We start from the raw sequence: 144,179 nt of genomic DNA, 5'->3' as shown, positions 1-144,179 counted from the left end.
GTGTCCGCCTGCTGAGCGGAGCGGAGGACAAACGGTGCCAGACTGATGCATTCTGAGCGGATCCGTATCCACTCAGAATGCATTAGGGCTGGACGGATCCGTTCGGGGCCGCTTGTGAGAGCCTTCAAACGGAACTCACAAGCGGAGCCCCGAACGCAAGTGTGAAAGTAGCCTAATCGAGAATGTTTTTGTCACATCTTCCTACATTTCTGATTCTTTCTGATTTCCATTTGTATAGTTTCAGACATGTGCTGTACTCTAATTTGTTGTTCCCATAAAAGAAATGTATTGAAGAGATGAATTTGATGGACAGTCACACTGGTGAATGGTGTAGGAATTACAACAGTTTGCATATGTGGATATTAAAAGTGGAGATAGGCACGGCCAGAATATTTGGTTCACTTGGAATAATAGTTATTTAATCAGCATCAAAATACTATAACATCTATATACGATAAAATATTGGCGGCAGTCAATAGCAATAAAACAATAAAAACACTAAAAAAAAAAGAGATAAATTGAATCACCAAATGGTGATATGTGGTGACTCAGGCAAAGGTCACATATATATGTGAAAAAGATATATTGAAAAGGGGTAGAGTCCACACCCTATATAGTGAAGCAGAATTAAATCGGTTTGGAATGTCTCTCCAGAAACAGTGCAGTAGATTGATTATGTGCTGTGCATGCTCACATTGACATCACTCCATATCCTCCCCAAAGTATATTCAAGTGGGGATATTAGGTATAGTTGTAGTTCGTCCACTTCAAAATAACCCCTGCTTTCTACAATTGTAGTATCGGCATTACAGAGTACTCACGGTTCGTATCTCCAGACCGCAGGTGATGTTACACGCTGTGTGGCGTCCCACCTGTGTTCAGAGTGAATGCGGCTCCTTGCGTGGTGAGTCTCGTGGGTTATCTCGAGATCTTGAGGGTTTGTTGTATTTGCTGGTTTTGAGTTTGCATATGTGCCTCCCACTCATTAAGGGACCAAAAGTAATGGGACAATTGGCTTCTCAGCTGCTCCATAGCCAGGTGTGTGTTATTCCCTCATTATCCCAATTACATTGAGCAGATAAAAGGTCCAGAGTTCATTTCAAGTGTGCTATTTGCATTTGGAATCTGTTGCTGTCAACTCTCAAGATGAGATCCAAAGAATGTTCCAAAGCCAAAACAACTGTTTGGAACATTCTTAAAAAGAAGGAACGCACCGGTGAGCTCAGCAGCACCAAAAGACCCGGAAGACCACGGAAAACAACTGTGGTGGATGACCGAAGAATTCTTTCCCTGGTGAAGAAAACACCCTTCATAACAGTTGGCAAGATCAAGAACACTCTCCAGGAGGTAGGTGTATGTGTGTCAAAGTCAACAATTAGAAGAAGACTTCGCCAGAGTGAATACAGAGGGTTCACCGCAAGATGTAAACCATTGGTGAGCCTCAAAAACAGGAAGGCCAGATTAGAGTTTGCCAAACAACATCTAAAAAAACCTTCACAGTTCTGGAACAACATCCTATGGACAGATCTGACCAAGATCAACTTGTACCAGAGTGATGGGAAGAGAAGAGTATGGAGAAGGAAAGGTACTGCTCATGACCCTAAGCATATCACCTCACCAGTGAAGCATGGTGGTTGTAGTGTCATGGCGTGGGCATGTATGGCTGCCAATGGAACTGGTTCTCTTGTATTTATTGATGATGTTACTTCTGACAAAAGCAGCAGGATGAATTCTGAAGTGTTTCAGGCAATATTATCTGCTTATATTCAACCAAATGCTTCAGAACTCGTTGGACGGCGCTTCACAGTGCAGATGGACAATGACCCAAAGCATAGTGCAAAAGCAACCAAAGAGTTTAAGGGAAAGAAGTTGAATGTTATGCAATGGCCAAGTCAATCACCTGACCTTAATCCGGTTGAGCATGCATTTCACTTGCTGAAGACAAAACTGAAGGGAAAATGCCCCAAGAACAAGCAGGAACTGAAGACAGTTGCAGTAGAGGCCTGGCAGAGCATCACCAGGGATGAAACCCAGTGTATGGTGATGTCTATACGTTCCAGACTTCAGGCTGTAATTGACTGCAAAGGATTTGCAACCAAGTATCAAAAAGTGAAAGTTTGATTTATAATTATTATGTCCCATTACTTTTGGTCCCTTAACAAGTGGGAGGCACATATGCAAACTGTTGTAATTCCTACACCGTTCACCTGATTTTAATGTAAATACCCTCAAATTAAAGTTGACAGTTTGCAGTTAAATCACATCTTGTTCGTTTCATTTCAAATCTATTGTGGTGGTGTATGGAGCCAAAAATGTTAGAATTGTGTAGATGTCCCAATATTTATGGACCTGGCTGTATATAGGAGACCACAGGAATTGTGTCTTATTGCTTAATAGTTGCTGGACACGGTGTCCCGACTTGGTCCCTCACATGCCCCCTATGGGACATGGGAGGTTCCGACTCACGATATGATGATCCAGTAGTTAGATACTCTTCATTCTATGCTCAATATCTGCCTTAGGTAATCAATCACATGTGATTCTTACAGGACTTGGATTAGGGTCGCACAAATGTGACACCAGATTCCCTCTACTAATTGGGTGGTGTGCCCTTCCTTTGGGGCTACCCCTGAGAGGACACTCCACCCCCTGACTTCAATATAGTACATTTTCTTTAAGGCTTTTTATGGTTGTCACGGTGGCGGTGTTGTCGCCGCTGGCAGAACCATGTGGACGGCGATTCCTTCCTGAACCTGGAATATAGAGACTATGGTGGCCCATAAGTTTAACTTATTTCCTTCAACTGAGCCTCTGTGTAATATATATTCAGGCATTGACAATTTTGGGCTGATTTGATTTATTAATATATATTCATGGCTTTAGGTTTTTCCAGTCGGCGTACCTACACGGTTTGGGCAGGTGGATGCGCTGTTGCAAAACTACAACTCCCAGCATACTCAGACAGCCTACAGATATCATCCCACAGCAGGGAATTGTGGGAGTTGCAGGTTGAGCATGCCTGCTCTAGGTGTAACCTCAGGAGGTGGAAAAATGCAAAGACATAAATGTATAAATTACAGGTTTTACTTAATATTTTCCTACAAAACTATACATCAATCTGCTCAGATCCTCCTGCTCTATACATGGTGCTCTAAGATTGCATTGCATTTTGCGATGACAGGTCCTCTTTAAGATCTTATGGACTATCCTGCTGTCTCCGTTTATACATCATGGCCGTCTTAGGGGTGTTACAACCTGTCTGGTTGCACAGGGAACCTCATCTGTCACCATGATGTGGGCTCCAATAGCCTGGCTGATTTGAGCCCCCTGAGGTTGAGCCTACCATTTTACACCTCATGCTTGAAACTTTGGAAAGGCAGCTATATTATTTCATTTTAGATTGGAAAGTGTTATTGTATGCAGAACCATCTATTTGATGCACTATAAACCATAAAATGGGGCATGCCAAATTGATGGTTCTGCATATGACACCAACCTGAGGTGAACCTTTTAGACATGTCTTTATATCAGTTTCAGGACTTTTAGTTAAATAAGGGCTCATGCACATGGCACCGCACAACCTTGTACAGGACTATGATATGGTACCAAAGACTTCTATGGGTCTGTACGGTACCTCATTCTGTATAATCCAACAGATAGATGTCTGCCCTTCTCAGAAGCCACAGTACAGATATATTCTCTCCTAGAACCACTTTTGTCATATACTATGGTATGTGTTACGGAGCCACATAGAAGACATGTGCCCCCCTCTGCTTTTTGTACATAGCCTTGTCATGTGGGTAAAACTAATGAACCCCCTTTTGAAACTCTTGCAGACAACCAGCCAACAAATGTTTCATCAAAAGTAGTTGCTTAACGGGGTTGTCCACTTTCTAGTATTTGTTGATCAATGTGTTCGGCACTTACCAATATAGTCCTTGTTGAAATTCTGCACAATTTTCTATATTTTAGCAGGTATGCTCCCTTGTTTACAAAGTTGTTTGAGCTGTCCACATAGAGGTCCTGTCCATAAGATGGCCGCTGATGGAGGGTCATGTCCAGAGAAATCACGTCCATTTGATGGCTCCTCCATTCAAACACACTGTACCTGCACTAGACTCCGAACAGAACAAGTTCAGACGGCAGGTGCAGTGGCTTTGAATGGAGGAGACATCAAATGTAGATGATTATCCTGGTCACATGCCCCTCCATCAGTGGCCATCTTATGGACAGGACCTCTGTGTGGACAGCTTTGTAAACAAGGGAGCATACCTGATAAAATATAGAAAATGGTGCAGAATTTTAACAAGGACTATATTAGTAAGTGCCATATAATCGCCTCACAAACACATTGGTCAACAGTAGCCAGAAAGTGGACAACCCCTTTAAGGAATTGTGTAGGCCTAGACATGACTTTTCCTGGTGATAATTGTGGATTACAGGATTCCTTTTAAATAGGGATTGTTTTTGAGATATATAGAAAATGTGCTAGTGACTACCTGCAGTCCACAATATCAGTTCTCCAGACTCAAGGACGTCTTACAGAGCAGTGCAGGGTGATGACCCTACATAGTGTGTAGACCACATCTGTTTCTTGGACCCATAGACACATGACTTATAGGAAGGAGGGCGCAATGGACTACACTTAATGGTAAATTTTCAGGTTTGACTGGAAGTGTACTTTACATCAGTGATAGAGATACTCTTTCCTGTATCTTTCAGTGGTATAGAGTTTCGACCAGCCAAGACAAAACATCAGTTCTCTTACTCCAAGATACTATTTCACTTCCCAATTCTCACATTAATAATTCATTATAAGACATTCACAGACTGAACGACATTACCATGGAAGGTTTCTCCCAGCATGCACGGCAGTGTACTGTAGTATAATGTCTAATCACATAGCTGTAATAGAAGGAAAACAAGGCACACCTTTCCTGCTGGGGCCTAAGAATAGACCCGACTGCTGTTTTCTGAGAAATCTCCTGTTTTACTTAACCCGCTGTAGTCAACACTACAATTTCAGATATTTTTTTTTCTATATGGAAATAAAGTCTATTATATAAAAAGTTTAAAAATCTTATAATAAAAACCTGTAAAAATACTTAAGTGACAACTACAGAGGAGAAGACTGTACCCAGCTTTCCTAGATTCCTAAGGGGTAATTTTCCATAGTTATGCAGTGATACATTTTACAGCACTTCTGCCTAACTAGCGATATGAGAAAAACCATAATGGAAGAACATAGGGGCAACCATACTGGTTGTCATCAAAAACAACTGAATAGATCTCAAGCAGAAGAAAGTAGAAGACATCTCAAGAACTTATATTTAGTTGATGGTTTTTGAAGTTCAGATACTGTGTTAGTAGACACTGGTATGGACATTAGATAAAATATGGGATATTATCATGTAGAATTTGGGTTGTTGAGAAGTGGAGTTGAATTTAAGGTGAAACAAACAGCTTTATAAGTGTGTAATAATTTACTAGAAGAGGAGGTCCCTCAGGCAGGTCAGGCTTCAGCCATGTTCACTTACCCCTCTTGTTCTTGGTCCCGTGCTTCCTTGCTGTAGCCAGCTCCTGTTCGATTTTCTTTTCCAAGTACTCCTGTTTTTTGGTTAACATTTCTTCTGTTTCCCGGAGTCTGAAGAGAGCTTCCTGAGCACTTGGACCCCCCTTGCGACCTTTTGAAGAGGATCCAGAGGGCTTGAAAAGCTTGGTGATCTTACTCATCGTTGTATCTGATTTTCTGACCAGCCTCAGTTAACAAAATCCATCCAGTGCTAAGTGATATCCTCTAGAAAGGGCTCTGAAGGCAGAGAAAAGAAACACCGAGCTCTGATCCTGTAGTCAGACACCTGTCATTTCCTGTCAAGCAAAACTCGAAAGGCAACTTCCAGCAGTACAACCTGGTGTAATGGGTGGGGCGAGCAAGAACACAGTCAAGTGACTTCTTACGTAGCCGAATACCTGGCAGATAGTCTCACACCTTACTAATAGCTCATAATGACTGACATATCAGAGTTTCCTTGGCTCCCTGGAACAAAGAGGGACTGGCTCTTTGTTATAGTATTGAAAGCAAAAAAATATAATAATATTTGACATTGGTTTCATAGTCTTCTAAAATCTGACACTCGGAAAGCTGGGTAATAACTCGCAATCTATTACTAGTGTTGAGCGCGAATATTCAAATTACGAATTTTTATCGTGAATATCGCAACTTTGAGAATTCGCTAATATTTAGACTATAGTGCTATATATTAGTTTTTCAAATATTGATCTTTTTTTTTACTCAAAAGATTGGCAATATAATAATTGCGTAATATGCGAATATTACGCAATCAATACAGGCGTGGGTCAAAAAGGAATATATAGCACTATAGAATACAGTGCTATATATTAGTTTTTTAGAATAATCATAATTTTTTTCCCATCTAAAGTTATGATTCCTCCCTGCTTAAGTTGCTTGACAAGCAACTTTAGCAGGGAGGAATCATAACTTCAGATGGAAAAAAATGAAGAATATTCTAAAAAACAAATATATAGCATTATATCGAATATAGTGCTATATATTCCTTTTTGACCCACGCTGATTACATTGCTGGTTTTTCGAGTAAAATAATGTAGAATATAACGCAAATATTCTACAAAATCGCAAATTCAAATATGACCCCTGCCACTCATCACTAGTTATTACCCAGCTTTTCCAGTGTCAGATATCACGGACTTACTACATAATTATTACATAATATTCGCTATATATTCATTTTTTAGAATATTACGAATATTCTAAAAAACAAATATAGAGCAATATAGCGAATATGATCTCATAATAGTCTTGTCATAACACTATGCAACTAATAGAGGGCGCTGTTCATGAGAGATTCTGCTCATTTGCATGTCTTTCCCATATGTCCATGTTTATGCAAATCCAGCTATCCTCTTAATGCTGCTGCCCAACCATTTTGATGGGGTTTCCATCAATTTTTAACCTTTTTTTTTTATGAACCAGACACCCTCTTCTCTTCCGAGCAAGGGGTGCCTGGGGTTCTCCCATTGACTTCCACCTGACTTATTCGGCCGAGCACTCGGATCTGCCGAGCATAGCGATGCATGAGCCGAACAGCAGTTCAGACGAGCATGCTCGTTCAACACTAATGCTCACCCTGCTGCTCTGTTAATGTGGAGGGGCTCTGTGGGGTAAAATAGCTCATGTTCTCATGATTGGTGGGGATCTCAGCGGTAGGACTCCCACCAATCTAATACTTATCCCCTATCCTGTGGGCTAAGCTGTTTTCAAAGTTCAGCACTTTGGGCAATTTATACTATTGTGAAATAATGCACAAGGTCCATGGGATACAGGAGGGTGGGGATGAGGGGTGGATCTGCTGAACTAGCACTACTCTTTGATGTCCAGGACAAACTGCTTAGATGTTGCCTTGATGGCTCAGGTTGCCAACCCTCAAACCATTCTTTTTACAGGGGTCTTATAGCTGGCATGGCTACTGAGGAACTATCACAGTTATTGAGGGGTATTTGATGGCGCTTAAAAAAAAGCCAATGAAAAACTGTTGCATGAATGTCTACCTCTGACATCAGTCATCAGAAGGACATGTGATAAGTGTTGGACACAGTTATTATATTTGTTTTACTCACTGAAGAGCATGAAAACCACAGATTTCTGTGCACATTTATAGCTTGAAGGGGTATTCTCATCTGAGACAATAGGGGCATATCGTTAGGATAGGTCCCCATTGTCTGATATGTGCAGGTCCCACTGCTGAGACCCGCACCTATATTGAGAAGGGAGTGGGGAAAGTGATGGCTGGAGGACCCCGGGTTTCCCTGGGTCCGGCCACCATCAAGCGCTCACCCCATAGAAGTACTGTAAATGGGAGTGCACCGCGCTTGTGCTACCACCGATCCCATTCATCTCTATAGGGCCAACGGAAATAGCCAAGCCAGCGCTCGGCTATTTTTGACAGCATATGCACGGTGCGCCCTCTAGGACTTTGTCAGATAGGTGCGGGTCCAACCTCTTGGATACCTAGCGATATATCCCCCATTGTCTGAGATAGGAAAACACCTTTAATATGACCTACAAGGTTTACAGAGATGTGTGTGGCCCTACTGTGCTTTTATGTGCATCTTATATGGAGGTATATGAGAGTAGAGATGAGCGAATCAAAGTTGACGAAGTGGAATTTGATCCGAATTTCGGGAAAAATTTGATTAGCATCGAATCCGAATTTCCACACGCTTCGTGGTAACGAATCAAATTTCCCTAAAATGGCTGCTGCACGTGTTAGGACATAGAGCAAGGAACTCTGTGAATGAGGGATCACCCACAATGCCATGCATGCAGCCAATCAGCAGCCAGCAAGCCCTGTGATGTCACAGCCCTATAACTAGCCTCAGCCATCTTGGATTCAGTCATTTTCCAGTGTACTTAGTGCAGGGAGAGACGTCAGCAGGCGCTAGGGACAGTGATTGAAAAGACTTTAAACCTTTTTATTTTGCTGTATAGAAGTTCAGGGAAAGGATAGGGAGGAATTATTCCACAGTATTGAAGCAGAACAGGGTTAAGTAGGGGAGGTTACAGCCTGGGTAATAGGAAAAATCGTATTACACCTTGCTGCACTGACTGCAGATCCAAAATGCCATTATACAGCTCTGTAATTCCAGTAAACCGTTCTTGTTATTGGGGTGCAAGTGCTGTTTGTTACAGCCATTAACAGGGTTTATTACAAGAAAATATTTCTATGTCTTATTTGCCCTTGTGCAGTGCAGTTATATGTTCTAAAGCATTTTTTGGCTTGTATTAATGGGAAAAAGGGCTTATTAGCCGTTGTGTGGTGAAGTGAGAAAATGACAGCCCTTTTTGGCGTGTATTAGTGGCAAAAAAATATCGTTCAGCGGTGCAGTTATATTTTCTAAAGCCCTTTTAAGCGCTGCGAGGGGTTATGCTCGGGATCGCCTTTGCTGGGGTCAAAGGACACTTGTCTGTTTCATCCAATTCGGATCAAACACCGGGGTATAAGTTTTAGGCCTCTTTCACACTACTGGGTTTTTTTTCCATTTTGCGGGCCGTTTTTTGCGTTCCGTATAGGGTCCATATACGGAACCATTTATTTCAATGGTTCCGCAAAAAAAAAAGGAATGTACTCCGTATGTATTCCGTTTCCGTATTTCCCGTTCCATTGAAAGATAGAACATGTCCTATTATTGCCCGCAAATCACGTTCCGTGGCGCCATTAAAGTCAATGGGTCTGCAAAAAAAAATGGAACACATATTGAAATGCATCCGTATGTCTTCCGTATCCGTTCCGTTTTTGCGGAACCATATATTTAAAATGTTATGCCCAGCCCAATTTGTTCTATGTAATTACTGTATACTGTATATGCCATACGGAAAAACAGAACCGAAACGAAAACACAACAGCCAAAAAAAAACGGATCAGTGAAAAACGGACCGCAAAACACTGAAATAGCCATACGGTAGTGTGAAAGAGGCCTTAAGCAGGTTTATTAATAAGGTTGCAGATAAAAATACAAAACAGCAAAAGAAAACCTCGCCTGTCCGGCACTTACTATTCATAAGACGTCCTTGTCGCCTTGCTGGAGGGCTTCTCCCTGTCAGTTCACAAAACAAGGCTTTCAGCAACCCTTTACTCACGTTTGGCTCATTCACACAGACATACTGTGTGTCCCCAGGCAGAGAGAGACTGACCTCCTGGCTCTGTTACATCCCCACCCTCAGTGCCGCTTCATTAATTATCTCACAGGTGAGGTCTTTCACCTGCTACTTCACATAGGAGAGGAATCTTGGGGAAATATACCTCCCTTCCACCACCAATCCTGCATTGGTGTCACATATCCAGCCCCCACCCCTCCTCTGTTCAGGCAAGTGGGACTGAGCAACTGAAACCAACAGACAGTGCACACGTGACAACGAGTCTGCATATCCTTGCCACTTTCCTGGCCTGTGCTCCACTGTAAAATTGTAAGCCTGCAGGGCCAGAAACCTGCTAATTTTCTCTCTGTTCAGGTTCAACCCAACAAGTAATATTTGAGTGATTCCAAAGCCCACTTGATGGCCAAACACTCAAGTTCTTTTCATGCTTATTTAGTTTCCCACTCAAGTAAAGTACGGGATGTTCCTCTCCATTAATATTCTGTGACAACACTGCCCCTATTCCTGAGTTAGAAGCATCTGTCTGTACCACAAATTCTTTTTTAAAGTCAGGGGTTATCAATACTGGTTGGGAACAAAGAGCCTGTTTTAGAGTCTAAAAACACCTCCTTTGCGTCATAATTCCACTTTATCATCACGGACCCACTTCCCTTGGTGAGATCAGTTAAGGGAACGGCTATAGCTGCAAAATTGGGTATGAACCACCTATAATAGCCCGTAATACTCAGAAATGCCTTCACTTGTTTCTTATTTACAGGCTGGGGCCAGTTCTGTATGGCTTCAATCTTGGCAATTTGGGGCTTGACTACACCTCTCCCAATAATTTAACCCAAGTACTTGGCTTCTTCTAGACCAATGCTACATTTCTTGGGGTTCGCAGTCAACCTTGCTCTCCTCAAATCATCAATCACTTCCTGTACTTTAAGTAGGTGTGTCTTCCCGTCCGCACTTTGTATCACTATGTCATCAAGATAAGCAGAAGCGTACTGTCTATGTGGTCTCACATTGTAATAGGCCATCAGAAGTGGAAAATGCTGTCTTTTCTTTGGCAGCATCCGTCAGGGGTATTTGCCAATAACCCTTTGTCAGGTCTAAGGTCATAATGTAATGGGCTGTACCAAGTTGGTCTATAAGTTCGTCCACTCGTGGCATAGGATATGCCTCGAACTTAGACACAGCATTAGACCTCCTAAAATCATTACAGAACCTTATAGTACCATCAGGCTTTGGAATTAGTACAATAGGGCTTAACCATTCACTATGAGACTCCTCAATTACTCCCAACTCCAGCATATATTTTATTTCTTTTGAGACTGCCTCTCGTATGGCCTCAGGAATCCTATAAGGTTTTTAATGGAGCCTAACCCCAGGTTCAGTTATGATATCGTGTTTTCTGAGTGGTGTCTGCCCTGGCTTTTTAGAAAAAACTCTGTTCTGGGCAACCAACTGTCTAGCTTCCTTCTTTTGGACATAGAGTCTCGGCTATTCTGAAAGCAGGCATTGCTGCCCCATTATTGATGGGTGGAGCAAGTGCTGCTGCCAGGACTTGCCAGTCCTTCCAAGGTTTTAACAGATTTATATGGTAAATCTGTTCTGGCTTCCTTTTACCTGGTTGGTATACTTTATAATTCACCTCACCTACTCTTTCAATAATTTCAAACAGACCTTGCCATTTAGCCAAGAATTTACTCTCCACTGTGGGGATGAGAACTAGTACTCTATTGTCACGGGTAATGGGGAAGGGAAAAACACCAGATTCACACAAGAGAAATAGACACCAGTCTAGGCCTCAAAAGCTAAGGAAGAGGGATGGTGACCTCCTAGTAATCCCTTTGCCTTTCCCTAACTCCTGCCAGTATGAGCAGATCCTGATGGTGGAAATGCTCATATGCCGGATACCTATGCCCTGCTAAAACTGACGAGCCCTAGGATAGGTAGCAGGAGACGAGACAGCTGGTTCCTTCCCAGATGAAGAAACCCGCAGCTCCCTGAGGCCTAGAACCAAAACACACCAGAGAACAACAGAACAGAACAGGCAACTAGTACTTAGCTTAGAGTTGAATGGAGAAGTAGGAGATCCAAGGCAAACAAGCTCTAGCAACTCCCAGAGGAAATATCAACCGCATGGTCAGCAGTGTGAGGCAGACCTAAATAGAGTCTCATCACTGATAAAAAGCAGAACCTGAGGAGAGGTGAGATCCTGCCAAACAACCACATACAAAGAGGAAAACATAGAGACCTGTTAGATAGCCTCACGTGCAGCAAGTCTATTTGATCTTCTCACCTCTGTCTTGGGAGGGACTATGACATCTATCCCCTGGCGCAAATGTTCAGATCTTGGCCCCCCATCATAAATCATTTTCTGTACTCCTTGAGCCCGTTCCATATGTTCCTTAACAATTGGCATGACTGCTGAAATCCTGTCCTGCATCTGTGACACATGCTCGATTACACTTTTGTACGGTGTGACCTGTCCTTCCCACATTACTTTAGCCACATCTAATCAACCACGTGGATGTATACCGTATACAAGCTCAAAAGATGAAAACCCCAGATATGGGAGCAAAAAGTCCAAGTTTTTGCCATCTTTATCTACCACCTTTTTCAGCATTTATCTGAATGTCCCGGCGAATAGTTAGGGACATCATTATTGAAAATTGAAGTAAAATTAGTGCAAAAACATTATGCAAATATCAGTGCAATAAATATTATCATAATACGCTCAAACATGACTTGAGTCCTTTTTCTTGAGGTGTTTTACAATTGGAATCCTCTGGAGATAAACAAAAGTCACTTGTAATCCAATAGGAGGTATATTTATAATCCAAGGAACGGTATAAAAATATTATAAAAACACATAAAATAGCAGCATGATGAGAACTATAGTTCCATGAGGCTCTTAAAGAACCTGAGAAGGAGATAAAACAATGCTCAAACTTTGGCACAAACTGGGATGTAAACAGTTGCTGAAGTGGGGGGAGTCCTGACAAAAGTGGCCATCACCTGAGGCTGCAATAAATGGCAGCGGAACAAAACAAACTGGCCAACAGTCTCTCCGTTTTCAGGACCATCCACACTGTGGCTCCCATAAGTTTTTGTTTAAAGGTAAGTAGACATTTGGGAAGAAGGACTTACAGGTCCTCCTCACTGCTGGAGCTACTAAAGCTCATTAGAGGGCGCTCCTGCCTTTGAAAGCTAAGCCTTGCGGCTGTGGTAGTGCGCCACTGCCCTCTAGTGGTGTCTTTTGGTAGTGGCTGAGCAGTCAGCCTGGTGAATGCTGCTGTGACCTGATTCAAGCCGGTATCCCTTGCCAGTGCAGAGGCATGCAAAACCCCTGACTAAAGAGGTTCTGGTAGGCAATCCAGGGGTGCCTGTGGGAGCTTCCAGGGTAAGACATATGGTTGCACCCTGGGATTGAAAGGCAACACGGAGCTGTTGATATGACCCACCCGTAGCATTGGGGGTGCAGCCAGGTCAGGGATAAGGGGCTCTGGTTCGTGCTGAGCTAGTTCCCTGAATCGTAGTTGGCCGTCTGAACATGCTTGAAAGGCCTCTGGGGTAATAGCAGGGGACAGAGGTTTGTCCAGGAGGGTAATCCCTGCAGCAAAGGGGCCCTGTATGGACCGCATCAGGGTGTACTCCACTTGATCCCCGACATAAAAGGTTGTGGTGGGCCTGGGGCAAGTAAGCTTGTTTAACGGAGCGGTGGCCCACAAATAATTCTTCTCCGCTGTGGCTGTCCTGAGGGAATCCTACTCCTCTTTCCACCTAAAACCACAGGACAGTCCCGATGCGCCGGGTTAGTTTGGAATCGCTAGGCTGTGGGTCATTCAGGACTTGTTTGACCCATTTCTCCACTGAAAACAATCTGATATATTGATACCGTATCCAAATCTAATCTAAAAATTCACTGTCTGTGTGGATTCTAAAACCAAAAAATCTTTATTTGTGATATATATTAAAATTTTCACATGGGCAATGGTATCCTTTGTATCCCAGGCTCTAGTCACTGGAATGCTGGAACCCTTTATATTATGTGAGAAGGACTGCAAAGTCCTTGCATCCAATCTGACCGGGTATCATTCAGCATCCAGTGGTCTAGATAATTATAGATCTTATTAGGACTATTCTCTGGTGCCTAAATAGGTAATGATATAAATGTCGCTAGATCTTTTACATCTAATTAACTCGACTCATTTCTCCAGCCACTGCTGGATCATCAGGAGTACAAGATATGCTCAGCGACCAACTTCTGTTTGTATAGAATCAACTGAACTGTGTCTGGTGATGTTTATTAGATATATAGTAACCATCTCCTGGACACATTGAGTCAAAGTATGAGCGTTACAAAAGCACCTAACAAGAGACAAATGTGGCCCCTCACTGCCGTTTTGTACTCCCATTGACTCTGGGCATGACAGGTTATCTTGAGGGGAACCTCGTGGTTGAGGTGACTTGGCCTGGGGCTGTCTTTCCTGGGCGGCGGAGTGGAAACTCCAGCTGCCTCCGCCGCGCCTGCCGACATGCCGAGCGGAGCCTTCTTGGGCCTAGCCGAGGTGTCAGGGACCACCAGGCATAGTGCAGGGGCAGCTACGGGCTGGACCGGGGCCTCAGGGAGCGGCATGGCTACTACCTGATGTCGCGGCCGGGTGGCCAGTTCCGGTGCCTGCTGCTGGTGATCGGTGGTGGCCTCTGGAATCTCCATCGATTCTGCGGGGGTCGCGGCTTGAGGCTGTGTTGAGACGTCGGTCGCGGGGGTAGATGATGTCATCTGGGACATAGGCTCCTCCGGGACCTGGACTGCTGAGCTGAGGTCTGCTTCCACGGGAGCAGGCTCGAGAACAGCAGTCATATTTGAGTCAGGGGTGGCGACCGTCTCGCCGTCCAAAGAGGAATCCGCAGCCTCTGGTATCACAGCAAACACTGACGGGCCTTTCTTGATCACAAGTTGGGGGACCCGGATCTCTGGTGGGTACTTTACGTATACCGGTTCGCCCCGAATAGTCATCTTGTCCCACTTTGGCTTGGGAAGCCCCATCTTCCTTTGCTCCTCGGTGATGTTGGGTGCAGGAAGTGAAGGTGGAACCTGAGGGGAAAGGTCTTCACTCCCTTGGTTCACATTGCAAAGTTCTTGGTGGGCAGGATTTAGGTTTCCCGCTTCTAGAAGGGCATAGTTAGCATTTTCGTACTCCTGAGAGGGCATTCCTGTATTTTCCCACTTCTAAGGGTCATGAAGAAGCTGGCGCGCACTGTTTAGCGCTTTCTGGCACCGCAATAAAGGCAACAAAGTGATTTTCAGGGTCTTCACACAGTTCCTAGGCCTTGTAGCAATGGTAGACACACAATTCGATCCTGTTCGTGACGCCGCTTCATGCAGTCACCAGGAACGGGTTTGCGGACGCCACTTTAAAGCAGTGGCAGGGTCAGGTGAATAATATATCCTGTATTTGTCATGACGCCAATTGCAGCGTGCGCAGGATACTATCCCAGGGCCCTTCCTAGGTGTTATAACGCACATCCCAGATTAGGAATGCCAGAGTGGTGTAATGGCCTATAAAGTCTCTTTAGCTTGATGTTAGTTGTGTCACGGTATCTCCTACCTGGGTACGGCCGGACTCCTGGCTCAGTTGCAATAAATTTTAGTGTAGTGATAGTAGGAGTAATACAGGAATCTTGCAGAATAATTTATGTCCAGACCTTTAGATTAAGTTCAAAAGTTTTTTTACTTGAAATAACTTGCATCCAAACAGCATACAGCCTTGGTCTCTTGGTCCCAGCAGGTTTTGGCAATCATTGGCAGGAATGAGTACTTCTACTTTAAATGTGGAGCTTGCAGGATAAAACGTCTGCTTGGTAGCTCTGTAACTGTGGCATGATTAGCTTCTGCACTTATCTGGTACCTTCTGCTGTATGGGGACAGACTAGCTGAGGAGGAATTGGCTTCTCCTAGGACTCTGCACTTATCTCACAGATGGATTCTCAGGGGATGCTTTCTTCCTGGAACTCTGGAGGTTGTCTGTGGTTTCTGTTTCCTCATCCAGCAGAGCTGAAGGTGCTCAGATTGGGTATTTGGCCAAGTCTCAGCTGAGACTAGGTCCTAGCTGTCTTCCCTATGCAGGGGGTAACTAAAACTGGCTCTAACTGTTTTTTCCCTCCCTTGCTGGAGGAAGAGGGACTAGCCCACCTCTCTACAGAGGAGGAGCTAAGCTGGAATAATCCATTCCAGCTCAGATACACTAAACTGTAATTTGTACCTGCCAATGTGTTGCTGCCACCTACTGTTAATCAGGCAAATTACATGAACAATTGCATTTAACATGGATTTATATGCACATTTGTGGAAGACATAATGTAAATTATATCTGATAACAGTATAAAAGGCTCTTAGGAGATAAAGGCATGTAGTAACACAACTCTGGGGTATTACTGTGAGGACTCGAACCGGGAAACTCCAGCATTCCAGGTGGGAGCTCTGCTGACTGAGCTACCCATCATTCTGGACAGCTCCATTTCTGTAGACCTTGGTGTTCTACCTCAGACCCTAGTTCCCAGTGCAATCATCTCAACTAGCCTCAGCTGTGCACTCCCTATTTAAAGCCAATGACATCACTTCCTCTTTGCCTGATTATTTTGCTCTCAGCCATAGTCAAGCTCTGCCTCCTCCCAACTACTTGAACTACAATCCTGTGAACTGACCGCTGCCTGCTTACGACCACGTTTTTGCCTCATCCTTCATTGCTTGAACTACGATCCTGTGTACCAACCGCTACCTCCTCTTGACCATGCTTCTGCCTTCAAGTACACTTTGGGACCTGCTGGTCTCCCTCCTGTTCCCAGTCCAGCACTCCGGATCCACTGTTATATACTGCATCCATCCCTGCACCTCGTTTCTAGCAGTGTCACTGCCATTGGACTCCTTCCTCTCCCTGTGCGATACACCACTCCTCGCCAGCAAGGGGGTACAGTATCGTATACCCCTAACAGAATAATCAGGCCAACAACATGGAGCCCGCTTTGACTCTCTTAAAAAAAACAGGTTTCAGAACTGCTAGAATTTGGTACCACTTGCCAAAATAAAATCTACAAGATGTTGTACAAAGTCAACAAAAAGAAATAATAGAGTTACAGAGGCAACTCTTGAACATTCAAGGCCCCGCCGGAGATATGCGTATGCCACTACCATCCAAGTTCCATCGGGATCGACGTCATTTCCGAGGGTTCCTTAACCAATGCCGCATATATTTTGAAATGAACCCAGCTCCATTCTCTAGCGGAAAAAAAAATTGTTATTTATTATCAATCTCTTATCCAATGAGGCGCTTGCATGGGCTTCACCATATGTGGAAACCAACAGTAATATTTTGAGGAACCTAGATGACTTTATCTCCGCTATCAGTCTTGTGTTTGACGACCCCAACCGTTGTTCTACTGTGGAAGCCAAATTACATAACTTACGACAAGGAAGATGTTCAGAGGTGGAGTACACTGCTGAATTCCGCCGCTGGGTAGCAGACACCACCTGGAACCAAGCTGCTCAAAGAAGCCAGTTCCGGCAAGGTCTTTCGGAACAAATAAAAGACGAGCTTGCTAGAGTGGAGGCACCAGAAAATTTTGAGGACTTTCATCAACTATGTATCAGAGTTGATCAGAGACTTACCGAAAGGAGAAGGGAAAAGGTTTTGGGCGTTAGGAAATCGACGCCGTACGAAAATCTTTAACTACAGCAGAAAAAGAGAGACGAATCACTGGAAACCTCTGTCTTTACTGTGGAAAACCAGGACATTATGCGATTAATTGCCCAAATAAAGTTCATAGAATAAGTGCCATCAGGGAAATTGAAGAACAGGTGGAATCAGATTTTCTATCCTTCCCATTTAGAAATAAACTCTATTTCCCCTTTAGCGTGGAAAGAGGACCAAGCGAAAATTCCAGAATCTCACTTCATGCTGCCAATTATGATCATAACTGCAGGTCTGGAGATTCCCTGTTCCACCATGCTTGATTCCGGGGCTGGGGGAAATTTTATGGACATAACATCCGCACAAAAAACTTGTATTCCTCTGTTAAAAAGAATGACACCTATGGATATGGAAACAGTTGATGGTTCACCTCTTTCTTCAGGACCAGTAACACAAGAGACAGTGGAACTAGGAATCCTCATCAACCCTAATCACAGTGAAAATATCCATTTCTCATTAATCTCATCTCCCAAATCTCCAATAATTTAGGGAATTCCTTGGCTAGCAATTCACAACCCATCCATTGACTGAGAAAACCATCGTATACACTTTCCTTCTGAATTCTGCCAGTTAAATTGCCTACGTCAACCCACTTCTTTACTACCAATAAACACCTTAAACCCAGAACAATCTGCAAAATAATTACTACCTTCACAATACCAGGACTTTCATGATGTCTGTGATAAAAAGAATGCAGACAAGCTGCCCCCCCCCCCCCCCCCCCCCTTCCTCAAACTTGAGAAATGTGAATTTGAGAAAACAACTATTCAATTTCTGGGCTACATCATTTCCCCAGAAGGTCTAAGAATGGAGCCTAACAAAATAAAAGCTGTAATAGAATGGCCAACACCGAGAAATGTAAAGGATGTACAGAGATTTATTGGCTTTGCTAACTTCTACAGGAAATTCATTCGCAATTTCTCCAAAATTATAAAACCAATTACACTACTCACTAAGAAGGCAGTGCATTTTGTTTGGACCTCTGAGGCTCAGGACGCCTTTACTCAATTGAAGTCCCTGTTCACACGTGCACCGATATTAATTAATCCAGATCCCGAATTGCCATTTACAGTAGAGGTCGATGCATCTGATTCGGCAATTGGTGCGGCGCTGTCACAGTGCTCAGGAGATAAAATGTTGTTACACACTTGTGCCTACTTCTCTCGTCAAATGTCTCCATCTGAAAGAAACTATGATATCGGAAACAAAGAATTGCTTGCAATCAAGGAAGCCTTCTCTGAATGGAGACATCTTTTGGAAGGGGCCAACAACCCAGTAACCATTCTAACGGATCATAAGAACCTTGAATTTCTTCAAAATGACAAGAGACTATGATCCAGACAGGCTAGATGGAGCTTATTCTTTTCCAGGTTGAATTTTGTAATTACCTACCGTCCAGGCTCTAAAAATGGCAAAGCAGATGTCTTATCTAGGATGTTTTCTGAACCTACCCAGGAAAATAAGAGCCAAACCAAGATCTTATAAAAAAAAAAAACTTCTTAGGGGCCACTCACTCAAGGGATATGTTAAGCTTAATCAAGAATGGTTATGAGAATGATCCTTTCCTTAGCCACCCTACAGGGAATGCCAATCTCTGCTTTAAAGATGGGTATTGGATTCAATCAGATCACCAGTTATATGTACCAGAAGCAGCTCAACTTGATGTTCTAAGACTAAATCATGATTCAAAGCTGGCAGGACTTCTGGGAGTTAAAAAGACTCAAGAGCTTCTATCCAGATCTTTTTGGTGGCCAAATTTTAAGAAGGATGTCAAAAGATATATGTCTCCTCATGTCTGATTTGTGCCCACAATAAGACTCCACGCTCCTCCCCTTTAGGTTTATTGCAGGCCTCTTCCCGTTCCTTCTCGGCCTTGGGGGATCTGTCTCAATGGACTTCGTGGTTGATCTGCCTCCTTCAAAGGGAATGAACACCATCTTAGTTGCCGTAGACAGTCTTACTAAAATGGCTCACTTTATTCCCACTAGGGGAATTCCCTCTGCAAAACAGACTGCTGAGCTCATGATTCGGGAAGTGTTTCGTTTACATGGGATCCCTGACGACGTGGTATCAGACCAAGGTGTACAGTTCACTTCTAAGTTCTGGAAAAACTTCTGCTCTGCTTTGGGGATAAAGATAAATTTGTCATCTGCTTTTCACCCTCAATCCAACGGACAGACCGAAAGAACCAACCAAACGCTAGAACAATACCTTCAGTGTTTCATAACTTATCTACAAGATGATTGGATGGACCATCTCTCCACGGCCGAGTTTGCATACAATAACTCCAAGCATGGTTCAACCGCTCACAGTCCCTTTTTTGCAAATACAGGCCTTCATCCAGTTTTCATTCCACGCCTACCAATCACAACTTCTCTTCCAGCAGTAACTGAACGATTAACTGCATTACAGAAATGTCAAGAAAGAATTACTGAGAATTTATACGAGGCTCAGAGACCTTCCTCAGCTAGCCACAGATAAACACCGAAAACCAACTCCTGCCTTTCATATTGGGGACAAAGTATGGCTGTTTTCTAGAAATCTAAGACTTAAAATTCCTTCTCCAAAGTTGGGTCAGAAATATATTGGACCATTTAAAATCTCTACCCAAATTAACGAAGTCACCTTTTGACTGGAGCTTCCTGACTCCATTAAGGTACATCCTGTCTTCCACTGTTCTCTCTTAAGGCCATTTGTTGAAAATCCTTTTCCAGGCCGTCACTTGCCTCCTCCACCACCTGTGAGAGTGTCTGGTGCAGAGGAATTTATAGTTGAGAGAATCTTGGATTCCAGAGTACCCCGGAATAAATTACAGTATTTGATTAAATGGAAGGGTTATGGCTCGGACGAGAATTCTTGGGAACTAGAGGAAAATGTTCGTGCTCCGAGACTCATTCGAGAATTCTATCTGCAGCATCCTGACAGACTGGTCCTGGGGATGCCCGGAGGTCATCCTGGAAGAAGGGGAGTACTGTCAGGACTCAAACCGGGAACCTCCAGCGTTCCAGGTGGGAGCTCTGCTGACTGAGCTACCCATCATTCTGGATAGCTCCATTTCTGTAGACCTTGGTGTTCTACCTCAGAACCTAGTTCCCAGTGCAATCAGCTCAACTAGCCTCAGTCGTGCACTCCCTATTTAAAGCCAACGACATCACTTCCTCCTTGCCTGATTATTGTGCTCTCAGCCATAGTTAAGCTCTGCCTCCTCCCAACTACTTGAACTACAATCCTGTGAACTGACCGCTGCCTGCTTACCGACCACGTTTTTGCCTCATCCTTCATTGCTTGAACTACGATCCTGTGTACCGACCGCTACCTCCTCTTGACCACGCTTCTGCCGTTAAGCACACTTTGGGACCTGCTGGTCTCCCTCCTGTTTCCAGTCCAGCACTCCGGATCCACTGTTATATACTGCATCCATCCCTGCACCTCGTTTCTAGCAGTGTCACTATCATTGGACTCCTTCCTCTCCCTGTGCGATACACCACTCCTCACCAGCAAGGGGCTAAAGTATCGTATACCCCTAACAGTTACACATGCGTTGTGCATGAGCAGCCACTGGCACGGGGGAAAAAAAACAAGCTCCCAGACCCTGTCCTGCCGCAGAGTTCGTACAGGTAGTTGTTAACGGCACGTTTTTGCTGGAGAATCCTATTAAGCATATACAAGGTGGAGTTCCAGCGCGTCGGGCTGTCACAAATCAGACAGTGGTGTCGCCGCTGAATGTCAGCAAGGCGAGCCATGGCCGTGTAAGATCTTCTAAAATGGCCAGAGATTTTCCTGGCCCCCGGGGTATTTTGCAACGAATAGCTGCATGACTAAGTTCAGAACTTGTACCATGCATGGCACGCGTGTCATTTTGCCCTGTTTCAGAGTGCTCAGCAGATTGGCACAGTTTTTTGCACATCACTTTACCAACTGTCGAATTGAGCGGTGTTAGCCACTAATCAGCCTGTGACCGCAGAGCTGAAAGGAGTGCAGGACCGGTGTGACTCTTGGCTTCCAGGCACAACAGCTGCAGCACAGCATGGCAATGTCTCACCTGGCATGTCGAATAGGTTCTGGGGAGCTTTGGGGCTGCAGCGGAAGAGGCGGTAGCAGTGGAAAAGGAGGAGTCAGCCGAGGAGGAGACAGAGGATGGAGGTGAAGAAGAGGCAGACCTGCATGCAATCCATGGTGGTAACACCAAATCCACACGGGTGCCACGGGTTGCATGCTTGACAGCCATCAGAAGGTTCACCCAGTGGGCAGTAAAAAGTTATGTACCTTCCCTGCCCATGTTTGCTAGACCATGTGTCTGTGGTCAGATGTATGTTGGCACCGACACTGTGTGCCAGAGATACATTCAATTGCCGCTGAACGTGGCCATATAGCTCTGGGATGCCCTTCTGGGAGAAATATTTCCTTCCAGGGACCTTCCATTGCGGTGTGTCAATGGCCACAAATTTTCTAAAGGCCTCCGAGTCCACAAGCTTATATGGCAGTAGTTGGTGGGCTAGCAGTTCCGACAAGCCGGCGGTCAGCCGTTGGGCAAGAGGGTTATCCGGCGTCATTAACTTTTTACGTTCGAAATTTGGACCCATGGAAGCCTGCCTTTTGATGAATGCAACGACGGCATGGTGGAACCCCATCCTTACGTGGCCTGACTCCAACCAGAGTGGCACATCCTGCCGCAATTGACCGATGGACCTCCACCAGCACCTAGGGTCCTGCCAAACCCAAGACTATGGGTGATAGACCCCAGCAGGTTAGTTTGCCAGCTAGCCTTCCAGAATATCTGGGACTTGCAGACTAGTGGCACCTAAAAGGAAACAGCAGGTTCCCAGCTCCAGGGACAGGAAACCACTGAGGTGGGAGAGGGGCTCCTCCCTTTTATTTCTGCAGGTTTCCTGTCCCTGGTGGCAGATCCCTTCTCTCTGTGGCGCTTTTGTGGGGGAAGGGAAAAAAGCCTCTTCCGCTTGGTCATTCAAGCAGACCATCATGGACTTCAGTCCCTTCAAGAGCCCTGTCAACGGAGCCGCTAAAGTGGCAAAATGGGGAAAGAACCTCAAATAATAGCCCACCGTTCCCAGGAACAACTTTACTTGCCTAGTGGTGACAGGTCGGGGCCAATTCCGAATCGCCTCTATTTTATTCACTTGGGGTTTGATAACTCCACGTCCAATGACGAACTCCAGGTACTTAGTCTCCTCTAACCCTATCGCGCAGTTCTTTGGGTTAGCGGTCAGTCCAGCCTTCCTAAGGGAGTCCATTACAGCCTGCACTTTGGGTAGAGGACTTTCCCAGTCGGTACTGTGGATGACTATATCGTCCAGGTAATCTGACGTGTACCGACGATGTGGACGAAGTACAATGTCCATGAGTCGTTGGAAAGTGGCAGGGGCACCATGCAGACCAAAGGGTAAAACGTTATACTGATAAAGCCCCTCACGGGTGACAAAGGCAGTTTTCTCTTTGGCAGCCTCCGTTAATGGCACCTCCCAGTAGCCCTTCGTGAGGTCCAAAACTGAAAAATATTGTGCTTGTCCTAACCGCTCGATAAGCTCATCTACCAGGTGCATGGGAAATGCATCAAACTTGGAGATTTTGTTTAGTTTGTGAAAATCGTTACATAATGTCCCGTCCGGCTTGGGTATTAAGACTATCGGACTGGCCAATTCACTTTTGGACTCCTCAATGACGTCCAGTTACAGCATTAGCTGCACTTCCTCTGAGATGGCTTGTTGCTGGTTTTAGTAAATTCACATGGTACACCTGCCCTGGCTTTCGCCGCCCCGGCTGGTGTACCTTGTAATTTACCTCTCCAACTTTCTCGAGTACCTTGTAGGGCCCCTGCCACCTAGCTAGGAACTTACTATCTATGGTTCATCTTGGGGATCGCCGCTTGGACCGCTTTCCGGGCATCATGGACGCTCTGGGATGCTCCTGCTGCTTGTAAAGCCATCACATGTTGTAACATCAGCTGGTTTGTTTCCTGCTGCAGCTTATTGTCCTCCCGCTGTTGCAAGTTAGCCTCCGCAAGGGCTTTCACAACAGCTTCCATTTTGTCGAGGGACACAGGTTGTAAGCTCACTGGTTTGATGTAGGACATACAACCATGCCCGGAAAAACTAAAATATTTCGGCCTTAACGCGAGCCTCACTGCGATGCACACATCCTCCACCAATTCTAGGGATTCGCTCTGGTAGACAGGACAAGCGGACACAGTAAAGAGGCAAAGACCAGTTTGTAACTCCAAAAAACTTCAGTGTTCTATTCACACTTATGGCAACAAAACAGTACGACAGTCCAATTGCAGTTTTGGTGTTCGTTCACACCTAGACAGTTCATACAGCAACACAGTCACCTGTTATTCTAGGTGTTAGTTCACACCCGATCGGCATTGCTCAGGACAGAGCATACCTCCCAAACTCAGGCCTCCAGCCTAGCACACGGCTCAGATCCCAATTCCGCGATTGCCAGAGCTCCTCTGTCAGAGAGAGGTAATCACACCCAGCTGGCACTGTCGGATAGTTTTTTTTATAGGCCAGTCAAGACCCGGCCTGGAACGTGGGGAGTAGTCACCCACCCAGCACTTTGACTACTCCCAGTAAGAGCCGTCCCGGATCAGCTATACTAAATAGCTAGGTGTCAAAAAGCAACTGCTGCTGACACATGAAAACTGACTCTTACTCCACCAAGGCCAGGAACCTCGGTGACACATACCTTCCATCAAAGACGGACCCTTGTGCCTTTCTACAATGTACAAAATATCTATGTACTTACAGGGAAGGTTTAGAAAACCGTCTAAAAGAAACACTATCCCATCACAGCTTTCATTTCTTAGTGCTCTCGAAAAATGAAAGCTGTGCTGTGTTTGGTTGTGACAGTTTTCCTTTTTCTTTTAATAAATCTGTACCATAGAGTTAAGCAAGACCCTGGACAGCAGCCTTGCTGTGTGCATGAACCCTTAGGGGTAATTCACATGACATCTTTTGATTCCGCACTAGCACAGAGACAGCATCCTATTCTTTTCAATCGGCGGCCATGCTGCCATTTATAAAGCTGCAATATGTATTTTCCTAGCACGGTCTTAGCTGCAAACTGTGGACTTCCATTGAAAACAATGAGAGGTGGTTTCTGCGCGTCCACTTGGTGACTGTTTGATGCGGAATTTGCACCAAATTTGGCAGCCAAAAGGCAGAGTGTGAATGGCTCCTTAAAAAGGTTTTTCCATCAACAAAATGTATCACCTATCCACAGTATAGGTAATAAATATGTCATTCCAAATGAAAAATAAAATTTGCCGGCTCACAGTAATTTGCATTTATTTTAGCCATTACATATCATAAAATCAAATACATATTTTTCACATATGTTTAAAACTATAAGAAAAAGTTCATTTTGTATACGGTCCCTTTAAATGCGGAGCTCTAACATAAAAATAAAAATACAAAAATAGCAGCTAGTTTATAGTCTGGGCGTGTGGTTTCAAGTACCGTTGGTTTCTTACTTATCAATATTATTCAGTGGTCTAAATGGATAATAGACTTCTAAGGGTACTTTCACACTTGCACTTAATGACGGATTCGGCACTAATACACTTCAATGTAAATTAATGCCGGATCTGGCATTCCGGCAAGTGTTCAGACTTTTTGGACGGAGAGAAAACTGCAGCATGATGCGGTATTTTCTCCATCCTGAAATGGCAAAAAGACTGAACTGAAGACATCCTGAACGGATTGCTCTCCATTCAGAATGCATTAGGATAAAACTGATCAGTTCTTTTCCAGTATTGAGCCCCTAGGACGGAACTCAATGCCGGAAAAGAATAACGCTAGTGTGAAAGTACCCTTATACACTGTTAGCTGTTTAAATGTATACACCTTCATAGACAGCTACAGCTAGATATATTGTTGCTACATATGCACGTGCTTTGTTAGACAGTTAGTGCCTTGTTAGGCCTCTTTCACACTTGCGTTGTCCGGATCCGGCGTGTACTCCACTTGCCGGAATTACACGCCGGATCCGGAAAAACGCAAGTGTACTGAAAGCATTTGAAGACGGATCCGTCTTCAAAATGCTTTCAGTGTTACTATGGCACCCAGGACGCTATTAAAGTCCTGGTTGCCATAGTAAGAGCGGGGAGCGGGGGAGCGGTATACTTACAGTCCGCGCGACTCCCGGGGCGCTCCAGAATGACGTCAGAGCGCCCCATGCGCATGGATGACGTGCCATGCGATCACGTCATCCATGCGCCTGGGGCGCCCTGACGTCACTCTGGAGCGCCCCGGGAGCCGCACGGACGGTAAGTATGCTGCTCCACCGCTCCCCACTACACTTTACCATGGCTGCCAGGACTTTAGCGTCCCGGCAGCCATGGTAACCATTGAGAAAAAGCTAAACGTCGGATCCGGCAATGCGCCGAAACAACGTTTAGCTTAAGGCCGGATCCGGATCAATGCCTTTCAATGGGCATTCATTCCGGATCCAGCCTTGCCGCAAGTGTTCAGGATTTTTGGCCGGAGCAAAAAGCGCAGCATGCTGCGGTATTTTCTCCGGCCAAAAAACATTCCGGTCCTGAACTGAAGACATCCTGATGCATCCTGAACGGATTTCACTCCATTCAGAATGCATTAGGATAAAACTGATCAGGATTCTTCCGGCATAGAGCCCCGACGACGGAACTCTATGCCGGAAGAAAAGAACGCAGGTGTGAAAGAGCCCTTAGTTAAACAGTTATTCCGCGACTGATTTAGCCACTGTTACTCACGCCCGCTCTCTCCGTGGCGCGTCTCCCGAGTTGTTACTTTAGTTGTGCCGATCTTTCTTGCTCGTCTCTCAGCGCATGCGCACTCAAACGGTCGGGATGCCAGCAGCTTGTTGAAGTCTTTTCTTTGCCTTGGTACTATATGTCTCTATCCTCACCGCCCGTTCGATAGTTGCCAAACCAGACGCGTTTCGGAGCTTTACAGTTCCTTCCTCACTGGTATAGAATAAATGCATGAATTCTAGGACCCAACCTTCAGTTTTCTTATACTCATTTCAGTAAAAGCTAATATCTGGACTGGATCATCGTCTTTAGAACTTTCTTATAGGTACTAATGGCATAATTTGCTAGATACATAAATCTCAATTCTCATTAGGCGTTTTCTTGCTGTGTTATAATGGACTATATCATTTTCTAGTATTCTCCTCCATATCAACATTATTGAGAAGAGAAAAACGTTGATGCCAGAAGATAATCAAATTATTTCATAGTAAAAATAAATAAGAATAAAAATAAAATGAAAATAAAATGAATAAAATTCTTAGAAGTGAGGGGTGAGGGGAAAGTCGCAGTAGACGTCGGTGCGCTGGTAAACAGCCTGGCATCGACGTCTCGTGCGTACTGTCCCCCCAACCCGACTACAAGAACCCGAAGATCTCCAGTTCAGCATTGAGTCCCCCTGGCATCAAGGACCCAAATTCAGATATTTTCTTTGATTCATACCTAGACATCTGAGATATGAAATCACTAACGGTTTCAATCGCCATAAACTTCAAACCGATTGGTTTACTGGTATGGAATGTATGAAAATGGTTGGATAATGTATGCATTTCATATCCTTTTTTGATATTGATATGTTCTGAAATTCTCGTTTTAAGGGGCCTCTTTTTTCTCCCTATATACTGCTTTTGACAATGGCATTCTATTAAATAAATGACTGATTTGCTGTTACATGTAAGCATTTCCTTTATTTCCCATTTGTAATTATTTACTGTAGATTACACTAGTTTTTTTTCAGAAAATTGGTTTGCTTACAATTTTGACATCGACCGCATCTGTAGAAGCCAGTCAAAGACATCCAGTTTAAAGAAATTTCTTTATTACATCTCACTGTTGGTGCCATTTTTAAACCTAGGTGGGGTGCCCGAGTGTACACTATTGGGGGTTGTATAGGGATAACGGGCCCCAATACTTTGTCTTCTTTTAACAAATGCCAGTGTTTTTGGATAACTTTTGCTACTCTCTTATATTTTACGTTAAATGGTAATACAATCTTGCAGGACTATCATCTTTTGATTTTCCCCTGATTGTTTTGGGGTAAAGAACATTGTCCTGTCCAACCCCCTCACTTAATTGAGGGATTTGTCGTGTACTTTCAAAGGATATTGTTTTTCCAAAAATTGAGCCTTCAGTAGCTCTGCTTTCTTTTCAAATTGTTCTGTTTGTGTATAATTTCTCTTAAGATGCCGAAATTGGCTCGTGAGGACATTAAGCAGCCATTTTGGCAGATGGCAACTAGAATTGACAATGTAACAATTGTTAGCCACTTCTTTTTGGTATGTGCTACAGACAAATGCCCCATCCCGCATTTCTATTTTTACGTCCAAAAATTCCGTAAACCTTAAATTGAGTTTGTTAGTATTAATCAAATCCACAAATCCCAGTAGTGACTGATGTGGGCCTCCCTATATTAATAATATATCATCGATATTTCTTTGCCAGAGCACCAGGTTCAACCCCAGCTTGGGAAGGATGGTATCCTGTTCCCATGCTGCCATAAATAAATTTTCATAGCTGGGGGCATGAGCGTCCCCTAAAAATGTTAAATTGATAAATATATCATGCCTGGGTGTCCAACTTGATGGGACACACGACGATTGCAAGAACAGGAATCTCTGAATCCATTGCGTTAATGGAGAAGTGGTGCACATGCGAGACCGTGACCACCGCTTCATTCACGTCTATGCAATGTTTTTTGTCCCGCACTCATGCTGGAAAGCAGCTGGATCCCATTATAGTCTATGGAGTCCAGTGGATCTGGTGAATGCTAGTGGGTTGTTCTCTGCCAGAACATTCTGCTGGATCAGGTTACCGGTGATGTGAACGTAGCCTAAGCCAGGTGTTATACGCATGCAACCCCTGCTACATTCATACTGGGCACTTGGAGACCCCTGTTCTTGTAATCAGTGGAGTCCCAAGTGGTCTGATGCCCAGAGACCATACATTTTTTTTTTTACCTCTGTTGTAAACAGATCTAAACACTGATAACCCCTATTGATGATGAGGTCTGTAGGGGCTCCAATATTGTTCCTGGCAAGAGCAACCGTGCTATTTATGCCACCCAATATGCCAGAATATCCAACAGAGCCCTCAAGAAAGGCTTATAATGAACGAAATGTGAACAAAGCCTTTCAATGAATTATTGAGATGGGATGAATTATTTATAAAAAAAAAAGGTACATAAAAATATCAGAATACATTGAAAGCATTATGCAACCGCATTTGCATAGTGTCATGGAGATTCATCGGTGTCTTCCTTTCATCATTTATTTCCGAGCCGAGAGACAAAACCGAGCGAGCTGCATTCCAAAAGCTGTAATTCGGGCACAATGATGTAACATCTATTTACTGTCTCAGAATACATTGTATCAGTGCGGCTGAACCTTCGCTGCCAGTTAAAATGCATGCTCCTCTGTATCAGCGTGAAGCCCCTCGTGTTCATTATACCACATAATTTGCAGCAATTGTAATTTGATTCAGAAGGCATTTGTCTTTGGAGACAGTAATTTGATTTTCGAGTTGTTTTTATCCTCCTGCTCCCACTAAGTGCCTTATCTTCCTTTTGACAGCCCTTAGGAATTTTACACTATGTGAAACCCAATCCCCTGAGACGGTGACACTGCCAATGTTTTCTAGTAGGTTATTCATCCGATAGCCGCTAACTTGAAACAAATACGATTTTGTTCATAAGCGTTAAATCGTATGGCATGAATTGCCACGGAGGAGAGAATAAAAAAACTGGAAGGATGAATGCAAATGATAATACTTTGTATGAAATCAACAATGCAATTTACTGATAGGTAAAGCCTCATTTACTCAAAGTGATTGCCACTGAGCGACCACCAGGTAGCGATATTTTATTTAGATCATTGTTGTTCTATTGCAGGTGCATCTTATGAGCAGAATGATAAACTTCCATACACGTACAGATGATGGCTCACATTATGTACAGATCTGTGCAACGAGGGACAATATTGAAAGGGTTTTCCGAGAGTAAGAAATCCTCAGGATCGGTCATCAATATCTGAAAGGTGGGGGCCTGACTGCCGGAGCCCCCAGTTGTTTGAAGAGGTCCCATCGCTCCCGTGAGGGCTGCAGTCTATTCCTAAGCCAGTGATGCCACGTCCATAGGTCACATGGCCTAGGCTCAGCTCAGTTTCATGCAAATGAATGGGCCTGAGCTGCAATACCAATCACAGCGGCTATGCAGTAAATGATGCAGTGCTTGGTACGGGCTTGTTCACATCACCGTTATGCATTCCGTTATAAATATATCCGTCTGGTTTCCATTATGCTGGACGGAAAACAAAGTTCTGTTGAAAGGACTTTGTTTTCTGTCCAGCATAACGAAAACTTAGGCTTTCCCATAGGCTTCTATTATGACGGATCAAAACAGAATGCATCTTAAAGGCTTCGGTATTGATTTCCGTCTTATGGATTCCGTTATGCATAAGGGTGATGTGGACAAGCCTTAAACTGCGAGGAGGACACAATGCGCACTGAAGTTGCATTAGTTGCTTCTATTAATGATAAATTTGATAACGCAGTCCCATGGCTTCCAATACCAGCTCTATGCTGACGACACTCTAATCTACCTTTCTGGCCCAGATGTCACTTCCCTGCTATCCAGAATCCCAGAGTGTCTCTCAGCTATATCTTCATTCTTCTCCTCCTCCATCTTCTTAAAACTTAACATGGAGAAAACAGAATATATTATTATGTTCCCCCCATGTCACTCAGCCCTCCTACCTGACCTGTCCATTACAGTTAACAGCACAACGCTTTCTCCAGTCTCACAGGTCCACCGTCTGGGGATAACATTTGATTTTGCCCGTTCATCTTTCATATTCACTCCTTCCTCACCTCTGCGTCAACTAAAATTCTAGTGCGCGCCCTCATCAGCCTGGACTACTGCAACATTCTCTTCTGTGGCCTCCCTATATAGCCCCCTTGCACCCCTCTAATCTACCCTCAACTCTGCTGCCCGGTTAATCCACCTCTCCCCTCGCTTCTCCTCTGCCAATCCCTTCACTAGCTCCCCATGGTCCAGTGAATTCAGTACAAAATACTAACAACTACATATGAGGCCGTCCACAACCTGTCCACTCCTTACACCTCTGCCTGCTTTCCTGATACATCCCCACACATAATCTCTGATCCTCAAGGGACCTCCTTCTCTGTTCTGCTCTTGTCTGTTCCTCACACAGTCGTCTACAAGATTTCTCACGTGCATCCCCATAAACTGGAACTCGCTGCCCCAGTACATCAGACTTTCCGCCAACATCCAAACCTTCAAAAGCAACCTGAGAACCCACCTGCAATAAGCATGCTGCCACCACACAGCCAGATGAGTAGCTTTTACCCTCAACTACTGTGTCTTAAGATGTACAGGGTCATGGAATTAATGGTGCCATCAAATAAATTATAATATAAGGAAGCATTACTTGGCTATTTGTTCCTCTGCTGTCCCATCACTCCTGTATTCACCACTGGTCTCTGTTTACTTGGCTACAGCAATCTCAGGCAAGTGATTGGCTGCAATTATTTGCCCAACTTGGACAAAGCAAGAAAATTTAGACTTGCACATCCAAAGTCACAGGTGCACATCCATAAAGCTAATAAACAAAATATGGCAGCACACTGTTACACATGCGAACAATAGAACTAGGGATTATTCTGGATTACAATACTATACCTATTATACATAAAAAAATGGAAGCTCTTCACGCACATTTTTTGATCAAACGTGTATCGGTCCCATCTACCAACGTGAAGGTGGCTTCTGCATATGGGTACCTAACAGAACTATCAGTTGTTAATAATAAAAAAAGTTAAGTTTCAAGTAAAAAAATAAAAATAAAAAATAAAAAAGTCCCTTTCCCCTAAAGTTAGAAAAAAAATCCAGAAACCCCCCCTCCACTCACATAAGGTATTACCCCATCCGTAATGACTGGCTCTATAAATATATTACATGATCAACCCTGTGAGATAAACACTGTAAAAAAGTAAATAAAAACTGTGCAAACGAAACCCCCCAAAAACTTTTTTTGTCACCTTACATCACTAAAAGTGCAATACCAAGCGATCAAAGAGTTGTATGTACCCCAAAACAGTACCAATCAAACCATCACCACATCCCGCAAAAAATGAGCCCCTATATAAGACAATTGGCCCAAAAATATGGCTTTTAAAGAATGTAGACACTAAAACATGATTTATTTATTTTTTTTCACTTTAACAGCGTAAAAGCTTTTTTGAAACCAAAAAAGTAGACATATTAGGTATTTCCGTGTCTGTAACAACTGGCTCTATAAATATATCACATAATCTACCCCATCAGATAAACACAGTAAAAGAAAAATAATAAAAAGTGTGCCATTTTTTTTGTCACCTTACATCACAAAAAGGGCAATAACAAGCGATCACAAAGTTATATGTAGCCCAAAATAGTATCAATCAAGTCACTTTATCCGGCAAAAAAAGTCAATCGTCCAAAAAAAAAAAAAATATGACTTTCAGAAAATAGAGACATTAAAAAGTTTTTTTTGTTTCAAAAATGCTTTTATTGTGAAATAAAGTGAAATAACTAAAGAAAAGTAGACATATTAGGTATCGCCGTATCTGTAACAACCAGCTCTATAAAAATATCACATGACCTACCCCCTCAAGTGAACGCTGTAAAAAATAAAATAAAAACTGTGCCAAAAAAGCCATTTTTTGCCACCTTACATCACAAAAAGTGCAATACCAAGCAATCAAAAAGTAATATGTACCACAAAATAGTATCAAACTTTGACCTCATCCCGCAAAAAATGAGCTCCCACATAAGACAATTGCACAAAAAGTTTTTAAAAAATGTCATAAATAAATAATAAAAGGTGAAATATATCGACTCAAGTTTACGACTGTCATGAAGTACAATGTGTCACAAGAAAACAGTCTCAGAATGGCTTGGATAAGTAAAAGTCAAAGTTATTACTACACTACATAAAGTGACACAGATTTGTAAAACATTGCCTTGGCAGGAAGGTGAAAATTGGCCTGGGGTAGAAGGGGTTAAACGAAACCCATAAATTGGGCCATTTTCCAGTGGCGTGCCTAGGGTGTTTGACACCCAGGGTGGGTCCTTTCTCTGGCACCCCCCCAATACTTAAAAAAAAATGGTACCCCCTCACAGTAGTATTGCCCTCATTGTGCCCCCTTCACAGTAGTTATGCCCTCTCTGTGCCCCTTTCGCATTAATGCCCACTGTGCCCCTTTCGCAGTAATAATGCCCATTGTGCCCCTTCCGCAGTAATAATGTCTATTGTGCCCCCTCACAGTAATAATGCCCATTGTGACCCCAGTTGTTTTAAGAGAGGGCAGCGCTCATATGAGAGCTGCTTTCTCTGTTCTGTTCACCTGCTCGCCGCAGCATTTGCAGTGATGAGCAGGTAAACAGAGCAGAGAAGGCAGCGCCCATACAAAAAAAAAATATAAGGACAACCCCTTTAAAGACATACTTGGAAAACATTACATACAGTGCTACAGAACATATAGGGTAATACAGCGCCACATATGTATCTCTTACATCCAGTGACTTCTCTTCTCTGATGTAGATATTCTCTTTCCTCCTCTTCTCCTGTTAGACCAGACCACCATGGTGACTTCTTTCAGCCGCACCTCATCTCTGCAGAGTTTAACAAACAGACATCTTATTTTCCTACTTTACCATCATCCTCCCACCTTCTCAACACCCCATCCTGCCACCCCCAATACTGTGTCAACTGTGCTCCCCAATACTTTCCTGCAGAAACAGTCACCCTGAAAATACTGGTACCATACAGAACACTCCTTTATATTGTGCACTAGTAATAAAAAAAATATAAAAAAAATAAAAAAGACACACGCACACACAACCCCCATATAAAACCCTAACGCCCCTTTCACATAAGCGAGTTTTCCGCGTGGTTGCAATGCGTGACGTGAACACATAACACCCGCACTGAATCCTGACCCATTCATTTCAATGGGTCTGTGTACATGAGCATTTTGTTTCACTCATCAGTTCTGCGTTGCGTGAAAATCGCAGCATGTTCTATATTCTGTGTTTTTCACACAGCCCTGGCCGCATAGAAGTGAATGGGGCTTCAGTGAAAAACGTATTGTTGCATCTGGAATCAAGTGCCCATTAGACCTCCAGACCCCCCAATCAGACCCCCATTAGACCTATAGACCCCCCAGTCAGGCCCCCTTCTCAGGGCTCGTGCTGCAGTCACCTGACCTCCTCCAGCGTCAGATCAGAGTGCGCTCTGTACGTCCTGACGCTGCACCAACTCCAAATGTATTCAATATAATTCTTGAACTACAAGTATAAAGCTGCCCGTAGGCGCTTGCCTATGGTGTCTAATATAAAAACTCCGCTTTCACTATTAAAGGGGTTGTCTCACATCAGAAAATGGCATTTATCATGTAGAGAAAGTTAATGCAAGGCACTTACTAATGTATTGTGATTGTCCATATTGCTTCCTTTGCTGGCTGGATTCTCTCCCCCCCATCACATTTTACACTGCTTGATTCCAGGGATTATGACTGTAGAGGGAAGGAGTATTATGCAAATATATGTATATATGTCCTTTAATATATACATATATACAGTGGCGTGCCCAGGGTGTTTGGCACCCAGGGTGGGTCATTTCTCTGGCACCCCCCCCCCCCCCAATAATTGACCACATACCTCTTACATCCAGGGACATTTCCTGTCATGTAGACCTTCTCTTTCCTCTTCTTCTCCGTTAGACCACCATGACAAATTCTTTCAGCCGCATCTCGTCTCTACAGAGTTTGTAACACAGACACGTTAGATTTCTCAATTTTTCCATCAACCCCCCCCATCCTGGTGTCCTCACAGTATCATCCTGCTGCCACCCCCAATACTGTGCCCGTTGTGCCCCCCAATACCCCAGGTACTATCCTGCTGAAAAAAATTGTGACCCTAATAGACATAATTGGGGTCATTTATATCAAACTGGTATAAAGTAGAACTGGATTTCCAAAGGAGCTGTCAAATATGAAAGGTGGAATCTGATTGGCTGCTATGGGCAACTAAGCCAGTTCTACTTTACACCAGTTTGATAAATAACCCCAAATGTTCCTATAGTGTCTACAGCAGCTATAATGTCCCCTAGAGTGCCCCCAGTCATATTAATAACACCCTATATTGTGCTCCAGGTAATAATCCCTTTATAGTGTCCCCAGAAATAATAGACTGGCCTCTACAGTGCCGCCTCAATAGAAAGTCCCCCATGCTGCCCCCCACACAGTAGTGTCCCCCACACTGCCCCCATACAGTAGTATCCCCCACACAGTAGTGTCCCCCACGCTGCCCCCCACACAGTAGTGTCCCCCACGCTGCCCCCCACACTGTAGTGTCCCCCACATTGCCATCCCTCCCATAATAAATTGCCCCCCCCCACTGTGCCACACAGTATCCGACCATATTTCCCCCACGTCCTCCTGTGTGCACCCCGCTCATGTCCCCCAAAGTTGCCACATTATAAAATAAAAGTTTGCCCCCACACGTCCTCTGTGCACCCCGTCCCTTCATGTCCCCTAAAGTTGGCACATAAAGAAAAAAAAAAGAGAAAGAGGCAGACCCTAAAGCTAAATACTTACCTGCACTTGCTTGGAGTCCCGGCACTGTGCTGCTGAGTCCCAGCACAGGCACGCGCGATAACGTAATCACGTGCGCCTGCGCCGGGATGTCGCTACCGCATAGGCTTCAGGCCTACTAGGCCTGAAGCCTATGGCGGTGATCGGCGGCGGGGCAGGGAACTATGCGCTCCGCTCCCTGCCCTGCTGCAGTATGTGAGACTGGGTCATGGGTGTCAGCGCTTCAGCAATGAGCACTTCCATCTGAATTGCTTCTGGGCCTGCTGGCACCCCCGTCAGAGCCGGCACCCAGGGTGCACCGCCCCGCCCTGGGCACGCCACTGCATATATATGTTGGCCCTGTGTGGCCAGTATATGTGGGGATAGATTTGTATTCCCCCAGGCCCAGGTTGTGGCCATGCATTGCCACAGGTATGTCTGGATAGAGATATATATATTTATATAATATGCCCCAGGTTTATATTGGGTATATATGTATATGATGTGCCCCAAGCATCCATATAGATATATATTTATAATGCGGCCATATTCCCCCCAGTTCCGGGTGCCACCCCCAGCTGAGGAGAGGCTGACAACTGGACAATTATGTCCAGTTTCGGCCACTTCAAAGGACAGATGATCAATAAAGATACTCTGCCCTTTGATAACCTCTCCAGCAGCTCCGGAGATTATGCATGACAGGGACAGGAGAATAAAGCTTCCCTGCCCCTGTGTGCCGCGTACCTCCGGCGCTGTAATTACGGGACTGGAGGGTATGCGATATCTCCACAGGTGGGAGGATCAAAGGATCCCCCCACCTGGGAGCGTGTGCCAGGATGCGTTGGCTGGGGAAGTGACGTCATCACAGTGGGAAACAGGAGCGAGCGCCGCAGGGTTTAAATACCCCAGCGGCACTGCGCTCAAGAGGTCATATCCCGGACCCCCTCCCCAGAAGGAGAGGGCAGGCAGCGCTCAGGAGAGGAGCGCCCCCGCCCCCCATGGAAGGATCCTGGATGGCTGAGTAACCCCTATACCACCAACGAATAACCCCTGATCTCTTTAACCCTTCAACTGCCCCATACCCATGCCCTGAATACCCCTTCCTTCCCTGTGTGCAGCCCCAGCATTCACCTCCCTTGCTGGGCTGTATTAACCCTGTATTTTCCCCTCTGTCCTGCAGGTCCTTAACCCCTGCAGTCCCAGCCACCTCTGCATTAACCCTTGCAGGACCACTCCTACACCCTGCATTGTGTTCCCTGGCCTGCATGTATGTTAACCCTTGCAGTGCCACAATTGCGTTAACCCCTTGTACCCCATAGGGACAGTGTGTAGCCAGGTGGGTGGGTTGCTGGTATTTATATGTATGTGAATGTAATGCTTAGGTAGATTTTGGGGTAGAATTGTGTAAGATATTGTACTGTGTGTAGCGTAGTTTAGGATTATAGTGCTATTGGTGTGGGCGTCTATATGTATATATATATTTACAACCATTGATCTATAAATATATATTGCAGGATGACAGGCCAAACTGGATGGACAAATGTCTTTTTTCGGCCTTATGTACTATGTTACTATGTATTATTAGACTCTATACTTGCTATTGTGTAATAAATATTTTATTGTTTATAATACAGTGCATAGTGTTTTTGGTAGTCGCCGCCGTAGTATATCGTAGTAGCTGTAGCAGTAAGTCGCATGTAGTTTAGTTCAGTGTAGAGTGAGGCAACAGAGTTAGGCCTCTTTGACACGGGCGTTGCAGGAAAATGTGCGGGTGCGTTGCGGGAACATGCGTGATTTTTCAGCGCGAGTGCAAAACATTGTAATGCGTTTTGCATGCGTGTGAGAAAAATCGCCATGTTTGGTACCTAAACCCGAACTTCTTCACAGAAGTTCGGGCTTGGGATCGGTGTTCTGTAGATTGTATTGTTTTCCCTTATAACATGGTTATACGGGAAAATAATAGCATTCTGAATACAGAATGCATAGTACAATAGCGCTGGAGGGGTTAAAAAATAATAATTAAACTCACCTTAATCCACTTGATCGCGCAGCCCAGCATCTCTTCTGTCTTCTTCTTTGCTGTGTGCAGGAAAAGGACCTGTGGTGACGTCACTCCGGTCATCACATGGTTCGTCACATGATTTTTTACCATGGTGATGGATCATTTGATGGACCATGTGATGACCGGAGTGACGTCACCACAGGTCCTTTTTCTGCACACAGCAAAGAAGAAGACAGAAGAGATGCCGGGCTGCGCGATCAAGTGGATTAAGGCGAGTTAAATTTATTTTATTTATTTTTTAACCCCTCCAGCGCTATTTTCACTATGCATTCTGTATTCAGAATGCTATTATTTTCCCTTATAACCATGTTGTAAGGGAAAATAATAATGATCGGGTCTCCATCCCGATCGTCTCCTAGCAACCGTGCGTGAAAATCGCACCGCATCCGCACTTGCTTGCGATTTTCACTTCTATGGGGCATGCGTTGCGTGGAAGACGCACAATATAGAGCAACCTGAATGGGTCAGGATTCAGTGCAGGTGCAAAGCGTTCACATCACGCATTGCACCCGCGATGAATATTCATCCGTGTGAAAGGGGCCTTAGTTTCCTTTCATAGTATAAATAGGCAGAGTCATTACTAGACGATTCACGCCTATTTATGAATATTATTATTGAGATTATGACCACCCTGTAATTCAGCAGCGGTGGTCATGCTTGCACACTATAGGAAAAAGCGCTAGGTCTCTGATGGCTGGTGCAGCAGCTGTCATCCTGACCACCACATATATGCGCTGAAGCTGTGGTTGTAACCCTTGGAATCAAGCAGTTTATAATCAAGCAGCAATGGAAGCAATATGGACAATTACAATACATTAGTAAGTACCTTGTATTAAAGGAGTATTCCCATCTGAGACAATGGTGGCATATCGCTTGTCTGATAGGTGCGTGTCCTACCTCTGGGACACCGAGAACAGAGCGGGAAAGGTGGCGGCTGGGTTTCCCCAGGTCCAACCACCACCAAGTGTTTCCCCACAGAAGTTAATAGGAGTGCACCAACTTGTGCGGCCACCGCTCCCATTCATTTCTATGGGGCCAACAGAAATCTCGGCTATTTTTGACGGCCCCATTGAAATGAATGGAGGCCAGCAGCGCAAGCACGTTGTACCCTCCGGGACTTTGCCAGCTGCCTTTAACTTTCTCTACATGATAAATGCCATTTGCTGAAGTGACAACCCCTTTAAGTGTGCAACGCATAGTAATATTATTTGAACTGCAATTACTTACAGACCTTACTACGCACAAATGCTGTTCTAGGAGCGGGGGATGGCCAAATACAGACAAATTATGTTAATAAAACTACTCATTACTGTAATTTATTGCTGTGTTTTCCTGTCTATGCTGGGACTAGAAAAGCCAGGTCACTTTGCAGGGCAGCACCTGCTTGTGCCACAATCCCAATAGTTTACTGCATGGTATCCCTGCACAACCGTCATCCAGCCACTAGGTGGAGCCCGTACACCAACTACAATCCTGGTCTCAGTTCCTGTGTCTGTGGAGTTGATAGAGCTATCCTAAGATCGCCTTCTGATGACGTCATTCAACAGCGTCTCAGTGTGACAACAGGAAAATGAGCTAGTACCTACTGTTATTGTACAGAGGACTCGATAGCAGAATCTGCTTTTATCATTGAATGGCTTCATATGAGAGTTACTAGTGGCTGAGATCGTCATGGCAGAGCTGGAGATCGGGCAGCAATGTGATGTGGAGCACTGCGGGCAGCTGGGTAACTGATGTGTCTGTGATTGGATAGATTTCTACTAATTCAGAAAAGTTGTGGCATGATCTATTACTTGTATGATTTCATGGCGTGCAATGTATCTACGATATAGAGCATTAAAAATGTGTTAAAATACAGAAGTAATCAACTCGGACTAAACAATTGTGTTGTAAAACATCATTGAGCAGTATAGAGGTTGGAACATAGCAGGGTGATCACATGCCTGAGTACAATAAGCATAGTAAGCAAAAATCACAGAAAAAAAGATAAACAAAGATAAAAACATCCTGCACGATGTAATAAATAAATGTGCGGATGTCGCTGGCTACATTCATGAAAAGAAATCGCAGAATAAAAAAATAATAGTGCACTGACAAAATAGATGCAAGAATTATATATGGACACTCTGATAAAATCTGAGACTCTCAGCCAATACATTTTGATCAAAACACATCTGAGCCCGCCTACCAGCAACAAGGTGGTCTCAGGTCAGGCGGGTCCTACGCTAAACCTACCTACAGTGTCGGGCTGGGGAACATAGGGCCCACCAGTAAAATTTATTTTGGGGCCCACCGTACGGATACATTCAAATATAATAAATATTTTAACAAGTTTTTTATATGAACATAGGCTGGTGTAGGAGCTGTACATTGAATATATGTATGTAGTGCAGTTAGGGGTGGGCGGTATAGGCGATATAGGCGATATGCGATATGAATTTGGGCCACAATATGGATTTTCGCCATATCGCCGGACCGCGATATGATCGCGCGCACCATGTTCTCCTGAGCCGGCCGGCACAGCGGAGGGAGGAGGAGGGAATCCCTCCCCACTGTGCGCGGCTGCCGCTGAACACCAATGAGGACAGAGTAGGAGGAGGAGGGGAGGGACTGTGGCCACTGCGCTACCAATGAATGTGCCGGCCATATCCCACAGGGTCCCCCTCCTCCCCCCTCCTCATCATTGGTGGCAGTTTGCAGTTCCGATCGGAGCCCCAGCAGTGTAATGCTGGGGCTCCGATCGGTTACCATGGCAGCCAGGAGTCACGCTGCTGAAGTCCTGGCTGCCATGGTATGTTAGTGAGCAGAGAGCAGCGCATTATACTCACGTGCGCTGTGGCCGCCGGTCGCTCCTTCTTCTGTCTGTGCGGCGGATAGCTAATGCTTACAGCATTAGCAATGCGCCGCACAGACCTATGAGAAGAAGGAGCGACCGGCGGCCACAGCGCACGTGAGTATAATGCGCTGCTCTCTGCTTACTAACATACCATGGCAGCCAGGACTTCAGCAGCGTGACTCCTGGCTGCCATGGTAACCGATCGGAGCCCCAGCATTACACTGCTGGGGCTCCGATCGGAACTGCAAACTGCCACCAATGATGGGGAGGAGGGGGACCCTGTGGCCACTGCCACCAATGATTAATACTGGGGAGGGAGGGGGGGTTTGCGTTACCAGAGGGGACATATCAGAGGCTGGGGAAGGGGGGACATATCAGAGGCTGGGGAAGGGGGGGCAGATCAGAGGCTGGGGAAGGGGGGGCAGATCAGAGGCTGGGGAAGGGGGGGCAGATCAGAGGCTGGGGAAGGGGGGGGGCAGATCAGAGGCTGGGGAAGGGGGGGGCAGATCAGAGGCTGGGGAAGGGGGGGGCAGATCAGAGGCTGGGGAAGGGGGGGCAGATCAGAGGCTGGGGAAGGGGGGGCAGATCAGAGGCTGGGGAAGGGGGGGGCAGATCAGAGGCTGGGGAAGGGGGGGGCAGATCAGAGGCTGGGGAAGGGGGGGGCAGATCAGAGGCTGGGGAAGGGGGGGGCAGATCAGAGGCTGGGGAAGGGGGGGCAGATCAGAGGCTGGGGAAGGGGGGGGGCAGATCAGAGGCTGGGGAAGGGGGGGGGGCAGATCAGAGGCTGGGGAAGGGGGGGGGCAGATCAGAGGCTGGGGAAGGGGGGGCAGATCAGAGGCTGGGGAAGGGGGGGGCAGATCAGAGGCTGGGGAAGGGGGGGGGCAGATCAGAGGCTGGGGAAGGGGGGGGCAGATCAGAGGCTGGGGAAGGGGGGGGCAGATCAGAGGCTGGGGAAGGGGGGCAGATCAGAGGCTGGGGAAGGGGGGGCAGATCAGAGGCTGGGGAAGGGGGGGGGCAGATCAGAGGCTGGGGAAGGGGGGGGCAGATCAGAGGCTGGGGAAGGGGGGGGGGCAGATCAGAGGCTGGGGAAGGGGGGGGCAGATCAGAGGCTGGGGAAGGGGGGCAGATCAGAGGCTGGGGAGAAGATCAGAGGCTGGGGAGAAGATCAGAGGCTGGGGAAGGGGGGGCAGATCAGAGGCTGGGGAAGGGGGGGCAGATCAGAGGCTGGGGAAGGGGGGGGCAGATCAGAGGCTGGGGAAGGGGGGGGCAGATCAGAGGCTGGGGAAGGGGGGGGGCAGATCAGAGGCTGGGGAAGGGGGGGGGCAGATCAGAGGCTGGGGAAGGGGGGGGGGCAGATCAGAGGCTGGGGAAGGGGGGGGGCAGATCAGAGGCTGGGGAAGGGGGGGGCAGATCAGAGGCTGGGGAAGGGGGGCAGATCAGAGGCTGGGGAAGGGGGGGCAGATCAGAGGCTGGGGAAGGGGGGCAGATCAGAGGCTGGGGAAGGGGGGCAGATCAGAGGCTGGGGAGAAGATCAGAGGCTGGGGAAGGGGGGGGCAGATCAGAGGCTGGGGAAGGGGGGCAGATCAGAGGCTGGGGAAGGGGGGCAGATCAGAGGCTGGGGAGAAGATCAGAGGCTGGGGAGAAGATCAGAGGCTGGGGAAGGGGGGCAGATCAGAGGCTGGGGAGAAGATCAGAGGCTGGGGAAGGGGGGCAGATCAGAGGCTGGGGGGGGGGCAGATCAGAGGCTGGGGGGGGGCAGATCAGAGGCTGGGGGGGGAAGATAAGAGGCTGGGGGGGAAGATAAGAGGCTGGGGGAGCACATGAGAGGCTGGCGCCATGGTCAGCTCCCTGCTGTTGTGTGCACTATGCACAGGGCAGCAGGGAGAGTGTAAAGTCCTATTCACCCTAATAGAGCTCTATTAGGGTGAATATGACAAGGGTTCTAGCTCTTAAGGAGGCCAATAGTTAATAAATAGAGATGAGCGAACTTCTGTTTTAAGTTCGGCGTCTAAAGTTCGGGTTTGGATTAGCGGAGAATCCCGATCTGGAACCGGATATGGATTCCGACTTCCGTTGTGGTCCGTGGTAGCGGAATCAATAATGGCCGATTATTGATTCCGCTACCACGGACCACAACGGAAGTCGGAATCCATATCCGGTTCCAGATCGGGATTCTCCGCTAATCCAAACCCGAACTTTAGACGCAGAACTTAAAACAGAAGTTCGCTCATCTCTATTAATAAATAAAAAGTAAAAAAATAAAATAAATTTAAACACCCCCCCCCCAACATAGAAAACAATATATCGCAATATATATCGCATATCGCACATGCTTAAAATTATATCGCAATATAGATTTTAGGCCATATCGCCCACCCCTAAGTGCAGTAAGTATACTGTATTATGTGCCACTTGTGCAGGGGGTGGGAGACTAGGGGCCCACCCTGCTCAGGGGCCCACCGGGGGATTCCCCTGTACCCCTGTGGGCCAGTCCGAGCCTGCCTACCTAAGCCATTGGGCTTCTATGTTCAGGAGCGCAGACGCCGCTGCTCCTAGTCACCTCCATGTGCATCAAGCAACCAATGGGAGGAGGAGCAGACACACCTATATGTACCACCTAATCAAGGCGCTCTATTGGATAGGAAGGGCAAAAGTGCAGAGGAATGCTACTCCCAAGAGAAAATAGGTGCGCATTCACACTTGAAGGTGCCACTCCCTCAAGCAAATACTACATAGTAATCAAAAATAACAGAAAAAAGATAAACAAAGATAAAAACATCCTGCCCGATGTAATAAATAAATGTGCGGATGTCTCTGGCTACATTCATGAAAAGAAATCACAGAAACAAAAAGTTAATAATGCACTGACAAAATAGATGCAAGCATTATATATGGACCAGGCCCTCACTGTGATGTAATAAAATCTAAGACAATACATTTTGATCAAAACAATAAGCATAGCCAGCAAAAAGAGAAGAAAAAACGATCTTCTCACAGATCACAGTTCAGTAACATGCGCTATAACTGCCTATACACATAATGTCCATGTCCTCCATAAGTGTCAGTTCTTGCGGATACCATGGTTAGAAGGAGCCTGTTCCCATGAAAGCAGTACAATCTGCAGGCAGCACGTTATAGAGCGGGAGGAGCTGAGCAGATTGGTATATAGCTTCATGGGTTAAACTTGTAATTTTTACATTTATATCTCTGCACTTTCTGACCTCAAGTTGTACATGGGGGCCATCTCAGGGCTGGGTCCAGGTTCATGAGGGCCCTTGGGCGATAAAGTCTCAGTGGGCCCCCTTGTGGCATTTTGCACAGCGTTCGCGGCAATGAAACTGCATGTATTAGGCTGAGTTCACACGGGCGAGATTTCCGCGCGGGTGCAATGCGGTAGGTGAACGTATTGCACCCGCACTGAATCCGGCACCATTCATTTCTATGGGGCTGTGCACATGAGCGATTTTTTTCACGCATCACTTCTGCAATGCTTTAAAATCGCAGCATGCTCTATATTCTGCGTTTGTAACGCAGGACAGGCCCCATAGAAATGAATGGGGCTGAGTGAAAATCGCAAGCATCCGCAAGCAAGTGCGGATGCGGTGCGATTTTCACTCATGGTTGCTAGGTGACAGTCTATTCACTGTATTATTTTCCCTTATAACATGGTTATAAGGGAAAATAATAGCATTCTGAATACAGAATGCTTAGTACAAGGTCAATTGAGGGTTAAAAAAAAAAAAAAGAAATTAACTCACCTTGTCCTCTTCATCGCGCAGTTCCCGGTCTCTTCTGATGAGCTGTCGGCTAAAGGACCTTTGGTGACGTCAGATCACATGCTCCAATCACATGGTACATCACCGTGGTGATGTACCATGTGATTGGAGCATGTGATCTGACGTCACCAAAGGTCCTTTAGCCGACAGCTCATCAGAAGAGACCGGGAACTGCGCGATGAAGAGGACAAGGTGAGTTAATTTCTTTTTTTTTTTTTTAACCCTCAATTGACCTTGTACTAAGCATTCTGTATTCAGAATGCTATTATTTTCCCTTATAACCATGTTATAAGGGAAAATAATACAATCTACACTACAACTAACCCAAACCTGAACTTCTGTGAAGAAGTTCGGGTCTGGGTACCACAGTCGGTTTTTTATCACGCGAGTGCAAAACACATTGCACCCGCGTGATAAAAACTGAACATCGGAACGCAATCGCAGTCAAAACTGACTGCAATTGCGTACCTAATCGCGCGGGTTTGCCGCAATACACCGGGACGCATCCGGACCTAATCCGGACACGCTCGTGTGAACTCAGCCTTAGGCCTTATTTACACGTCAGTGTTCGGTCAGTGATTGTGAGCCAAAACCAGGATTGGAGCCTCCACAGATATAAGGTATAAGGGAAAGATCTGTTCCTGTTCTGTGGTTTTCACTTGCACCAGATTTTGGCTCAGTATCACTGATGGAAAACACTGACCAAACACTGATGTGCAATTAGGCTGGGTATTCACATAATGCTGTCAGTGTTAAGCCTCATTCACACGGTCCGTGAGATACCGGACTGGCATCCTGCTTAGTGCAGGAGCGCACGGCGTCATTGGTTGCTATGACGCTGTGCGCTTTGTGCCGCAGGATGCCAGTCCGGTATCTCACGGACCACGTTCCACGGACGTGTGAATGAGGCTTTATTCAATACATTCCAGAAGGGTTACTTAGCATCGTAAATCAATATAATGCTATGCGATCCTATCAGCGCTACATAGATCCGGACGGGAGCTCTAGCAGACACTCACAAAGCATTGAACGCGCTCGTGTGAAACCAACCTTATAGATCATGTGCGCCAGTACAAAAAATACCCCCTAATAATGTGCATCAGTACATATCAGATCCTCAAACCCCCATAACAGATCCTCAGATCAGACCCCCATATCAAACTTCACATGAGACCCCCCTTTAGACCTCCATGTCAGACTCCCATATCAGAACCCAGTTTCAGACCTCAGATCAGACCCCCATTAGACCTTCATGACAGGCAACACCCCACCTCCGTATCAGACCCCCTTTAGACTATATTCATCTTTACAACATAGACCTCCATGTGAGACCCCCATATCAGACCTCAGATCAATACTCCATGTCAGATCCACCCCCCATATCAGACCCCCTTTAGTACTCCATGTGAGACCTCAGATCAGACCCCCATTAGACCTCAAAGTCAGACCCCCCAAGTATCAGACCTCAGATCAGACTTTAAAATAAATACATTAACTTACCTCTCCTGCTCTGCGACCACTCTCCCAGTCCAGCGTTCTCCTCTGCAGTTGTGCTCCCTCGTCTTCTCTGGGCCCATGCTGCACAGTAATCTGACTGCCTGCAGCGCCAGGCCATAGTGCACGCACATGACGCTGTAGACAGTCAGGACCGTGGAGCGCATCCTGGAGGAGACCAGGGAGGAGGGGTGAGTACAGCGCTTCACTCCCCCTCCTCCTGCAGACTACTGAGCACGTCCATAATGGAAGCGCCCACTAGTATTCCCTTTATAAGACTGCGTCTTATGAAGCGAAAAATACCGCTGTGACCCCTATAGCTATGCCAGTGGCAGCGGGCCCCGGGACTTGCCCGGTGTGCCGGGTGCTGACGCTGGCCCAGGGCCATCTTATCAGTGACCAGTGGCAGACTTGGCATTTCTAAGGACTCAAGCAAAATAATGTGTGAGGGGCCCTAATTGAAGACATTTTGGGGTCACTTTAATCAGGAAGCTCTTAAAGGGTTTCTGTCACCTGAAAAATGGTTATTAACCGGGCTGACATTAGCGATGTGCTAATGTCAGCTGATCATAACTATATTAGTGCCATCTCACTGCCTAAGGCCTTTATTGAGAAAAATGTACTTGCCCCTAGGAGCGAGCGGGGGGGGGGCATTGAACCTGCTCCTAGAGGCTCCGTTTTCCCACCTCTTTTCACGCCCTTCTTCTCTTGATTGACAGGGCCAGGCAGTGCTGCTTCCCTACCTCCGGCCCTGTCTGCAGTGTAAATCTCGCGCAGGTGCAGTAAGGGAAGGACGTTCGGCGGCTGCTGGCTTCCTTACTGCGCTGAATACTGAACGGCGTGAGATTTACACTGCAGACAGGGCCGGAGGTAGGGGAGCAGCACTGCCTGGCCCTGTCAATCAAGAGAAGAAGGGCGCGAAAAGAGGTGGGAAAACTGAGCCTCTAGGTACAGGTTCAACGCCCGCCCGACCGCTTCTAGGGGCTTATTTGCATATTATAAAAGTACATTTTTCTCAATAAAGGCCTTAGGCAGTGAGATGGCACTAATATAGTTATGATCCGCTGACATTAGCACATCGCTAATGTCAGCCAGGTTAATAACCATTTTATAGGTGACAGAAACCCTTTAAATTCAGCATCTAGATAAAAAAAACAGACATAACGGCTCTGAGTACAGATAATGTAGATGCCACGTGCAGTCCTACATAACACTACTAATAACACAGTGATGACTCTGTGACTACAGATAATGTAGTAGATGTCACCTGCAGTCCTATGTAACACAATAGATAACACATGGATACCCCTCTGACTACAGATAATATAGGGTACCCTGCAGTCCTTTGTAACACCACAGATAACACAGTGATACCCCTCTGACCGCAGATAATATAGTAGGTTACCCCGCAATCCTGTGTAACACCACAGATAGCACAGTGATAACTCTCTGACTACAGATAATGTGTAGATGTTACTTGCAGTCCTATGTAACACTACAGATAATAGTGATGACTCTGAGTACAGATAATACACAGGAATCTCTTTGAGTACAGATCAGGTACATGTTATCTGCTGGGCTGAAGACTCCTCACTGCAGCTGATAGGGCCTTAGTGAAGGAGGGAGGGGGCCTGTGAGGCCTGACGGGAGGGGGCCCCAAGCAATTGCATTGTTTGAGTGGTGGTAAAAAGACCACCACTGTCAGTGACTGACAGCTATCTCTGTATACACACTTACATAGAGAATACTATCCATCACTGATAACACATCCCCTGTGTAAAGCTATCAGTGACTGACATCTATCTCTGTATACACACTTACTCAGAGAATGCTATCAATCACTGATAACACATCCCCTGTGTAAAGCTATCAGTGACTGACAGCTACCTCTGTATACACACTTACATAGAGAATACTATCAATCACTGATAACACACCCCCTGTGTACAGCTATCAGTGACTGACAGCTACCTCTGTATACACACTTACACAGAGAATGCTATCAATCACTGATAGCACCTCCCTGTGTACAGCTATAAGTGACTGACAGCCATCTCTGTATATACACACTTACTCAGAGAATGCTATCAATCACTGATAACACCCCCCCTGTGTACAGCTATCAGTGACTGACATCTATCTCTGTATACACACTTACATAGAGAATACTATAAATCACTGATAACACATCCCCTGTGTAAAGCTATCAGTGACTGACAGCTACCTCTGTATACACACTTACTCAGAGAATGCTATCAATCACTGATAACACCTCCCTGTGTACAGCTATCAGTGACTGGCAGCTATCTCTGTATACACACTTACACAGAGAATGCTATCAATCACTGATGACACCTCCCCATGTACAGCTATTAGTGACTGACAGCTACCTCTGTATACACACTTACTCAGAGAATGCTATCAATCACTGACAACACCTCCCAGCTATTAGTGACTGACAGCTATCTCTGTGCACACACTTACATAGTGATTGCCAGTAGTCACTGATAAGACACCTACTTGGATGCTGATCTCAGAAAGTGATCTCCTCCATTCAGATACCCTGCACCTGCCATCTGCTCTTCACTGTTGGGAGTTTAGTGCAGGCGCAGTGTGTCTGTATACCCCTCCATCAGCGGCCATCTTACAGACAGTACCTCTATGTGGACAACACAGAAGAAGATTTACCCAACAAGGGGGCATGGCCTGTGTAATAAAGAAAACACCACAGAAGGCTATATTAGTAAGTGGCATTAGTGATCTTACATACACATTGGTCAACCGTAGCCTAAAAATGGCCAACCCCTGATCTGTTAGAATACATCTCATGGGTCAGTTTCCCATAGAAATCTGAGGGATCTTAAAAGCAGGAGTGTACATGTGAGCAAACCCTTATGGACATTAAACCTGCCTCCAATGTGTTCCTTTATAGATTTCCTTCCCTTTGTCTGTGATGGCTGCGCAAGAGTCTTTTGGTGAGTGAATTTCTCCATATAGAGGCCCCATGTTATAACAGTCACTTACAGTATGCTGGGGTATGTTCACACGAAAAAAATCACCTGTTTCCACACAGAAACTGCATCAAGAAGCGACATGTTACTTGATGCACATTTCATATCTGCATGGAAAAGATCCACAGCCATATGTAGTGGCAGATGGATTACCATTGGAAACAAAGGGGCATGAATAGCATGTGGATTTCTCTGCAGAATAGGCATCTATATAACTGTCCTTTTGAAATACTTTTGATATGTAATAGAGACCTATCAAGGGTTTTGATCAGTGAGAGTATACTGATGTATAAGACAAGGAGCTAGAAGCACTCAGACAGGGGCCGTGTCCCCTCGCTGCTGAAGATGGGCTCAGTAGAACGTGTAAGGGCCCGTCTGCAGTCTGACTCCGGCTGCGAAAAAAGAGACAGCGCTCTGTGACATAGGACAGACACCCAGGGTGAGAGTTATTAAAACTGCTGCAAAGTGGAGATGTTGCCCATAAGAAGAGAGTTGGAAAAGCTCATTCACAGATGACAGGCTGCCATAAAACTGCGCCTGTTCCTGCTGAAGGCTCCTTGGAAAAAATTCCCCTTCGCTGCTCCGCACTTCTGATTCCGGTTATATTGTTACATTAGGGAATTGCCCGTAATGCGGCGCTCCAATACTGCTAAAGAGGCACCAAAACAGCTTCCATGATCATTAGAACAAAGGGGCCCAATACTCAATGAAGTGCCATGGCCCCCATGTGGTCTTTCCCACACTGATCACACATATTCTTGATGTATTCCAGATATTTCCCATTTTTACATGTCCTGTTAGATGTTTCATCGCAGCATTGAACCTTATATAAAAAAATATATATATGTAAAAATGTTTTTTTTTCTTCCTGTAAAGCCTCACACATAGAAGCAGGGATTCCCATGGCTGCCCGGAGGTAAGCTAAGATTTTATTTAAAACTGTCTCAAGGCATGTACACCAGTCTTTTGCTGCAAATTGAGTTTCATTTATGATGCATTTAGTAAATCTCCCTTATTGTATGGCCTGTGTTCATGTTAAAGGGGTTATTTAAACAATAAAACATGCCCCCCAGTGCCCGGGCCCCTCATATAGATTACCCCGCTCCCTGGCACCTGTGTCGCTCCTGATCCCCGCACGGTCACCGATGCATCTCCCCGTCTTGCGGATCAAAACATCTGGCTCTGGGTTAGCGGCCAATCGCAGGCCACGCCGGGGATCAGCCTCCCTAGTGCCACCCGCGATGCTAGGGAGGCTCGTCCCCAAAGCGGCCTGCGATTGGCTGCTCCCCCCCTCCCGTCGCCAGATGTTTTGATCCTCTCGACGAGATGCAGCGACGGCCGTGCGGGGATCAGGAGCGACACGGGTGCTGGGGAGCAGGGTAAGTATAATCTATATGAGGGGCCCGGGCATTGGGGGGCATGTTTTATAGTTTGGATAACCCCTTTAATGCTGACCAAGGGGTGCACAGGTAGCAGTATGTGGTGAGCCTGTGGGGGCCCGATAACTCCTCTGCCACATAGAAAGGCATCGGTACTATAAATAATGTATGTTAGATGGGGGCCCGGTTGCAGATTTTAGATTTGGGCTCATGGGCTTCAAGATGAGTTCACCAGGAACTAGAAATATCTCGTAGATCCTATGACTCCTTGGCGGTCACATGCTAAATATTCGTATCTGGACTGTGTATAAGTGGTTGTTAGTACTGTAGCACATGTATGACCATGTATTTATACAGGTGACGTCAGGCGGCAGCAGTGGACAGTCTGAGGGCAGCACGCAATACCCTTGTTCTTACACAGGCTGCACCGGGAAGGAATTGGTGGAGGTGTTTTGTCCTTTCTGCAGGAAACATTTCTGCTTGAGGTTTGTTGGGTCATATAGATGTCTCACTGCTTGCCCCTCGCCCTATTATTATTCTATGTGGCCCCCTCTGTCTTTTCCAGGCATCGTCACCAGCCAGACCACGAATGTGAGAAACTGGAGGCCCCAAAGCCACGGATGTCTGCAACCCAGCAGCTGGTGAAAGAGATTGTAGGTAAGTGTTCCTTTCTATGATTTATTCATGTATGTCCAGTGCATCATATTCTTTAGGCTTAGTTCACAGTTTGTCACGTACGTCTATATTGGAATGTGATGAGGATTTTTGTGGAATTAAATTAAAATCTCCATAGATTAAAAACTCCAGTGACGTCAGTTCAGCGAGATAATGAACATGCTGCAGATTTCAAAATGAAACCCGCCAAAACATTCAGTGTGGGCAAAACGCCATTGACTTGCTCCGTGTTAAAATTTTGTTCATATGTGCGATGCAAAATCCGCACTGCAAATCCACATGTGAATTTACCTTTAGTGCTGTCAGTATATTTCCTGACGGCGTACAGAGCTGCGATAGTTTTGGCATGCCACAGTTCCTTCTGTCTGCCTATCTGTGGGGGTGCCAGAAATCAGACCCAGGAGCGGACTTTACCACCAGAAATCACTGAACCTCTGTAAGCCATTAGAAGTTGGCTGAAAAAGAACAAAAACAGCAGCGTACATACCGCCTGTGCAGCGAACTCAGCTGCAGCGCACCAATGGGGGAAGGGAGCCCTCCTCAGCTGTAGAGTAGCAGCAGAAGACCCCAAGCTGTACTGCCAAGCTGAGAGCGGGGCAGAGCTTAGTAATACAATGGGGGCCCCCAGATATGCCAAATCTGCCCACCAATGTAATATTGCTGATCTATCCCAAAGATAAGTCATCGTTAGTTAACCCTTTCCCGACCATCCAAAGTAAAATTAAGTTGCCGGCCAGGCATTTAAAAATGGCCCCCACTGGCATCACACATTACCGCCGGTCAGACTTTTAACCCTTCAGATGTAGTGGTCAAACGTGGGGTGGGGATTAGGGGAGCCGGAGCATGTATGCGGCAGCCCCTGTCCCAATGTGTGACAGGAGGCTGCCCATATTAGTTTCTCTCGGAGCCCCTGCCTGTGGTAGGGCTCCATAGAAACATAGTAAAATTCTCATTGATATGAGACAAGCAGTCTGATGATTGCTTGTAATAGTTCCCTGAGGGAACCATAAAAAAAAAGTTTAAAAAAATGTTTTTATAAATCTAAAGTAAAAAATAAGTAGAAAAATGTAAAACTTCTAATCACCCCCTTCCCCAAAATGTAAATAACAATATGTAAACCATAAAAAAAATCATAGCTTGCAAAAAAGGCCATACTATTATAATATAAAAATATTTTTTCCATACGGAAAACTTCAAAACAGAAAAAAAGGTCAAAATGGCTGCTTGCCGTCTTTTGGTCGCTTTGCCTTCCACCAATTTTTTTTATAAAAAGCGATCAAATAGTCATACACACCGCAAAAGGTAAGCCCTCACACAGCTCCGTAGACATAACTACAAAAAAGTTAGAGGGGTCAGAATATGGTGATGAAAAAGAAAAACACATGTTTATTCTTTTCCAGTATTAAAATGCAAGAAAAACTCTACATATGTTGTATTGCCGTAATCGTACTGACCTGGAGAATAAAAGTAACAAGTCAGTTTTACCGCATAGGAAATGGTGTAAGAAAAAAAACATAAAACTGTGGCGGAATTTTTTTTTTTTTTTTTTATAATTCCACCCCATTTGGAATATTTTTTCCAGCTTCCCACCACATTTAATGCAACTGTATATGCCATTAGAAAGTGCATCTTGTCCCGCAAACCCTCTTAAAAGTTATGGGTTTGGGAGTGCTGGGGTTAAAAACGAAAATAATATTTTTTTTTACGTTTCCCGATCATTAAAGGGTTGGGGGGATAGTTGAGGGTCCGAAACCAAGGAACCCCACCTATCACATGGTCTAGGCTAAGCTGAGAAAAGGGTCTGAGCTGCGATACCAAGTGCAGCCGCTATACTACGTACGGCCCTGTGCTTAAAGGAGGGGTTATCAGTGACTGACAGCTATCTCTGTATACACACTTACATAGAGAATACTATCAATCACTGATAACACATCCCCTGTGTACAGCTATCAGTGACTGACAGCTACCTCTGTATACACACTTACACAGAGAATGCTATCAATCACTGATAACACCTCCCTGTGTACAGCTATAAGTGACTGACATCTATCTCTGTATACACACTTACATAGAGAATACTATCAATCACTGATAACACATCCCCTGTGTACAGCTATCAGTGACTGACAGCTATCTCTGTATACACACTTACACAGAGTATACTATCACTGATAACACCTCCCGTGTACAGCTATCAGTGACTGACCGCTACCTCTGTATACACACTTACACAGAGTATACTATCACTGATAACACCTCCCGTGTACAGCTATCAGTGACTGACCGCTACCTCTGTATACACACTTACACAGAGTATACTATCACTGATAACACCTCCCGTGTACAGCTATCAGTGACTGACAGCTACCTCTGTATACACACTTACACAGAGTATACTATCACTGATAACACCTCCCGTGTACAGCTATCAGTGACTGACAGCTACCTCTGTATACACACTTACACAGAGTATACTATCACTGATAACACCTCCCGTGTACAGCTATCAGTGACTGACCGCTACCTCTGTATACACACTTACACAGAGTATACTATCACTGATAACACCTCCCGTGTACAGCTATCAGTGACTGACCGCTACCTCTGTATACACACTTACACAGAGTATACTATCACTGATAACACCTCCCGTGTACAGCTATCAGTGACTGACCGCTACCTCTGTATACACACTTACACAGAGTATACTATCACTGATAACACCTCCCGTGTACAGCTATCAGTGACTGACAGCTACCTCTGTATACACACTTATACACACAATGCCATCAGTCACTGATAACACCTCCTTCCTGTACTGATAGCTGTTTACAGGAGGAGGAAAAAGCTAAGATAAAATTGTGTAAATTACAGGTTTTACTGAATCTTTATCCCTCAAACATATATATCAATCTCCTCAGCTCCTCCTGCTCTATAACATGCTGCCTGCAAATCGCATTGCATTTTGTGGTGACACGTCCTCTTTAAGACCCTTTTACATGGTCCGAGGATACGAATGCTCAGTCTCGATAGTTGGCCCGTGTAAATGTGCCACCGATCACCTACGGAACAAGGAAACACTAGGGTAATTCAATCTTTTATGCAGCACTTCAAATGTTTTAGTCTGCAGCACATCACCCTGTGTATACTGCCGACATACAAGGAAACTGTATGGGGATGAACGGTCAGAGTAACGATTGTCAAACCTCATACAGTCTTGATCATTGCTGCATGTAAATGGCGCTAACAAGCAGTGATCAGGATTGTTCCCGATCAGATAGGAAGGAAAGAACATGGGACATTTTTGCAGGGAGAAGAAAGCAGTATCCTGGATCCTGGATGAGGCCTCACCATCGCTATGTAAAGTGGTAATATTACATCCCTGCCCCGCGAGTATATGCCTCGTTTAATGCATGACAATATCCTGGTAGCCTTAGAAGCAGCTGATTGACATTGTATGCTGTTATTTAATCTACCATCTACAAGGACACCCAAATCCTTCTCTATAAGTGACTCTCCCAGTGCTACATCACCTAGGACATATGATGCACTGAGATTATTACTACCAAGATGCAGAACTTTACATTTGTCCACATTGAACATCATTTGCCAAGTTGATGCCCAATCACTCAGTGTTCAAGTCACCTTGTATTTTATGGACATCTTCCATAGACTGTACAGTACTACACAGCTTAGTGTCATCTGCAAAAATAGAAATGGTGCTATTAATCCCGTCCTCGATATCATTAATAAATAAATTAATAATAGAGGACCCAGTACTGAACCTTGGGGTCACCACTTATAACCCGGGACCATTCTGAATAGGAATCATTGACCACAACTCTCTGGACACGGTCCTTCAGCCAGTTTTCAATCCAATTGCAAACTATACTTTCCAAGCCTACAGACCTTACTTTATCTATTAAGCGTCTATGAGGGACAGTATCAAAAGCCTTTGCAAAATCTAGAAACACTACATCCACAGCCGCCCCTCTGTCCAGGCTTCTACTCACCTCCTCATAAAAACAAATCAGGTTAGTCTGACAACTTCTGTCCTTGGTAAACCCATGTTGGTTATCACTTATATTATTTACAGTCACATACTCCTGTATATAGTCCCTTAAGAGTCCTTCAAACATTTTTCCCAGAAGTTAAGCTAACTGGTCTATAATTACCTGTGGAGGACCTAGATCCTTTTTTGAATTTGGGCACCACATTTGCCTTGCGCCAATCACTTGGCACTGTACCAGTCCCTAGAGAATCTTTAAGAATTATAAAATGGGGCAAAGCAATGACTGAACTAAGCTCTTTAAGAAATCTTAGGTGTAATCCATCTGGACCCGGAGCCTTGTTCACATTTACCTTATTTAACTTAGCTTAAACCATATCTACAGTTAGCCAATTGAGTATATCACTGGACGTACTAACAACCCCAGCGCCACAGATTTCAGCTCCTTTCTCTTCTTTTGTATATACAGAGCTAAAAAAAAAAATTTTGTAACTCTGCCTTTTCCCTATCTACCGTGACTAAACCCCCCTTTACCAATTTTTTAGCTGACCTACCTGCTCAGGCCTTGTTTTTTTTAGCATTTATATATTTAAATAATTTTTGGGGATTTGTTTTGCTCTCTTTTGCTACCTGCTGTTCGTTTTGTATTTTTGCAACTTTGATCTCCTTTTTACAGATTTTGTTAAGCCCTTTGTAAACTTCAGAGGCTTCATCTGGCCCCTCAGATTTGTATTTTTTACATGCCCTTTTTTGTCATTTATTGCCCTTTTTACAGTAGCTGTAAGCCATGGAGGGTTTCATTTTAGATGTTTATACTTGTTACCTGAAGGGATAAAAAAATGTGTGCATTTACTCAATGTGGATTTGAAGCTCTCCCATTTATCCTCAGTGTTATTATGTGACAGTAGCTTCTCCAAGTCTATGCCCTGAAATGCTGCCCTCAACCCAGGGAAATTAGCCTTTTTTAAATTCAGTGTCTTTGCTCTGCCCGACAGAGTTTGCTTCTCATAGTTTAGGGGGAATATAATTATATTAATACCATAGCTTTAATGTATAATATTAATGTGATTTCCAGATTCCAAAAAGTCAGCTCCGCCAAACAAAGCACGCAGAGGGGCAAAAAATGCAGAGACTGCGGCAAAGGTGGCGTTAATGAAGCTGAAGTTACATGCGCTGGGGGATAAAACGTTACCTCAGGTAAGGTTAATACTGCTGTTTCAGGCTTTGTCCACACTAGCATCCCAGCTTCTGTTCACAAGAGTGCCATGGCAGCTATGAGGGACCTGTGTGTTTTGAATGAATATTGTATAATCCGGACAGTTTTGGTTATAATGGCGTCCGTTTAGGTTCCAGTAATTTTTCCATATAGGGATGAAAAACAGAAAAAAATCTGCACGCCTTTCCAAATACATAGCATGACCGTTCTGTTAGGAAATAAGATTTTAACCACAGATTTCACTTTTTGTGGGAAACCCTGGAGAATCTGTATCTATATGTACTTAACCCTTTCACATTAAATGGCGTACTTTTACATCTTTGAGTGTTGTGAGTTAATGCTTAGCTACGTTAGTCTCAGTGATGGGACAGACTCAAGAGCTGGGCCCGCACCATCACATGTGGGTACAGCTGGCACCCTGCTCTCAATTCAGGATTATTCCAATCCTGGCAATTTAACCCCTCATATACCGCTGTCAGGAGCTCTGCATAGCACATCGCTGCTCCTGCCTGTGCCCGCTCTGCTAAAGCCTGACATAGCTCACCTATGCCAGGCTTTACGAGAGCGGGTCTGGTACAGGCAGGAGCAGCGATGTGCTGTGGAAGGTCCCGCCTGCACAGCGCCCAACGTGGACCCAGCGGAATCCATATACCTGTAGCATGTCAGTGGTGTCCGAGTGTACAGTTTGCAAAGCATTAGGGCTGCAGCTAACGATTATTTGAATAATCGATTAGTTGCCGATTAATTTCTACGATTAATCGATTAATCGGGAAAAACGACAAAATTACAAAACAGAGGTTTATATGATCTTACTTGAAAAATTATGTTCAAAGGCCATATTAAAACAAATTGTGGACGACACTTATGGGGGATCTGTGGACGACACTTATGGGGGATCTGTGGACGACACTTATGGGGGGATCTGTGGACGACACTTATGGGGGATCTGTGGACGACACTTATGGGGGATCTGTGGACGACACTTATGGGGGGATCTGTGGACGACACTTATGGGGGGATCTGTGGACGACACTTATGGGGGATCTGTGGACGACACTTATGGGGGGATCTGTGGACGACACTTATGGGGGGGATCTGTGGACGACACTTATGGGGGGATCTGTGGACGACACTTATGGGGGATCTGTGGACGACACTTATGGGGGATCTGTGGACGACACTTATGGGGGATCTGTGGACGACACTTATGGGGGATCTGTGGACGACACTTATGGGGGATCTGTGGACGACACTTATGGGGGGATCTGTGGACGACACTTATGGGGGATCTGTGGACGACACTTATGGGGGGATCTGTGGACGGCGTTTATGGGGGATCTGTGGACGGCATTTATGGGGGATCTGTGGACGGCGTTTATGGGGGATCTGTGGACGGCGTTTATGGGGGATCTGTGGACGACACTATTATGGGGGATCTGTGGACGACACTATTATGGGGGATCTGTGGACGGCGTAGTTATGGAGAGGGGGATATGTGCACTGTTATGGGCATAACAGTGCACAGATCCCTTTCCTCATAACAGTGCACAGACCCCCCTCCCCATAGCAGTGCCATACACAGACCCCCCCTCCTCCCCATAGCAGTGCTATAGACAGATCCTCCCCCCTCCCCATAGCAGTGCTATACACAGACCCCCCTTCCCCCTAACAGCCCCGGCGCTTGCATCTTTATTTTACCTTTTTACAATGACGCTCCCGCTCCTGTAACAGCCAGGCAGAGCGGACGGCGGCGTAACGTCACTCAATCACGTGACGCGCCTGCTCCGCCCACTTCATGAATGAAGGAGGCGGAGCAGGCGCGTCACGTGATTGAGTGACGTTACGCCGCCGTCCGCTCTGCCTGGCTGTTACAGGAGCGGGAGCGTCATTGTAAAAAGGTAAAATAAAGATGCAGCGCCCGCCCGCATAGCAACGAATCGGCGATTATTCGATAACTGGATTCGTCGACAACGAATCCAGTTATCGAATATAATCGATTACATCGATTAATCGTTGCAGCCCTACAAAGCATCATCATCACATTTAGAATAAGTTTAATAAAGTTTATGTCAAGGTTTAGGTACACTTTAAGAAACCAATGCAACAGCCATTTCTTCAAAATCCTTTACTGTCACTTCCTTAAATTATGTCACCGTATTCTAGTAGATTCTCTGACGCCACAAACTCTGGCCCAGGTATTACCACTGCTGTAAGACACAGTTCTCTCTTCTTACATTCATAAATTTAAGATTTCGTATATGACAACCAGGAAGCGCTTATACTAGTTGTCTGTGTGACACATGTATTGTCTTTCTTAAGAGTCACCAAGACAAAAATATTTCACAATATAGAAGACTTGCTGAAATGTGTGTACAAATGCTCTTATCCTGACGGAAGTATTCCAGTGTGGGGAAGGAGAGGATGATTCCTGTACTTGATTTACTACACATGAAGACTACGGGGCACAGGATGCACCTACCCTTGTCCTACTAATTGCCCTGGAGCTCCAGATAACTATCAGTCTGTTAGGAGATGTACGTCCAGGGCATAACAGAAATACAGTTGCAAGAAAAAGTATGTGAACCCTTTGGAATGATATGGATTTCTGCACAAATTGGTCATAAAATGTGATCTGATCTTCATCTAAGTCACAACAATAGACAGTCACAGTCTGCTTAAACTAATAACACACAAAGAATTAAATGTTACCATGTTTATATTGAACACACCATGTAAACATTCACAGTGCAGGTGGGAAAAGTATGTGAACCCTTGGATTTAATAACTGGTTGAACCTCCTTTGGCAGCAATAACTTCAACCAAACGTTTCCTGTAGTTGCAGATCAGACGTGCACAACGGTCAGGAGTAATTCTTGACCATTCCTCTTTACAGAACTGTTTCAGTTCAGCAATATTCTTGGGATGTCTGGTGTGAATCACTTTCTTGAGGTCATGCCACAGCATCTCAGTCGGGTTGAGGTCATGGCCTTAAGTTCTCCTGCAAAATGTCTTGATAAACTTGGGAATTCATTTTTCCTTCGATGATAGCAATCCGTCCAGGCCCTGATGCAGCAAAGCAGCCCCAAACCATGATGCCCCCACCACCATACTTCACAGTTGGGATGAGGTTTTGATGTTGGTGTGCTGTGCCTCTTTTTCTCCACACATAGGGCCAGATTTATCATTAGCTCAAGTCAGAATAATGGAGTGAAAAAGTCGCAAATTTTTGCGCAATCACTTAAACTGCGCATAAATTTGCGACTTTTTTCTGCTCTGTACTATCCTCGCCAGTTTTCTGAAAGTGGGCGTGTTTTCTTATGTAAATGAATCTCTAGACAGATTTACTATTGGGACTATTTAAAAAGTCGCAAAAAAGTCGCAATTTCACTCCAGTGAGGACCATGCTTATCTTATGAGACTTTTTAATAGAACATGCAACTTTTTCATAAAGATGTGCGACTTTTGTAAAGCTGCTTACTGACGGATAAACTGCTACCGTCAAACCACATTTATTACAGTCTTAAAGGGCCGATCATAAAACTGACTTGGCTAAAACTGACTTTAGCCATATGTTAAAGTGGAGTGAGCTGTCAGAGTAGTGATAAATCTGGCCCATAGTGTTGTGTGTTTCTTCCAAACAACTCAACTTTGGTTTCATCTGTCCACAGAATATTTTGCCAGTACTGCTGTGGAGCATCCAGGTGCTCTTGTGCAAACTGTAAACGTGCAGCAATGTTTTTTTGGACAGCAGTGGCTTCCTCTGTGGTATCCTCCCATGAAATCCATTCTTGTGTAGTGTTTTACGTATCGTAGATTCGCTAACAAGGATGTTAGCATATGCCAGAGACTTTTGTAAGTCTTTGGCTTCATGCACACGACCGTTGCTGTGTTCCGTTCCGCAAAATGGGGTTCTGTTGTTCCGTGATCCGTTTCCATTTTTGTTTCCGTGTGTCTTCTTTTATTTTTGGAGGATCACAAGACATGAAGGAAAGTAAAAAAAAAAGTCTAAGTCAAATGATAGGAAAAAAGCAGATGCGCGGATGACAATATTGTGTGCCTCCGCGTTTTTTCACGGACCCATTGACTTGAATGGGACCACGAATCGTTTTCCGTGAAAAAAATAGGACAGGTTATATTTTTGGGACGGACTGAAACCACGGATCACGGACGCGGATGACAAATGGTGCATTAGCCGAGTTTTCAACGGACCCATTGAAAGTCAATGGGTCCGCAGAAAATCACGAAAAACGGAACAACGGACACGGAATGAAACAACGGTCGTGTGCATGAGGCCTTTAGCTGACACTCTTTAGGATTCTTCTTCACCTCATTGAGCAGTCTGCGCTGTGCTCTTGCAGTCATCTTTACAGGACGGCCACTCCTAGGGAGAGTAGCAGCAGTGCTGAACTTTCTCCATTTATAGACAATTTGTCTTACCGTGGACTGATGAACAGCAAGGCTTTTGGAGATACTTTTATAACCCTTTCCAGCTTTATGCAAGTCAACAATTCTTAATCGTAGGTCTTCTGAGAGCTCTTTTGTGCGTAGCATCATTCACATCAGGCAATGCTTCTTGTGAGAAGCAAACCCAGAACTGGTGTGTGTTTTTTATAGGGCAGGACATCTGTAACCAACACCATCTGTAACCAACATAATCTTCTGTGACGCCTCCCTCCCCCCTCCTCCTGCTGTAACATTGCAATGTTACAGCAGGAACAGGGGGGAGGGAGGGAGAGTGGGAGGCGTCACAGAAGATTATGAGGCGGCGCTGAGGTTGGGAAAGGCGGAGCTGGGCACGAACGGCGGCGGGTGCGGGCGGCAGCTTGGATCCATTTACATCCCCTTGGGCACCTTATTTTTATGAATGACAGGTTAGTAATAGCGTATTTTTAGCAAAATGAGCCTACAGATTACATTTATAAGACCACATTAGGAATGGTTAAAGCTCCCTGAACATAACCATATTTTTATCTGGAGGGGGTGAAACCTGGTGACAGAGTCCCTTTAACCACTTCAGCCCCGCTAGCTGAAACCCCCTTCATGACCAGAGCACTTTTTACACTTCGGCACTACACTCCTTTCACCGTTTATCGCTCGGTCATGCAACTTACCACCCAAATGAATTTTACCTCCTTTTCTTCTCACTAATAGAGCTTTCATTTGGTGGTATTTTATTGCTGCTGACATTTTTACTTTTTTTGTTATTAATCAAAATGTAACGATTTTTTTGCAAAAAAATGACATTTTTCACTTTCAGCTGTAAAATTTTGCAAAAAAAAAACGACATCCATATATAAATTTTTCGCCAAATTTATTGTTCTACATGTCTTTGATAAAAAAAATATGTTTGGGCAAAAAAATAATGGTTTGGGTAAAAGTTATAGCGTTTACACACTATGGTACAAAAATGTGAATTTCCGCTTTTTGAAACGGCTCTGATTTTCTGAGCACCTGTCATGATTCCTGAGGATCTACAATGCCCAAACAGTAGAAAAACCCCACAAATGACCCCATTTCGGAAAGTAGACACCCTAAGGTATTCGCTGATGGGCATAGTGAGTTCATAGAACTTTTTATTTTTTGTCACAAGTTAGCGGAAAATGATGATGATTTTTTCTTTTATTTTTTTTTCTTACAAAGTCTCATATTCCACTAACTTGCGACAAAAAATAAAAAATTCTAGGAACTCGCCGTGCCCCTCACAGAATACCTTGGGGTGTCTTCTTTCCAAAATGGGGTCACTTGTGGGGTAGTTATACTGCCCTGGCAATTTAGGGGCCCTAATGTGTGAGAAGAACTTTGCAATCAAAATGTGTAAAAAATGACCGGTGAAATCCGAAAGGTGCACTTTGGAATATGTGCCCCTTTGCCCACCTTGGCAGCAAAAAAGTGTGACACATCTGGTATCGCCGTACTCAGGAGAAGTTGGGGAATGTGTTTTGGGGTGTCATTTTACATATACCCATGCTGGGTGAGAGAAATATCTTGGCAAAAGACAACTTTGCCCATTTTTTTTATACAAAGTTGGCATTTGACCAAGATATTTTTCTCACCCAGCATGGGTATATGTAAAATGACACCCCAAAACACATTGCCCAACTTCTCCTGAGTACGGCGATACCAGATGTGTGACACTTTTTTGCAGCCTAGATGCGCAAAGGTGCCCAAATTCCTTTTAGGAGGGCATTTTTAGACATTTGGATCCCAGACTTCTTCTCACACTTTCGGGCCCCTAAAAAGCCAGGGCAGTATAAATACCCCACATGTGACCCCATTTTGGAAAGAAGACACCCCAAGGTATTCAGTGAGGGGCATGGCGAGTTCCTAGAATTTTTTTTAGTTAGCGGAAATTTATATTTTTTGTATTTTCTCACAAAGTCTCCCTTTCCGCTAACTTGGGACAAAAATTTCAATCTTTCATGGACTCAATATGCCCCTCACGGAATACCTTGGGGTGTCTTCTTTCCGAAATGGGGTCACATGTGGGGTATTTATACTGCCCTGGCTTTTTAGGGGCCCTAAAGCGTGAGAAGAAGTCTGGAATATAAATGTCTAAAAATGTTTACGCATTTGGATTCAGTGAGGGGTATGGCGAGTTCATGTGAGATTTTATTTTTTGACACAAGTTAGTGGAATATGAGACTTTGTAAGAAAAAAACAAAAACAAAAACAAACAAAAAATTTCCGCTAACTTGGGCCAAAAAAATGTCTGAATGGAGCCTTACAGGGGGAGTGATCAATGACAGGGGGGTGATCAATGACAGGGGGGTGATCACCCATATAGACTCCCTGATCACCCCCCTGTCACTGATCACCCCCCTGGTAAGGCTCCATTCAGACGTCCGTATGATTTTTACGGATCCATGGATACATGGATCGGATCCGCAAAACACATGCGGACGTCTGAATGGAGCCTTACAGGGGTGTTATCAATGACAGGGGGTGATCAGGGTGATCACCCCCCTGTCACTGATCACCCCCCCTGTAAGGCTCCATTCAGACGTCCGTATGATTTTTACGGAACCATGGATACATGGATCGGATCCGCAAAACACATGCGGACGTCTGAATGGAGCCTTACAGGGGGGGTGATCAATGACAGAGGGGTGATCACCCATATAGACTCCCTGATCACCCCCCTGTAAGGCTCCATTCAGACGTCCGTATGATTTTTTACGGATCCACGGATACATGGATCGGATCCGCAAAACACATGCGGACGTCTGAATGGAGCCTTACAGGGGGGTGATCAATGACAGGGAAGTGATCAGGAAGTCTATATGCGTGATCACCCCCTTGTCATTGATCACCCCCCTGTAAGGCTCCATTCAGAGGTCCGCATGTGTTTTGCGGATCCGATCCATGTATCAGTGGATCCGTAAAAATCATGCGGATGTCTGAATGGAGCCTTACAGGGGGGTGATCAATGACAGATGGGTGATCAATGACAGGGAAGTGATCAGGAAGTCTATAAGCGTGATCACCCACTTGTCATTGATCACCCCCCTGTAAGGCTCCATTCAGACGTCCGTATGCGTTTTGCGGATCCGATCCATGTATCCGTGGATCCGTAAAAATCATACGGACGTCTGAACGGAGCCTGACAGGGGGGTGATCAATGACAGGGGGGTGATCAATGACAGGGGGGTGATCAGGGAGTTTATATGGGGTGATCATGGGTGATCAGGGGTTTATAAGGGGTTAATAAGTGACGGGGGGGGGGGGTGTAGTGTAGTGTGGTGTTTGGTGCGACTGTACTGAGCTACCTGAGTCCTCTGGTGGTCGATCCTTACAAAAGGGACCACCAGAGGACCAGGTAGCAGGTATATTAGACGCTGTTATCAAAACAGCGTCTAATATACCTGTTAGGGGTTAAAAAAATCAGATCTCCAGCCTGCCAGCGAGCGATCGCTGCTGGCAGGCTGGAGATCCACTCGCTTACCTTCCGTTCCTGTGAGCGCGCGCGCCTGTGTGCGCGCGTTCACAGGAAATCCCGGCCCTCGCGAGATGACGCATATATGCGTGACTCTGCGCAGGGCTGCCACCTCCGGACCGCACATCTGCGTTAGGCGGTCCGGAGGTGGTTAAGCAGACTGTGATTGTCTATTGTGGTGACTTAGATGAAGATCACATCACATTTTATGACCAATTTGTGCAGAAATCCATATCATTCCAAAGGGTTCACATACTTTTTCTTGCAACTGTAAGCAGCTCGCCCGCTTTGTGGTCCCAGATGCAAGGACAATGTGTAGAAAACGCAACAAAAAACTGAAAAAGTCCAGCATCCGATAAAAGACCGCAGAGACGTCTTTGTGTGTCTTTAAAACCAGCAAACAGGGAATGACATGGACACATGAACTCCTACACGTTTTGGGTCCAACAACCCTTACTCTTGGTTTAAAAAGGGTTTACCACATAAATGATTTTGGTCATAAATTTGTTTTTACATTTTTACGATCTTCATAATCATGGAAAAATAAATGGGTTGTCCCACCTTAGTAAGGGTACTTTCACGCTAGCGTTTTTCTTTTCCGGTATTGAGTCCTGTCCTAGGGGCTCAATACCGGAAAATAACTGATCAGTTTTATCCTAATGCATTCTGAATAGAGAGCAATCCGTTCAGTATGCATCAGGATGCATCAGTTCCGTCCCTCTTACATTTTTTGGGCCGGAGAAAATACTGCAGCATGCTGCATTTTTTCGGAACTGCCTGCCGGAATCCTCTGCCGCAAGTGTGAAAGTAACTTATCACCTACCTCTGCCAGTCCCATTGACAAGCGCAGGACTTATGATTAGAGTTGAGCGAACACCTGGATGTTCGGGTTCGAGAAGTTCGGCCGAACTTCCCGGAAATGTTCGGGTTCGGGATCCGAACCCGACCCAAACTTCGTCCCGAACCCCATTGAAGTCAATGGGGACCCGAACTTTTCGGCACTAAAAAGGCTGTAAAACAGCCCAGGAAAGAGCTAGAGGGCTGCAAAAGGCAGCAACATGTAGGTAAATCCCCTGCAAACAAATGTGGATAGGGAAATTAATAAAAATAAAAATTAACCAATATCAATTGGAGAGAGGTCCCATAGCAGAGAATCTGGCTTCACGTCATCCACCACTGGAACAGTCCATTGTCAGATATTTAGGCCCAGGCACCCAGGCAGAGGAGAGAGGTCCCGTAACAGAGAATCTGGCTTCAGGTCAGCAGAGAATCAGTCTGCATGTCATAGCAGAGAATCAGGCTTCACGTCACCCAACATTGGAACAGTCCATTGTCATATATTTAGGCTCCGGCACCCAGACAGAGGAGAGGTTCATTCAACTTTGGGTTGCCCCGCAATATAATGGTAAAATGAAAATAAAAATAGGATTGAATGAGGAAGTGCCCTGGAGTCCAATAATATATGGTTAAGGGGAGGTAGTTAATGTCTAATCTGCACAAGGGATGGACAGGTCCTGTGGGATCCATGCCTGGTTCATTTTTATGAACGTCAGCTTGTCCACATTGGCTGTAGACAGGCGGCTGCGTTTGTCTGTAATGACGCCCCCTGCCGTGCTGAATACACGTTCAGACAAAACGCTGGCTGCCGGGCAGGCCAGCACCTCCAAGGCATAAAAGGCTAGCTCTGGCCACGTGGACAATTTAGAGACCCAGAAGTTGAATGGGGCCGAACCATCAGTCAGTACGTGGAGGGGTGTGCACACGTACTGTTCCACCATGTTAGTGAAATGTTGCCTCCTGCTAACACGTTGCGTATCAGGTGGTGGTGCAGTTAGCTGTGGCGTGTTGACAAAACTTTTCCACATCTCTGCCATGCTAACCCTGCCCTCAGAGGAGCTGGCCGTGACACAGCTGCCTTGGCGACCTCTTGCTCCTCCTCTGCCTTGGCCTTGGGCTTCCACTTGTTCCCCTGTGACATTTGGGAATGCTCTCAGTAGCGCGTCTACCAACGTGCGCTTGTACTCGCGCATCTTCCTATCACGCTCCAGTGCAGGAAGTAAGGTGGGCACATTGTCTTTGTACCGTGGATCCAGCAGGGTGGCAACCCAGTAGTCCGCACACGTTAAAATGTGGGCAATTCTGCTGTCGTTGCGCAGGCACTGCAGCATGTAGTCGCTCATGTGTGCCAGGCTGCCCAGGGGTAAGGACAAGCTGTCCTCTGTGGGAGGCGTATCGTCATCGTCCTGCATTTCCCCCCAGCCACGCACCAGTGATGGGCCCGAGCTGCGTTGGGTGCCACCCTGCTGTGACCATGCTTCATCCTCATCCTCCTCATCCTCGTCCTCCAGTAGTGGGCCCTGGCTGGCCACATTTGTACCTGGCCTCTGCTGTTGCAAAAAACCTCCCTCTGAGTCACTTCTAAGAGACTGGCCTGAAAGTGCTAAAAATGACCCCTCTTCCTCCTCCTCCTCCTCCTGGGCCACCTCCTCTTCCATCATCGCCCTAAGTGTTTTCTCAAGGAGACATAGAAGTGGTATTGTAACGCTGATAACGGCGTCATCGCCACTGGCCATGTTGGTGGAGTACTCGAAACAGCGCAACAGGGCACACAGGTCTCGCATGGAGGCCCAGTCATTGGTGGTGAAGTGGTGCTGTTCCGTAGTGCGACTGACCCGTGCGTGCTGCAGCTGAAACTCCACTATGGCCTGCTGCTGCTCGCACAGTCTGTCCAGCATGTGCAAGGTGGAGTTCCACCTGGTGGGCACGTCGCATATGAGGCGGTGAGCGGGAAGGCCGAAGTTACGCTGTAGCGCAGACAGGCGAGCAGCAGCAGGATGTGAACGCCGGAAGCGCGAACAGACGGCCCGCACTTTATGCAGCAGCTCTGACATGTCGGGGTAGTTGTGAATGAACTTCTGCACCACCAAATTCAGCACATGCGCCAAGCAAGGGATGTGCGTCAAATTGGCTAGTCCCAGAGCTGCAACGAGATTTCGCCCATTATCACACACCACCAGGCCGGGCTTGAGGCTCACCGGCAGCAACCACTCGTCGGTCTGTTGTTCTATACCCCGCCACAACTCCTGTGCGGTGTGGGGCCTGTCCCCCAAACATATGAGTTTCAGAATGGCCTGCTGACGTTTACCCCGGGCTGTGCTGAAGTTGGTGGTGAAGGTGTGTGGCTGACTGGATGAGCAGGTGGAAGAAGAGGAGGAGGAAGCCGAGAAGGAGGAGGTGGCAACAGGAGGCAAAGAATGTTGCCCTGCGATCCTTGGCGGCGGAAGGACGTGCGCCAAACAGCTCTCCGCCTGGGGCCCAGCTGCCACTACATTTACCCAGTGTGCAGTTAGGGAGATATAGCGTCCCTGGCCGTGCTTACTGGTCCACGTATCTGTGGTTAGGTGGACCTTGCCACAGATGGCGTTGCGCAGTGCACACTTGATTTTATCGGATACTTTGTTGTGCAGGGAAGGCACGGCTCTCTTGGAGAAGTAGTGCCGGCTAGGGACAACATACTGTGGGACAGCAAGCGACATGAGCTGTTTGAAGCTGTCTGTGTCCACCAGCCTAAATGACAGCATTTCATAGGCCAGTAGTTTAGAAATGCTGGCATTCAGGGCCAGGGATCGAGGGTGGCTAGGTGGGAATTTACGCTTTCTCTCAAATGTTTGTGAGATGGAGAGCTGAACGCTGCCGTGTGACATGGTTGAGATGCTTGGTGACGGAGGTGGTGGTGGTGTTGGTGGTACATCCCCTGTTTGCTGGGCGGCAGGTGCCAACGTTCCTCCAGAGGCGGAGGAAGAGGCCGAGGCGGCAGCAGCAGAATAGGCCGAGGCGGCAGCAGCAGAAGAGGTAGCAGGGGGAGCCTGAGTGACTTCCTTGGTTTTAAGGTGTTTACTCCACTGCAGTTCATGCTTTGCATGCAGGTGCCTGGTCATGCAGGTTGTGCTCAGGTTCAGAACGTTAATGCCTCGCTTCAGGCTCTGATGGCACAGCGTGCAAACCACTCGGGTCTTGTCGTCAGCACATTGTTTGAAGAAGTGCCATGCCAGGGAACTCCTTGAAGCTGCCTTTGGGGTGCTCGGTCCCGGATGGCGGCGGTCAGTAGCAGGCGGAGTCTCTTGGCGGCGGGTGTTCTGCTTTTGCCCACTGCTCCCTCTTTTGCTACGGTCTCACCACTGCCTCTTCCTCCGAACTGTGAAAGTCAGTGGCACGACCTTCATTCCATGTGGGGTCTAGGACCTCATCGTCCCCTGCATCGTCTTCCACCCAGTCTTGATCCCTGACCTCCTGTTCAGTCTGCACACTGCAGAAAGACGCAGCAGTTGGCACCTGTGTTTCGTCATCATCAGAGACGTGCTGAGGTGGTATTCCCATGTCCTCATCATCAGGAAACATAAGTGGTTGTGCGTCAGTGCATTCTATGTCTTCCACTGCTGGGGAAGGGCTGGGTGGATGCCCTTGGGAAACCCTGCCAGCGGAGTCTTCAAACAGCATAAGAGACTGCTGCATAACTTGAGGCTCAGACAGTTTCCCTGGTATGCATGGGGGTGATGTGACAGACTGATTGGCTTGGTTTTCAGGCGCCATCTGTGCGCTTTCTGCAGAAGACTGGGTGGGAGATAATGTGAACGTGCTGGATCCACTGTCGGCCACCCAATTGACTAATGCCTGTACCTGCTCAGGCCTTACCATCCTTAGAACGGCATGGGGCCCCACCAAATATCGCTGTAAATTATGGCGGCTACTGGGACCTGAGGTAGTTGGTACACTAGGACGTGTGGCTGTGGCAGAACGGCCACGTCCTCTCCCAGCACCAGAGGGTCCACTAACACCACCACGACCATGTCCGCGTCCCTTACTAGATGTTTTCCTCATTGTTACCGTTCACCACAATAAGAAAAATATTATTTGGCCCAATGTATTGAATTCAAATTCAGGCCTTTTTTTACAGACACCTAACACTATCTGGCTATCTATTTAGGTACCGTATTATACTAATACAGGCACAGCAGTAACGACAGATTTAGCTGAATATAAATTTGAGGCCTAGTATTTAGGCGCTGGGTGACAGGTATACAATTACTGACAGAATTAGACTTGGAAATGCACAGTAGCGTGTGTGTGAAGTTATTCAGAATGACCCTATGTGCACCTTGAATCTTATATACCCTTTTAGGGATAGATTTAAAGTAGTTCTGATACAGCAGAAACCACTAAATTAGAAAATTGCTAAATTGGGAATTGTATTTCAACCCAGAACAAAAACTGTGCTTTGACGGACACTAAATAACTTGACCAGCCACAGCAGTAATGACAGATTTAGCTGAATATGAATTTGAGGCCTAGTATTTAGGCGCTGGGTGACAGGTATAGGTTTACTGACAGAATTAGACTTGGAAATGCCCAGTAGCGTGTGTGTGAAGTTATTCAGAATGACCCTATGTGCACCTTGAATCTTATATACCCTTTTAGGGATAGATTTAAAGTAGGTCTGATACAGCAGAAACCACTAAATTAGGAAATTGCTAAATTGGGAATTGTATTTCAACCCTGAACAAAAACTGTGCTTTGACGGACACTAAATAACTTGACCAGCCACAGCAATAACCACAGATTTAGATGGATGTAAATTTGAGGCCTAGTATTTAGGCGCTGGGTGACAGGTATACGTTTACTGACAGAATTAGACTGGGATATGGCCAAAAAATAACCACACTATTGCTGGTTAAATGCACTTGGTGTGACAGCTTGACCCTGATGTAGGATTTAGCCAAAAAACAACCACACCATTGAGGGTTAAATGCACTTGGTGACAGCTTGCCCCTGATGTAGTATATGGCCATAAAATAACCACACTATTAATGGTTAAATGCACTTGGTGTGACAGCTTGACCCTGATGTAGGATTTAGCCAAAAAACAACCACACCATTGAGGGTTAAATGCACTTGGTGACAGCTTGCCCCTGATGTAGTATATGGCCAAAAAATAACCAGACTATTGATGGTTAAATGCACTTGGCGTGACAGCTTGACCCTGATGTAGGATTTAGCCATAAAACAACCACACTATTGAGGGTTAAATGCACTTGGTGGCAGCTTGTGCTGGCGCACCACAAGACACAAAATGGCCGCCGATCACCCCAGAAAAAAGTGAATGAAAAATGCTCTGGGCAGCCTAAAAACTGTGAGCAATTCAATAGCAGCAGTTCAATGATCCACAGCTGCAGATCGATCTCTGAATGAAGTCTTTTGGAGGAGTTAATCACTGCCTAATCTCGCCCTAACGTCGCAGCTGCAACCTCTCCCTACACTGATCAGAGCAGAGTGACGTGCGGCGCTACGTGACTCCAGCTTAAATAGAGGCTGGGTCACATGCTGCACTGGCCAATCACAGCCATGCCAATAGTAGGCATGGCTGTGACGGCCTCTTGGGGCAAGTAGTATGACGCTTGTTGATTGGCTGCTTTACAGCCTTTCAAAAAGCGCCAAGAAAGCGACGAACACCGAACCCGGACTTTTACGAAAATGTTCGGGTCCGTGTCACGGACACCCCAAAATTCGGTACGAACCCGAACTATACAGTTCGGGTTCGCTCATCCCTACTTATGATACCAGTTCTTGTAATCATAGGGACTCCAGGGGTCGGACCTCCAGTGATCAGAGACTTATCACCTACCTATCCACTTATCCACAAATTGTATTATACAGAGTTTAGAGATTATATAGAGGTTATATATTTGCAACCAGCACAGTATGGATGTATGGGCAGTATGGGGCTCAGTGGTTAGCACAGGTGCCTTGCAGCGCTGGGGTCCTGGATTCAAATCCAACCAATAACAACTTCTGCATAGAGTTTGCTTGGGTTTCCTCCGGGTACTCCGCTTTCCTCCGACACTCCAAAGACGTACTGATAGAGACCTTAGACCGTGAGCTCCACAGGAGACGGAAAGCAATGATAACTGGACTGCAGAATATGTCAGGACTATATAAGTGAGTAAATGCTGTTTCCTGGGAGCCAAAGTTTATTTAGGCCAAAGTTGGGTGAGACTTCGGTGTATTACTACTGTATTAATTTCTGCATCTTAAAAAACTGTTTAAAACAAGAACCAGAAGTTGGCTTTCGTACCGAGGTACCAGCCAGTACCAAGGCCCACTTCGGATTCCTATTTTAAATTGTTTTTAAATATACAGATAGGAATACCGTAGTAATTCACCAAAGTCTCACGCAACTTTGGGCGAGACGAACTTTGGCTCCACTGAGCCAGTACTTATTAATGCAGCATTAAAACGAAGTTTCTGAACGAATCGACTTCGGATCTATAATCCAAAGGTCAGTTCGCTGAAGCCTACTGATCAGTGGAATGACTGTATGCATGAGGTGTTTTAATTGTAAAAAAAAATGGAGAAGTCGGGGATCATTAATAAGCGTTATAGCAAAACTGAAATGTGTAAATGGGGCTGCGAGTATTATGGAGGCGCTCTCTATGCTGGGGGGCTGATTGTCTGCTTCACAAGCCTTGGGATGCAGACTTATCTCCTACTTTTTTGTACATTGCAGTCCGAAAGGGTCTACTTTCAAGTATACCTGCCCAAAGGTGGACAGGACAGAAGCAAACCCATGTTCTTCTGTAAGAAGTGGAGTATTGGAAAAGTTGTGGACTACGCAGCTTCTACAGCGAGCCTGAAAAATGACAATAACAGAGCCTCTGCCAAGGTATTTTTCACATTCCCTGTTCAGTGCCTGGTCTGCCAGCTAATATATATGACAAGTCACGGGTATTAAAGGGGTTCTCCGATGATGCAAAATAGCCCTTCAGTGGTTTACCAATGTAAATGAATGAACTTACTAATATATTTTAGTTCTGAAAAACTATACAGATGGCAAAATTGCTGTCCCCGTCGTCGCATAGTCCCTGAAGTGGCCATCTGATGGAAGCTCTGTCACCGGCAGGGAGCTTCCTTTCCCTCTCTGTCTCAGTAAAGTGATAAAGGGGCTCAGTTCATTAGCCACCCGGCCACCTTCACCTTTACTAAGAACTATGGGGGTCATTTATCAGACAGAAATACAACTAAATAAGGCGTATTTCTGGGGCAGATTGGTCTAAAATAAAGGATGTGTGGCGTGTGCGGGGAAAGGGCTGATAGACATGTCTCATTTACCATTTTCTACGCCAGGTTTAGGGTGCATTCACACGGTCGTATTTTTGGCTCTGCATCCGTTCCGCACCTATTTCAGTTCTCCGCTGGCTGTCAATGAATGGGAACATTCCTGTTTACACCCAGAACCTGAAATTAAATATGTCCATTTATAGCCAGAAAGCAAAGATCTTGAACATGGCGAGGAATTAAGAGTATAATCAGAAAATCTGGCATTTGCCGTGTACACGACAGGTTGTATTTACTCGGCGTGCCGTATCTGTCTTCCAGAAGCTGAGAGTGTGCCATGCAGAGACAGGAGCGGCTCTCCCGATGGACAGCTCGGTGGAAAAGTGGCTTTCTAGTGCAGAGAATCCTTTGTATAATGGTGGAAATATTATCATCGAGTATTTGGATAATGATTGCAGTGAAATTGAAGACGTCAGTTTGTATTTATCATAGTGTCATAATAAGAGATGTGTTCAGTACAATAAATATTCTCTTTGTTACGTCTTTATGTTTCTTTTAGATCCTACTGTATTGTAGCTGGTGACGTACAAGAATCCACGTCTGAGAGTAAGGCTAGGTTCACACAGAGTATTTTCAGCGCTGAAAGAAAACTGATGCAGAATCTGCATCAGTTTTTTTTTGCATGTGTTTCTTTTCCTGACGTTTTTGATGCAGTTTTGGCAATGATTTTCATTCAGTTCCTTTCGGTAGAAATTCTGGATGTGGATTACACGTAAATTATGGACAGGACACTTTTTTCAAAACTGCAGGTGAAAAAAAAAAGTATTGTATGGTTTAAAGGGGCTTTCTGGGAGTTTAATGCTGATGACCTGTCATCCATATGTGATTGGTGGGGATCCGACACCCAGGACCCCCGCCAATCAGCTGTTTCAGAAGGCAGTGGCGCTCTCAGCTTTCAAAACAGCACCTGGAATTTGTAATGGAGTGTAATTAACAATGTATTATAGCTATTGAGTTATTTAATGAAATCCATCTGTATAGCGCCACCTGCTGTTTGCCTAATTTCTCTGTCCACCTCAGTGAGGTGGACGCACATGCTTTATGTTCCATCCTTCAACTTTCACCAGCTGCAGCAAAAGGACACACACCCTGAGCTGCCAGCCCGAAATTATAATAGTAATAATAGCAGAACAATCGGGGCAATGAATGGGGAGATCTCTGGACCCATGTGAGGTACAGGGCTGGTTCTAGCTTTGTTAGAAAGATATTGTCCTGTACTATATGGTGTCTGAGCCCGATTTTCATTTAACCATGCAACCCATTTAAAGGGGTTGTCCTGTCTTTTACTATTGGTGATCTATCCTATCCTCAGGATAGGTCATCAATATCAGATTGGCAGGGTTGCCCGGTTTAGGACCCCTGCCAATCTGATATTGATGACCTATCAGATGTATGAGGAGAATGCACGTGACGGCCCGTCTCTCTTCCTGTTCACCGCTGCTGTCTATGGAAAAGACCATAGACCGCAGCAGCAGACAGGAAGAGAGAAGGCCCCTAGACGTTTATTGATCACATCGCCCAGGCACAGTTCAGCCCCATAGAAGTGAATGGGGCTGAGCTGCAATACCAAGCACAGCCATTATACTATGTACTGCACTGTTCTTGGTTTGCAGCGAGAAGGCCATAGCGCTACTGCGAGCACCACTGCTTTCTCATACAGATGAACTAAGGATAGGTCATTAATAGTAAAAGCTCGGACAACCCCTTTAAGTCTCATGTAGTGTACTAATTGATTGTGGCCTGCTCCCATTATCCTCCCCCACCCCTTTGCACAAGGATTTGCTATTTGGACCTTGAAAATAACCTGCTACCGTCAAAACTGTTTTTTGTGTTTTCCTAATTCCCATTTAGCCTCAAGGGAAACTTATTTAAAAAGGGCAAATTAAGCTTTTTCAAGTCCCACCCTGAAAAGGAGTTGCCCACTTGTCTAACAGAAGAAAAATGTTGTATCCTGACGCACTATGGTAACGAAGGACAGCTTATTCAGTACTGACCGTTGCTCTGTAGCCTCCATTGTGGACACTACTTAGGAGCTTACCATGGGTGGGATTCTAGTTCTGGTGGCGTGAACAAGAGATGGTTAATGTGATTGCTCACCCCCTCTTCTCACATAGACTTTTCATCATGTCAGCAGGACATCATCCCACTTACACATTGAGATGTGCTGTTGGCAAGTAAAGCTCTTTGCAGCCAACAAACCATCAGCCATAACATGATAGCCACTTGCTTGATATTGTGTAGGTCCTCTCGTGCTGCCAGAACCATCTAAGCATGGACTCAGCAACACATCTGAAGGTGTCCTGTGGTATCTGGCAGGAAGATGTTAACAGCGGATCCTGGTTGGAGCCTCCATGGAATGGACTTAATCATCTACCACATATCACAGGTGTTCAGATTTAGGGCTGAAGCGATTACTCAATAAATCGAGTAATTTGACACAAAAAAATCCTTGATGCAAGATTTGTTTGTGTCATGTGACCACGGAGCGGGAGTGAAGCGCTTGCTATTACTCACCGTTCTGTGGTCACCTGCCGGCCCGTACAGCGCTGCACTGGATCCTGACACATCATCAGGTCATAGTGCACGTAAGCGCGCACTATGACCCGATGCTGTCTGACGTCCGGACGACAGTGCGGCGCGCGGAGAAGAAGATGGAGGAACTGTGGAGCCGCGCCCCTACAAGAAAGGTAAGTATTTTATTTCACTGGCGCTGGGGACATGGCACTGAAGGGGGACAGCCTGGTGGCACTGAAGGGAAAACAGCCTGGTGGCACTGAAGGCACTGGGGAAGGGGGACATGGCAATGGATGGTATGGAGGGGGAGTGGGGGACATGGTGGATGGCATGGAGGCAGTGGGGGAGGGGGACAGATGGCAATGGATGGCATGGAGACACTGGGGGAGGAGGACATGGCAATAGAGGGGCAGATGGCAGTGGGAGACATGGCATGGAGGGGCTGATCTGATGGCAGTGGGGACATCACATGGCATGAAGGCACTGGGGGGGTGGGGGACATGGCAGTGGAGGGGCTGATTGCACTGGGGGAGTGGAGCTGAAGGCACTGGGAGAACTGAGCTGATGCCACGGAGGGGGGGGGGGGGAGCTGATGGCATCGGTGGATAGTGGAGCTGATGGCACTGGGGGAACTGATGCACTTGGGCTGAACGAACAGGGGGGATCGAAGGGTGTTGGGGACTGATGGCAGGGGGTTTTATAAAGGAAAACAGTCTATTTATCAATTTTTTTTTTCTTATTAGAGTACTCGATTAATCGTAAAAAATAATCGATAGAATACTTGATTTTTCATATAATGGTTTACTGCAGCCCTATTCAGATTGACATCTGGGAAATTTGGAGACTAAGTCAACACCTTGAATTCTTTTTCATGTTCCTCAAACCATTTCTGAATACCTTTGCACTGTGGCAGGACATATTATCCTGCTGAAAGAGACTACTGCCATCAGGGAATGAGATTGCCATGAAGGGAGGATGTACTTGGTCCATGCAAGGTTCAGATAGATGGAACATGTCAAAATAACATTCAAATGAATGTTAGGACCCAAAGTTTCACAGACAAACATTCCCAAGGGTATGATACCGTGACTACTGGCTTTCCTTCTTCCTATACTGATTCCTGGTGCCATATAGGGCTGAAACAATTACTCGATTGAATCGAGTAATTCGACACAAAAAAATCCTCGATGCAAATTTTTTGCATCAAGGATTCGTTTGTGTCATGTGACCACGGAGTGGGAGTGAAGTGCTTGCTATTACTTACCGCTCCGTGGTCACCCGCCGGCCCGTACCACGCTGCACTTTCAGCCCTGACACATCGTCGGGACATAGTGCACGTATGCATGCACTATGACCCGACGCTGTGTGACTTCAGGGCAACACGCCGAGAAGAAGACAGAGGAGCTGTGGAGTGGCGCCCCTACAGGAAAGGTAATTACTGGCACTGGGGGGGTAGCTGAAGGCAATAGGGGAACGGAGCTGATGGCTCAGGGAGGAACTGATGCACTTGAGCTGACAGCACAGGGGGGAACGAAGGGTGTTGGGGTCTGATGAGTTTTTATATAGGAAAACAGTCTATTAATTCATTTTTTTTAATTAGAGTACTCGATTAATCGTAAAAATAATCGGTAGAATACTCAATTGCTAAAATAATCGTTTACTGCAGCCCTAGTGCCATATCATCCCCAGGTTGTGACACACATGCACCCAGCAATATGATTCATAAGACCAGGCCCAAAACCTCATATGCAACCAACTATGATGCACTGCGTGTTCTGGCACCTTTCTGTCATAGTCAGCATTCACCTTTTCAGCAGTTTGTGCTACAGAACATCTTGTTATCCCACCTGAATAAGTTAGCCTTGGATGTCCAAGACCTTGTTGCCAATTTTTTGGATGTCTTTCCTTGGACCACTTTTGGTACATACTAAACACAGCATACTGGGAACACCTCAAAAGACCCAATGTGGGAGATGCTCTGTCCCAGTTATCTAGCCATCACAGTTGGCCCTTGTGAAAACTACACAGATCCTTACACTTGCCCATCTTCCTGCATCCAATACATCATCTACAAAAACTGTTCACTTCCTTCCTGATACATTTCACCAATCTTATCATGAGATATACTGTATATGCATATATTAATGTGAATTGTAAAAATGTTCCTATGTGAAAATCAAGTCCAGACCTTCATATGTTGTAAAAGGAATGTATGCCGGTAGCAGTCAGATCACTTGAAAATCTAGAGAAAAGTAATGGGTAATTACATTGATTTAGTTACAAGGGTTGGCCAAGGTTTCTACAGTGATGGCTTATCCTTAAGATAAGCCATCATTAGTAGATCAGCTGAGCAGGGTGAGGAGTGTCAGACCTCAGTGGATTAGCTAACACAAAAAAAAACCAAAAAAAACTGACAACCCCTTTAAAATTTACCTCCAGTGATATCAAGATTTCCTGAAATCCTCAGGAACAAGAGCAATTCCTCACTGTTATTGTATGTTATAATTTATTGAATAGGTTGATGGTACTCAGATTCTCTATAATTCAGGTTAATAGGGGTTCTCATTGACCTCAATATAAAAAAACAAGTATATCAATATCAACCTCTCCTATATGTAGCTGTTCAAGGGCTCAAGTGCGTTCTAGGTCATCCATTTTTGGCCAGCGGCCTCCAACAGCTTACAACAGACTGGAGTTGAGATGTTGGCAGCAGTTGGGTGACAGACCTAAAACATTCTCAGCAATCACTGACAGTTTACTTACAGCTGCCAAGTGCACATGTAACAGGTCAGCCAGTTTATTATATATAAACCTGACGATAGATGTCCTTTAACCCATGTACGGTGGAAGTCATCATTTTGAATATGGGGCCCACCTACGAGTGGGCACTGTAGTCGCCGACTTTCTGCTTTTTCAAACAGCAAGGGCCTAGGACTAATGCCTACCATTCTTAAGGCCAATCGCAGATATTTACCCCCTCAGATGCCGTGGTCAAATGTGACCATGGCATCTGAGCGGTAATCTCAACCATGAAAATGCAGAAACTTCCCCCAGCTAAGACCGGGGAAGCTGTAAAAAAAAAATATATATATATATATATATATATATATATATATACACACACACACACACTCACCTAAAGAATTATTAGGAACACCTGTTCTATTTCTCATTAATGCAATTATCTAGTCAACCAATCACATGGAAGTTGCTTCAATGCATGTAGGGTTGTGGTCCTGGTCAAGACAATCTCCTGAACTCCAAACTGAATGTGAGAATGGGAAAGAAAGGTGATTTAAGCAATTTTGAGCGTGGCATGGTTGTTGGTGCCAGACGGGCCGGTCTGAGTATTTCACAATCTGCTCAGTTACTGTGATTTTCACGCACAACCATTTCTAGGGTTTACAAAGAATGGTGTGAAAAGGGAAAAACATCCAGTATGCGGCAGTCCTGTGGGCGAAAATGCCTTGTTGATGCTAGAGGTCAGAGGAGAATGATTCAAGCTGATAGAAGAGCAACGTTGACTGAAATAACCACTCGTTACAACCGAGGTATGCAGCAAAGCATTTGTGAAACCACAACACGCACAACCTTGAAGCGGATGGGCTACAACAGCAGAAGACCCCACCGGGTACCACTCATCTCCACTACAAATGGGAAAAAGAGGCTACAATTTGCACGAGCTCACCAAAATTGGACTGTTGAAGACTGGAAAAATGGTTTCTTGAACATGACAATGAGTTCACTGCACTAAAATGGCCCCCACAGTCACCAGATCTCAACCCAATAGAGCATCTTTGGGATATGGTGGAATGGGAGCTTCATGCCCTGGATGTGCATCCCTCAAATCTCCATCAACTGCAAGATGCTATCCTATCAATATGGGCCAACATTTCTAAAGAATGCTATCAGCACCTTGTTGAATCAATGCCACGTAGAATTAAGGCAGTTCTGAAGGCAAAAGGGGGTCCAACACCGTATTAGTATGGTGTTCCTAATAATTCTTTAGGTGAGTGTATATATATATATATATATATATATATATATATATATATATATATATATAAATTAAAATCACCCCCTATCCCCAAAATTAAAGTTAAAGATAAAAATAAAGTATTGCCGAATCCGAGAACGTCTGTACTATTAAAATATAAAAATATTTGGCGGACAGCACAATGGATTTTTTTTTATTAAATGGACAAATTTGCAATTTTTTTGTCACTTTACCTCCCAAAGAAAATTGAATAAAATATTATCAAAAAGTCATGCACACTCCAAAATGGCATTAATGAAAAGTACAGATCGCCCAGCAAAAAATGAAATGAGACCTCACACAGTTCCATTGGCGTGAATATGAAAAAATTTATACGGGCCAGTGCATGTCAAAAAAACTTTATTTTTTCAGTATTAAAACACAAGAAAAACTATACAATTGTGGTATTGTTGTAATCATACTGATCTGGAGAATAAAGGTAACAGGTGAGTTTTACCACATAGGGAGCACCATCGAAACAAAACCCATAAAAACTGTGATGGAATTGCGTTGTTGTTTTTTTTTTTTTTTTCAATTCCACCACATTTGAATTTTTTTCTTCCAGCTTCCCCCTACATTGTATGCAATATAAAATGGTGCAGTTAGAAAGTACAACTTGCCCTGCAAAAACAAGACTAATATGGCTATGTGAATAAAAAGATTTAAAGAAATGGCTCTGGGAAGGCAGGGAGAAAAAAACAGAAACAAAACATTGCCAGGTCCTCTAATGGTTAAGAGATACAAAGCCTTTTGTTAGGAAATCTGTGATGGTTCAAGGTCTTTGACTTCACCAGTATAATTGTCTCACCTGCATTTATGAACTACTGTATCTAAAGAACCTTTAGGCCTAGATTGCTATTCCTATAGATTTTTGTTATCTTGGTTGAGTGATAACATACACAGTTATAACTGGCCTATAGAAGTGTAATTTACTACAAGCCTCTCCCCGGCATGTCCTGTAATACGATAGTTTACACGGGTTCTGACGTCTGCACACCTACTGACATAGTACATATATAGGAAAAATGCTAGAGCACCTGGCAGATAATCTGGGTGGGGACCAACAGCAAAACTCACTAACAACCCCCTTAAGGTTCTATTTCTCCATCGTGTCCATGTTTCCACAAGCCTTCTCTTGAGAGATCACACTACATACCTTAAGGCTCGAGACAAAAAAACATTTCTTCAAGAATTTTCTGGTCTAAAGAGAAGGGGCTGTATCAACAATACGTCACGACTTGTTCAACTTGTTTTACTACTTTTGTGTAATACCCAAGCCCCCTTCCTACAGTTGTGCTCATTTACTCACCACTAACAGCAGTGGCTGAAAGATGACGGCCTTCAAGGGAATATGGACAAGGCAATTCTGGACCTCCATGGCTGGAGAATTCCTGGCAGTTTTTCTGTTTTTGGTTATAAGTTTAGGATCAACTGCAGGGATGAACATACCTGGTCCTACGGATACTCATATAGCCTTCTGCTTTGGACTGAGCATTGCTATACTGATTCATTGCTTTGGACACATATGTGAAGCTTTCTTGAACCCTGCTGTGGCATTGGCTATGATATGTACCAGAAAAATATCGGTGGCCAAAGGACTATTTTACATTGTTGTCCAATGTGTGGCCGCTATTGCCGGGGCTGGAGTGGTCGCTCTCATTACACCACACGAAAAATGGCCGGTTGGGGTCACCAAGGTTAGTGATGGGATCACCTATGAATATGCATTCTATGTATCCTATTTTTGTATCTATCTACTATCTATCTAGTTGACTATCTAATGTCTACCTATCTAATGTCTATGTATCTATCGTCTATCTAATGTCTGTCTCCTATCTATCTAATGTCTATTTATTTAATATCTATCTATCTATGCTATATCTATCTATCTAATATCCATCTTAGAAAAAGGAAAAAGTACAGCAGCACTCCTATGATGCTGGGTGCAATTCCCAATTGTTCCTAGGATGTGGAACGATGATTATAGAGCAGAAGAATAAGGCAGCGCTCCGGTCTTCCCGTGACAAGCTTGACAAAGGCTCCATTGAGAGAGCTTAAATGCTGCATTGCTGTTGGGTGTAATAAAGCACCCACCTATTCACTGGAAGACCGGAGTGCTGCCTTATTCTTCTGCTCTATAATATCTATCTAACCTATCTATCTACCCATCTGTCTAGCTGTCGTGTCATTTTAAACCAGATTCATTAGCTCAAGTCATCTCTAGGACAGTCTGTAATAGAGTTAATTTTTAGAATTAAGCTAATAATATGTAATATTTATAAATGAGGCTGACACATACCTGGTCTGTTACATGTATAACATACATATAGATATAGGAGCCTAACTAGTTGAAGGGGTGAAATCACAAAAAAGGGTGTGCCCACCTTCGTCTATGGGGTGTGTATGGAATCCCAGCCTAGCCCAATAAACATGTTCAGAAATGAACAATGGACAATTTAGTATTTCTTACTGTAAATTTTTTCTTAAGGACTTTTTTTTTTTCATTGTTGCTTACCAACAAAGGATACTGTTCACAAGTGACAAAGCCAGAGCTCTCTACTCTCAAGGAAATCCAGAATTGTTAAAGGGCATCTGTCAGCAGACTTGTACCTATGACACTGGCTGACATGTTACATGTGCGATTGGCAGCTGAAGGCATCTGTGTTGGTCCTATGTTAATATGTGCCCGCAGTACTGAGAAACTTTTAATATATGCAAATGAGCCTCTAGGAGCAATGGGGGTGTTGCCGTTACTCCTAGAGGCTCTGCTCTCTCTGCAGCTGCCGCGCCCCCTGCACTTTTTTTTGACAGGGCCAGGCGATGAAAACATTGACTTTATGTTTTTTTCCATACTCAGTACAATTGGGCATATGGCAATAGGTTATCTAAATTATTTTTTGATGTTGGGGGCAACAGGAAGTTAAAAATGTGGCATAGGATTTCCTGTGATCAATTATAGGAAACCCTTAAATGGTTTGTCCAGTTTTTTGGGTTTTTTTTTTGCCCCCCAGTCATAGATACCTTTGGCGAAATCCATACTCATCTGCTCTCCATTGCTCTGTTCTGGTTCCTTGGGCCCCAGGCTATCTTCACTGGACTTCGATCCCCATTTGTTAACTTCCACATGGACTGGATCATGTGAGCCACTGCAACCAAATCGTGCCACCTGGGGACACAACACTTCTGAGGCCAATCATTGGCAACAGCGGCACATGTGACCTTCTCCATGCAGACTTTGACAAACATGGTCCAGAAGGCCAGTGAACAGAGCTAGTGAGCCGACGGGGAGCAGGTGAATACACATTTCTCCACAGGTACCGCTGGTTGGGGGACAAATTACACAAAAAATAATATGAACAAACCCTTTAAACGAATGTTAACACCTGTTCATGACCAGTATTTCTATACAACATGGACAATGCCTCAACAATATACAGATAAGAATAGTATAATATGGATCAGTGGTCTAGTCTGGAACTAAATATTTCTGACACATGTATATCATATCAAATGAACCGAAAGTTATTAGCTATAACATACCTAATACACTTTATACACCATGCTTTTTTTCAATCGCGTTTCCAATTCCAGGAACATGAGACTATTTCACACGGACAAGCCCTTCTAGTGGAAACCATTATCACGTTCCAACTGGTCTTCACTATATTTGCTTCTTGTGATAAGAAAAGAAGTGATATCAAAGTGCCCATACCTCTCATCATTGGCTTATCCGTCACCATCGGACACCTCTTTGCAGTAAGTATATACTTAATGGGGTATTCCAGTTTGTTAATGTTATCCCCTAGCTGCAGCCTCTGCATCCTCCTGAAAAGAATGGAGCGGCCGGTCGCACCTGCGTGTTGCCGCACCATCCATTTCTGTGGGAGTTCTGGAGATAGCCAAGCAGGGCGCTCACCTATCTCCAGAATTTCCATAGAAATTAAAGGAGTGGCTGAAAACGTGTGACAAATCACTCTGTTCTTTTCAGGGGGGCTGAAGAGGGTAGGGGGGCCCTGTTTTTGTGACCAGTGGTAGGACCCCCATCAATCTAATAGTAATCCGCTATCCTGTGGATAGGGGATAACGCTAACCAACCGGAATACCCCTTTAATTACTTTTGATGGGGATTATAATGGATATATTGGAAAAGGCATGAGAGTGGCATATACCCGTACGATGAAGGATATAGGTTGGAACTATTGTAGCTCTCAGCCCCTCTATTATGAAGGACATTAATAAGCCTCTGTTCATATTTGTATCATGGTTTCCGTTATACAGAAAGCACAAGGCGTTGACTGATGGGTTGCATGCCATACACTTAGTGGACCTGACAGACCACACTGACTTATAATGGAGACTGTCAGGTTCTGCCATGTCTGACTCCCAGTTTCACAGCAGCCTTTAGAAAAGGAATTCATCAGGGTTCTCCAGGAATGATTTAAAATGGCCACCAGCAACCTGTCCTAGAGTGTGAGCAGGACTGCTCACATTCTAGGACAAATTATATGCGGCCATTTTAAATCATTTTGGGAGAACCCCTTGGTTAATGACAAATACAGATACTTACTAAAACAGACATATCATGAGATCTGACTAGTGCTCCTTAAAATGGTTTCCCCTGTAATACGAGCATCCCCTTCCTTGTGTGTCTTCCTACTTGATAGAAGTTTTTGCCGCTCAGAACAGTCCAAGACCCACCAGTTATTCCAGGGGAGTTTTTCCCAAAACACTACACAGAAGGGGAAAATGTGGATGTCAGTATTGCCATCACCAGTCGACCTGGTACTTATGGTTCCACATACTGCGCAGCTTCTGTCTATTGCTGTTATGTCCCCCTACTCCCCCTCAGGCTCCCAATGTTAGGCGCATGCGCTGCACAGTCCAAATAAATCTTAAATAGCGCATGTGCCGTTATTTGCGACGGGACTGTAAGCAAATATTGGCAGGTGCAGTTGTCCTCTATATATGGTATATAGAGAAATGAAGAATACAACAAATAAAGGCTATGGGACACATTTGTTAACAGTGTCATAAGCAAGGTGGCCATCCAGAATTCTTCTTTTTTCTGGACAACTTATTCAAAAATCACAGACAGCCAACAATTTTTTACAGACATATTGGAAAACTATGATGAATGTTAAAAATGATAAGTAATAAATGTCTATAGTTCAATATACCAGTAAGAACTCATCACCAGCATGTACTGTTAGCTGTAAAATGATGATAATTACCACCAAAATATTCTAGCCAAGTACCACCAGCCTCAAAAATAATCACAAACACATTTATTTTTCTCCACGGACACAGGAAAACATTTGCCTATTTTTCTGGACGATTGACAACCCTGTCATAAGTGCTGCACTTCACAAAGACAAGCCGAGACATTTGCGTTATCAAGATGGTGTAAACTACAGAACACACTTCTGTATGTCATCTCCTGGTGGTCATACATGTATTTGTGACACAAAGACGGCATCATACATTTGGTTCAGGCATTGTGCAACCAACTTAAAAATGGCACATATCAATCAGAAATACTTTGCTTGAAAAATATCCAGAATTCTATCTATTGAGATGGGTTCAGCAGAAGGGTAGACGTCAGACAGGTGACGTTACCGGCCTTACCACTGTGACTCACCAGTGCCTCAGCCCATCCCCTGAGTGTAGGCGGTAGATACGATTTAAGCTGTTGTTGAATAAGCAGTTTCCAGAAATTCCTGACATTTCTCAGACTTGTAGTCCGACAGGTAACCGGTTACACAAGTGAGCGGCACAGGAAAGTGACTTTCCTGCTTACATCATCATCCACTAATACTTGGTACCATGTGGGGTTAGCTCACGTGGTGTAGATACTGTGGATCTGGAGCTCCAGACTTGCATGTGACAAGTCCATGGAGTTTTACGGTACCAGCAAAGTGTCAATTTATGCTGTGTATTTCCACCATGGATTCAATTAGTTACAATGAAGAGGGTGAAATCCAAAGCCATATCAACTGCAAAATCCGCATGTAATTCACACACCCTTTGCCATGGATTCGGAGTTTCCTCTGCATTGTACGGCACTTTTGGACCTAAACTAAGACATGCTGAAGTGACACAACCCCTTTAAAACCTAGGACCCAAATCCCTACTGCTCCATGTTAAAGGAAAGTTCCAGGCAAAACCATAACATTTTACCAGACCCCAATGAGCACCAATCGGCAATATGCATGTCAATCAGCGTTTTTTTAAAAACACAGCGCTGATGTACACTAAATGGAGGATAGACAATCGTCATTATGATCATTCATCCCCCATTCAGTTTGAATACTGTTGGCAGAAGATCTCATGTTTACAGGAGGTGATTATATGTCGCCGACTAAAAGATAATTTTTATAATGATCTCGTCAGTAAGAGGGTAAACCAGCATTTGCTTGTTTCTTGGCTGATTGGTGGGGCTTTTACTCAGGCTGGGGATCAAGTGCTCCTTTTAACCAGTCATTGTCCCACGTAAGAGATCCCTGACGGCAGCACCTCACATCAACCTCAATCATTCGACACACCACAAGCAAGCCACAGCAACTGTGATCCTCCTCAATCAGTGCCCAGTGTGCAACGATATCAGCCGACAAACAAGCAAATGCTAATACTGTCAGCAGAGGATAGGCTGCTGACAGTATGCAAATTGAATGGGTTAGATTGCCATCAATTTTCTTTTAGTTTAATTAGATTTTAGACTGCAAGCATGTCATCTAAAAAGGGCCAAGGAAGAGTGAATGAAATGGGCTGGGAGTAAGCAATGCTTCTGTGGGAAGAAGACTTCTGCAATAGACCATGTGAGGCTGCATGCCACCTTCGTAGAAGGCATGGAATGGGACTTTAGATTTCAGTCAGCTCTATCCTCACAGTATTGTACATGCTATTCTATTCAGTCCATGGCATTATATACACAAACACTGCCTCATCTGATTGTCTTTCTCAGATTCAGTACACTGGAGCCAGCATGAACCCCGCCAGATCACTCGGAACCAGCGTTGTCTTTGGCAAATGGGAAAATCATTGGGTAAGTTGTAGCACAGTAATCATATAAAGATCTCGTTTTTAAATTCCTCTAACAGGTACATTAAAATCAAAATAAAAAATGGCCTGGAAATGTTTTTTTTTTTAAATTGTAAACATGTAATGTATGTAGATGTACAGAAGTTAAAGAATAATTACAGCATAGGGGCCCCTGTTAGTACATAGTAATTTATTAAGGACATAACTAATTTTGACCTTTAAAGGCTGATAAAAATTATTTGCTCTTCTGCATTTTTGTTATTTCTCAGGTCTTGTTTTTTGAAGGATGAGCTGTAGACTTTTTGGAAAAATATATTTATTTTTCTTTATGCATTTTTTATACAGAGGGTTAGAATTTATCCTTAGGCGGTAATTTACTATACTGAAATACGCCTGCAGGTAAATTGGGCGTATTTCAGGCACAGATGGCGGTGCATTGTTTAGTTGCGCCGGGATCTGCGACTTCTCCCCGCTCATACCAGGTCTAAAATTGTGGGTGTGATGTGGGCGGGGAAGTGGATGGACCACCTATTTTATGCATACAAAATGGTCTAAATGTAAGACAGCTCGGAAGCTGTCTTACATTTAGGCCGCATGCACACGACCGTGGTGTGTTTTGCGTTCCGGCACGGACAGCCTTTACATATAACTGCCTATTCTTGTCCGCAAAGCCCGGACAAGAATAGGACATGTTATATGTTTTTTTTTTTTTTTTGCAGGGCCGCGGAACGGAGCAACGGATGCAGACAGCACACGGAGTGCTGTCCACATCTTTTGCAGCCCCATTGAAGTGAATGGGTCCGCATCCGAGCCGCCAAAACGGCAGCACGGATGCAGACCAAAACAACGGCCGTGTGCATGAGGCCTTAGAACTGGCACTGAAGTTACGGAGAGGCCTGGGCCTCTTCATAACTCCGGCGGATCCACCGTCAGCTATGGGGCTTTATTAACACCGGCGTCTAAATCGCTGGTCTTAATAAAAGTGCTCCTTAGTCCTTAAAGAGGACCTTCACCACAAAATGCAGTGCAATCTAAAACCACCATGTTCTAGAGTAGGAGGAGCTGTTCAGATTGATATATAGTTTTGTGGGAAAAGATTAAGTAAAACCTGTAATTTATACATTTACTCGCTGAAGGACCCCGGCTTCGCTCGGGTATATTTTTTATCTATTTCATTTAATGTTTGTATCCAAATGCAGTATCCACTATAACAGTGACCTCTAGAGTACCCCGCCCCCTTAAAAGTGACCTACACAGCCCCTCCACCCCTTAACACTGACCCCCCACAGTGCCACGTCTCCTTAAAATGGGACCTCCACAGCAGCCCACCCCCTTAACTTTGACCTTCATAGCAGCCTGCCCCTTTAACAGTGAGTTCCACAGCACCCCACCCCCTTGACAGTGTCCTCCACAGGGGCCTGCCCCCTTAAGAGTGACCTCTACAGCACCCGCTCCTTAACACTGACCATAGGTTACAGTCCCCTTAACTGTGACCTCCGCTATTCCCGACCCCCTTAGCATAGACCTTCACAGAGACTGTCCCTTTAACAGTGACTGCCACAGTACCCCTCGCCCTTAACAGTGACCTGCCACAGTACCCTGCTCCCTTATCAGTGACCTCACAGTACCCTGCTGCCTCTTTAATAGTGGCCTCAACAGTCCCCTCCTCCCTTAACAGTGACCTCCACAGTGCTCGCCCCCTTAACAGTGATTTCCACAATAACTCTCCCCCTTAACAATGACCTCCACAGAGCTCCGTTCCCTTAAAATGTGACCTCCACAACACCCTACCCTCTTAACAGTGACCTCCATAGTGGACTGTCCCCTTAACTTTGACCTCCACTGTTCCCTACCCCCTTAACAGGGACCTCCACAGCGCCCCGCCTCTTTAACAGTGACCTCCATAGTACCCCATCTCCTTAACAGTGATTTCCACAACACCCCGCCCCCTTAACAGTGGCCTCTACAGCAATCTGCCCCTTAACACTGACCGCCATAGCGGACCATCCCCTTAACTGTGACCTCCACAGCAGCCTGCCCCTAGGGTGGCCAGAGGTCCGGTTTTAGGCAGGACAGTCCGGCTTTCAGACTCCCTGTCCTCTGTCCGGTGCAGGGCCTGGACAGACACAGGGATGTCCTTTTGAACAGCTCACTCTCAGATAGTAGCACTGTGCTGTCTGAGCGTGAGCTGCAGGGAGAAAGACACCCTCCCTCCCACCCCTGCAGCTGACAGAAGTTGATTTTTACCTTCATTTTTCAATCCCCGTTGGCTGCCGAGTGGGCGTGGCCTAACCAGATCGGAGGGGTGGCTTAGCGGGACCTGGGGGTGGGGTTTTTAATTCCGTCTTTTGAGGGTGGCCTGAATGGCCACCCTACCTGTCCCCTTAACTGTGATCTGCACAGCACTCTGCTCCCTTAACAGTGTCATCCACAGCGCCCTGCCCCTTTAAAGCTGACTTACAGCAGTGAACAAAAATGGCTGGGTTGTTATGGAAACCTGGTGTAAAACTGTATGTATGTGCAGACTAAGGGCCTGCGAGCTTCTATTGGCTGATAAGGGACATGTGACCGTGTGTATGGCAGGCTTCTATTGGCTAATGCATTTTTCAGGTATATCTCAGGTACGTGCTAGAGAGCTTAGACCAGGTCTAAAACCTTCCCAGACACCTGATGTACCTGTGTGCCAAATTGTGATTGTATATGCAAGGGTGCGGATTCCTTTAGCGTACATACATACACTCAGCTTTATATATTAGATATCTCTGCTTTTTCCACTTCCTGTGAACAGCTATTGGTACAGGAGGGAGGTGTTATCAGTGACTGTGCATAGAGACATAGCTGTCAGTCACTGATAACCCCTCCTCCCTGTACCTATAGCTCTTCACAGGAGGTGGAAAAAGCTAAGATATAAATGTATAAATTATAGGTTTTACTGGATCTTTCCCCACAAAACTATATATCAATCTGTTCAGCTTCTCCTGCCCTATAACATGCTGCTTTCTGATAGCATTGAAGTTTGTGGTGACAGGTCCTCTTTAAGACCCTTGCCAATCTACACAGCTGGGTGGTGGTGCTGTGACAAGTGCTGCATATCCTTCAGCGTGTACATGGACACAGTGGTTCATCAGTACAGGTAGTGTTTTCCCTAGGACTATCCTCAGGCTCATTCTTGTAAATGGGACTTACTGTAGATGTAGTACAGGGTAAAGCCATCTGTCTGGATAAGCCACTGTCACACTCCGCAGTTATGTATATATCGTTTCTTGACTTTTAGTGAAATCTTGTAATTATCTGTTTCACCTTTTAATGAGCACTTCACTTTCCCAACAGATCTACTGGATCGGTCCAATGATAGGTGGCATACTTGCCAGTTTTATCTATGAATATCTGTTCTGCCCAGATCCTAACAATAAACTAAAGAGGCAGGTTAGTTTCAGGACAAGACCAAATGAAGACGACTCTCAGCAGCTGACAGTGGGACCAGGAGGAGAATATAACAAATTGGAGACGACTGCATAACATTGTCAGATTTATATTTCATCGCTGCTGTGTGTACTATGGACTGAGAGGACTCAAAAGTGGTCATTAGGAGAGAGAATTGCTGAAATGCCACTGGTTATTTATTCTGGGACACATATTGCATTTTACCACTGCCCCGCTATTATTGAGAATTTTTGAGTATAATATAGGCTAGTTTTACATCTGTGGCATGAAATCTCTGGCAGGCTGTGCTGGAGTTCTCCCGATCCGGCATTGTCGGATACTGCCAGCTGCCCACCAGGCGCCATTGACTATAATTGGTGCAGCAGAGATCCATCCGCAACGTTTTTTGTCCAGCTGATTCCCGGCATTCTTTGCCAGAACAGCCTGACGTAGAATACAACCCCAGATGTGAAAGTAGCTTATATTTTAGAATGTATCAAAAATGTTTACATTGCAGGATGAGTTTAGTTTATTCTGTTTTGTGCAGTAATTTACAGGAATGTTTCTGCCGTTTTGCAATGAATATTATAATATTAAGAAGGGATATATGTTAGATATATAGTATACCACATTTTTCGCTCCATAAGACGCATGGGACCATAATAAATAAGAAAAAAATATTTTTCATCAGACCTCAGATCAGACCCCAAATCTTCATTAGACCTGAAATCAGACCCTCAATCTTCATCAGACATCATTCTTCATCACACCTCCTATCAGACCCCCGTTCCTCATCAGACCTCAGATCAGATCCCCAAGCTTCATCACACCTCAGATCAGGTATAAAATAAATAAAAGAACTTACCTCTCCTGCTCCGGACAATGACGTCACTCACAAAATCCAGTGCATTCTTCCTGCACTCACCGCTTCCTGGTCTTCTGCTGGCGCCATGCTGCATGGTTACCTGACAATGCAATGTTTCCCGTCATAGTGCGTATAATGTCCTGACGCTGTACCGAGTCAGGACACAGTACAGCGGTCGCCAGCAGAAGACCAGGGAACAGGGAGTACAGCCAGGAGAGCAATGTTCACCTCTCCATAATGGAAGCGCTCATTAGTATTCGCTTCATGATACACACTGCCATTTTCCTCCCACTTTTGGGGGGAAAAAGTGTGGAGCGAAGAATATGGTATATATAATGAACTTAAAGCCTGACATTAAATATTAAATGGGTTTCTGAGATTCATATTGATGGCCTATCTTGAGGAAAGGCCATCAATATCTGATTCATCGGGGTACCGACTTCCAGCCCCCCCCCCCCCCACTAAAGAGGCTGCTGTGCTCCAATGAGTGCTGCGGCCTGTTCCTAGACCAGTGACATTACGTTCATCGGTCACATGGCCTAGACGCAGCTCAGTCCCATTCGATCGAATACCAAGCACAACCGCTATACAATGGACGGTGCTGTGCTTGGTAAGATGCCAGAAGGCCACGACGATCACCGGAGCATTCTGGCCTCCTCAAACAGCTTATCACGGGGGTGCCAGGAATCGAACCACCACTGATCACATATTAATGGTCTATTCTGAGGATAGGCCATCAATATGAAAATCCCGGAAAATTGAATTAGACACCTCCCCTGAGCCCTACATGAATACTAGGTTAAATGTCCACGCTCATCTCAGTTTTCCCAATGTGTGCCTGCAAACTGTTAGTCAAATACATTGAGGACACTTGAGCATGTGCATATAATGGAGAAGACTCCAGGATGAGTCCTATCAAGCTATTCCAGCACCAGTATGCAGTCACACAGCGTGGGAACAGTGGTAAGCACCAAATATGTACCCCAATATCCAGAACTACCTGAAGGCATAAAGGCTTGGCAGTGGGAAGAGGCACGACTTACTAGTTTCCATATCATATTAAGGGATAAATAGGAATATATAGAATACAGAATGTTTAAGTTTAGCTTTGTAGCTTTATTTTTTTTTATTTTTTTCTATTAATGCAGAAGTTTATAGAATCTCTGCACATGGCAAACGCTTGGCCAAGAATTAATTTGTTGTCTAGACTGCAACAAGGTACAAAAAAGGTAGCTGTGTAATATAACGTAGTCCGTAAAAAGGTTTTATATCTCTACTGAAGCAAAATAAATAGAACCAATTTGTTATCAGTCCTCACCTGTACATGTCATATTGCTTGCACGCTGCCCCTGGGCACCTTCAGAACCTAATTAACATATTGAATACAGCTATACGGTAAGTAGCATTCCAGCATGGGGACTATAATGCAGACCATGGTGTTAGTGTTCTATAATGGTCAGTTTAGGTGAAAGACTCTCTTTAAACCACAATGTATATTACAAAGCTGAAGAACTTCTCAGTATCCAAGACATAAGCTTTAATGACATAATACCAGAAAAAATACATTTTATGCCGCAAGCAATATGACATGTACAGGTGAGGACTGATAACAAATTGGTTCCATTTATTTTGCTTCAGTAGAGATATGAAACCTTTTTACGGCATACGTTATATTACACAACTACCTTTTTTGTACCTTGTTGCAGTCTAGACAACAAATTTATTCTTGGCTAAGCATTTGCCATGTGCAGAGATTCTATAAACTTCTGCATTAATAGAAGAAAAAAAAATTATAATAAAGCTACAAAGATAAACTTAAACATTCTGTATTCTATATATTCCTATGTATCCCTTAATATGGTATGGAAACTAGTAAGTCGTGCCTCTTCCCACTGCCAAGCCTTTATGCCTTCAGGTACAGTCCTGATCAAAAGTTTAAGACCACTTGAAAAATGTCAAAAAATCATATTTAGAATGGCTGGATCTTAACAAGGTTCCAAGTAGAGCTTCAACATGCAACAAGAAGAAATGGGAGTGAGACAAAGCATTTTTTGAGCATTCAATTTAATGAAAACAACGAATAAACTGAAACAGGCTGTTTTTCAGCTGATCAAAAGTTTAGGACCAAACCTCCCAGAAAAAACGAAACCCCCCCGAAAACAGAAATCCAAGTTCCAAACATGAACTCAGTAATGAGTAGCTCCGCCGTTATTGTTTATCACTTCAAAAATTTGTTTCGGCATGCTTGATGCAAGCGTTTCCATGAGGTGAGTGGGAACATTTCTCCAAGTGGTGAAGACGGCCGCACAAAGGCCATCTACTGTCTGGAACTGTTGTCCATTTTTGTAAACTTCTCTTGCCATCCATCCCCAAAGGTTTTCAATTGGATTTAGATCAGGGGAACACGCAGGATGGGCCAAAAGAGTGATGTTATTCTCCTGGAAGAAGTCCCTTGTCCTGCGGGCATTGTGTACTGTAGCGTTGTCCTGTTGAAAAACCCAGTCGTTACCACACAGACGAGGGCCCTCAGTCATGAAGAATGCTCTGCAACATCTGGATATAGCCAGCGGCCGTTTTACGCCCCTGCACTTCCTGAAGCTCCATTGTTCCACTGAAGGAAAAAGCACCCCAGACCATTATGGCGCCCCCTCCACTGTGGCGCGTATAAAACATCTCAGGTGGGATCTGCTTGTCATGCCAGTAATGTTGGAAACCATCAGGACCATCAAGGTTAAATTTTTTCTCATCAGAGAATAAAACTTTCTTCAACCTTTGAATGTCCCATGTTTGGTGCTCTCTTGCAAAGTCCAAACGAGCAGTTCTGTGGCGTTCAAGGAGACGAGGTCTTTGAAGACGTTTTTTGAAGCCCTTCAGTCTCAGATGCCGTCTGATGGTTATGGAGCTGCAGTCAGCACCAGTAAGGGCCTTAATTTGGGTCAAGAATTGTCCAGTGTCTTGACGGACAGCCAATTGGATCCTCTGGCTCAGTGCTGATTAAATATTGTTGGGACTTTTTTGTTCCATAACCCTCGGGATCATTTAAGAAATTCCAAATGACTGTCTTACTGCGTCCCACCTCAGCAGCGATGACGCGCTGTGAGAGACCCTGCTTATGCAGTTCAACAACCCGACCACGTTCAAAAAGGGAGAGTTTTTTTGCCTTTGCCATCACAATGTGTGACTACCTGACAGAAAATGACAATGAATCCACATCTTTGCACAGATTTGGCCTTTTAAAGGCATGTGGTCCTAAACTTTTGATCAGCTGAAAAACAGCCCGTTATTTTCAATTAATTGAATGCTCAAAAAAAAAAAATTCTCACTCCCATTTCTTCTTGTTGCATGTTGAAGCTCTACTTGGAACCTTGTTAAGATCCAACAATCTAAAATATGATTTTTTGCCATTTTTCAAGTGGTCTTAAACTTTTGATCAGGACTGTAGTTCTGGATATTGGGGTACTTATTTGGTGCTTGTTATTCCCATCCGCTGAAACATTAAAGAGGTTATCTGGATCATAAAACTTAGGGCTAATCCTTAGAGTAGGCCATCATTATTACATTAGCACCCCCAACAGTCTGCTGTTTGAGGTAGCCATAGCACACCACCAAGTGCCGCGTCACTTTCATTGTTTACCAGCCACAGTTTTTTAGTTTTAGCTCCAGTAAGCTGTAATACAAGGTACAAAAGTGCATCTAAAAGTATAAAGTTCTGTCTAGTAAACAATGGAGGGGTTGTGGCACTTCCCGGACCCCACAGCCAGGGGTGCACTACCAATGAGGCCAGGTAAGGCGATTGCCTCAGGCGGCAAGACCTAGAGACTAGTGGGGGCAGTGGCAGGACTGTGGGAATATCTCTCTATATTCAACTGTATCACAGTATGCCTTAAACAGTAGGGCTGGAGGGGCTGGGCGCCATTTCAATTTTCACCTCAGGCAGCAGAAAGGCTAGGTGCACCCCTGCCCACACCCCTTCCAACAGCAATTTCACTTCAGTATTTATATATACAGTAATGACAGAGAGGACAGAGCTTCAAAACCTTATATGTATGAACAAACCATTGTTTGTCTACACAGTAGAATTAGGAGATACCTGAAACCATTAAACTGTGCGACTCCTGGCCTTTAACATCTAGATGTGCAAAAGACCCCACATCAGAGATAATGCAGATGCTTTATAGGTTCCTCCATGTAGCGAGGGGCTTAAATCCTCATTGGAGGCATCATCTAATATTTGTCCTGTCAAATTATTTTTGTACTTATTTATATTTTAGACTTTTTAAAAAAAATATTATTAGAATAGTGATTACTTACATGTCATTATTATTTTCCTCGGCATACAAAGAGGTTTTCATATCTGGTGAACCTCTTTTCTGAATGCTTGATGTAGGTCCAACAACTGGAACCTCCACAGATCAGCTGATAGCTCTCATAGAAGCTGGGCTCATTTGTCTTCCAGGAGAAACTTGGTATTACATGGAAACCCATCTTTTTCTGCAGCTCTCCTCTCTGGCTGATAGACACCTAAGTAGGACACTCTCCTCTGTGATGTCCATGTGCTGGGCCATGTAAATGGGATAACTCTAGTGTGGTTGCTTTCTTTGAAAATAAATGGGATTTTGATGATAACTTTTCCTTGATTTTAGTAAAGGAAATACATTTTGTAACATTTCTTCTTAATAATAAACCTGACTAATGGTAAAATGTGATTCTGTACAATCTTTCATTTGTAAGTTATAAACCCTCTTTACATTTATAACCTTGCATTGTGGTTTCGACATTTTGTGCTGTTTTTTTCTGTGTGTGAAATCATGACATTTACTATTAAATGGAGATGTGAACTTACAGGGATTCTCTCACTTCTGCAAATTGCATTTAGTATGTTGTGAAAGTTAATACAAGCCACTTACTCATATACTGTGATTGTCCATATTGCTTCCTTTGCTGGCTGGATTCATTTTTCCATCACATTATACACTGCTCGTTTCCATGGTTACGACCACCCTACAATCTATCAGCAGCGGCCATGCTTGCACACTATAGGAAAAAGTGTTAGCCTATGTGTACTTCCACAGTCCCGGCCCGGCCCCAGAGAGGCTGATGCTTTTTCCTATAGTGTGCAAGCATGGCCACTGCTGATATATTGCAGGGTAGTCTGTAACCATGGAAACACGCAGTGTATAATGTGATGGAAAAATGAATCCAGCCAGCAAAGGAAGCAATATGGACAATTACAGTATATTAGTAAGTGCCTTGTATTAACTTTCTCTACGTGATAAATGCTACTTGCTGAAGTGATCGTCTCCCTTTAAAGAGGACGTGTCACCACAAGATCCAGTTCAATTTGCAGGCAGCATGTTATAGAGCAGGAGGAGCTGAGCAGATTGATATATATGTTTGAGGGATTAAGATTCAGTAAAACCTGTAATTTACACCATTTTATCTTTGCTTTTTCCTCCTCCTGTGAACAGCTATCAGTACAGGAAGGAGGTGTTATCAGTGACTGATGGCATTGTGTGTATAAGTGTGTATACAGAGGTAGCTGTCAGTCACTGATAGCTGTACATGGGAGAAGTGTTCTCAGTGATTGATAATATTCCCTGTGTAAGTGTGTATACAGAGGTAGCTGTCAGTCACTGATAGCTGTACACGGGAGGTGTTATCAGTGATTGATAGCATTCTCTATGTAAGTGTGTATACAGAGGTAGCGGTCAGTCACTGATAACCCCTCCCTCCTGTACCTCCCTAGTTTTTCACATGAAGTGGAAAAAGCAAAGATATAAATGGATAAATTACAGGTTTTACTGATTCTACTGATACTGTATATCAATCTGCTCAGCTTCTCCTGCTCTATAACATGGTGCTTTCAGATTGCATCACATTTTGTGTTGACAGGTCCTCTTTAAGCCTTGATGAAAGAGGTTTTTCAGGAGTTCATTATTGATGGCCTATCTTGAGGATACGTCACCAATATCTGATCGATGGGAGTCCAACTCTTAGCTCCCCATCAATCAGCTGTATGAGAAGGCTGCAGAGCTCTGACCCAGGCATGGAATCCAGCCGGTTTTCTCCAGTTCTGCCGAACCGTTTGTTAAAATTACAGCAGGTTCGCAGGACCGGTGAGAAGCAGGAATCCCGACCCGGTCCTAGTGCAGCACAAAACATAATTATTTTCAACCCGGCGCTCCAGCAGCCGCTCACTCAAATGATCTCCCCCCGCCCTGCGCAGGACCAAAAAATGAATGACCTTTTTTTTTTAAAAACTGACTTACTACTGTCGCAGCGCCGCCGCCGTCCGCCCGCCCCCAGCCTGCGTGTGCCGGCCGCTCGGAGTCTGATTGGTGAGTGCGCGGCGGCGGGAAGCAGCCAGAGCAGAGGGACTGTCTAGAGGCTAGAGCTGACTGACTGTGTTGTGTCAGTCTGACTGAGGCACACAGTCCAGACACAGCCATCAGAACTCAGAAAGATTATAGAGTCGCAGGCAGCCAGCAGGAGTCAGGACAGGTCAGGTCATGTTAGCCTGTTAGGGTAGTAGTGAGTGTGATGTGACAACATGGATGGCATGAAGGGGGCCAGGGGGCGAGAAATGTGACAACATGGAGGATGGAGGGGGCCAGGGGGGAGAAATATGACAACATGGAGGATGGAGGGGGCCAGGGGGGAGAAATGTGACAACATGGAGGATGGAGGGGGCCAGGGGGGAGAAATGTGACAACATGGATGGGGGGGAGAAATGTGACAACATGGAGGGGGCCAGGGGGGGGAGAAATGTGACAACATGGATGGGGGGGAGAAATGTGACAATATGGATGGAGGGGGCCAGGGGGGGAGAAATGTGACAAAATGGATGGGGGGGAGAAATGTGACAACATGGAGGGGGCCAGGGGGGGAGAAATGTGACAACATGGATGGAGGGGAGAAATGTGACAACATGGATGGAGGGGGCCGGGGGGGGGGGGATTAATGTGACAACATGGATGGGGGGAGAAATGTGACAACATGGATGGGGCCGGGGGGGGGGGGGGAATGTGACAATAAGGATGGAGGGGGCCAATGGGGGAGAAATGTGACAATATGGATAGAGGTGGCCGGGGGGGGGGAGAAATGTGACAACATGGAGGGGGCCAGGGGGGGAGAAATGTGACAACATGGAGGATGGAGGGGGCCGGGGGGGGGGAAATGTGACAATATGGATGGAGGGGGCCAGGGGGGCACCAAAATGTATATGGTGTATTTATGTGTGTTGCATATATATGGTGTATGTATATGTAAACATGTGTCGTGACGCTGCGTGTCCGCCGCTGAGTAGGGAACCTGTTGTTAAAAATTTGAATCCCACCCCTGCTCTGACCTCTTTCTAGGCCAATGACATCATATTAATCAGGCCCATATTTGCAGCATAGTCCCATTCAAGTGAACGGCCTGAGCTGCACTATCAAGCACAGCTGCTTTATAATGTATGGTGCTATGCCTAGTAAGCTGTGATGAGGTACCAGAGTACGGTGGGCCCTTTACACAGCTCGTCAGCGGGGTTGCCACCCACTAATCAGATATTATTTACCACAGGGCCAATTGTATGTGGACATTGTGAAATGGTGTCAGAGAATGTCATTGATGAAAGATATAATTCATCTATAATCTTTACATATTTGTCTTGAGGTCCATTTACACTGGACGACTGAGCAGGCAATTATCGGGAACCAACCATTCATTCCCAATAATTGCCTGCTCGTCAGAAGATTTAAATTTGCACTTACATGCAGCAATCATCTCCTCTGTATGATGACAAGTGACTCCATAAACAATGCTTTCACCCAATGAACAAGTGTTTGCTTTTTCATCGGGGGATTGTTGGCACCTTTATAACAGGCAGTTATCAAGATTATTGCCCCGATTGTCGGCTTATGTGAACAAGATTTTACTCTCCAGGGAATGTTTGGTTCGTAGTGGAAAGCCTTGGCTTGTATTGGATTGTGTTGTATGTAAACGTGGGCACAGTTGTCGCACATTATCAGTTGTCGCACATTATCAGTTGTCACACATTATCAGCTCTGATTTTAATCAGATTTACAAGTGGTGTTCAATATATCATCTACCTGAATATGAAAACAAAATTTTCTGATAAATTTGAACTTACTACTTTTCAATGTAATCCCCCTTGACTAGAGATAAGCAAAGTGAGCTTCGGATCCTAGATCCAAAGTCGCTTTGCTCAAAACTTCAGATTAAGGGTACATTCACACGACCAATCCAGCGGAATGCGGATCCATTCATTTCTATGGGTGAATAAAATGTGCGGACAATGTTCAGTACGTTGTCCGCATCCGTGTTTCCGTATTTCTAGTCCGCAAAAATATGAAGCTTGTCCTACTATTGTCCGAACAGATCGGTCTGCAGCCCCATTCAAGTCAATGGATCCGCAAATTGCGGATGACATACGGAATGGTTTCCGTATTTTTGAAGGCCTTAATAATTCATTTTTTTCTCTCTTTTTTTTTTTCCTTCTATTTTTTGCGGACCGTAAAAAACGGAAGACATACGGAACACAAACGGAAGTCATTTGTCCGCAAAATGCGGACACGCAGTTCCGTTATTTGTGGACCGCAAAACAGAAAGGATTACACACGGTCATGTGAATGCACCCTAAGGCTACTTTCACACTAGCGTTCGTCGGTCCGCTCGTGAGCTCCGTTTGAAGGGGCTCACGAGCGGACCCGAACGCTTCCGTCCAGCCCTGATGCAGTCTGAATGGATGCGGATCCGCTCAGACTGCATCAGTCTGGCGGCGTTCAGCCTCCGCTCCGCTCGCCTCCGCACGGACAGGCGGACAGCTGAACGCTGCTTGCAGCGTTCGGGTGTCCGCCTGGCCGTGCGGAGGTGTGCGGATCCGTCCAGACGTACAATGTAAGTCAATGGGGACGGATCCGGTTGAAGATGCCACAATATGGCTCAATCTTCAAGCGGATCCGTCCCCCATTGACTTTACATTGAAAGTCTGGACGGATCCGTCCGAGGCTATTTTCACACTTAGCTTTTATATGCCAAAATAATGCAGACGGATCCGTTCTGAACAGAGCCTCCGTCTGCATTATTATGATCGGATCCGTTCAGAACGGATCCGATCGAACGCTAGTGTGAAAGTAGCCTTATGCTGTACAGCGATCAGTCTCTGTACAGCATTAAAGTGTACGGCCTCCGATGAGGCGAAGTCAGTTATTCCTGAAGTTATTCCGATTGGTACTTTAGAACCGAAGCCGAGTTTGGATCCAAGTTTTAGGGCCCATTCACACGTCCATGTGTGTTTTGCGGATCCTTGGATCCGCAAAACACGGGCATCGGTGATTTGCGTTCCGCATTTTGCGGACTGCACATCGCCGGCACTTAATAGAAAATGTCTAGGACAAGAATAGGACATGTTCTATTTTTTTCGGGAACAGAAGTGCGGACCCGGAAGTGCGGATCCGCAATTCCGGATCTGGGCAGCAGATAATGCGGAACGAAATTGCGGATGTGTGAATGGACCCTAAAAGTGGTTTTCCAGTTTAAAATTCAAATACCAGAGTTATTCACCAAAGTCTCGCAAGACTTTTCCTCATTGGAGCCCATACATTTTAATGCTGTATGGAGACAAATCTCCGTACGTCATTAGTCTGTGGTTTTGAGCGAAGCGACTTTGGATCTAGGATTTGAAGCTCGCTTCGCTAATAACTACCCTTGACTTCAAGACACTTATTCCACTTCGCCTCCAGTGATCAGATGCCCTCAGTATTGAAGGAGACTTCTTGCCACTGCACGAAGCCGGTTACCGCCTGTTTGACAGCATTATCATCAGGCAGATGCAGCAAAAGTACTGAAAACGTTGTTTTATCCCCTGCCCGACGCGCTTCTCCACAAATGCTTGAAGTCAAGGGGGCAGTGGCCTCCTTGCTCCAAGTCACAGTAACCGCGCCCCCTTCCCGCCGGCAGGGGATAAAACAACGTTTTCAGTACTTTTGCTGCATCTGACTTCAGGAAGAAAGGCATCATCAGAAACACGCTGCTCGCTACACGCAGGGACTGCTGGCGGCTTGGGATGGTTTTGGGAGGTGACAGGTTCCCTTTAAGCTCCATGAAGCCGCACTCCCTGTTTGCCTCTTGTGATTTGTGAGACTTGTGAGCTGACGTATTGTCGTGAAACAGCAACACACCTGCCGACAACTTCTCACTGCGTTTCTCTTTGTTTGCCTTTCATAATGCCTTCATTGTTGAAGCATAGGTGTCTCCAGAAATTGTTGTCTTGTGCGACATGAATTCTAGTTATAAAATGCCTTCTGTATCCCAAAGAACTGTTGCAATGATCTTTCCAGCTGACTGCTGCACACAAAATGAATTTGGAGTTGGTGACCCCTTGTGCTTCCATTGCATGGACTCTTCTTTGCGCTCAGGATCACGGTGGTGCACCCATGTTTCATCACAGGTGTTTATTTGAGAATAGAAGTCTCTTGGATTTTCTCTAAGCTTGTCTAAAGTCTCTTGGCTAAATTTTTGGCGAAAAGTTTTTTGCTCAGGTGTCAACATTCGTCCCACCTACCGGAAACTGACCTTGGACATCATCAAAACATCATGAATGATACTTGAAACTGTGCCACAATGCCTAATTGATGATCTATAACACTGACTTTGACCAGTTGATCTTGCAAAATCATGGCCTCCACTTTCTGTCACATTTCCGCTGAAGATGCTTTGAAAAGTCTCCCAGAATGGTCATCTTCAATTGAATCCCTACCCCATTTAAACTGCTTAGCCCAAAACTTTACTTGGCAGTACGAAGGTGCTTCACCATATACAGCAATCATCCTTCCATAGATTTCTTTAGGCTTCTTTTCTTCCTTTGTGAGGAATTTAATCACGAAACGAAGCTTGAACACCCCTCATATTAACTGAATACCCTTGAGAGAATCTTTACCTGGTTCCTGCTTGCCTTTTCTTTTGCAGAAAATTGGCTGTGCTACTACAACATCTACCTTCACAGATTTGTTAAGAGTTTAGACAGTTTTTGGTGTAAATTTCGGTGGCAATTTATACCATCTTGGCTTTGGTATAGAATATGTGCCTGAGTGTCTTCTTGCAAGATGCGGCACTGTGGTAACTTTATCATCCTTGACTGAGATGATAAATATTAGATGGCATTAGGCCCATGTCTCTATCACCTTCTGTGGCCTGTTGTGACTACCTCATTTGATGCTAATTTCTCACATCACCGACACATCACATTCTTGTGGTTATTTGTTGGACACCTCATTTCAAACCATGGATAGTAAATGTTCTAGTTTTGTCTATTAAATGTTATTCTTTACACTAGATTTCAGAACGTGAGAGACACTGATTTTCAGTTGACTTACCTAAAATAGTACCTGTAGTGGCCGGGGCAGTTCTATCAGGGCAGAGATGATGAACTGCTGCTAGTTAGAAAGCTGTCACAGTGCTGTCCCCGTGTTGCCTTATAGGCTGGCTGAGGACTTCTGTGGGTGTGTGTGAACAATTACCTGTGATTTGTATGCTCCCTTTGTTGATGTAAGGGTTAATGTTTCCCTGATCTGTGTGTCTGTACATCAGGTGGTCAGGTGTCTTAAGGTCCCTTTACACAGGATGACAGAGCAGCAGATTATCTGAAAGGAAGCATTCCTTCCCCTGCTGCTTGCTGGTGGAGGAAACCACCATATACATGCAGTGATCTCCTCCAGAGTATAATCGTTAATGCCAACGCTCTTCCCCACACTGACTTGTTTGCCAAAAGCAGATCATGTTTACACAGCACGATCTGCTGTCCGCAAACAACAGTTTCTGTGTGCACACAAACGATCGGATTACCCAATTAATCAGAGTTTTGCTCGTTCATTGGGTCATTGGTGGTACATTTACATTGCCAGATAATTGCTCACCGTTAAGATTATCAGCCCATGTAAACGGCCCTTAAATCACTCCTTTATTTAGTTCTGTGAGCTGTGTGCCTGAGAGATCAGTCTGTCTTCTGTCTCCAGAAAAGCTGTGTGCAGGGTGCGTTCTGTCCTGATCAGAGTGTTTGTTACTTCAGCCCTGACTCGTGTGGTCGGCCTGATTGGTCATCGATGTCTGATATGTCTTTGTCATGTCTTTGGTTATTTCTAGGGATGAGCAAATAGACTTCAGATGCTTCATCCGAAGTCGATTCACATAAAACTTCGTTTTAATACTGTACGGAGAGAGCGCTCCGTACAGTATTAGAATGTATTCGCTCCGATGAGCCGAAGTTATTGCTTTGCGAAGTCTCGTGAGATTTCGGGTAATAACTTCGTAAAATAATTTCTACTGTAAAAAACCTTGGTACCGAACTCCGGTTCGGTTCCAAGGTACCATCTGAAACCGAACCCGAGTTTGGTACAAAGGTTTTATGTGAATCGACTTCGGATGAAGCATCCAATGTCGATTCGCTCATCCCTAGTTCTATCCATGTACACCATGCTTCCTGAGTGAAATTCTGATCTGCATGGGTTACAGTTTATGCCTTGATTCAGATTTTTTTTGTCTTTGATCTGGTTTGCTTGTGATCTTGATTCATATCTGCTTTGTATGCTTGGGTTCCTGCTGTGTGAACAGGTCCCCATAGTTCTTACTGCGGGTGTTTGGACCAGGTAACCCTGCACTTAGCCAGCACAGAGGCAGTTGACTAGTTGAGGGTTGTCTTGCAAACATTGTAGAATAAACCATTCATTTTTGTCTATTCTGTGTTCTGAAGTTTTGTCTGCGAACGCTTGTGACTCCTTAACCCCTGAACATGACACTGGCATCATTTGACCATGCCAAGTTGACGCCCTGATCGAATGCTAATGCCTATAGAAGTGAATTGTTGTATAATTGCTTTAATGCAGTGAATACGGCTGAACATGCTAATTACATGTGGTGCCCGCATATGTTTTCCCATATAGTGTATTGATTAAATTTTCCGATTGTAGGTTTTTATATGGACAATCTCATATTATCTAATGCCCAAGGCTCATACTAGATCATGGTAAGTTTATCTTTAGTTGCTTTACTAGAGAAACAGCTGATTTAGACCATTATCTGCTGACATCCAATGTCTTTTAGAGACATGAATACGTGTGACAGATGTCCACTGAAGACAATATTCATCTAAAAATGAATCTGTGTAGTTGTGGGCAGGCTCTTGCTTGTATTGATATATATAATTTATCATTGAAGAATTAACAGTCGTGTACAAGAGCATAATCTGGGCTGATCCTGATCGTTACACAATAAGACAGCCATGACATTTCTCGCACCTGGGTGTATATTGACTACACTGAGGCGTTGTAGAGTACAGTTGCATACCTCTCAACGTTTAAAAAGACTGAAGAGGGACACTATGTGCGGCACAATTTTTTTCAGCACTAGATCACTTCTCTAACTCTACCCAAAACATAAGTAAACACCTAGTCCCACCCAGTCCCCTAAATGCCCCCACATTGTAATAATTCCCCCTTTATGCCATCTCACACAGTAGTTATGACCAGATATGTGCCCCCTCACAGTATGGTTGGGCAATATACTGGTGTTAACGATATACCCCCTCACAGTAGTTACGTCCAGTTATGTGCCCCCTCACAATAGTTACTCCCTAGTTATGTGCCCCCTCACAGTATTTATGCCCAGCTGTGCCTCTCACTGTAATATGCCCAGTAAAGTGCCCCCTTCACAGGCAGTAAAAAAAACTCCACATACTTACCTTGTTCCCCAGCAGCAGCAACACCAACAGCAGCAGGACACATGGAGCTCCCGTCCGGCCCCGCCCCCTGCCAGACCTGCAGTGTGGGGGAGGAATGATGGTGCAAGATGTCAATGGAAGGGTCTTGCTTCATCATTACAGGCAGCTGTTTCTGCTTCTTATGGAAGACAGCTGCCAGAAAGCAGGACATACCTCCCCCGTACTGGGACAGCGGGACAGCCACTTTAATCCAGGATTGTCCTGCCAGGTCCGGGATGATTGGGAGGTATGCAGTCGATTTCATTTTTAATGTAAAGGGTTAGGCATATTTATCATGTGGATTAAGAGAAGAAGAGAAAAAAAGAAAAACATTTAAAATCAGTTTTGAATTTAAATTTTAAGAATTGCTTCTAAACTTCTAAGCCTTCTAACGTCTGATTTTTTTTAATGACATTTACAAAATGATGCAAACATAAAGTAGACATATGGGGAATGTTATGTAATAAATATTTTATGATGTATCACTTTCTGTTTTAATAGCAGAGAAATTGAAATGTTGAAAATAGCTAATTTTTCTAAATATTTGGTAAATTTGGGATTTTCATGGGACTGTCATGAAGTACAATGTGTCACGAGAAAACAATCTCAGAATGGTTTGGATAAGTAAAAGCGTTCCAAAGTTATTACCACATAAAGTGACACATGTCAAATTTGCAAAATTAGACGTGGTCACGTGGGTATCAATGACCCTTGGTCATAAAAGGGTTAAGGACATAGACAACTCATTGATTTGAATGGAAACGCTTCATTTCTCCTGCAGGGTTCCAGCAGGGGAACACTTCATGATCAGCTTATTGTCAAGGGTCGCAGTTAATTGGTAAGTGGCTAGCATATGGCTTTCAAAGTAATGGGACCGGCACTGGCATTGTTATATGAGCACTTTTTGTATGTCGTGGCCCTCCCTGACAAAGTCTAGCCTACTCCCCTGCCATCAGCACAAACATTAGCCTCTGTGACTGGTGAACAGCATTTCCACCCAAACCTGCATGCTTATTATTTCCAGTTCAGAGGAAGCTCCCAAAGGCTTCCCCCGGTATTTATCCTTTAACACCTATACAGGGACCTAGTCTTCATTGCACAGGAACCACCAGGCCGCTATCTATCGACACATTCTCTGTTAAAGTGACTGCTGACCCACAGGGACCAAGAGACACCGGTGCAGAGCACTGAGGGATCTGGCAAAACTGTAGTCAAGGACAATCTGAAGTCAGGGCAGGCAGAGTTTGTGCAATCTAATAAACAGTCAGGGTGGGCAAGGAAGGGTTAGTACGGAGATCCAACAAAGGTCAGGTAATGTAGGGTCAAATCCGGGAAAACGGGCAAAAATCAGTACATGGGCAGACAAATGTATAAGAATACACCCTTGCAGGACACTTGTGGGCTTAAACCTATTGCTCAGGCACCCTACCAAAGAGATTATGCATTAAGTACCCGTGGGCGGCCGGACATGGGCTGGGGAAGATTTAGGTGCACATGTGTTGGCTCTTTAAGAGCTAGAGAAAGTGCATATGTGTTCCCTGCAGGCAGTGAGAGGCACTGCTGCCAGGAAAAACAGCCAAGCAGCTTTAGTGGCCGCGCCCGCGCCCGCAAGATGGAAGAGAGTAAGGCCAGCTGGGCCGGGTCACCAGAACATTGGAGCGGAGGGGCAGGTGAGCAGAGCAATGCCTGTGCCTGCCAGGAAGAGCAGAGCGGTGATTACATACCGTAAGTGCAGTCCCCAGCCCCCAGACCTCTTCCTTTATACATTGCAGTCCCCAGCCCCCAGACCTCTTCCTTTATACATTGCAGTCCCCAGCCCCCAGACCTCTTCCTTTATACATTGCAGTCCCCAGCCCCCAGACCTCTTCCTTTATACATTGCAGTTCCCAGCCCCCAGACCTCTTCCTTTATACATTGCAGTCCCCAGCCCCCAAACCTCTTCCTTTATACATTGCAGTCCCCAGCCCCCAGCCCTCTTCCTTTATACATTGCCAATGCTGGACATCTGAACAACTGTCTGGAAGAAATTTAAGATGTTACAGTGCCGCCCCTTAGATTCTGCCACACTTAGCACTTGCCTATGAGAACTTATAGATTTTTTTAAAACTTAGAAATCATTTTTAATTGATAGTGGTACACACAATGACTGTAGCACTTACTTTACTGTCACCCAAGAAAAGCTCATGTTGGGCAAACCAAATATACAATAGTTCCGATGATATTCCCATGGGGGAAATGGTTCATAATGTAGGAAATGTCTAAATTCCCAAGGTGGATTTACACGTACCAATAATTGGCCAGATTATCGGAACAACCATTCTTGTGAACGCTGGTTCCCGATAATCTGCCCATCTAAATGTGCTGCCAATCACCCGATGAACAAGCAAAATGCTCGTTCATCGGGTGATTCTATTGTTCATGCAGGCAGTCCAATCATCGTTCCTGGGCTGCAGATCATATGGTCTAAACGCCAATCTGCTGCCCGGAAACAATGATTCTGCATCTACGTTTTTCTTTTCCGGTATTGAGGCATAGGATCTAAATACCAGAGAAAAACGCTTCCGTTTTGTCCCCATTCATTGTCATTGGGGAAAAAACTGAACTGAAGGGAACAGAGTGCACCATTTAGTTGTGTTCTCATTCCCGAAAGAAAACTGCTTCAAGCAACGGTTTTCTGTCCGGCATTGTATGTGGAGCAAAACGGATACGTTTTTTCGGACACAATAGAAAACGGATCCGGCCCCCTCTAACTTGCAATGGTTTTAATGCCATCATTGCTATTTTAAAGATAATACAACCGGATCTGTTCATAACGGATACAGCCGGTTGTATTATCAACAACAGAAGCATTTTTGCTGGACCCTACCGGATGTGAAAGTAGCCTTAAAGCGCCTTTATAGGTCCATTTCCTGATATGTATTCAGATTCCTAAGATTAAGAAAATGCTAATTGTTTTGGAGTAACAAAAACCCGTTGCCAAATCTTATAAGTCCCCTTTTATCTGTCTGCCTATCATCTATTAATACAGTGGTGCGCTCATATTTACATTCAGCATGAAAGCTTTGATATTGTCTCCCAACCCCCATGGTAAAGAGTGGGTGTCGTGCGCAGACATACCCAGGTCCTCCTGTCTATAGATGACTACATGGAATCAGCAGGTTACATAGCTGACAGGCGATACTAGAAGCTGCGTTCTCATGACACACGGTGAGTCAGTGAATATTGCTTCCTCCTTCCGTTAAAATCAATACTTCACGAGGTAAAGGGTAAAGGTGACCTTTGCTGCACCATATGGTACAAAACAGGAGTGACTGTTACAAACCCAATTATCAGGGCTCAGTTAGGTCCTTATTGCAATCACATGCACAAATCCTAATTGTTGATTTCCATTGTCCTGAATTTTCTAGGTTCTGTTACACAAACATGTATTGCCGGCAGTGAGTGGAAGCAGCCATGTCATATCTATTGAAACCAGCATCCGATATTCTTAAAGGGGTTTGCCAGTAAGATTTTTTTTAAGCATGGTGGTCTTAAGGGAGTTAGGCTACGTTCACATGTTTTGTGCGGATCCGTCATGAACGGATCCATTCAGATAATACAGCCGTCTGCATTCGTTCAGAACGGATCAGTCTTTATTATCTGTAAGATAGCCAAGACGGATCCGTCCACATTGACTTACATTGGGTGTTAGTACGGAGCAGTACGGCAGTTCGCGGTGAGAGGCTGCCGGACTAAAAAGTCGGACATGCAGGACTTTTAGTCCGGCGGCCTTTTCGCCGTGCACTGCCGTGCTCCGCCCCGTCCCCATTATTGGCAATGGGGACGGAGCGGCGGTCCGGCGAAATAGCGGAAGGACGGATCCGACAGGGTGAACAGCCTGTCGGATCTGTCCTGCCGCAAGTGTGAAAGTAGCCTTACACCAATCCCCTGTCGTTCCATCATTGCTCCAGTCCCTGCTGCTCTTCACTTCTCAGTCCTTGTCAAAGCACCAGAAATGCCAGCAAAGACCCACAAAGCCAATCACAGGGTGAGGTGGATCACTGCTATGGCCAGTGATTGGTTGGCATTACCTATGTGTCAACCTGGTACCAGGAAGTGAAGAGCAGCACTGCGAGAGGACTGGTGGAGGTGAGTAATGATTCTTTGTTACTTATAAGCCCTCCTGTCCACTATGCTCGAAGAGGACCTGTCACCACCCATGAAATGTCTGTTTTAGTAATGTGTTGTTTCGTTCCTCTGTTATCCCAGCTAGAAATGTATACGTAACTTGCCAACTAGGTAGTGCACACTTTCATACTGTCCAGTCAGTGCTTCTTGTGTCTGATGGTGTAGGTACAACATCCTTCTGGTAAAGGAAAATGGTAAAACCCAGTGGGCAATTTATACATAGATTTCAGTAGAAATAATAAAGAAAGAAAAGCAAAATGGGAGGCACTATGCACACACTGGTTCTACTGGGGGCACTAAAAGGCAATATGTTTTGTACTGGCACAAATTATAAGGGGGTATTTTGTACTGGCACACATTATAAGAGGAAATATTACTACTGGGGGCGGGGGCATTATAGTGGGTTTTATTACTACTGGAAGACTATAGGAACATGAATATTAGTATGGGCACTAGGGGGCATTTTTACTTCTGGGGCACAATAGGGGACATTATTACTACTGAGGCCACTGCTAACACTAAGTTAACAATGGCAGATAATTATTACTAAATAATAAATAGCTGGCTCTTTATCAACAATATACAGTACAGACCAAAAGTTTGGACACACCTTCTCATTCAAAGAGTTTACTTTATTTTCATGACTATGAAAATTGTAGATTCACACTGAAGGCATCAAAACTGGGAATTAACACATGTGGAATTATACACATAACAAACAAGTGTGAAACAACTGAAAATATGTCATATTCTAGGGTCTTCAAAGTAGCCACCTTTTGCTTTGATTACTGCTTTGCACACTCTTGGCATTCTCTTGATGAGCTTCAAGAGGTAGTCACCTGAAATGGTTTTCACTTCACAGGTGTGCCCTGTCAGGTTTAATAAGTGGGATTTCTTGCCTTATAAATGGGGTTGGGACCATCAGTTGTGTTGAGAAGTCAGGTGGATACACAGCTGATAGTCCTACTGAATAGACTGTTAGAATTTGTATTATGGCAAGAAAAAAGCAGCTAAGTAAAGAAAAATGAGTGGCATCATTACTTTAAGAAATGAAGGTCAGTTAGTCTGAAAAATTGGGAAAACTTTGAAAGTAAGGGCTATTTGACCATGAAGGAGAGTGATGGGGTGCTGCGCCAGATGACCTGGCCTCCACAGTCACCGGACCTGAACCCAATCGAGATGGTTTGGGGTGAGCTGGACCGCAGTGAAGGCAAAAGGGCCAACAAGTGCTAAGCATCTCTGGAAACTCCTTCAAGACTGTTGGAAGACCATTTCAGGTGACTACCTCTTGAAGCTCATCAAGAGAATGCCAAGAGTGTGCAAAGCAGTAATCAAAGCAAAAGGTGGCTACTTTGAAGAACCTAGAATATGACATATTTTCAGTTGTTTCACACTTGTTTATGTATATAATTCCACATGTGTTAATTCATAGTTTTGATGCCTTCATAGTCATGAAAATAAAGAAAACTCTTTAAATGAGAAGGTGTGTCCAAACTTTTGGTCTGTACTGTATCTCGATTTATTTTTCGAATCCCTTTTAAGAAATATATAAAATATACTATACATAAATCACAAAAAATCCCTATGTGCTGAAAAGGAATAATCAAAAATTATGCAAATAAACAGTAACATAAGATAATATATAGTCACGGTCCCTCTATTCGTTATTAGTGCGGAGCTCACGCACTATTTTGAAATACTTATGTTCCACAGCAGTATTGAGAGAGTTAGCAAGATATGTTGTTGTTATTAACTTGCTCAATGTAACGTTCTTAATTGGTTTTTTAACATAATCTTGTTGTGGCTGTTTTGTATATCCTATAGTTACAATGATAAAGTCTTGTAGTTGCCACTTAAAGGGGTTGTCCAGGTTTCGAGCTGAACCCGGACATCCCTCCATTTTCACTCCGGCAGCCCCCCTGACTTGAGCATCGGAGCAGTTGATGCTCTCCTTTGCCCTGTGCTAAATCGCGCAGGACAAAGGCATTTTTTGGATATCCGGTGACGTACCGGGCTCTCCATGGGGCTGCCAGAAGCCCGGTGACGTCACCGACACTGATGGGCAAGATTTAGCCAGTAAAACGGCTAGGGCAGCACTAAAGCACGCCCATCAGAGCCGGTGACGTCACCAAACACACTGCTGGGCGGAAGTTTCCGCCCGGCAGTGTGTTATTAAAAGCAAAAGAGACCTTGCCCTGCGTGATTTAGCGCAGGGCAATGGAGCGCATCGGAGCATGAGATGCTCTGATGCCAACATCAGGGGGGCTGCCTGGGTGAAAATAAGGGTATGTTCGGGTTCAGCTCTGAACCTGAACAACCCCTTTAATGAGTTAGTTCCATATGAGACATGCAGTTGGGATTATATAGTTTTACAATCACTACTTAATGGATCAGTTCAATAGATAGCACAATTGTCATGCATTCTAATCAGGCAGATTACTATGTTGTCTGCTTACGAAGATACCGATGTGTTGGTTAATATGTTCGGTGGTGGTTAAGGGTCCATTCACATGTCCTCAAGTGTTTTGCGTTCCGCAAAACATGGACACCAGCCATGTGCAATCCGCATTTTGCATACCGCACATGGGCGACACTATAATGGAAATGCTGCGTTTTCTAATGTCCAAATATGTTTCTTATTCTTATTACTCTATGTAGGACCATTCCTGTATTATTGCTGCATAAATTGCCAGCAGTCTGCAGTATGGGTACTGTTGGGTGTTACCAGTAGCCGGTGTGTCTGACTGTATCCATTCAGTGCTGCTGGTTTCAGACAGTGGAGGGACACCCCCCCCCCCCAAACTGGTAACACCCATCTGTACCTTTACTTCTAGAAATTAATTTATAAACATCTAGTAGGAATAATAATAGAATGGTACAACATAGAGTCATAAGACTAGAGGCTCCAGAACTGTAATTACATGGGGGATGCAAGTAGTTACTTACACAAACATGTCAGGAGAGGTGAGAGCTCTTCTTTAAACATATCCCTATAGTGCTCCCAGTAATGCCCCCAGCGGTGCAACTAAATCTAGGAGGGCACCTACAGCCACCAGCTGGGTACATAAGTACCGCGCACTCCCAGCCTTAAAGGGGTTGTTTCACTTAAGTAAGTGGCTTTTATCATGTAGAGAAAGTTAATACAAGCCACTTACTAATGCATTGTGATTGTCCATAATGCTTCCTTTGCTGGCTGGATTAATTTTTTCCATTGCAATATACACTGCTGGTTTCCATGGTTACGACCACCCTGCAATCCATCAACGGTGGCCATGCTTGCACAGTATAGGAAAAATCACCAGCCTATGTGAGCTCCCATGATCCCGGCCACCAGAGAGGCTGATGCATTTTCCTATAGTGTGCAAGCATGGCCGCTGCTGATGAATTGCAGGGTGGTCATAACCATGGAAACTAGCAGTGTATAATATGATGGAAAAATGAGTTTAGCCAGCAGAGGAAGCAATATGGACAATCGCAATACATTAGTTAAAGAGGACCTTTCACTTGTATAAACTATGTGAACTGAGTATGCTGCCATATAGAGCGGCGCCCGGGGATCTCACTGCACTTACTATTATCCCCGGGCGCCGCTCCGTTCTCCCGTTATAGGCTCCGGTACCTTTGCTCCTTAAGTTATAGTAGGCGGGTCTTCCCTTGTTCTGCTGGGCGTCTCCTCCTCCTTTTTTTTCTCCCAGCGCTGCAGCCTAGGAGAAGGAGACGCCCACAGGACAAGGGAAGACCCGCCTACTATAACTTAAGGAGCAAAGGTACCGGAGCCTATAACGGGAGAACGGAGCGGCGCCCGGGGATAATAGTAAGTGCAGTGAGATCCCCGGGTGCCGCTCTATATGGCAGCATACTCAGTTCACATAGTTTATACAAGTGAAAGGTCCTCTTTAAGTGCCTTGTATTAACCTTCTCTACACAATAAATGCCACACACTGAAGTGAGCGACAACCCCTTTAAATAATGGTGAGAGCATCAAAATGTTATGTAGCCGGCAGTGCCCATGGGGAAGACTCAGGTGACCCACTCGGCACTGGTCTGCCAGGAATCTTCCCAGTAGGGTCTATGGCCAGTCCGCCCTTGGAAATGGCCATACAGCTTTGAATACTAATGAGGCTGATGATGTCACAGATCCGCAGTTGCTCTGGGCCTGTGAGGTCAGTACAGCCCTGCATACAGGCCAGCATATATGTAGGTCATATCCATAGAGCTCTGTTCACTGGAGGAGACCAAACGAGTGTCCTTCTGGCCTCTGCCAGCCTGACAGATGTTGGCATATCTGGTATAGTAAAGTGCAGTACGCTATACAGTAGGCCACAAAAACAACCTATAAACCCATGTGCTACTGGTACTGCTCTCAGGGGCCCTTGCTGCAAGGAAGCAAAAAAAGGGGCCCGCTCACAGCTGCCCCCACTAGCCCATATCAAACTTTACTGGCCCCAAGAGAGATGACAACCTCCCCCCTCCTCTCTGCAGTGTGTCAGTCCGTGCGAGGAGGGGGCAGAGACTCCTTGCAGAGGAGCCTGGCTCCAGGAGATAATGAGAATTGCCTCCAGAGACTCTGCACCTTCTCACCTCCTGCTACTGGGCCTCGAGTGCTCCTGCACATCTTGTGTCACAGATTCCTGCCCACCTACTATCTCACCTTCCTCCATGCTGTGGGTCACGCCCCTCACTTCAGACATTGAGGCTTAATAATTACATTGCAGCAGGATGGCTGGCGGGTGCAATGTGTATTGATGTGAGTGCACCAGGCTGTGGGCCGCCCTGCCACGATGTCCTCATCATACTGCCAGCCTCTCTCCTAGCAGTAGGCCGCCAGTACCGCCTACCATCAGGTCACAACAGAATTAATTACTAGTATTACTTTTGTGTGGGGGCAGCAATACTATGTGGGGGCTCAAAGGGGCCTAACTAATGTGAAAGGGCACTAAGGTGGCGTTATGAAGGGAGCATAGCTACTGGGAAGGGGGCCCAAATTGGGGCATACATTTGTTATGGCTCGCTAAGCACACCACAGTTATTATCTCTCCGTAGGCTATTCAAAAGTTGGGAGGTATGGTGCGTGAATGTGTCGTGTGAACCAACCAGGTATGCGTTCAGGGTGCGTTCAGTGAAACTCAAACCATTTTGCAAGCAAGTTCAGTCAGTTTTGTCTGTGATTGCATTCAGTTCAGTTTTTTTCCACGTGGGTGCAATGCGCTTTCATACGTTTTTCACACGCGTGATAAAAAACAGAAGGTTTACAAACAACATCTCTTAGCAACCATCAGTGAAAAACGCATTGCATCTGCACTTGCTTCCGGATGCAATGTGTTTTTCACTAAAGCCCCATTCACTTCTATGGGGCCAGGGCTACGTGAAAAACGCTGAATATAGAACATGCAACACAGACGTGATGTGTGAAAAAAAAAAACGCTCATGTACACAGACCCATTGAAATAAATAGGTCAGGATTCAGTGCGGGTGCTATGCGTTCACGTCACGCATTGCACCCGCGTGGAAAACTCGCTTGTGTGAAAGGGGCCTAATGGTATGCTGACCCTGCGCATTTGGCTTGGCTCCACCCCTTACCAATTTGATCCCGCCTGTAACATGGAGCCACTTTTACTCTTTTTTTCCAGGGCCACTTTGAGTTCCTAATCTGCCCATGGACACAATGATGACACAGTACAGGGAGAGATAATCGATTCAGTGATGTTACATCACAGAAATTCTACAGAGATGTCACAATACCGTTATAATGCACATGAAAATGTCATAGCACAAGAATATTGTACACAAGAAAGGATGCCATGAAGGGCCACCATCAGGGCAGTACTGGTGGTACTGCCGTCTGGGGCCCGGAGGAGGCGTCGGTTCACTATCACTATTACTAAGTGACCTAATAATTTACTTGGGCCCGGCAGCCGGCGCACACTCGCAGTTATTTTACTTGATTTTGACGGCCACCGGCCCAGTCAGTCAGAGCGGATGTCACGTCACGCCAGCCCGCACTTACCCAGTACAGGAGGGAGGCTGCTGCCCTCTCTAAAAATGTCCCCGCAGTAATATTTCCGGAAGTGTCTGACGTCACTTACTTACCTCCCAGTCAGACGCTGCTTCCTTTCCCTTCAGTCTCAGACTGAGAGAGACAGTGACAGGAGATTCCTGAGAAGAATAGTGGATCAGGACAGAACCTATCCATTTCCCATCTGACGGTATTTAGTAGTGCTAATAATACACCCCACACAGTTAATGGGTGAGATTTATCAAACTGGTGTAAAGTAGAACTGGCTTAGTTGCCCCTAGCAACCAATCAGATTCCTCCTTTCATTTTGGACAGCTCCTTTGGAAAATGAAAGGAGGAATCTGATTGGTTGTTATGGGCATCTAATCCAGTTCTACTTTACCCCAGTTTGATAAATTACCCCCAGTTTCTATGATAGAAATACGTTGTATCCCAGGAGCCAGAAATACTTTCTGCTGCAGCCTTGACTTCTTGTACCTTCTTCAGGGTCACTGGCAGTAGGTAATGGCACAATAGGTAATGGCACAGCTCATCTCCTCCCCCTCCATGCACAATGACCTTTGTACAGTTCACAGAACATTCCTAGAAAACTCTCCCAAGATAATCAATAGGGTCCCCTCCAATCTTTGTTGCCCATATCAATATCTATGAGTGCAATAAATAAAATAATCTGCAATCAGAAATACAAAGAGATTAGAAAAAATTTATCACTATGTGGTTTTAATGAGTAAAAAACACACACATCCAAGACATATTACCTTTAAGGGTGCTTTCACACTAGTGTTAAAGTTTTCCGGTACTGAGATCTGTCGTAGGGACTCAATACCAGAAAAAAACGGTTTTATCCCAATGCATTCTGAATGGAAAGCAATCCGTTCAGTATACATCAGGATGTCTTCAGTTCAGTCACTTTTACGGTATTTGGCTGGATAAAATACTGCGTGCTGCAGTATTTTCTCCGGGCAAAATTCCGGAACGCCTGATTGTCGAAACCGGCATTAATTTCCATTGAAATGTATTAATGCCGGATCCGGTACCAAGTGTTCCGGAAAACCGGATCAGGTTTCCAGGTCTGCGGATCACACCGGGGAGACGGATTGGTATTTCAATGCATTTGTCAGACGGATCCGCATCATCCGGTAACAAATGGTATCTGTTTGCACACGGATTACTGGCAGGCAGTTCCGGCAACGGAACGAATTCCTCTAACGCTAGTGTGAAAGTACCCTGAGAAAATTAAGTAAAATACATTTAGAAAAATAATTAATTTGAAAACATTTTAAATTGACTAGAGTAGAGTAGGGCCCTGCCACAAGGGTCTACCTTGTCTTGGTGACAAGCCTAAAAAATCCAAAACAAATGCTAATGGATATGTAAGTGATATGGTGTAGGATGGGAACCTTTAATGTGTGATCGGGGAGGATGCTGGGTGAGTGTGAAATTGGGGGTCAGAGTGGGGGTGGGGGTAGGTGGGGCCCCACAAAATTTGCCTGTATGGAGCCCTGAAATTCCTGATGGCAGCCGTGCCGTGTGGTATCATTTATTATTTTTTTTACTTGTGGCTAATGGATGTCGTATGGCACTGTATTCTGTGCTCTGACTCCTAGGTCTTTGCTATGTGTGACAATGATGGGAGTGATGATCAACTCTGGTCATGTCAATCTGCAATGTTTAGATTAGAGATGGCCTTGCGGTTCGCCCGGCGGTCGTTTCGCGGCGAACTTTGCGTGTTTTCGCGATTCGCCAAACATGCGAACATATGGAGATATTCGCGCCCACCATATTATTTTACATTGTGAGGAACTTTGACCCATGACACATCCATCAGGTGGCACAGGACAGCCAAATTAGATGTTTCAGCACATGGACGTTGGATGGATTAGTCAGTGGCTGAGGGACAGACAACAATGGAGTATATTCGGACCATGGTCTTGTTACCAGTGGGGTACCTCAGGGATCTGTTCTGGGACCCATATTGTTTAATATCTTTATCAGCGAAATTGCAGAAGGCCTCGATGGTAAGGTGTGTCTTTTTGCTGATGACACAAAGATTTGTAACAGGGTTGATGTTCCTGGAGGAATACACCAAATGGAAAAGGATTTAGGAAAACTAGAGGAATGGTCAAAAATCCGGCAACTAAAATTTAATGTTGATAAGTGCAAGATAATGCACCTGTGGCGTAAAAACCCAAGAGCAGAATATAAAATCAGTGATACAGTCCTAACCTCAGTATCTGAGGAAAGGGATTTAGGGATCATTATTTCAGAAGACTTAAAGGTAGGCAGACAATGTCATAGAGCAGCGGGAAATGCTAGCAGAATGCTTGGGTGTATAGGGAGAGGCATTACTAGTAAAAAGAGGGAGGTGCTCATGCCGCTCTACAGAACACTAGTAAGACCTCATCTGGAGTATTGTGCTCAGTACTGGAGACCAAATCTCCAGAAGGATATTGGTACTTTGGAGAGAGTTCAGAAGAGCTACTAAACTGGTACATGGATTGCAGGATAAAACTTACCAGGAAAGATTAAAGGACCTTAACATGTATAGCTTGGAAGAAAGACGAGACAGAGGGGATATGATAGAAACTTTTAAATACATAAAGGGAATCAACAAGGTAAAAGAGGAAAGAATATTTAAAAGTAGAAAAACTGCTACAAGAGGATATAGTTTTAAATTAGAGGGGCAAAGGTTTAAAAGTAATATCTGGAAGCATTACTTTACTGAGAGAGTAGTGGATGCATGGAATCCTTGGATCCGATGGAAGCTGTTAAGGCACCGGACTGGGTTAAAAGCAGAGTGTGCTTGGCGTGCATGCTGTACCTGCGCTCCCTGGACTTTGTGTGGCTGTCATGGCCCATAACAGGTAGGAACTAGTGTTAGGGATCACTCATAGAGGCGACCTTGACGTGGTGAGTGGCTTATTACGCTTTGGCCAAAATGTACACTAATGCCTCATTCAACATCCAGCATAAAGGCAGGGCAGAGTGCTTGTTTGCAGAGTGCGATTGCATTTGTGTTTTTGCGGATGCATGGAATAGCCTTCCTGCAGAAGTGGTAGCTGCAAATACAGTGGAGGAGTTTACGCATGCATGGGATAGGCATAAGACCATCCTTCATATAAGATAGGGCCAGGGGCTATCCATAGTATTTAGTATATTGGGCAGACTAAATGGGCCAAATGGTTCTTATCTGCCGACACATTCTATGTTTCTATGACATACCCCCTACCTTATAAATAAACCTGATCTGGCAGCCATTTTACATTCAGTGTTTGCCAGTGTAGGGAGAGGTTGCTGTGTGGAGCAGGGACAGGCTGTTAGGGACACCAAACGCTAGCTAATAGGGCCACAAAAGTCCTTTTAACCACTTACCGCTACGCTAACGCCGAAAGGCGTCATCTCTGCGGCGCTCCCAGGCTACGCTAACGCCGATTGGCGTCATCTCGCGTGAGCCGAGATTTCCTGTGAACGCGCGCACACAGGAGCGCGCGTTCACAGGAACGCATAGTGCACAAGTTCATCTGCAGCCTGCCGGCCGCGATCATTGGCTGGCAGGCTGTAGATTTTTGAATCGTCCAATGAAATGGTTATGTCAGACGCTATTTTGAAAATAGCGTCTGATATAACTGCTGCCTGGTCCTCTGGTGGTCCCTTTCGCTTGGATCGACCACCAGAGGACACAGGCAGCTCAGTAAGTAGCACCAAACACCACACTACACATTAGATATTACCCTGTCATTTATTAACCCCTTATTTAGCACCTGATCACCCATATTAGACTGCCTGATCACCCTGATCACCCCCTTGTCCACCCCCCTGTCATTGATCACCCCCCCTGTAAGGGTCCCTCATCCCTGCCAGGTAGTTAGCTACTTGCTAGGTAGTTTAGCGCCCACCGCACCGCACCGCAGTCACCGATTAGTCGCTGATTAGCGTCATCGCTGTCGCTAATCAGCACTAGTACTATATAGTATCTGTAAGTGATCAATACTGATCGCAATCAGATCTATATAAGTACATTAGGGTCACCTTAGGTTCTACAAAAAACGCAGTGTTCGCACAATCAGGCCTGATCTTGTGCGCACACTTGCGTTCAGTCCGCCCCGCCGCAGTGACAGAATTTTTTTTTTCTGATCACTGCAAAAACACCGTAAAATCGCTGCGGCGCTATAAAGATCACTTTTGAGCTTTTTGGATCTTTATTAGCGATCGCAGCTTTACTTCGCAAGCACTCCCTTTTACTAAGCAGGTTTGATCTTTTTCCCGGGTAGTCTCAGAGGAATACCCCCTAAATCTAGTGAACCCAAAATGTCAAACAAGGGGTATTCCGCTGAAGAGGCCTACAGGATTCTGGCCGTGATGGATGAAAGCGATGGGGACGCCTCATCCGCTGAATCCAGTGGTTCAGAATATGAACCTGTAGACAGCAGTGGCACTCTAACGGCTAGTGAGGATGACGACGTAGAGGTCCCTGCTACGGCCAGACGTACCCGATCCCATGTAAGAGTTCTGCCTACCCTGCATGATGATCCTCATTTGCAGCAGAGTGGTGCTAGCGCTGATCTTGTTTATGGTGCGGCATACACCAGCAGCGCAGCACAACCTGGACCTTCTACCAGCACTGCCGTATTCCCTGGTGAAGTGGCGAGCACCAGAAGGGCAGTTCCAGCTGGTACAGTGGCACGTGTAATAACTCCCCTGTCGCAGCCACCGCGTTCACAGGCCCGTAGAACCCTTAGTCTCCCAGAGGTGCTGGCAAATCCTAATTGGCAATCCCCTGATTCCGCCGCACCCGTATTGCCCCCTTTCACCGCCCAGTCTGGAGTTCGCGTGGAGACGGCTCATTTAGGATCGGCCCTTCAGTTTTTTGAGCTGTTCTTCACCGCGGATCTCTATGACCTAGTTGTGGCAGAAACCAACCGCTACGCCACACAGTTTATTACCGCCAATCCGGAAAGCTTCTATGCCCAGCCTTTCCGGTGGAAACCAGTCACCGTTTCCGAGTTTAAATTTTTTTTGGGCCTTCTCCTCAGCATGGGTCTAACTAAAAAAAATGTATTGCGGTCATATTGGTCTAAAGACCCAATACATTTCATGCCCATGTTCTCTGCTGCAATGTCTAGGGCACGTTTTGAGGCCATCATGTGCTTTATGCATTTTACGGACAATAGCACCTGTCATCCAAGAGGCCACCCTGCTTATGACCGGCTCCATAAAATTCGGCCCCTCATAGACCATTTGTCATCCAGATTTGCAGATGCGTATACCCCTAATCAAAACATCTGCATAGACGAGTCCCTAGTACATTTTACCGGGCGCCTTGGCATAAAACAGTACATCCCCAGCAAGCGCGCCCGGTATGGGGTCAAACTGTATAAGCTCTGTGAAAGGGCCACAGGCTATACATATCGTTTTAGGGTCTATGAGGGAAAAGACTCAAAACTGGAGCCGGTCGGATGTCCTGACTACCTGGGGAGCAGTGGCAAGATTGTCTGGGACTTGGTGTCACCCTTACTCCACAAGGGGTACCACTTATACGTGGACAATTTTTACTCAAGCGTGGCCCTCTTTCGGCACTTACATCTAGTCGGAATTCAATGCTGTGGCACCGCGCGACCTAGTCGCCGGGGCTTCCCCCAACGGCTCGTTAGTACCCGACTTGCACGGGGGGAGAGGGCTGCCTTGTGTGACCAAGAACTGCTCGCGGTGAAGTGGAGGGACAAGAGGGACGTTTACCTTCTGTCCACCATTCACGCAGACACGACTGTCCAAATTGAACGGGCAACTGGAGTCATTGTGAAACCCCTCTCTGTCCACGACTATAACCTTCACATGGGAGGGGTGGACTTCAATGACCAGATGTTGGCTCCCTATTTAGTTTCCCGCAGAACCAGACGCTGGTATAAGAAGGTGTCTGTTTATTTGATCCAATTGGCGATGTACAATAGTTTTGTTCTCTACAGTAAGGCTGGGAGAACAGGATCCTTCCTAAAATTCCAGGAAGAGATCATTTCGGAAATCCTGTATCCAGGAGGGTCCGTGCCCCAAGGCCCTGATGTAGTGAGCCGGCTACATGGCAGACACTTCCCGTCTGTCTATCCTGGTACCCCAACTCAACGTTCCACAAGAAAAAGATGTCGTGTCTGTAGCAGGGGTGGAATAAGGCGTGACACCACCTTTTTTTGTCCCGACTGTCCTGACCAGCCTGCCCTATGCATAGGGGAGTGTTTCCGCAAGTTCCACACTCAGGTACACTATTAGCATAGGGATTGCGTACACAGGACAGGCACACAGGGGTCTTAGGGCCCTTTCACACAGAGCTGCCACAAACCTCTCATTTCACCTGGGACAAAGTGCATAATGTACTTCTCCGCATCTCTGGGCGATTTGCGCTTTGCACATTGTCCCATGGGGAAGGAGAGGTTTGTTCAATAAAGGTAAAAAAAAAAAAAAAAAAAAAATCACCGGTAAGCAAAAAAGTTATTGTTCTGTTTCAAAAGTTTATAAAAGTTAATGTTAATAAATTTATTGCGTTGCGGCCTGTTTTTTTTTTTTTTTACCTTCTAGGTGGACCAAGCGATCAAGCAGCTGCAGCACTGATGTGCATTCTGACAGAAGCATTGCGCTGCTGTCAGATTACACAAAAGTCAGTGTATGCGGCGCTGCAAGACGAGATTTCTCCTCTGCAGTAACAGATACGTTTGCCAAGGCATACGAGCTGAGGAGGAGGCGGCGTTCCTATGCTTTGGCAAACACTTTGTATATATAAAAAAATATAAAAAATCCCGGCAATGATTTATTCATCCACATCGATTGATGTGAATGGAGAAATCGGGTTTGCCAGGGCATACGAGCTAAGTGGGTATGGATGTTGGGCGGAGCTCCTATGTCCTGGCAGACGCCTTTCCCCTCCTTTTCTTTTTTGGGCAGAGATTTTTTTATCCACATTGATCGATGCGAATGAAGAAATCTGTGCCGTTCATTTTTTTCTTTCAGCCCAGAGGCTGAACGGGAAAAAAAATCTCATTACCTGTATGCTCAAATAAGGAGAATAGCAGAAACTCCTAATGCTGGCCATACATGTAATGATTGCGGAGACCCTCAAATGCCAGGGCAGTACAAACACCCCACAACTGACCCCATTTTGGAAAGAAGACACCCCAAGGTATTCGCTGAGGGGCATATTGAGTCCATGAAAGTTTTAAATTTTTGACCCAAGTTAGCGGAAATTGAGACTTTGTGAGAAAAAACTAAAAAAAAAAAAAAATTCCGCTAACTTATGCCAAAAATGTTTTTTTCTATGAACTCGCCATGCCCCTCATTGAATACCTTGGGGTGTCTTCTTTCCAAAATGGGGTCACATGTGGGGTATTTATACTGCCCTGGCTTTTTAGGGGCCCTAAAGCGTGAGAAGAAGTCTGGGATCCAAATGTCTAAAAATGCCCTCCTAAAAGGAATTTGGGCACCTTTGCGCATCTAGGCTGCAAAAAAGTGTCACACATGTGGTATCGCCGTACTCAGGAGAAGTTGGGGAATGTGTTTTGGGGTGTCATTTTACATATACCCATGCTGGGTGAGATAAATATCTTGGTCAAATGCCAACTTTGTATAAAAAAATGGGAAATGTTGTCTTTTGCCGAGATATTTCTCTCACCCAGCATGGGTATATGTAAAATGACACCCCAAAACACATTCCCCAACTTCTCCTGAGTACGGCGATACCAGATGTGTGACACTTTTTTGCAGCCTAGGTGGGCAAAGGGGCACACATTCCAAAGAGCACCTTTCGGATTTCACCGGTAATTTTTTACAGATTTTGATTGCAAACTACTTCTCACGCATATGGTCCCCTAAATTGCCAGGGCAGTATAACTACCCCACAAGTGACCCCATTTTGGAAAGAAGACACCCCAAGGTATTCCGTGAGGGGCATGGCGAGTTCCTAGAATTTTATTTTTTTTGTCACAAGTTAGCGGAAAATGATGATTTTTTTATTTTTATTTTTTTCCTTACAAAGTCTCATATTCCACTAACTTGCGACAAAAAATAAAAAATTCTAGGAACTCGCCATGCCCCTCATGGAATACCTTGGGGTGTCTTCTTTCCAAAATGGGGTCACTTGTGGGGTAGTTATACTGCCCTGGCAATTTAGGGGCCCATATACGTGAGAAGTAGTTTGAAATCAAAATCTGTAAAAAATGGCTGGTGAAATCCTAAAGGTGCTCTTTGGAATGTGTGCCCCTTTGCCCACCTAGGCTGCCAAAAAGTGTCACACATCTGGTATCGCCGTACTCAGGAGAAGTTGGGGAATGTGTTTTGGGGTGTCATTTTACATATACCCATGCTGGGTGAGAGAAATAGCTTGGCAAAAGACAACATTTCCCATTTTTTTATACAAAGTTGGCATTTGACCAAGATATTTATCTCACCCACCATGGGTATATGTAAAATGACACCCCAAAACACATTGCCCAACTTCTCCTGAGTACGGCGATACCAGATGTGTGACACTTTTTTTGCAGCCTAGGTGGGCAAAGGGGCACACATTCCAAAGAGCACCTTTAGGATTTCACCAGCCATTTTTTACAGATTTTGATTTCAAACTACTTCTCACGCATATGGTCCCCTAAATTGCCAGGGCAGTATAACTACCCCACAAGTGACCCCATTTTGGAAAGAAGACACCCCAAGGTATTTCGTGAGGGGCATGGCGAGTTCCTAGAATTTTTTATTTTTTGTCACAAGTTAGTGGAATATGAGACTTTGTAAGAAAAAAATAAAATAAAAAATAAATCATCATTTTCCGCTAACTTGTGACAAAAAATAAAAACTTCTATGAGCACACTATGCCCATCAGCGAATACCTTAGGGTGTCTACTTTCCGAAATGGGGTCATTTGTGGGGTTTTTCTATTGTCTGGGCATTGTAGAACCTCAGGAAACATGACAGGTGCTCAGAAAGTCAGAGCTGTTTCAAAAAGCGGAAATTCACATTTTTGTACCATAGTTTGTAAACGCTATAACTTTTACCCAAACCATTTTTTTTTCACCCAAACATTTTTTTTTTATCAAAGACATGTAGAACAATAAATTTAGCGAAAAATTTATATATGGATGTCGTTTTTTTTGCAAAATTTTACAACTGAAAGTGAAAAATGTCATCTTTTTGCAAAAAAATCGTTAAATTTCGATTAATAACAAAAAAAGTAAAAATGTCAGCAGCAATGAAATACCACCAAATGAAAGCTCTATTAGTGAGAAGAAAAGGAAGTAAAATTCATTTGGGTGGTAAGTTGCATGACTGAGCAATAAACTGCTAAAGTTGTGGAGTGCCGATTTGTAAAAAAGGGCCTGGTCACTAGGGGGGTATAAACCTGTGGTCCTTAAGTGGTTAAGGACTATTATAGGTGTGGTATCGATAGGTGTGATACACAGAGGGGTGCGATATACTTATAATATACAGTGGGATGCGAATGTTTGGGCAACCTTGTTAATCGTCATGATTTTCCTGTATAAATCGTTGGTTGTTACGATAACAAATGTCAGTTAAATATATCATATAGGAGACACACACAGTGATATTTGAGAAGTGAAATGAAGTTTATTGGATTTACAGAAAGTGTGCTATAATTGTTTAAATAAAATTAGGCAGGTGCATAAATTTGGGTATCACAAAAAAGAAATTAAATCAATATGTAGTAGATCCTCCTTTTGCAGAAATTACAGCCTCTAAACGCTTCCTGTAGGTTCCAATGAGAGTCTGGATTCTGGTTGAAGGTACTTTGGACCATTCCTCTTTACAAAACATCTTTAGTTCATTCAGGTTTGATGGCTTCCGAGCATGGACAGCTCTCTTTAAGTCACACCACAGATTTTCAATTATATTCAGGTCTGGGGACTGAGGTGGCCATTCCAGAACGTTGTACTTGTTCCTCTGCATAAATGCCTTAGTGGATTTTGATTAGTGTTTAGGGTCGTTGTCTTGTTGAAAGATCCAGCCCCGGAGCAGCTTCAGCTTTGTCACTGATTCCTGGACATTGGTCTCCAGAATCTGCTGATACTGAGTAGAATCCATGCGTCCCTCAACTTTGACAAGATTCCCAGTCCCCGCACTGGCCGCACAGCCCCACAGCATGATGGAACCACCACCATATTTTACTGTAGGTAGCAGGTGTTTTTCTTGGAATGATGTGTTCTTTTTCTTCCATGAATAACACCCCTTGTTATGGCCAAATAACTCAATTTTAGTTTCATGTCCACAGCACCTTATTCCAAAATGAAGCTGGCTTGTCCAAATGTGCTTTAGTCCACCTCAAGCGGCACTTTTTGTGCTGTGGGCAGAGAAAAGGCTTCCTCTGCATCACTCTCGCATACAGCATCTCCTTGTGTAAAGTGCGCCGAATGGTTGAACGATGCACAGTGACTCCATCTGCAGCAAGATGATGTTGTAGGTCTTTGGTGCTGGTCTGTGGGTTGACTCTGACTGTTCTCACCATTCTTCGCTTCTGTCTATCCGAGATTTTTCTTGGTCTGCCACTTCGAGCCGTAACTTGAACTGAGCCTGTGGTCTTCCATTTCCTCAATATGTTCCTAACTGTGGAAACAGACAGCTGAAATCTCTGAGACAGCTTTCTGTATCCTTCCCCTAAACCATGATGGTGAACAATCTTTGTGTTCAGGTCATTTGAGAGTTGTTTTGAGACCCCCATGTTGCTACTCTTCAGAGAAAATTAAAAGAGGAGGGAAACTTACAATTGACCCCCTTAAATACTCTTTCTCATAATTGGATTCACCTGTGTATGTAGGTCAGGGGTCACTGAGCTTACCAAGCCAATTTGAGTTCCAATAATTAGTTCTAAAGGTTTTGGAATCAATAAAGTGACAACAGTGCCCAAATTTATGCACCTGCCTAATTTTGTTTAAACAATTATAGCACACTTTCTGTAAATCCAATAAACTTCATTTCACTTCTCAAATATCACTGTGTGTGTCTCCTATATGATAGATTTAACTGACATTTTTTATCGTAACAACCAACGATTTATACAGGAAAATCATGACGATTAACAAGGTTGCCCAAACTTTCGCATCCCACTGTACTTTTATAATGAGTCAAAAACACATAGATCTATATAGTGATCACCTGGAAGTCAGGGGTCTATTGGCTTACTAGGGCCATTTTTATATAGGGTGAGATTCCGGACGAGGTCGCTTTTATCAGGGCGGGTGGTCTGTGGTTAGGCTATCAGGGCCAGAATAGCACCCCTCTATAGGGCAATATCAGGGACAGTTCTTTGCCCACCCTGTCCTTCAATATCACATCATCATCTAGCCCAGGGATAGATGGAGTTTGCTTTCCCTCCGGGATTCATGGATGTGCACTGGAACCCCCGGATTGTGGTAGGACATATGGTTTCTGATTTGGTGCCGCCGAGCACTTGCTATTGCCGACCACATCTATGCTTTTTGCTTAACTTTAACAATTTAATTTATTTTCATTTTGAGGGATATCTTTTCCATTCACACGTCCGCAAAATGGGTCCGCATCCGTTCATTTTAAATGGGGCCGGAATGTGCTGTCCGCATCCGCGGATTCACATCCGCATTTGCGGATCCGCACTTGCGCATCCGTGCTTCCGTTTCCGCCCAAAAAAAGAACATGTCCTATTCTTGTCTGCAATTGCAGACAAGATTAGGCATTTTCGATTATAGTGCCGGTGATGTGCGGTCCGCAAATTGCGGAATGCACATTGCCGGTGTCCATGTTTTGCGTATCCGCAAAACACTTACGGACGTGTGAATGGACCCTCAAAGTAACATTATTAAAGGTTACGTTTTAGCTTTATGTATATTCTAATGGGTTGCCTTCCTTGTACAATGTTATAATATACTTTCTATGTTAGACAGTATATTATAGTGCATTTGTATTGTGCGGCAGTTGTGTGCGGTTCTGCTGCGATACTGCGGGTATATAGAGGGACAGTGTAAAATAAGCCACGGCACTCCAGAGGGATTCCAATCGATTTCTTTTTATTACACCTTGTGCAGCAACGTTTCAACCTAGCGGTCTTTATCAAGCTCCCAATACACAGGTAACACAGTGAACATTAAATACAGTCCCATAGCCCCGCATTGGTTCCTGCTAGGCCCTACCCATTAACCCTCCCTTTACTTTCCTAAAACAACATTCACATATTGCCCACTCCATAATCTATCTAAAACAACATATACCTTTGTCTGTCACATTACCATGCTGTAGGAGATTCTGCCTTCTTTATTCGGGTGCATTTTCATGCTTTCGTTTTCCCATGTGTTCTCGGCGTCCCTGCATGTCTACTGCGCCTGCGCGACATCGTCACTTCCGCCCTTCCATGCGTACTTCCGCCAGGCAATGCCCTGCTTTCGAATCATGTGATTCTGTCGCTCTGGTGACGTAGTGTCATGTGATCGTACATCGATCATTTATCTAAGTTGTCATTAGATGTTCAGGCTCAGTTACCCTAGATATCCAAACATTATAAGCAGAACGAGACCTGTGGTTTCATGATGCGGGCCGTCTGGTGCATATCAAATACAAGCCGATGTTTTATCAAACTATCAGCTGTACCATTTCACTACTATTCAATTACTATTAAGAGGCTGCAGCTATCGGGTCCATTATTACATCCCTAATGCATCAGCATTTTCTTATTACATCTCCAACACTTCAGAATGAATCGCATGGCGTTCTATTCACAGGTTATTCTTGCAGGTTTGCCATCATTCATCCAGTGGCTGGTATATAGAGCTAGCGTTCTAGGGGTAGTTAGCCCCTAGTCCACCTGCTCATCCAGTCCCATACTGTCATTCATTCTATAAGAAAGTTCTAATGGGAGCACGTAGGGTAGCCCTTCCTTACGGGGAGTCACCCTCATTCTCTCATGACTTCCTAATATTTTATGGCTAATCCTGCTGCATCTTTAATAGCCTCCAGCGCCATTTCACTCAATTAATCTTACAGAGAAATTCTCAAATTGTAGGATATCTAGGACTAGGTCCTTCTAGCTGCAGTCTCAAAAAACATCCCAAAAGACGTTTTATATATGGTGCAAACCTTGACAGACCCACATCACCACCAGAGGACCCGTTCAATTATTTCCCATGCTTCCTTATCAACTATAGGCCTTTTATTTAGAGGCATCGTGAGCGTCAAGAGGCGGTTCTCCCACAGCATGTATGTTGACACCATCTATGGACAAAAGAAAAGGTTTTATTAAATGAACTTTTACCATAAAAAAGGAGATATAGGCAAAATAAAAGAAAAGGAGTTAGATATTGTACATATATATATGCATACATAAAAACGGCTATTCAGCCTAATGTCTTTTACGCACAACTCAGTAGAGAGTCAGAAAAGGGAACCAACCTTGAATTCCCTATTCAAGCCCTTCGGCTCCATTGTTTCCAACTCATAAATCCACCTTAGCTCTTTTTGTTTTAGCAGCTTCTCCCTATCTCCACCCCTCCTTAAAGTTGGAACATTATCAATGATCCTGTATCTCAATTGAGAGACATTATGTCTATATTTCCAAAAGTGCTCAGGCACTGGTAACTCCGTTTCCTCATCACAGTCTAGACTTGGCTGATTTTTTTCTTTTTCTTTTTTCGCTAGTAGCTTGCGTATAGTGTACCGATGTTGATTTATCCTGTTCTTACAGGGCTGCGTCGTCTCGCCTATATAAAGAAGGCCACACGGACACTGCAAGCTATAAATAGCAAAATCTGTGTTACACGTGTAGTGTCCTCTAATGTCGTATTTCTTCCCTGTTCTAGGGTGGCAGAAGGAGTCACCCTTGATTAGGTTGCCGCAATTACAGCAACCCAAGCAAGGGTAACACCCCCTTCTGCCAACCTCTTTTTTCTTAGTTTTAACATCAGCTGATGTCAGGCTATCCTTGAGGTTTCTAGGCCTCTTGTATGACATCAGTGGGGGGGATTGGAATTCAATTACATTAGGAAAAGAATGTGTCAATATATGCCAATTATGTCTTAATATGCCTGAGATGCGATTACTTATTTTACTGTAGGTTGATACAAATGGAATCCTGCCTGTTTTTCCTTCTCTCTTTGTTGTATTAACTAATAATTCCTGTCGATTGGTGTTTCTGGCTTTTTCCAAATGTCTATCTATCAATTTTTTGGGATATTTCCTTTCCCTAAATCTCTGTCCCATTTTTTTCAATCTATCATCTACCAGACTTTCTTCAGACACTATTCTTCTCGTTCGCAGGAACTGACTAAACGGTAAAGATTCCACCGACCTCCTAGGATGTGCACTATCAAAGCGTAACATGCTGTTCCTATCCGTTGGCTTAATAAAGAGATCGGTTTCTAGTTTACCTTCCCTTACATAAACCAACGTGTCTAAAAACTGTAATGATTCCACTGAATACACCTTTGTGAATTTCAATTGATCATGCAACTGGTTAATGTAACCATGAAATTCCTGTAGTTTTTCTTCTGTACCATTCCATATAAGGAAAATGTCGTCTATATACCGCATCCACCCCCTCACATTACTGTAGAAGGTGGATGGGTATATAGACGTTTCCTCCATTTTCGACATGTATATATTCGCATATGTCGGGGCCACGTTGGACCCCATCGCGGTGCCCCGACATTGCTCGTAAAACACGTCCTCAAACAAAAAATAATTATGATACAGTAGAATTTCAAGTAGGGAGATTAAAAATGATTTGATGTCAGACCCAAAATCCGACCTTTCCAGGGCCCATTTGACTGCCTCCAGTCCCAGTTCATGATCGATACTGGTATAGAGGCTGGTTACATCAAATGAAACCAAAAAATCTCCCTCTTGAAATTCTAGTGCATCAATTTTTAACAGAAAATCTGTGGTGTCTTTCACATAAGATTTAGCCTCCATTGCATAGGATCTTAAAACTTTGTCCAAAAAAGTTGCTGCATTGGAAAAGACTGACCCCATGCCAGACACAATGGGGCGTCCTGGCGGGTCTATCAACCCTTTATGTATCTTAGGGAGGATATATAAGAGAGGAGTCACCGGGTTCTGAGGCACCAGGTAAGTATGTAAATTTGCATCAATCAGGTCATTTGCGAATGCATTATCCGCCAATAGTCTGATCTTGCGTATAATGGTCCATTTTGGATCTTGACTTAGAGGTTTGTATATCTCCTTGTCATTCACTTGTCTCATCACCTCCATTTTATACTTCTCTGTGTCCATTACCACGGTGGCTCCTCCCTTATCTGCCCTTTTGATAGTAATTTCCCTTCTATTTTTCAGGGTCTTTAAAGCTATTTTCTCTCCCCTTGTCAGATTGGTGACATTGGGATCTATTTTCGATCTCTTAAGTTTTTCAATCTCCAGTCTGACAAGGGAGACAAAGGTCTCAATAGCTTTATTATACATCGGTGGTTGGAAGTCACTTTTGAGAAAGAGGCCCACGCTTTTAAGTGAAAGGATCTCGTTATGTATCTCCTTATCATCTACAGGCGCCATTTCACAAAAGTGTACCTTAAGTTTAATACGCCTGAAGAAATTATGCAAGTCCATTTCAATCTGAAACCAGTCGATCTCAGTCTCTGGACTGAACGTTAGTCCCTTATTCAGGAGCAATACTTCATTTCTAGATAATTCACAAGAGGAAATATTTACCACTAGAGTATTGTCCTGTTCATCATTTATTTCTTGATAGACTTGGTTCCCGTTGGTGGCCTCTTTGATCGAGTAACTCTCGCAGCTTCTTCTCCCTTTTCCCCTGTGTCGGCATTTTCGTCCCCCTCTCCGTGTGCTTCTCTTGTTCTTTCTCCTAAAAAAGCTTCACTTTGTTCGCCTGAAGACTCTGTATCTGTCAAGTTCCCACGGATAGTTCTTGGTATCTGTGTCTTGAATTTTCTTTGAGACCTCTGGTTTCTGTTCCTATTTGTTGTTGTTGTTGTTTTGTAGATATTCCCTTTACTATAGTCGTCTTGATCCCTGCTCCACTTTTGTCTCTTTGTTGTCTCGATGTTATCGCGGTATTTCTTTAAATCCTGCTCCATCCGTTCTTTTATTATTTGGTACTCTTGTTCTGTTTGAAGAGATTGTAGTTGTCTTTCATACTCTATTATTCTATTTTGTATTTTTAACATATCTTGTTGCAGAAAGTCCATGTTTAATAACATCATATCCATGGAGAATCTATCCGCCAAAAATGCAAACTTGGTCAGGAACTCCGGATTATTGGGAAACAGAATTGGTCTCAGATGTGTCCTCAGTCCTCTCGGAATACGTTCGGCTTTATAGTACTCTCTTAAGGTGGATAGGTGCAGTTCGGTGTTAATAAGCTGTTTTTTTTCACTTTCATATTTGCGTTTAATCAAATCCACTGTGGGTTTATTAAGGAATGCTCCCTCATCTTCACTCCCACTCAAGATGTGCGTAATCTGTTCACTGGTGTAAAGCAGACTTTTCGGTGTATCCATTTTTCTCCTCCCACGATCTCCAGCATAGATAATAAAAGGACTATGCTGGGTGAGCGTGCATGTCTTCAGACCTCCACAAACAAAAATTAAATAGTAAGACAGCACTACTCACTATTGTTATAGCTACTCCGGTACGTGGCGGTGCCTGTAGCATTAAATCCTGGTCCTAGGATTCCAATGGTTAACAGTGTAAAATAAGCCACGGCACTCCAGAGGGATTCCAATCGATTTCTTTTTATTACACCTTGTGCAGCAACGTTTCAACCTAGCGGTCTTTATCAAGCTCCCAATACACAGGTAACACAGTGAACATTAAATACAGTCCCATAGCCCCGCATTGGTTCCTGCTAGGCCCTACCCATTAACCCTCCCTTTACTTTCCTAAAACAACATTCACATATTGCCCACTCCATAATCTATCTAAAACAACATTGATGCACTAGAATTTCAAGAGGGAGATTTTTTGGTTTCATTTGATGTAACCAGCCTCTATACCAGTATCGATCATGAACTGGGACTGGAGGCAGTCAAATGGGCCCTGGAAAGGTCGGATTTTGGGTCTGACATCAAATCATTTTTAATCTCCCTACTTGAAATTCTACTGTATCATAATTATTTTTTGTTTGAGGACGTGTTTTACGAGCAATGTCGGGGCACCGCGATGGGGTCCAACGTGGCCCCGACATATGCGAATATATACATGTCGAAAATGGAGGAAACGTCTATATACCCATCCACCTTCTACAGTAATGTGAGGGGGTGGATGCGGTATATAGACGACATTTTCCTTATATGGAATGGTACAGAAGAAAAACTACAGGAATTTCATGGTTACATTAACCAGTTGCATGATCAATTGAAATTTCACAAAGGTGTATTCAGTGGAATCATTACAAGTTTTTAGACACGTTGGTTTATGTAAGGGAAGGTAAACTAGAAACCGATCTCTTTATTAAGCCAACGGATAGGAACAGCATGTTACGCTTTGATAGTGCACACCCTAGGAGGTCGGTGGAATCTTTACCGTTTAGTCCAGTTCCTGCGAACGAGAAGAATAGTGTCTGAAGAAAGTCTGGTAGATGATAGATTGAAAAAAATGGGACAGAGATTTAGGGAAAGGAAATATCCCAAAAAATTGATAGATAGACATTTGGAAAAAGCCAGAAACACCAATCGACAGGAATTACTAGTCAATACAACAAAGAGAGAAGGAAAAACAGGCAGGATTCCATTTGTATCAACCTACAGTAAAATAAGTAATCGCATCTCAGGCATATTAAGACATAATTGGCATATATTGACACATTCTTTTCCTAATGTAATTGAATTCCAATCCCCCCCACTGATGTCATACAAGAGGCCTAGAAACCTCAAGGATAGCCTGACATCAGCTGATGTTAAAACTAAGAAAAAAGAGGTTGGCAGAAGGGGGTGTTACCCTTGCTTGGGTTGCTGTAATTGCGGCAACCTAATCAAGGGTGACTCCTTCTGCCACCCTAGAACAGGGAAGAAATACGACATTAGAGGACACTACACGTGTAACACAGATTTTGCTATTTATAGCTTGCAGTGTCCGTGTGGCCTTCTTTATATAGGCGAGACGACGCAGCCCTGTAAGAACAGGATAAATCAACATCGGTACACTATACGCAAGCTACTAGCGAAAAAAGAAAAAGAAAAAAATCAGCCAAGTCTAGACTGTGATGAGGAAACGGAGTTACCAGTGCCTGAGCACTTTTGGAAATATAGACATAATGTCTCTCAATTGAGATACAGGATCATTGATAATGTTCCAACTTTAAGGAGGGGTGGAGATAGGGAGAAGCTGCTAAAACAAAAAGAGCTAAGGTGGATTTATGAGTTGGAAACAATGGAGCCGAAGGGCTTGAATAGGGAATTCAAGGTTGGTTCCCTTTTCTGACTCTCTACTGAGTTGTGCGTAAAAGACATTAGGCTGAATAGCCGTTTTTATGTATGCATATATATATGTACAATATCTAACTCCTTTTCTTTTATTTTGCCTATATCTCCATTTTTATGGTAAAAGTTCATTTAATAAAACCTTTTCTTTTGTCCATAGATGGTGTCAACATACATGCTGTGGGAGAACCGCCTCTTGACGCTCACGATGCCTCTAAATGAAAGGCCTATAGTTGATAAGGAAGCATGGGAAATAGTTGAACGGGTCCTCTGGTGGTGATGTGGGTCTGTCAAGGTTTGCACCATATATAAAACGTCTTTTGGGATGTTTTTTGAGACTGCAGCTAGAAGGACCTAGTCCTAGATATCCTACAATTTGAGAATTTCTCTGTAAGATAATTGAGTGAAATGGCGCTGGAGGCTATTAAAGATGCAGCAGGATTAGCCATAAAATATTAGGAAGTCATGAGAGGATGAGGGTGACTCCCCGTAAGGAAGGGCTACCCTACGTGCTCCCATTAGAACTTTCCTATAGAATGAATGACAGTATGGGACTGGATGAGCAGGTGGACTAGGGGGCTAACTACCCCTAGAACGCTAGCTCTATACACCAGCCACTGGATGAATGATGGCAAACCTGCAAGAATAACCTGTGAATAGAACGCCATGCGATTCATTCTGAAGTGTTGGAGATGTAATAAGAAAATGCTGATGCATTAGGGATGTAATAATGGACCCGATAGCTGCAGCCTCTTAATAGCAATTGAATAGTAGTGAAATGGTACAGCTGATAGTTTGATAAAACATCGGCTTGTATCTGATATGCACCAGACGGCCCGCACCATGAAACCACAGGTCTCGTCCTGCTTATAATGTTTAAATATCTAGGGTAACTGAGCCAGAACATCTAATGACAACTTAGATAAATGATCGATGTACGATCATATGACAATACGTCACCAGAGTGACAGAATCACATGATCCGAAAGCAGGGCATAGCCTGGCGGAAGTACGCATGGAAGGGCGGAAGTGACGATGTCGCGCAGGCGCAGTAGGCATGCAGGGACGCCGAGAACACATGGGAAAACGAAAAGCATGAATATGCACCCGAATAAAGAAGGCAGAATCTCCTACAGCATGGTAATGTGACAGACAAAAGTATATGTTGTTTTAGATAGATTATGGAGTGGGCAATATGTGAATGTTGTTTTAGGAAAGTAAAGGGAGGGTTAATGGGTAGGGCCTAGCAGGAACCAATGCGGGGCTATGGGACTGTATTTAATGTTCACTGTGTTACCTGTGTATTGGGAGCTTGATAAAGACCGTTAGGTTGAAACGTTGCTGCACAAGGTGTAATAAAAAGAAATCGATTGGAATCCCTCTGGAGTGCCGTGGCTTATTCTACACTGTTAACCATTGGAATCCTAGGACCAGGATTTAATGCTACAGGCACCACCACGTACCTGGAGTAGCTATAACAATAGTGAGTAGTGCTGTCTTACTATTTAATTTCTTGTCTGTGGAGGTCTGAAGACATGCACGCTCACCCAGCATAGTCCTTTCATTATCTATGCTGGATGATCGTGGGAGGAGAAAAATGGATACACCGAAAAGTCTGCTTTACACCAGTGAACAGATTACGCACATCTTGAGTGGGAGTGAAGATGAGGGAGCATTCCTTAATAAACCCACAGTGGATTTGATTAAACGCAAATATGAAAGTGAAAAAAAACAGCTTATTAACACCGAACTGCACCTATCCACCTTAAGAGAGTATTATAAAGCCGAACGTATTCCGAGAGGACTGAGGACACATCTGAGACCAATTCTGTTTCCCAATAATCCGGAGTTCCTGACCAAGTTTGCAGTTTCTGGCGGATAGATTCTCCATGGATATGATGTTATTAAACATGGACTTTCTGCAACAAGATATGTTAAAAATACAAACTAGAATAATAGAGTATGAAAGACAACTACAATCTCTTCAAACAGAACAAGAGTACCAAATAATAAAAGAACGGATGGAGCAGGATTTAAAGAAATACCGTGATAACATCGAGACAACAAAGAGACAAAAGTGGAGCAGGGATCAAGACGACTATAGTAAAGGGAATATCTACAAAACAACAACAACAACAAATAGGAACAGAAACCAGAGGTCCTCAAAGAAAATTCAAGACACAGATACCAAGAACTATCCGTGGGAACTTGACAGATACAGAGTCTTCAGGCGAACAAAGTGAAGCTTTTTTAGGAGAAAGAACAAGAGAAGCACACGGAGAGGGGGACGAAAATGCCGACACAGGGGAAAAGGGAGAAGAAGCTGCGAGAGTCACTCGATCAAAGAGGCCACCGACGGGAACCAAGTCCTATCAAGAAATAAATGATGAACAGGACAATACTCTAGTGGTAAATATTTCCTCTTGTGAACTATCTAGAAATGAAGTATTGCTCCTGAATAAGGGACTAACGTTCAGTCCAGAGACCGAGATCGACTGGTTCAGATTGAAATGGACTTGCATAATTTCTTCAGGCGTATTAAACTTAAGGTACACTTTTGTGAAATGGCGCCTGTAGATGATAAGGAGATACATAACGAGATCCTTTCACTTAAAAGCGTGGGCCTCTTTCTCAAAAGTGACTTCCAACCACCAATGTATAATAAAGCTATTGAGACCTTTGTCTCCCTTGTCAGACTGGAGATTGAAAAACTTAAGAGATCGAAAATAGATCCTAATGTCACCAATCTGACAAGGGGAGAGAAAGTAGCTTTAAAGACCCTGAAAAATAGAAGGGAAATTCACTATCAAAAGGGCAGATAAGGGAGGAGCCACCGTGGTAATGGACACAGAGAAGTATAAAATGGAGGTGATGAGACAAGTGAATGACAAGGAGATATACAAACCTCTAAGTCAAGATCCAAAATGGACCATTATACGCAAGATCAGACTATTGGCGGATAATGCATTCGCGAATGACCTGATTGATGCAAATTTACATACTTACCTGGTGCCTCAGAACCCGGTGACTCCTCTCTTATATATCCTCCCTAAGATACATAAAGGGTTGATAGACCCGCCAGGTACGCCCCATTGTGTCTGGCATGGGGTCAGTCTTTTCCAATGCAGCAACTTTTTTGGACTAAAGTTTTAAGATCCTATGCAATGGAGGCTAAATCTTATGTGAAAGACACCACAGATTTTCTGTTAAAAATTGATGCACTAGAATTTCAAGAGGGAGATTTTTTGGTTTCATTTGATGTAACCAGCCTCTATACCAGTATCGATCATGAACTGGGACTTGGAGGCAGTCAAATGGGCCCTGGAAAGGTCGGATTTTGGGTCTGACACTCAAATCATTTTTAATCTCCCTACTTGAAATTCTACTGTATCATAATTATTTTTTGTTTGAGGACGTGTTTTACGAGCAATGTCGGGGCACCGCGATGGGGTCCAACGTGGCCCCGACATATGCGAATATATACATGTCGAAAATGGAGGAGACGTCTATATACCCATCCACCTTCTACAGTAATGTGAGGGGTGGATGCGGTATATAGACGACATTTTCCTTATATGGAATGGTACAGAAGAAAAACTACAGGAATTTCATGGTTACATTAACCAGTTGCATGATCAATTGAAATTCACAAAGGTGTATTCAGTGGAATCATTACAGTTTTTAGACACGTTGGTTTATGTAAGGGAAGGTAAACTAGAAACCGATCTCTTTATTAAGCCAACGGATAGGAACAGCATGTTACGCTTTGATAGTGCACATCCTAGGAGGTCGGTGGAATCTTTACCGTTTAGTCAGTTCCTGCGAACGAGAAGAATAGTGTCTGAAGAAAGTCTGGTAGATGATAGATTGAAAAAAATGGGACAGAGATTTAGGGAAAGGAAATATCCCAAAAAATTGATAGATAGACATTTGGAAAAAGCCAGAAACACCAATCGACAGGAATTACTAGTTAATACAACAAAGAGAGAAGGAAAAATAGGCAGGATTCCATTTGTATCAACCTACAGTAAAATAAGTAATCGCATCTCAGGCATATTAAGACACAATTGGCATATATTGACACATTCTTTTCCCAATGTAATTGAATTCCAATCCCCCCCACTGATGTCATACAAGAGGCCTAGAAACCTCAAGGATAGCCTGACATCAGCTGATGTTAAAACTAAGAAAAAAGAGGTTGGCAGAAGGGGGTGTTACCCTTGCTTGGGTTGCTGTAATTGCGGCAACCTAATCAAGGGTGACTCCTTCTGCCACCCTAGAACAGGGAAGAAATACGACATTAGAGGACACTACACGTGTAACACAGATTTTGCTATTTATAGCTTGCAGTGTCCGTGTGGCCTTCTTTATATAGGCGAGACGACGCAGCCCTGTAAGAACAGGATAAATCAACATCGGTACACTATACGCAAGCTACTAGCGAAAAAAGAAAAAGAAAAAAATCAGCCAAGTCTAGACTGTGATGAGGAAACGGAGTTACCAGTGCCTGAGCACTTTTGGAAATATAGACATAATGTCTCTCAATTGAGATACAGGATCATTGATAATGTTCCAACTTTAAGGAGGGGTGGAGATAGGGAGAAGCTGCTAAAACAAAAAGAGCTAAGGTGGATTTATGAGTTGGAAACAATGGAGCCGAAGGGCTTGAATAGGGAATTCAAGGTTGGTTCCCTTTTCTGACTCTCTACTGAGTTGTGCGTAAAAGACATTAGGCTGAATAGCCGTTTTTATGTATGCATATATATATGTACAATATCTAACTCCTTTTCTTTTATTTTGCCTATATCTCCTTTTTATGGTAAAAGTTCATTTAATAAAACCTTTTCTTTTGTCCATAGATGGTGTCAACATACATGCTGTGGGAGAACCGCCTCTTGACGCTCACGATGCCTCTAAATAAAAGGCCTATAGTTGATAAGGAAGCATGGGAAATAATTGAACGGGTCCTCTGGTGGTGATGTGGGTCTGTCAAGGTTTGCACCATATATAAAACGTCTTTTGGGATGTTTTTTGAGACTGCAGCTAGAAGGACCTAGTCCTAGATATCCTACAATTTGAGAATTTCTCTGTAAGATTAATTGAGTGAAATGGCGCTGGAGGCTATTAAAGATGCAGCAGGATTAGCCATAAAATATTAGGAAGTCATGAGAGAATGAGGGTGACTCCCCGTAAGGAAGGGCTACCCTACGTGCTCCCATTAGAACTTTCTTATAGAATGAATGACAGTATGGGACTGGATGAGCAGGTGGACTAGGGGCTAACTACCCCTAGAACGCTAGCTCTATATACCAGCCACTGGATGAATGATGGCAAACCTGCAAGAATAACCTGTGAATAGAACGCCATGCGATTCATTCTGAAGTGTTGGAGATGTAATAAGAAAATGCTGATGCATTAGGGATGTAATAATGGACCCGATAGCTGCAGCCTCTTAATAGTAATTGAATAGTAGTGAAATGGTACAGCTGATAGTTTGATAAAACATCGGCTTGTATTTGATATGCACCAGACGGCCCGCATCATGAAACCACAGGTCTCGTTCTGCTTATAATGTTTGGATATCTAGGGTAACTGAGCCTGAACATCTAATGACAACTTAGATAAATGATCGATGTACGATCACATGACACTACGTCACCAGAGCGACAGAATCACATGATTCGAAAGCAGGGCATTGCCTGGCGGAAGTACGCATGGAAGGGCGGAAGTGACGATGTCGCGCAGGCGCAGTAGACATGCAGGGACGCCGAGAACACATGGGAAAACGAAAGCATGAAAATGCACCCGAATAAAGAAGGCAGAATCTCCTACAGCATGGTAATGTGACAGACAAAGGTATATGTTGTTTTAGATAGATTATGGAGTGGGCAATATGTGAATGTTGTTTTAGGAAAGTAAAGGGAGGGTTAATGGGTAGGGCCTAGCAGGAACCAATGCGGGGCTATGGGACTGTATTTAATGTTCACTGTGTTACCTGTGTATTGGGAGCTTGATAAAGACCGCTAGGTTGAAACGTTGCTGCACAAGGTGTAATAAAAAGAAATCGATTGGAATCCCTCTGGAGTGCCGTGGCTTATTTTACACTGTTAACCATTGGAATCCTAGGACCAGGATTTAATGCTACAGGCACCGCCACGTACCGGAGTAGCTATAACAATAGTGAGTAGTGCTGTCTTACTATTTAATTTTTGTATATAGAGGGACAAGCGTTATAGGAACAAATCATTTCTACTGGTCTGACATACCAGTCGTCCCCTAAAATAACTGATTGAAGCGGGGTGTTATATACCAATATACTTTCTTTATAGTGCATTTGGGTATTGTATAGTGCATTTGCGCATGCGCGTATGCGAAAATTATATTGCTGATATTTTGCATTGAAAAAAACAAAATTAATAGAGATCGCAAATTCGAATAATACATCTGGTATGTCACTGTCCATGTTGTGGGACTATTTGTGCACTTCTAGTAATTATTTCTTGGCTGCAAATATGAGCTGAAGGTTTTTCAGGATCGCCTGCCATTAAAAAGAATGGGACCCGCCGTGAACTTGTGGTTCGCAAACATTTGATCGCGTTCGCGCAATCGCGTTCGCGAACCTTCCCGATAGATGTTCGTCCATCACTAGTTTAGATACTAAATGGTTTTCAGTGGCACCCTGGGGAGACTAGATACAAATCAGAATTATTCAGAAAGACAACGCCTGGATGGGCTCCCTCTGCTGGACAGGTTGGGGAACTGAATTAACAAATAAGTTTCATATGCCAGTCTTAGTAAAAAGCCCGCTGGTGAAAGAGGGTCTGGCCTTGTAATTAACTTGTCACTAGAGTTGAGTGGACACCTGGATGTTCGGGTTCGACGGGTTCGGATGAACTTCACAAAAAAGTTTGAGTTCGGGATCCGAACTTGACCCTAACCCGAACCTCATTGAGGTCAATGAGGACCCGAACTTTGGAGCACTAAAATGGCTCTAAAAAAGTCATGGAAAGGGCTAGAGGGCTGCAAAAGGATAGGGAAATGACTTAAAATAACATAAAATACGTAAAAATAAAAAATAATAATCTTGATCAAGGAGGTGGAGGTCCATATGGAGTAGGAGTTTGAGGAGGCGGTGGACGTGGCGGTGTAGGTGGAAGCGGCGGTGGAGGAGGAGGTAGCCAACACTTGTTTTTGTTTTTTATTTTTTTAAATTAGGGTACACCCCCAAAACATTGGGAAATAACAAAAAATAAAACAATGAGAAAGTGCGCTGTAGTATAACAAGTCCTGAGGGATCCATGCCTGGTTCATTTTAATGAACGTGAGCTTGTCCACGTTGGCTGTGGACAGGTGGCTGCGCTTGTCTGTGATGACGCCTCCTGCCGTGCTAAACACACGTTCAGATAATACACTGGCTGCAGGGCAGGCCAGCACCTCCAAGGCGTAAAGAGCAAGCTCAGGCCATGTGCCCAATTTGAAGACCCAGAAGTTGAAGGGGGCAGACCCATCAGTCAGTATGTGTAGGCGTGTGCACACATACTGCGCCACCATGTTGCTGAAATGCTGCATCCTGCTAAGATGTTCCATATCAGCTGGTGGTGCTGGCTGTTGTGGCGTGCTGACAAAGCTTTTCCACATTTCAGTCATGTTAAGCCTGCCTTCTGAGATGCTGGTGGTGCCCCAGCTGCGTTGGCGACCTCTTCCTCCTCCTCTGCCTTCGCCTTGTGTTTCCACTGTGCCCCCGCTGTCAGGTGGGAATGCCACAGCAGCGCGTCTACTAGCGTGCGCTTGTACTCGCGCATCTTACGATCACGCTCCAGTGAGGGAATTAAGGACGGTACGTTGTCCTTGTAACGGGGATCCAGCAGCGTGGCCACCCAGTAATCAGCACAAGTTAGAATGTGGCCAACTTGGTGCAACAAGGCACACAGGTCTCGCATGGAGACCCACTCATTGGTGGTGAAGTAGTGCTGTTCCGCAGAGCGACTTACCAGTGCGTGCTGGGGCTGAAACTCCACTATCGCCTGCTGCTGCTCGCACAGTCTGGCCAGCATGTCAGAGTTTCACCTTGTGGGCACATCGCATATGAGACGGTGAGGGGGATGGCCGAAGTTACACTGCAGCGCTGACAGGCGAGCAGCAGCAGGGTGAAAACGCCGAAAGCGTGCTTAGACGGCCCGCACTTTCTGCAGCAGCTCTGACATATTGGGGTAATTTTTCAGGAATTTCTACAACACCAAATTCAGCACATGCGCCAGGCAAGGGATGTGCGTCAAACCGGCCAGGCCCAGAGCTGCTACGAGATTTCGTCCATTATCTCACACCACCAGGCCGGGCTTGAGTTTCACTGGCACAAACCACTCATCGGTCTGTTATTCCATGCCCATCCACAGCTCCTGTGCGGTGTGGGGTTTGTCCCCCAAACAGATACGTTTTCAAACTGCCTGCTGTCGTTTACCCCTGGCTGTGCTGAAGTTGGTGGTGAAGGTGTTATGCTCACCAGATGAGGAGCCAGTAGAGGATGAGGAAGCGGAGTAGGAGGAGAAAGCAACAGGAGACAAAGAGAAACGCCCTGCAATCCTCGGTGGTGGAAGTACATGTGCCAAACTGCTATCCGCCTCAGGCCCAGCCGCCACTGCATTTACCCAGTGTGCTGTTAGGGAGCTTTAACGTCCCTGACCGTGCTTTCTGGTCCACGCCACATATCTGTAGTTAGGTGGACCTTCCCACAGATGGCGTTATGCAGTGCACACCTGATTTAGTCCCCCACTTGGTTGTGCAGGGAAGGGATGGCTCGCCTAGAAAAGTAGTGGCGGCTGGGCACGACGTACTGTGGGACAGCCACAGCCATAAGGCCTTTAAAACTATCCGTCTCCACCAGACGGAATGACAGCATTTCAAAGGCCAGGAATTTTGAAATGCTGGCATTCAGGGCAGGGATTGCGGGTGGGTAGGGCGGTACTTCCTCTTTCGCTCCAGTGTTTGGGAGATAGACAACTGAATGATTCCATGGGACATTGTGGAGATGCTTGGTGACCCAGGTGGTGTCATTGCTGGCACATCCTCTGTTTGCGGGGTGGCAGGTGCCACTATCACTCCAGAGGGGAATGAAGAGGCCGAGACTGCAGCAGAAGAGGAAGCAGGAGGAGCCAGAGACCTTTCTTTGTTTTTGAGGTGTCTACTCCACTGCAGCTCGTGCTATGCACTTAGATGCCTGGTCATGCAGGTTGTGCTCAGGTTTAGAACGTTTATGCCTCACTTCAGGCTCTGATTGCACAGCGTGCAAACCACTCGTGTCTTGTCGTCAGCACATTGTCTGAAGAACTGCCACGCCAGGTAACTCCTTGGAGCTGGCTTTGGTGTGCTCGGTCCCTTGCTGCGGTGGGCAGTAGGAGGCATACTGTCTAGGGGACGGCCACTCCGCTTTTGCACCCTGCTCCCTCTTCTGCTGTGCTGGTGGCTCTGTGCGACCACCGCCTCTTCCTCCGAACTACACAGGTCACTCGCATGACCTTGATTCCATGTGGGGTCGAGGACCTCATCGTCCTCCACATCATCTTCCACCCAGTCTTCACCCCTGCCCTCCTTGTCGGTCTGCACACTGCAGAAAGCCACAGCAGTTGGCACCTGTGTTTCGTCATCATCCGAGACGTGGTGCGGTGGTCCTCCCATGTACTCATCCTGAAACACCTCAAAACCCCACACATCCCCATAATATATACATCCATGGATAGCTCTGATCTGGGTAAACAACATATCCAAAAATCACCCAGATCCAAGCAGGGGTTTCCGAATTCCATGGAAGTGACATTTGGCCGGCTGCAAGCATGGCTTTCCTGCCCAAAACAGTTCCACAGATTTAAGCTGTGCGGCCGGTCTGTCTTCTCCTTCAAAGTTAGTATGGGCCATAATCCTGGGGCAAGAGGCTGGCAACCAGGCCCCTCCAAAACCCAGTGGCAAGGTTGGTTATGAGATATAGGCGGTGTAGAGAGGACAAAGGAAGAGAAGCCCTTCACACCCGTGAAAAAAAGTTTGAAACACGTACCAGGCGCCAGATCACTCAGTCATTAGTCGTGATGAAGATACAGATTGATTCTTATTTGTATATAAGATATAGAGAAGACCTTCACCGGGGTCTGTTTGAAGAGCTAGGAGTTTGCGAAAAAAACTCCTCAGCTCTATATTGGTGATGTTAGAGATCATAAAATCATGATAGTAATAAAATTAAGGATAATAGTAAAATCAAATCCACTCACTTCACAGGGGGGGCAGTCACCAGGATAAGCTCAAGACACCTGGGACTATTTCCCCCCCAGCCAGGATCGCATGTAGAGATGTAAATAATTGAACGCCGCCTACACACGTGGCTTCTGGTCAATCATTTTATTAGTATAAGGCTCAACGCGTTTCGAGGGTCTGAGGCCCTCTTCTTCAGGAGAAATAAATACATTAGTTTGGTTATAACAGAAAAAAGGGAAACATTTTTTTATATATATATAAAAATAAAAAAATATATAAAAATAGAATAAAATATAAAATAACAAATAGCATAAAAACATTTTTTAAGAATTGTTTTATAGGTGTATATATGTGTAAAATTGTGTGTATGTATGCTTAAATGCATACACACACAACTACACAATCACACTCATATGAGGAGGATTTTACCTCAAATTCTTCATTAAGTACATGGATCATAAAAATATGTATATGTATAATATATATTATAGATCAGGTCTAATCAGAGTTTATGAGCAAATACACCTAACAGAGAAAAACCAAATGGGACCTTGATAGATAATAAAACATAATAAATAATAAATGATAATATATATAAATATTCGTATGTAAAATAATGAACACATATATGCTGTCCAACCGGGAAACGGATATAGCTACAGAATACACACAAATAAAATAAAATCTACATAGAAAAAACCTAAAATGAAATTATATATGTCTATAGTGATGAGTCCAAAGAAGATTAAGTTGATCCATACCTTCAGGAGTGCTTTAGCAGATTCTGAGACCAGTCAGGAGTCATTAGGATGAGTTGTTCCAGTGAAGTATTTATAGTTTGCACGTGTAGTTAGTTTGTGGTCTCTAGAACCTCCCACTTCCTGTTTGCATGGATCAAATCAAATCCCCCTCTGGGGTCATCTAATTCATATATTTTATTCTCTTTTGCTACAATGACATAGTAGTCCCTAGTCTTATTGTTTTGGGTATAGAAACATTATCCTAAAAGGCAGACTAGATATTTCTAATCGCGATGCGTTCCACTGTGGAACGCACCGCCATTTTCTTCCGGTTGTTGGATGTTAATATAGGAAATAGGTTTGGGAGATTAATATATAGAGAAAGATCTTTTTTGGAGGAAACAGGGAAAGGGGAGAGACGGGCCACCTCTAGTTTAAATCTGTGGCTTAAGTTATCCCCACAGTTAGTGCGTCGGCACCATCTATAGTTGCGATGCGTTCCACTGTGGAACGCACCGCCATCTTCTTCCGGTTTCAGGACGGGGTAAGAAGAAGAGGAGCCGGCGTCCGTTTGGTGGGTGGATCCACACGCGATGCGTTTCACCTTGGAACGCAACCCCTTCCTAAATACCTGTATAATGCAGATATCTACTTTGTAGTGGGATATATCTTAATTAAGTGAAAATGGGTCAAAAAGATACTCAGACGAACATTGAATATAGGAATTATGGGGTCTTACTGTAAAAGAATATTATAAATCAAAGATGAATTTAAATGAAGATATAATCAATCTGGGAAGGGGGGAGGGGGGAAAGGAGGAAATGGTGCTGATAATCATGCGTATAGACACATTGATGGATATATATCTATATGTGCAATATAACTATATGTGGAATGCAACTGCATAAGCTATATATACCGTGGGGAGTTTTGCTACATGTGGAATACATGGAAACCAGATATTTATTATATTTCGGATGTTGTTTTTAATAGTTCGCATATTCAAGGGATTCATTTAAACCGAATGGTATTAAAGTGTTGAGACAGAAAATCCAGTACATCTCCCTGCGACATAGAGACTAGTAGGATATCATGTCCTTTTCTAATAGTGTGACTGTTAAACCGGATGGATCTCCCTCATGGAACATCGCAAAATGCCTGGATACACTATGGGTTGTGATCTTTCTTGCAATGTTCGACCGATGTTCGTTCATCCTTTCACGTGTTGATTGGATGGTGCGTCCTACATAGAAAAGATTGCAGGGACAGCGTAGAAGGTAGATGACATTAGTTGACCCGCAATCTAACCTGTGTTTGATGTTAAAGATT

General features: G+C 44.6%; 3 protein-coding genes across 4 annotated transcripts in view; 2 read left to right on the top strand and 1 right to left on the bottom strand.

Moving 5' to 3' along the window:
- The window catches only part of CHMP4C (charged multivesicular body protein 4C), a 21,359-nt gene extending 15,465 nt beyond the window's left edge, over positions 1–5,894 (bottom strand). For both annotated transcript variants that reach the window (XM_044293896.1, XM_044293897.1), the window contains exon 1: positions 5,538–5,894. In XM_044293896.1, the coding sequence (XP_044149831.1) occupies positions 5,538–5,733 (196 nt within the window). In that variant the 5' untranslated portion in view covers positions 5,734–5,894. The remainder of the gene's footprint in view (positions 1–5,537) is intronic.
- Positions 5,895–38,698: 32,804 nt separating this feature from the next.
- Positions 38,699–72,125, top strand: ZFAND1 (zinc finger AN1-type containing 1). The gene is made up of 8 exons (XM_044295004.1): positions 38,699–38,880; positions 48,193–48,235; positions 49,148–49,187; positions 50,008–50,135; positions 50,216–50,307; positions 55,410–55,531; positions 71,045–71,200; positions 71,914–72,125. The coding sequence occupies exons 1-8, from the start codon at positions 38,826–38,828 to the stop codon at positions 72,082–72,084; spliced, it is 807 nt and encodes a 268-aa protein (XP_044150939.1). The 5' UTR covers positions 38,699–38,825; the 3' UTR covers positions 72,085–72,125.
- A 7,408-nt stretch (positions 72,126–79,533) lies between these two features.
- LOC122939059 (aquaporin-4-like) lies at positions 79,534–89,836 on the top strand. The gene is made up of 4 exons (XM_044295005.1): positions 79,534–79,899; positions 81,794–81,958; positions 85,164–85,244; positions 88,571–89,836. The coding sequence occupies exons 1-4, from the start codon at positions 79,534–79,536 to the stop codon at positions 88,757–88,759; spliced, it is 801 nt and encodes a 266-aa protein (XP_044150940.1). The 3' UTR covers positions 88,760–89,836.
- Positions 89,837–144,179: the final 54,343 nt, after the last annotated feature.

This window comes from Bufo gargarizans, chromosome 5 (genome assembly GCF_014858855.1).
Source record: "Bufo gargarizans isolate SCDJY-AF-19 chromosome 5, ASM1485885v1, whole genome shotgun sequence".
In the NCBI taxonomy this organism is placed as follows: Eukaryota; Metazoa; Chordata; class Amphibia; order Anura; family Bufonidae; genus Bufo; species Bufo gargarizans.
Note: the sequence above shows the minus strand (reverse complement) of the source record. Positions and strands in the feature narration are given on the sequence as shown.

What these genes read in the sequence shown, in the direction of transcription:
- ZFAND1 (XM_044295004.1), top strand. Translation starts at nt 38,826, where the DNA reads ATGGCAGAGCTGGAGATCGGGCAGCAATGTGATGTGGAGCACTGCGGG. An exon ending in GGAGCACTGCGGGCAGCTGG is followed by an intron (nt 38,881 to 48,192) that starts GTAACTGATGTG and finishes GTTCCTTTATAG; the next exon opens with ATTTCCTTCCCTTTGTCTGT. An exon ending in ATAACAGAGCCTCTGCCAAG is followed by an intron (nt 71,201 to 71,913) that starts GTATTTTTCACA and finishes TCTGTCTTCCAG; the next exon opens with AAGCTGAGAGTGTGCCATGC.
- LOC122939059 (XM_044295005.1), top strand. Translation starts at nt 79,534, where the DNA reads ATGACGGCCTTCAAGGGAATATGGACAAGGCAATTCTGGACCTCCATG. An exon ending in GGCCGGTTGGGGTCACCAAG is followed by an intron (nt 79,900 to 81,793) that starts GTTAGTGATGGG and finishes TTCCAATTCCAG; the next exon opens with GAACATGAGACTATTTCACA. An exon ending in GCAAATGGGAAAATCATTGG is followed by an intron (nt 85,245 to 88,570) that starts GTAAGTTGTAGC and finishes CTTTCCCAACAG; the next exon opens with ATCTACTGGATCGGTCCAAT.